The sequence below is a fragment of the Acomys russatus genome, chromosome 25, assembly GCF_903995435.1.
Source record: "Acomys russatus chromosome 25, mAcoRus1.1, whole genome shotgun sequence".
Lineage (NCBI taxonomy): Eukaryota > Metazoa > Chordata > Mammalia > Rodentia > Muridae > Acomys > Acomys russatus.
The window spans coordinates 34607573-34750169 of record NC_067161.1 but is presented as its reverse complement, the minus strand read 5'-3'; the positions used below and the strand labels follow the sequence as shown (position 1 = coordinate 34750169).

At 45.8% G+C, this 142597-nt stretch overlaps 3 protein-coding genes and 2 pseudogenes across 4 annotated transcripts; 3 read left to right on the top strand and 2 right to left on the bottom strand.

The window, feature by feature from the left end:
* Nucleotides 1-7975: 7975 nt before the first annotated feature.
* On the bottom strand, nt 7976-15842 carry Irf1 (interferon regulatory factor 1). Of its 2 annotated transcripts, none has more exons than XM_051168036.1 (10): nt 15615-15842; nt 14310-14401; nt 12595-12694; nt 11737-11913; nt 11598-11647; nt 11367-11499; nt 10863-10988; nt 10172-10221; nt 9212-9347; nt 7976-8954 (listed from the first exon to the last, which is right to left on the bottom strand). In XM_051168036.1, exons 2-10 carry the CDS (start codon nt 14394-14396, stop codon nt 8827-8829), a joined length of 987 nt encoding a protein of 328 aa, XP_051023993.1. In that variant the 5' UTR covers nt 14397-14401; nt 15615-15842; the 3' UTR covers nt 7976-8826. The 2 variants fall into 2 exon arrangements, with proteins under 2 accessions (XP_051023993.1, XP_051023994.1); XM_051168037.1 differs by lacking the exon at nt 15615-15842 and adding an exon at nt 15245-15390.
* A 20873-nt stretch (nt 15843-36715) lies between these two features.
* Nucleotides 36716-37742, top strand: LOC127208536 (heterogeneous nuclear ribonucleoprotein A1-like; annotated as a pseudogene).
* Nucleotides 37743-56312: 18570 nt separating this feature from the next.
* Il5 (interleukin 5) lies at nt 56313-59905 on the bottom strand. The gene is made up of 4 exons (XM_051168039.1): nt 59379-59905; nt 58594-58626; nt 56629-56757; nt 56313-56549 (listed from the first exon to the last, which is right to left on the bottom strand). The coding sequence occupies exons 1-4, from the start codon at nt 59514-59516 to the stop codon at nt 56451-56453; spliced, it is 399 nt and encodes a 132-aa protein (XP_051023996.1). The 5' UTR covers nt 59517-59905; the 3' UTR covers nt 56313-56450.
* Nucleotides 59906-73485: 13580 nt separating this feature from the next.
* On the top strand, nt 73486-133972 carry Rad50 (RAD50 double strand break repair protein). Its single transcript, XM_051168038.1, has 25 exons — nt 73486-73840; nt 74881-74964; nt 77864-78015; nt 80985-81170; nt 81622-81826; nt 86081-86209; nt 86417-86582; nt 87261-87454; nt 88172-88378; nt 88655-88837; nt 91079-91236; nt 92460-92635; nt 93717-93954; nt 98678-98867; nt 99487-99613; nt 99993-100186; nt 102828-102938; nt 104410-104502; nt 104585-104698; nt 110660-110787; nt 113352-113576; nt 129686-129771; nt 130293-130450; nt 132439-132572; nt 133778-133972. Exons 1-25 carry the CDS (start codon nt 73712-73714, stop codon nt 133962-133964), a joined length of 3954 nt encoding a protein of 1317 aa, XP_051023995.1. The 5' UTR covers nt 73486-73711; the 3' UTR covers nt 133965-133972.
* On the top strand, nt 85760-85876 carry LOC127208850 (uncharacterized; annotated as a pseudogene).
* Nucleotides 133973-142597: the final 8625 nt, after the last annotated feature.

Below are 142597 nucleotides of genomic sequence, written 5' to 3'. Positions count from 1 at the left end.
TCAGATGCTCCCCCAGCTGTGCTGGGCCTTTCCTACCAAATGGCTGCACTTTTCAGAGGTGGAGGCGAGGCCAGAGCCTTGCCTGAGTCTTGAAGAATCTGAGGGCAACTCTGGCCTGATGGAGCCCCAGGCAGGCATTAGAGGGCTCCATTGTATACCCCTGACCTCCATGGTAACCAGAAGGCACCGGAGCCCTTTCTCAGGAGATGACAGCCTGTCTGCCTTCACTCCTTCCTCTTCTCCTGTCCTCTGAGCCTTAGGCTAAGAGCTGGAGGGGACATCCTACCAGGCCTCTGCCTGCTCGCAGGAGAGCAAGAAAGGCTAGCCAAGGCCTCCACGCCTCAAGTAGGGTAAGCAGATGGTTCTGGTTCTCTCATTAACCAGAACTCTCAAATCCCGGGAGCCCTCTCTTCATTTCCAGGCAAACTGAGACCCTTGGAGCCCTGTCTCCTTTGCAGCCCCACCCCCACCTCAGCTCCCATCTGCTTCAGTCACCTCTGCTTCTTGTGGGACCAGCCCTTTGGATCCATGGATGCTAGGAAAGTGAGGTTGGGGCGTGAGCTATCTTCCACCTGTGCCCGCTTGGCACAGCATTCTCAGCTGTATGCATGAGAGAGTGACACACACAATGTGTTTGCATCAGAACTTCTAAAAATGTCACGCCCTGGTCACTTCCGGGTGGTGTTCTGCAGATGTCTTTAATAAATGTTTTTATTTCCTCATACTTCTTTCTCTTTGCATGACTAAACCATTTTCTTTTCACTTGTGTATTGAAAATAGAATTTTTTTTTCACAGGATATATTCTGTTCACTGTTTCCCCTTACCCAACTCCTCATAGATTCTCCCCACTTTCCCACCCACTCAAATCCACACCCTTTCTTTTTCTCTCATTAGAAAGCACTAAGTGTGTGTGTGTGTGTGTGTGTGTGTGTGTGTGTGTGTGTTAGTGCTTACTTATTTGGCGCACATACCCCAGCACCTGTGTGGAGGAACAGCATAGAGTTCTCTCTTTCTACAATGTGAGTTCTGGGGCTCATATTTGGGTCATCAGGCTTGGCAGCAAGTGCCCTTACCCACTGGGCTATCCTACCAGGTGTTTGTGTATGTTTTAAATAGAATAAACATCACGAGTGACTTAGCCTTCCAACTTCAGTCTCGCTGGGAACACAGGCCTACCGTGCTACATGTCACACACACAGTGGCCCTTGTCCCAGGACCTTTACCCTTGACTGCTGGTTGGTCTGGACTCTACAGCGGAGGCAGGCCAAGTCACCCACAGATGCCCCCATCCCATAGCCTGCTCTCTTGAACCTCAGGCGAGCTCAGCAGAGCAGGTGCCAAGGACAAATGTCCCAGGCCACCAGGACATGTGCACTCAAGTTTAAGTTGGAGCTGAGCACTGTGGGAAGGTAGAGAGGACCCACTCGCCCCTGAGGAGCTCCCAGCCCAACAGGAGAATTTAGCTACCCCCGGTCCACTTTGGCACACAGGAAGGGGCTAACATTTAGAAGGTGACACTTTGACGACGACGGCGATGACACATACTACACCTTCTTAGAATGCACAGAGACTGAAAATGGGATCCTCCCAAGTGACCTACAGCTGACTGTGCGAGCTGGGAGCACGTGGTCTCTGGGATTTAGCATCTGTGTCCGGCTGTTCACTGCTTTGCAATAGAAGGGTGCTGATAAGTGGCCATGGGAAGCTGGACCACCCCCTCAAGCCTTCCTTCCTGTTCTCCTCACACTGCAGCAGACTGCCAGGATCCAGCCTTTGCTCTGGCTCTCACGAACACATGTGGCTCCCCTCTGCATTCCAGCAAGCTAGCAAAAGCAGCTGGCCGGGAACCCTGGGTCCCCCGGCTGTGACAGTGACCCTCCACCTCCCAGAGGCAGAGTCTGCAGCCTAATATTGTTCTGATACAGTCAACATAACAGAACTTGTCTTGTTCATAGTGGGGTTTTGTTGTCACTTTATTTTGTTTGTTTGAGACATGGTCTCTATGTAGCCCTGGCACACTGGCAGGCCTGGAACTTGATTATGTAGACCAGGCTGGCCTTGAGCTCAAAGATCTGCCTGTCTCTGGGATTAAAGGTCTGTGCCATCATGCCTGAACTTGTTCATGGTTTTTGTTTGTTTGTTTCGCTGGTTGGTTTGTTTGTTTTTTTGTTTTGTTTTGTTTTTCCAGACAGAGTTTCTCAGTTTAGCCCTGGCTGTCCTGGAACCTGCTTTGTAGACCAGGCTGGCCTTGAACTCACAGAGATCTGCCTGCCTCTGCCTCCTGAGTACAGGGATTAAAGGTGTGCGCCACCACTGCCTGGCTTGTTTGTTCATGGTTTTGAGCAAGTAATCACGGTTCTGTCCTAATGATTGCCTTCTCCGTGGAACCCACCCCCACATCCTTGTAACTCCCTCAGCCCATGAAGTCAGCTTTCTCACAGAGGTCTGCCGCGCCCTTATTCATACCCATCCAGGACCTTTCTCCTGAGTTAAGTCTTGGTACGCTCCCTTCTCCATGAGCAAAGGTACAGCTGAGCGTTTGTAACTGCTGTGGAAGAGCTTATGCTCTTGTCCTGGCTCTGGGCAGAATCAGGCTTGATGATACAAAGAGAACATGGTGGCAGAAATCAGTCAGCCACATATACACGTGACTTTTAAGGAAAGGAGAACCCATCCAGGAAAGAAAAAAAAAAAGTCACCAGAGCTGCAGGCCTAGTCCCAGGTACAGAGCCGGAAGCGAAGCTGCACCTGGACTCAATAGTAAACTTAGTTCACAGCACAAGCAGCCGTCTTCCTCAGATAGAAACATGGCTGACAGGTGCACTTTGAACCCCTGGAGGTAAGCTCTGGCAGGCCAGAGTCCTCTGAAACAAACAGAGTATGGCCAAGCTGCCCCCTGCTCTGAGGTCAAGTTACAAGCCTTGTCTGTATCTCAGCTCCCTGGGGCCCTAGCCCTTGAAACAGCAGGTGGCCTCCCAGGCATAGGTAGAGCAGTGCTTCTCTTGAAGGCCAAGCCAAACCCCACCCCACTGGGGCCCCTTGGAAATGCAGCTACTGTCTAGACCCTAGACTCCAGGGCATTGGGAGGGTGCAGGAACAGCTCAGCAGGCCCAAATGCCTTCTTGGCATAGGGTCCTAGTGCCCTAACCCTTCCCAGCTAGTCTCGGTTTCCTTCTTGCAGAAACCTTGCTTGATTCTGTGGAACCAGTCTGGGTTCTGGCATGGGCAGATGTGGGTTGGAAGCCAGCCTCCATAAGGATTAGCTGAATCACTTTGGGCAAGCCCCTTGGCTCTGTTGAACATTGATTTCTGGACTGTGAACAAGGGGATGGCGTTGTGGGGAGGTGGGTGCAAGTGTGCTAATGTACGTGAGCAGCTTTTGTGTGTGGTCATATCCAACTAGACTCTGCAGCCCCTCTGAGTCCTTGCTGCTGAGAGCGTTTTTTTCCTGGTAGATGGTTGGCAGGTGGATGCCTGCCTCTCTAATTTCCACTCTGTCTTCACGCATTTGCCCCACTGAGTCCAGCATCTCCCGAATATAATGGAAACTCAGTGTAGGAACCACAGCCCTCAGCCACCGGAAGCAGGGGCTTCTGCAATCCCCTCAAAGAAGAACAGCAGCTGCCGGGCATAAATTAATCCCAGCCTTTAATTCAAGCACTTGGGAGACAAAGGCAAGTGGGTCTCTGTGAGTTCAAGGCCAGCCTAGTATACATAGTGAGTTCCAGGACAGCCAGGGCTACATAGTGAGACTTGGCCCCACAATGGAACTCTTGGGAAAGGTCTGCACCAGCTCTTTCCCACCCAGGCCCCCTGCCTCTCAGACAGCTGGCAGGGGTCTGACCAACTTCACATTGGAGTTAAGCAACAGCGTTTGCCAGAAGCAAACGCTTCTTGCTGGGTGTTCTAACAGGACAATGTGGAGGAAAAACATACTCGCAAGCGCGCGCGCGCACACACACACACACACACAGCACACTGCCCTCCCCTGTACAAGAGCAGGTTTTTGGATCCTGAGCCCATGAGCAGGACCCTGCCCCATCAACAGGAGTCCAAGGACTCCACCTCCTGCCAAGCTTTTCCCAGGATCCCAGCTCTCCTCCACTGGCCTCACCAGGGGCCTTGAGAGGAGTATGGAAAGGTTCTTATCCCTTGAGCCAGGGTTGTCCCTGCACATTGCAAACTATACGCCGAGAGATGTTAGAAGCAGCAACACTGTAGTCTCTGGCTTTCTTCCTACTTCCAAGAAGTGAATGAACAAACCACCTCCATTAAGGTGACACCTTTGGAACAAGGCAGAGAGACACTGTGACTCACCAGGTATACCCTCAAATATCTGTGAACTTGGGCCACCAAGGTGGGCAGGACATAGCCATACCATCTAAAAACCAAAACAGGCTCTAGCCCAGTGTTGTGGCATACACCTTTAATCCCAGCACTCAGGAGGCAGAGGCAGGCTGATCTCTATGATTTCAAGGCCAGCCTGGTCTACAAAGCGAGTCCAGGACAACCAGAGCTACAATAGAAACCCTATCTGGAACTGCCCCCCCCCACACACACACACACAAAGACTCTATACTTGCCTTACCTCTGAGCTAGCAAAATTGGGGTTTCTCCGGTGAACCCCACCTTCTTGCCGTTTAACCCCATTAGAAAGTGCTCCTTGATAGCCATGAGGTCATCACGACACCAAAGAAATTCATCCTTCAGTGGCCTTCCAGTTGCTCAGGCAGGAGTGTCCATTAGTGCATAGACAGAAACTCAGAAACAGCTCTCAGAGCGCTGTAAAGTCCTTAGAATCATCTTAGGTCTAAATTTGGCTCAATTTATACTCATATTGCCCCATTCCAGGCACCAGCTGCCACTTTAGTTGAGCAGTCATATTTTACAGTGCCTGTCTTCCAGGCAAGGGCTGAAGTCCATGGTAGGACTGCTGTTCATCTTGGAGGTCCTCAAGTCTTGGTCCCTGGGACCTAGCTACACTGTGATGGAGAAATAGTTTTGGGGTCCCTCTCTGGACATTCCAAGGTGTTAGTATTATCCATAGGAGATCTGGACTCCATCTTGGCCCTGGATGTTGGGAACAGATGGCATATGCCTTTGATTTTCTGATAACATACTAATGGTGAGTTTTGTTTATTAGAGCTGGGGCCCCCCTGTTGCCTGGGACTTCATTTCTTACTACCGTCTCCTTTCTATTGAGGCTCAGGTTGAAGGAGAGAACAGATAAGTCCGCAGTGGGGCTTGTGCTGTCTTGGGTAGGCTGCACTCCTTCCCCCATCCCTCCACAGCTCTAGCTGGCTTCACAGCACTCCCTTCCCCCGCACCCCCTTCCCCTGCTACTTAGAAAGCCACCCACTAGAAAACTCCATGGATGCCATATGAGGCTAACCACCTCAAATCTACTTCTCGGTAAGGACTGGGCCCTCAAAGAACTAAGAAGGTGATCGATCCGTCTTCTCCATCCTTGTCCCCAGTAAAGGCTATTCTTGAAGCAACCCAAGTGGATCTTCAGATGAGCAAGGCTTACAGTCCAAGACCCCACCCCACTCCTGGATGGGACAGCCACCCAGCAAGAACCCACCTGCCACTCACACCATTCAGGATGATCACAGGCTGACCTTTGCCTGTTTTCCAGTTTTTTCCTCATCTTCCCTCCTCACCAAGGGGATACACACCCCAGAGTGCTGTACCCAGTGAGAGGTCACCAGTCCCAGGGGATTCCGGGACCAACGATATGGAAGATGTGTCCAAAGCTTTCATAAAGCAATGTTGTTACTGCCATGGCCCCATTTTCTAGGCATTTCCAGTGGCACCTGCTGCCTAAGAAATCGGAATGTTGGAAGAACCCTGCTGTTTGAGGTTGAGTCTGACTGGTCAGGCTAGCCATCCCCAGTTCTGCATTAGGTGCAGGACTCCCTCTCCCCAGCAGGGCCTCCTACTCTTTGCCTGACTGGAGAGTGTCTTTGGACATAGAAGCCCCTAACCATACTTGATATATGGCCCTTGACACAGCTCCCTGCTAGCTCTCCCCTCCCTGCGCCTATAGGACAATTAGGTACTGTGTTCCCATTCATATGATAGACGCGTGCTGCTAAACGCGATATAAGCATCCTAAAAGTGCCTGGTTCCAACCAATTATCAACACCTATCCTGGAAGCATCTCCCACCCCACTTCCCAAGGGCTTTGTAGCCTTTGTTCTACCTGAGTAAAGTTGGATTAGCTCCTGAAGTGGTTCTCGGAGTGTTTGATCTCAATGGTGCTTACGGAGCTCTTCTTCTGCTCCTGTTGCCTCAGTGGACAGGTGGCCAACAGCCCCCAGGAAGGAGAGCCACACCTGAAAGCTGTCTCTTGACCTTCCACTTATGGGAGTTAGGCTTTGCCTTAAAGAAGAGCTGTTACATATGGCCTAACTATGGTTTTCAGACATCTTAGATCCAGCGCCTGTACACAGAGCCTGTATGCGTTTGCCTAGGCACAACTCTGAAAAGAGGGAGCGAGGCAACATCTATTTAAGCACAAGGGGAAGGGGCAGAGGGGGAGGGGGAGAGGGGAAGGGGCAAAGGGGGTTGGCTCAGGCTACAAAACACTTGCTTTGCAAGTGTGAGGACCTGAGTTCAACCTCCAGGATCCTTATAAAAAGTCAGGTGTGGTGGTGCACTTTGGTAATCCCAGTGATGGCAACATGGGAGGCCAAGGGAAGTGAACCCCAGAAAGCTCAGCAGCCTGTCAGGGCAAGCTATGTAGTGAAGGTCCAGGCCAGAGACCCTGTGTCAAATAAAAAACTAGGAAGTACCTGAGGAATGGCACACCAAAGGAAGTTGCCCTCTGACCTTCATATGTACATGTGCGTGCACATACACTTCCCACGTGTAAGGTCAAATAAGGCTTAGTGTTATCAGTCTGCTGTGGGGTTAGTATTCGGTACTCAGAACTATTAAAATGATCAGGTGGGCTTGAGCTGGCCAGCATTCAGAACCCCCTGTCCATGCATTCAGATGTGCCTCCAAGCTGTTATCCATGAGTACAAACCACAGTCATGTGTCCACACATGCGGCTATTCAAATGTTCCCTGACGTTAAAAATCAAGTTCCTAGCCGGGTGTGGTGACGCACGCCTTTAATCCCAGCACTTGGGAAACAGAGGCAGGCGGAGCTCTGTGAGTTCGAGGGCAGCCTGGTCCACAAGTTGAGTTCCACTACAGCCAGGACTACAAGAGAAACCCTGTCTCGAAAAAATAAAAATAATAAAAATCAAGTCTCTGAATGTATCATTGGACACATTTCAGGTAGCCAGGCTTGACTAGCATCTGTAGTGCAGAGGTCATTCCTACCAAAGTGAGACCCAGTATAGCAGGCCTTGGGGCCACTGCCTGCACTGTTGTCTAATTGTCAATGACATACCAATTAGTCACTGTTTTGAAATGGCACCTGTTTGTCTGTTCAACAGAACAAAGATAGGTTTTGGGTTCTTCTGAATGTGTCACAGACTAACAGATGACAGGGCCCCAAGAGTTCGAAAATCAGCTTCCAAGCCTAAATTTAATCCCAGGATCCAAAGTTAAAGAACCAACTCCTATGAGTTGTCCTCGGACCTATACTCTCACAAACTCGGGAGGCAGAGGCAGGCAGATCTCTGTGAGTTTGAGGCCAGCCTGGTTCTACATAGTGAGTGCCAGGACAGCCAGGGCTACATAGTGAGACCCTGTCTCAAAAACAAACAAACAAACTCCCCAAAACAAATAAAATAAAAACTGCCTCCTGTGACAAGTGAGTATAAATGAGTGTGTCCCTGTGGCACGATGTCCCCGCCTACTGCCATCTTCTTTTTCTTGACCATAACTGGAAAGATTCATGGTAGATGGATGCATGGCTGTGAAGCTCAGGCAGAACTCCAGCAGACTCCTTGCTTTAAGGATGTTTCCTTAAAAAGTCAAATCGAGTCTAACTTCTAAGTAAAAGCCACACGCCTCGTAAACAATTAACTTTTTATAAAAAGAAAAATATACATATTTACACAGATCCATATGTGATCAAACACAATTTAGTAGTTAGGTGGCGTCTCCAATATTCAAAGTCACGCCAAGGAGCTCACAACCCCCTTCCTGGGCCTGCTGAGGGCTGCCAAGGCCTGAGGAGACAGCAGGCACCAGAAGGCACTATATAAATAAATGCGAAGGTCAAGACTTAGGGAGAAATGTTAGTGTACACCTCTGATCAGAAATGTGGTAAGGCCCACAGAGAAAGTGCCATGTTTGTTTTTTTTTTCCTGAGCCCCCACAGCTGGAGCAGGTAGCGAGGCAGAACTCCTCTGGAGCTAAAGGAGCCCAGCCTCACAGGACCCCATTTTTTCCTTCACATTTCACTGGCTTTGGAACCATCCCAGGGCTCGGCTGGGAAGGGCAGCAGTTCTTTGGGAACAGGACTCACTTAGTGCAATTGTCTCCTAGGGCACAGCCAGCCCTGGGGTCAGTGCTAAGCTCTTCTGAGGTCACCGATCTGGTTCCCCTCAGGGCCAGCCCAGTGACGGAGACTCTCTCCAGGCAAAAAAAACAACTCCCCTCCATGTCCTCTGCCTCAGAACCCCAGTCCATCTTCCTGGGAGTCAGGACCAGCTTCACCTCCCAAGAAAGACTCAGACCCTGGCATTCCAAGCTCTGAGAGTTCCCTGACTCAAAGAGGGTGGGGTCCCTTCCCTGCTTAAGCAGTGGGGTTATGCCTTGCCATGTCGAGGGGCCCACAGCAGTCTCGCTTTTCTGCATCACAGCTACCACGGTCCCAGGCCTTGCTCACTCAGGAGGGCAAGAATGGGTCAGGGACCCAAACTATGGTGCGCAAGGAATGGCCTGAATTGGGGGCAGCCTGACGGTGGGGGGCAGCGTGTTGTCCATCCAGAGGGCGTCCATACTCTTCAGATCCGTGAAGACACACTGTATGCCCATTCCAATGTCCCCTAGAGGATGACCCAAAACAAAACAAAACAAAACAAAAACCGCTGTATCAGGAGGGGAATCCCACACAGCTGTCCACAGCCTATCTTTAGACCAATCCCAGGATGAGGACAGCGATGAGAAATTCTCGAGCTCGCTGTTGTACCTGTTGGCCCAGTTTTAAAAGGCTGCTCTATCTGGTTCTGCCTCCAACCATTTCCCAGCCTCCATGAGCTTCCCCCTTTCTCCCAGAAGCCATAAGGACCCAGAAGCCACCTACCTCCAGGGCTGTCTATCTCTGGTTCCTCCTTGCAGCTAAAGTCTCCATACACAGAAGAGGGCTGGGCTCCTGGCTCGTTCAGCAGGTATCCTTTGCCATCCACGTTTGTCGGCTGCCACTCGGACTGCTCAAAGAGCTGGCGAGAGAGCAAGAGAAGCCATCAGCCTCTTCCCAGAACAGACTCACCCGGTGGCTGGCCCTCCCCTCAGTGAGCTAGCCCGATCCCTGAGCAGGATCACACCCTAGGACATTTCTGGGTGATAATATGCAGAACTGTCACGACAAGACCAAGCTGCCCTGACTGTGTCACTGTCCATCTCCACCCTCTGGCACAAAATCTGCATGATTTCCCTCTGCTGGGGGTTGGGAAGGAGGGAGGGAGAGAGGGAGGGAGGGAGGGATGTGATACATAGCAACTGGCAGGGCAGCTTGAAGCAAAGGTTAGCATAACAAGCCAGAAAGCTGGGGACAAGGAACTAGCCCCGCATCTCAACGCTCTGTGCTCACTGGCCAGAGTCGGGATAAAACTACCTCAAAAAACTTGTATGGTCATTTTGAAAACTGCAGCTGAAAAAAGAACTTGCTAAGGAAAAAAAAAAAAAAGTGGCGAGGGGGGGGGGGGGGCGCTAAGCCATCTTAGTACAGATTCCAAAAGCTGATTATTAAAACCTGATGTGTATTTCCCAAACCCGAAGGGCTGGGCATGCCGGGGCAGAGGACACAGTGCTGTTGGGGGCTGACTCAGAGCTGTCTGGGACCCTGAGGCTTGCTTCAGGACAGCCTGGTAGAGACCAGGTGTCTCTCACCTGCTGAGCCAACAGTGTGTCCCGGCCATACACGGAGGAGGGGCTTGTGGGACTACAGAGGCCACAGGGCCAACAACAGTGCCTGCCCAAACTGATCTGGAAGTTTTCCCTAGCTTGCTCTCTCCTCCCGGGTGCAGTATGAATAGGGATTTACCTTCATGATGTCCTCTGGCAGCTTCCCTTCCTCATCCTCATCTGTTGCAGCTGTGAGGAGGGGTAGTCATTGGCCATGTATGTCTGCCCCCCTCAGCTCCGCCTACTCCCCCCCACATCCCGCCCCCCCCCCCACGCCTCCCAACCAGCATCTGCCCGCCCTGGAGATTCCAGAACAGGACACTGGCCTGATGATGACTCACTCACCCTCCCAAACTATGGAGCAAGGCCGCATCCCACTCCCTTTACTTCCTTCCTCACCCTCAGACAACTGAGCACAGAGAAGCCTGGAGCACTCACTAATCACCTTTGACCAGGATATGGCCCAATTCCTTCCCTCCTGGCTTGGAGCACACCAAAGCTCTGAACTGACCTACTGTGTTCAGGGACTTGCTTCATGCTACGGGGAGGGGGGGGGGGTCTAGGGGAAGCAGTGCCCAGCGCCATCAGCTCAAATGGCATACAGGTCGTCCCCCCCGAAAGTGGTTTCTGTATGTAGCCCCGACTGTCCTAGAATTCACTATGTAGACCAGGCTGGCCTCAACCTCGGGGGATCCACCTGCTTCTGCCTCCTAAATGCTGGGATTAAAGGCGTGCGCCAATGCCTGGCTTGTCACATAGATTTCTAAGCATCTATTTCCCCCTCAAGACACAAACACACACAAGGCAGGCCCGGCCCCAAGAGTACAAACCTTCGGAGGTGGAGGGCATGGGTGACACCTGCAAGTTATACAGATCACTGGTACTGTCTGGTACAATGTCCATCTGTATATTATGCCAGTCGGGGAGACTGCTGCTGACGACACATGGTGACAGCGCTGGGGGAGGATGCAGCAGAAAGCGCAGGTCAGGATGGCATGCTTTCTTAGTTTGCAATACTTCGCACCTCCGCCCTGCACCCTCATCTAACAGCTTACTCTCTGCTACCATGATGCTCTTTTTTTTGTTGTTGTTGTTTTTAAAGATTCGTTTATTATTATGTATACAGTACTCTGCCTGCTTGTACACCTACAGGTCAGAAGAGGGCAGTAGATCACATTCTAGATGGTTGTGAGCCACCATGTGGTTGCTTGGAATTGAACTCAGGACCTCTGGAAGAGCAGTCATTGCTCTTAACCTCTGAGCCATCTCTCCAGCCCCACCATGATGCTCTTAGACCCAACCTAAGAGCACCCTTGCCAGACTAGCAACCTCACCTGGATTAAGGTCCCGGTCTACGTCCAACTCCTGACCCAAGTAGCCTTGAGTGGTGTAACTGTTGTGGTCATCAGGCAGAGTGGAGCTGCTGAGGCCATCGGAGAAGGTGTCAGGGCTAGCATCTCCACACAGCTACAGAGAGGAAACAGCTTAGGCCTGCTTGTAGCATGTTTTTCCACTGCCCACCCTACCTACAGTGACCAGGCTGAGCTGCTTAGAGCCACACTCACCTTTCTCTTGGTCTTGCTCTTAGTGTCTCGACTGGACTTGGACTTTCTCTCTGTGGGGCAAACAGGCTGTGAGGCCCAGCTGATCCTTCATTTTTGCCCTTTCTTCCCTTCCTCCCGAGGGCCCAGTACCCTAGGTTACCTTTCCTCTGGTTCTTGGTGAGGGGTGGCAGCATGCGGTACACCCGCACAGCAGAGCTGCCCTTGTTCCGGCTCTGGTCCTTCACTTCCTCGATGTCTGGCAGGGAGTTCATGGCACAACGGAAGTTCGCCTTCCACGTCTTGGGATCTGGCTCCTTTTCCCCTGCTTTGTATCGGCCTACAGAATTGGGAGAGTGAATGCATCTATCAGCTGCTCCTCCCTGGGCTGGGAGAAGAAAGGCAAGCGTAGACCAGATAGCCATACTGGGGAAACTAGCAATACCACTGGCAGTAGGCCCCTGGGGTTTCTCATAGGCCCAGGGTTGTCTCAGACATCCAGCAGGCGTGTGAAGGGCTCAGATAGGCTCACTGGAGTGTCTCTAGCCACCCTAAAATATGTTCACAGTCTTCCTGCTTTACACCCTCAGCAGCCAGAACGTGCTGGGACTAAGGCTTATCTGACGTTTCTGAAGTGTAAGTGGGCAACACGGATAGTTACTAACAGGTTTGAATTGCATCAAGATGCCTGAAGGATGAAAGGAAGCCACCAACCACATGGGGCTTGGGTCAAGGATCTTCAGTCAGTACCTTGAGAAAGGAAGACGGAAGTCTCTTTTGGTACAGGCTCCAGGCTCCCGGAAGGCATGCATGCTTTTTTTTTTTTTTTTTTTTAACATTTTTGCTTTTTATAAATCCTCGGAACTCACTAAAACAATAAGTTCTGTCCTAGAGAACCACAGGTGCGCCTCATCCCGTTCCAATAACCCTACGTGCTGCGTTGGGGAGCTCGAGGGCCACCCAGAGCCTCCGTGGTAATATGTGTCCCCTTGCCTCTCCTCTGCCCCACCACCCTGCACACCTGTGTGAATGGCCCAGCTCCGGAACAGACAGGCATCCTTGTTGATGTCCCAGCCGTGCTTGGCAGCATGTTTCCATGGAATCTGGAAGATCATCTCTTCCTGAATACATATAAGACTGTGTCAGCTCAGAGACCACAGGTTTTTGTGGCTGAGTGCCCAGCCCCCAAGTATGGGAAAACACTGACTTCCCCTTTTCACTCTGACATCTGGCCTGGATTGACCCACCCTGACCGCCTTCAGCAGGCCGCTCTGCATCTTTTAGGAGGGGGGCTGGGTTCTGATGAGCCACAGCACCAGGAGCTCAGCAAAGACACCTCTGGCCCACACACCTGCTGCAGATGTGCTGAGAGCCCTAAGGAGCGCCCCCTCTCTGGCTAATAAGCACTGGTACAAGGGACCGGCTTGCATTAGTCTACTCAGGACACCTGGCACGACCGGCCCCGACACATGCCCCCCGTGGGAGTCCTAGAGCAGACCTGGATGCTGACTGCCTGTGTAATACTGGCCTATTTTTCCCCCCTTAAACAACACATACCCGAGAGAGAAAAGTGGTGTGTGTGTGTGTGTGTGTGTGTGTGTGTGTGTGTGTGTGTGTGTGTGTATACACACATGTGGGCCAGGGCACCTGTGTGGAGGTCAGAGGACAACCTGAAGGAGTTGGTTCTTTCCTTCCATGATGAGGGGCCTGGGGATCAAAGTCAGGCTATCAGGCTTGACAGCAGTTGCCTTTGCCTGCTGAGCCATCTCACCAGCCCCAAAATCTTTTTTTTAAGTTTTTTGAGACAAGAGTTTCTCTATGTTATCCTGGCTGTCCTGGACTCACTGTGTAGGCCAGGCTGGCTTAGAACTCACAGTGATCTGCCTGCCTCTGCCTCCCAAGTGCTGGAAATAAAGGCTTGTCCCATCACCGTCCAGCTTAGCCCCAAGATCTTACTATTGGTGGCTAACTGTATAGACTTACAGTCAAGTTTCTTCAAGCTCAGTCTTGGCTTTCGTATTTTTTGTGTGTGTGATCTTGTAATCTACCTTAAAGTGCCTCAGTTCCCTTATGAGACCCATCTCACAAGATTACTACAGAGATTAAAGTGCACAACAGTAACGCTTAGAAAGATGCCAAGTGCTGTGGTGGTGCACACCTTTAATCCCAGAGGCAGAGGCAGGTGGATCGCTGTGAGTTTGAGGCCAGCCTGGTCTACAAAGCGAGTCCAGGACAGTCAAAGGCACACAGAGAAACCCTGTCTCGAAAAACAAAAACAAAACAAAACAAAATCATAAATAAAAAAGAAATAAAGATGCCAAGCACATAGCAATTATTATTACCAGTCGTGTCACTGGTGCTATGCTGCCATGTGCACTAGCTGTGACTTCTTGGGTTCCCTACTGAACCAGTCATGTTCCTAACCAGCACTGACTGCTTTTCTGTCTCTGCCATGTAGGATATTATGTATACAGCGTCTCTCTAGGAACAGACAAGAACCCAGGCTCTGTGGATGCTGGGGTGTCTTGGTGCCTCTAGGAGGGTGGGCTGGCCACAGCTTCAGGAAGGAAGAAGCAGAGGCAGAAGCCAGACCTTGCACGTCCTGGCATGCAGCACCCACTGGGAAATACATCTCCCTGCTGTCTTATTCCCACCAATGAAACTTCGGTCCCCAAGAGAACATAAGTTTAAACAGTGGCAAAAACAAACAAACAAAAAAACCAGAGTCACACTCACTTTATTAATCCAGGTCAGACCTGGAATTTGGTTGGAATTAATCTGCATCTCCAACCAGGGTCTCATTCGCATCCGAGTGATAGGCATGGCGGCTGGAGGGAAAAGACACAAGGCCTGTGTTCGGGAATCTGTTAAACAATCCTGGTCACTGCCCTGCTCCACCCAAGGCCACACACTCAATTACTTTCCCCTTGCCCTCACACCCAGGTCATTACCCTCCCCCACCCCCTGCCATCAGCGAGTACCAGGTCCTACAGTCAGAGAAGGGACCCTGCAGTAGAATGAAACTGCTCTCCAGATTTCTGCAGCATGGGGGAGTGGGGGGAAAGGGGTGGGGGCCAAGCCACCTGCCCGTTCTGTCATCCTCTCCTAGGCAGTCTCAGGAGGAGACAAGCAAGCAAGCCTGCATGACTTCAGGGTGTATGTGCAAAAAGAGCCCAAAGACACAGACATCTTTGCTTTTTAACTTCTACACTTTTGGCTTTTTGAAACAGGGTTTCTCTGTGTAGCCTTGGCTGTCCTGGACTCGCTTTGTAGACCAGGCTGGCCTCAAATTCACAGCAATAAGCCTGCCTCTGCCTCCCGAGGGCTGGGATTAAAGGCGTGCGCCACTTCGCTCGGCTCTACACAGACATCTTAATGCCAGAACTTTTCTCTCAAAATTCAATTTTTGAAGGAAGGAGGGCTACTTTTGCTTGTCATCACCAGCTCTGCGCCTTCCAGGCCGGGAAAGCAAGTCACCCTCCATCCCAGGCACTTCCTTACCACCACCAATCCAGTCTATGCCCCCTCTAACAGCCAGTGCCCACAACGTAGAGGTTGGGGCGCAACCCCTTCCGGCCTGGTTTCCCCTGCTGCAGAGAAGTGGCGCAAGCAACACCTGTGGCACCTCCTCCCGAAATCCCTGTAGTTCACAACCGGGTCCAGCCACCTACTCAGGGCAGCGAACCAACCTCCGCCACCGAGCCCTGCGGGGCCCGAAACCTGGAGGCCAAGTCTCAAGCAGCGACCGCCAAAAGTGCGCGCCGGAGGACGCCCGAGTCCCCCCGCGCTGCTCGCGGATGCGCGCGACGGACGCTCTGGGCCACCGAGAGGCCCCGCAGCGGCTCCGCGCACGCAGACCGCCGAGCGCGGCCAAGGGGGCGGTGCACGCCGCGGCCCGCCTCCCGCCCGCTCGCTCGCAGTGCCCTCCCGAGCCCGCGCGCCACCCTGGGCCAAGGTGTCCCTGGCCCCCACTTCCTGGTGTCCCACGCGCCTTTTGTTTCACGCCACCCATCGGTACCCGCGCAGCCCTGGAGGGCTCACCTTTGCTGCTGGAGCGATCCGCACAGGGTACCCAGGAGCGAGGCTCGGGGTTGCGGTGTAGGCACTCGATGCGCGCACGGAGCGAATGATGCCCTGGATGCTGAGGGCCTGCTGGTCACGGCTGACCTCGGTTCGGCTCGGCCCGGTTCGGCTCCGCTCAGTCGGAGAGCACGTCTTGCCTCGAGCAGAGAATAGCGCGCACTGGCGAGTCCGCGGCGCCGCGAAGAAATCTAAACACTTAGCGGGATTCCCCGGCCCGGACTCGGCCACGCCCCCGCCGGGCAGCTTGCGCTTGCCCATTGGCCCACGCCGCCTCATCATTTCGGGGAAATCAGGCTGTTGTAGAGCTAAGCAGCGAAGGGGAAGTACAAGGCGGCTGCGCTCCCCACCCCCCTCAGGCCTGCGCCGCCGCCCCGGGGCTCCTGCGGGCCCGCCCCGTTCTCCACTCCACCCCCCCCCCCGCCCGCCCCTTCTCCTGTCTTGGAAAGCGGAGGCCCTTCCACTCGTTCTGCATGCTTCCAGCCCGCTGGCTCCTGTTACTGTCTTCCCCCTCTCCTCCACCGGGAACGTCTAGCTCTCTAGGTCTCCAGAGCACCTGCTTCCCTCTCTCCAGAAGGGACCCTGGGACTGAATCACCCTGAAAATCAGTTTGGTAATGAAGTGTCAAGAAGGGAGGGATTCCGTCTCTCTACTGCCTTAGGTGACACCTCTCTGAGCGGCCACTGCTCTGGGAAGTTGAGGCAGAAGGTCTACCTATGTGGAGTTGCTGGGCAGGAGGAACTCCCAGCCTGAACTCTGTAGGCATAGCCGTTGAAGGACGCGGGGAATTTTAGTGTTCTTAACCACAAAATGGCACAAGCCCACTTGCTAGTCTGCAGTGATGGGAGAGCCCGTGTCCTGATGGGGAGAGATAATGTGTGTGCCCACTTGGGCACACGATGCTGGTGTGCTTTCCTGTGCCCCGTGGCGAGGTTCTAAGCAGTGACCAAGGTGACCCTCCTCCCTTGTATCCCTGGGGACTGCCCGAGACCAAGGGAGTGGAGGAGATTCTGAAGTGATTCCTGCCTCACCTCTACAACCTCCCTGATGGTCCTGAAGTCATTTCTGAGTCCCCAAAGCCTGGCCCTAGAGAAGTTTTGGGCAGCAAAGAGAAATTGTGGCCAAGGCGTTGGATCCAATACAAGAAATGGAAACCCGGGTCCCAAGGGGTTGGCAAGGGCAGCCTGCTAACTGGTGCTCACAAGTAAACCTCGCTAGTTTGTTCTAGCAGCTGGGCTGATGTGTACATGTTCCATCCAGAACTATGGCCCCTCAGGCTTCTTCCTTCACTTCCTCGCAGCTTCTGACTCACGAGTAAGCCAATCTCTAAAGTGTCGTTCTCCTGTGTCACTTTTCCTCGCCCTAGCTGTTCCTCTAGGACAGTACCTAGTTGGAATGTCGCAATACACACATCAATGAATGGTTGTGTCTGTCATTTCTCTGGCTGTAGAGGAGGTTCAGGAGCGAGGAGGTTCAGAGGAAGGTATTGAGACTCTAGAGTAAATAGGGAGATGGTATGTCTACAAATTAGAGTGAGAATTGCCACAGGGGCTAAGGCATTCAGAGTCACAGCCCCTGCTCTCTGCGCAGCAGAGGGATGCAGCTCAGTTGAGACACCCTAGCACAGCCACTGGAAAATTCAAGATGAGATTAGGAAGAGGAACTTTGTAACTCTTGCAGCCCTCAGAGACCCTACTGAAAGCAACAGGAGACTACAAAATACATTAAAATACCTGTGTGGGTATACATAGTGAAAGTCAGCCCGTGTCCTGGAATGTCCATCCGCAGCATTGTTAGTGATGGGTACCTGTTTTCTGTCATAGGATAAACAAAAATTTACCCGATGAATACCCTGTTGTAGGACATTTAGGTTATTTCCATTTTCCCCCCAACAGAGACAACACTGTGAGCAAATTCTCCACACACGCTAACAATTTTTCCACTTAGGAGACAGACACCCCGCCCCACTCCCCCTCCTAGGACTTAGCAGTGAAACTGCCACTCACATATCTTAAGTGTTCTATGAGGGTTTTTTTTTTTTAATTGATTTTTGTTATATTTTGTTTTATTTTGGGAAGAGCGTCTCTTGTAGCCTGGCTTAGCCTTGAATGCCTCATCTTCTTACATCTGTTTCCCACATTGTGGCATTACAAGTCTGTACTGCCCTGCTTGCCTGGTGCTGGGTTAGAAATTAGAGAAATCTGCCTATGATTGGGCACTATGGTTTTTTTGTTTGTTTGGGTTGTTTTGTTTGTTTTTCTTGTTGAGTTTCCAAAAAATTTGGGGAGGGAGTGTGTCAAGGCAGGGTTTCTCTGTGTAGTCCTGGCTATCCTGGAGCTCCGTCTGAAGTCCAGGCTGGCTTCAAACTCACAGAGATCAACCTGTATGGGCCTCCCAAGTGTTGGGATTATAGACCTGTGCCATCTCAGCACAGCCAGTTTCTAAATCTCTCTCTCTCTCTCTCTCTCTCTCTCTCTCTCTCTCTCTCTCTCTCTCTCTCTCTCTCTCCTCACCCCTCCCCCCCCCCGTCCGTCCGTCTCTGTGTGTGTCTCTGTCTCTCTGTGTCTCTGTCTCTGTCTCTCTCCCCCCGTCTGTCTCTGTGTATGTGTCTCTGTGTCTCTGTCTCTCTCTTTCTCTCTCTCTCCCCATCTGTCTCTCTGTGTGTCTGTCTTTCTGTGTCTCTGTCTCTGTCTGTCTCTCTCTCTCTGTGTCTCTCTCTGTATGTCTGTCTCTCTCTCCCCCTCTGTCTCTCTGTGTGTCTCTGTCTCACTGTGTCTCTATCTGTCTGTCTGTCTCTCTCTCTCTCTATCTTTCTGTCTCTGTTTCTCTCTGTGTCTCTCTGTCTCTGTCTGCGTGCCCCCCCCCCCCCCACAGCTGATGTATCCCAGGCTGACCTTGACTTCTGCACATGCTTCAGCCTATCAAGTGCTGGGCTTGCAGGTATGCACCACTTCACTGGGAATATGTGGTACTAGAGGCAGGACTTAGGCTCTGTACATGCTGGACAAGCACTATCGCAACCGAGCTACACCCTCAGCTGGGTGCGAACTCTCCATCTTCCCACCTCACTTCCTGCCCCTTCGCTTGTTCTTAGAAGAGGGTGGAAAACAATACAGAGCTGAGTCCGAAAGTTTGGAATCCTGTGCTTTTGGCATTCTGCTGGGGCTGGAGAAAAGGCTTGGTGAGAAGAGAGCTTCTGCTCTTGCAGAGAGCCTAGTTTGCATCCTAGCACCCACATTGGGCTCATTGCCCTCATACCCATGAGGGCAGCACCTGAGAATCTGATGCCCTTTTCTGGCCTCCCTGAGCACCTACACACACACACACACACACACACACACACACACACACACACATACATACACACACACTTGAAATATTTATTTATTTGTTTGTTTGTTTGTTTTTCAAGACAGGGTTTCTTTGTGTAGCCTTGGCTGTCTTGGACTCCCTTTGTAGACCAGGCTAGGCTCGAACTCACAGCGATCCACCTGCCTCTGCCTCCTGAGTGCTGGGATTAAAGGCGTGTGCCACCACGCACAGCTAAAAAAAAAATTTTTTTTAAGGAAAGAAATTATTATTCTCTCTGGGCCTCAATTAGCTATAAACAAGAGATAATCTCTACCCATCTCTCCTAATTGTTGAGAAGATTGTTAAACAAAATTATCAGAGGCCACTATTTTCGACTAAGCCCCTGCAACAGGCACCAACAGACCAAACCAAAATGGAGTCACTCCTGCTAAATTTTAAAGGAGCACACAGATCCTAAGCCAAACCAAGTTCTCCTAAGCACAAGAGTTTTCAGTCCCCATGAGTCAGTGTGAGGAAGTCCCCTCTGCTTTAAAACATGTGCAAATGCACCTGAACCACCCTAACATTAGCCAATCAGTTTGTTTTCCCCCTGCTGTTTAGTTTCCTTGTTCTGGGCTCACAGACTCATCACGCTGTTGCCCAGCAGGAGCGCTCCTTCTAATGCATGAATCATGCCTAGTTCATGAACCAAGGCCAGTGAGACTCATAATCAAATTTCTTGCAGTTTTTTTTTTCCTGTGAAATCAGGTAGATCATCAAAGCCCTTCCCAAACCATTAAACACTCCTCAAAGGGGGCTGGAGAGGTGGCTCAGAGGTTAAGAGCACTGGCTGTTCATACAGAGGTCCTGAGTTCAATTCCCAGCAACCACATGGTGGCTCACAACCACCTGTAATGAAATCTGATGCCCTCTTCTATCTGTTGCTCTCTTCTGTTATACAGGCAAATAGAGTGCTTATATACACAAATACATAAATAAATCTTTAAAAAAAAAAAAACACTCCTCAAATGAAAGGTATCAACAGACCTTCCACTGTGCTTCTGTGCACTGGACACTTCCCAACTCTTTCTCCCTTCTGTTGGCCCTTTCTTCCCCAACAGGCAGGAATACATCTTTCTCTCCACTAACTGCCATTTCTACCTGGCTCCGCCCCCATTTTTTTTTTTTTTTTTGTCTCATGTAACCCAGGTTGTCCTTTAAAAAATATGTGTTAACTTATTGTTTATGCTTATATACATGTGTGTGATAGTGCACATGCTACCAAGCATGTGTAGAAGGCAGGGAGCCACCTTGGTCCTCAACTTCCACCTGTGACTTTTATGTTGGCTCCAGAGATACGTCACCGTCACCGGGCATGTTGTAAGTGCCTTTCTACCTGCTGAGCCACCTTCCTGCCTGCTTAGGTTGTCATTAAATTCCCTGATCCTCCTGCCTCCACCTCCCAAGTGCTGGAATTGCAGAAGTGCTCCATCATACTTGGCTTCCATTCCGGTCCCTTAAGGACTCAGACCGAATGTCCGCTTTCTACGAGTGCTCTCAAAGCAACCAATCAGACCTCCTCCCTCTCACCTTTGCCCTGGGGCCTTAGCTCTCTGTGGCATCGCTTCATTCCTGTTGCCTCCTCAGTGATGAGAGTTAAAGGAGATTAGCTGCCCGCCCTGCCCACCAGCACCCATAGGGTGCCTCCCCAGAGTACCCTGGCTCAGTTGGGGCAAGTAAATGTACTGGGATGGCTTCTCAACACTGGGCTCTGAGGTTCTCTGGATTTCCGAAGGTCAGGGGCTCCTTGAATGTGACTTTTGTGATGGTAATGCAGGGGGGTAGCCCAGCAGTTGACAGAGTTCTTGGGTAGCAAGCACAAAGCTCCCCACACCACAAACCCCAGGAGTGATGGTTTATCCCTGCAATCCCTGTTAACCCTGTGGCTGGGGTCGGGAGCAGGGACAGGAGAGTCAGAAGTTAAAGGTCATCCTTAGCTACATAGTAAGGTCCAGGCCAGCCTGGGGTACACCAGATAGGGGTGGGGGGACAAGACAAAATCATACACACACAAACACTCTGTACGACCCTCTCCTCTGGTAAGCCAAATCCTGTCCTCTGCCACCTCCCTCCTGTTGTCTGCCTCCTTGGATATGATTTCAGAACCACCTTCTAGGTGGGGCCCCTGGAAGTCCTGAACCCCAGGAGCCTGACACCCCACCCCATTTACGCACAGTGGGGACAGACACTGTGCCAAGGCCATGCTACAGATGCCTGGCACCTGGAAGGTCCTAAAAATCCTTGCTAAATGGATGTGTCACCGCCCCCCCCCCCCCCCCGTTCCCTCCCTTGTCTGATGATTATTCTCGATATTCAGACATTCCTTGGCGGCTCTCCGCAGCCTGTGCTTGTGCAGATAGACAGGTGTCATGCGGAAATGCTCTTAGAAATCCCATCCAGGCCGGGCCTGGTGGCGCACGCCTTTAATCCCAGCACTTGGGAGGCAGAGGCTGGTGGATCACTGTGAGTTCGAGGCCAGCCTGGTCTACAAAGTGAGTCCAGGACAGCCAAGGCTACACAGAGAGACCCTGTCTCGAAAAAAACCAAAAAAAAAAAAAAAAAAAAAAAAAAAGAAAGAAAGAAAAAAGAAAAGAAAAAAGAAATCCCTTCCAGGTACAGGGCCCAGTGGGACTTGAATTAGGTTTCTGACTGCTCCTCAAAGCAGACAAGCTCTCAGCAGGACCTCAGACCCCTGCAGTCTAGAGGCAGGGCTCCTTGAAATGTTCAAAGGCTCTCCCAGCAGCCAGGCGCTATTTTCACTGCAAACTTCTTCGTGCAGGACCTATCCCAACTGGCAGAGCAGTTGCCTAGCATCTATGAAACCCTAGGTTCGATCAGCCAGTACAGCATAAACCCAGTGAAATGCTGCACCCCTTGTAATTCCAACACTGAAAAAAAAAAAAAAATAGAGGCTGGAGAATTGGCAACTCAAGGTCACCCTGAGCTACATAGACCCTCGTCTAAAAATAAAGAGGCAAGTCAGAAATCAAAGCATCCAAAACCATCCCAAAGTTTGACATGAGACTACAGGTCCCACCAATGTGACTGTGAGAAGCTCAGGCAGAAAGGAAATCTTAACTTATTCAATAAATGGGAATCGTACTTCTGCTCAGGGTTAGCCCTGAGTTTGAGTCTGGGGAATTGCCCAGGCACGAGACCAGCTCCTCCCCGGTCACAGCTTTGGCACTCACGCTGTATGACACAGCAGAATAAACGTTGTACCGTTATTTTTATTTAGGCACTTATTTTAAATCCAGAACGCGGAGAGTGGGAGGCAGCAGCTGACTGGGAAAGTACGGGGTTCTGCCCCGGAACCCAGCATGCAGGAATCCCTGCACTGTGGTGGTGGTGGTAGTGGTGTCGGTGCCGCTCCGGAACTCATCGCGCCTCCCCACCCCACCCCCCACCCCCCGCCCGCGGGAGCGTGCGTGTGACCGTGTGGGCTGCCGCTGGGGCCCGCTGTGGAGTTTCATTTCTTATAAACACAGCATTGGGAGGAAAGAGGCCTCAGTTCCCATCCGCCCTGTGGGGCCCGGAGAGGCAAGCCGAGGAGACTGTGAGGCCAGGCCCAGAGGCCGTGACCCAGGGCAGGGCTGGGTAGGAGCAGCACCCCTCCCCTGTGATAAATCCTGCGGAGTAGCTGGGAGTAGCCGGGAGTAGCCGAGGCACTCACCCCCCACCCCCGACCCCAGGCTTTCTCACCCGGTTTGGCTCTGGGGTGGACCCCCTCTTTTCCATATGATGGGTATACGTGATTAGAGGAGGGTGGGCAACCAGGCCCTTTGGGCCAACTTCCACATTCCTGGTTCGCCCCGACTTGGGGGTGAGCTGCAGGCTCCGCTCTGGCTGACTTCCTGGAAAGGGAGGGAGGAGGGCAGGCGGGAGAACCGCAGAGCCTCCCAGCTGGGCCGCCCAGGTGGCTGCCTACATTCTAACCCTACGCCTAAGTCCTCCCACGCCTGCACCTTAGCTGCCTGCCCCACCCGTGCCAGGCAGCTCACCTGCCGACCGGCAGAGCACTTCTTCCTTCCCACCACCCAGCCTTGCCCTGCCGCCAGGAGTTTGCACCTGGCTCCGCAGTTACAGGCTGTGTAGCCTGTACTGACTGACTATAGGTCACCTCCGATAGGTGGAGACTGGCAAACCTCTCGCAGAGAGCTCTTGCTCTTAATAATCAATCACCTCCGCCTGTCTCCTCCCCACCCTCTACCCCCCCACCGCCCCCCGTGATTGACAGGAACACAGTAGGAGCACAGAAGTGGGAGAGGATGTCCCACGAGAACATCCATGCCATCATCGGTTGCAGCCTGAAAACGTGGCTGAGATTCTGTGGGGGTGGGGTGGGGTGTCCCTGTCCCAATACCTACTACTCTCAGGGTTCCCTCAGGCCGGGCGGGAGGGGGCGGGGCTTGGGTTTCGCTTTCTTGCCAACGTTCAGGCAACAAGGAAATCGAGGAGTTTCCCGGAACCGCTCAAGGAGCGCTGAGCTCTGGCTCCAAGGCAGGCGGCAGGGACGGATGGGCACATGTCCAGAGTCCCTGGCCAGCACCTCGCTGGAACTTCCAGTGGGAACCGGGGAAAACCAGTCCCGGAAAAGCCCCACCTCAGTGCACCTGAAGGTGGGGACCGCAAGGGAGAACATTAGAGGGGTGGCCGCACAGGGTACAATTGTGGTGGTCCACCAGGTGAAGATGGGCTGTGAAATCATACGATACCTGAGGAATGAGACGTAGGGTTTTATTGTTTGTCTTTGTAGGGCGACAAGAGCTCACATCCCCCAAACTGCTGTTGAGCTCACTATGTAGCTGAGGATGACCTTGAGCATCTGAGCCTCCTACCTCCACCCAGTTTGGAGTGTGGTCGACTACGCCTCGTCTTTGCAGTGTGGGGGAATCTAACCCAGGGTTTGATGCAAGCCAGGCAGACGCTACCAACTGAGTCACGTCATCTCTGATAGGTATGCGTTCACGTGTGTGTGCATGTGTGTGCATGCACACACATTGAAATAGGGTTTCCAGTAGCCCAGGCTAGCCTCGAATTCCTGTGTAGTTGAGGCTGTTCCGGAACTCATGATCCCCCTCACCTCCTATGCCTCCTAGATGCTGGGATTCGGGCACTAGCAACTGCTGCTTCATATACATTCTTTGGTCAATCTTTTTACTTGTTTATTGTGACGCTTTCTCCTGACACACTCAAGAATAGCATAGGCTTTCTGTCCAAGCCGAGCCTGCCAAACTCAAAGCTAGAAATAGCCAAACTTAGAGGTGGGCATGGTAACGGCAAAGAGTGAAGCTGACTGAGTTGGGGGCATGGAGTGGAAAGGGACTTCTAGCCCCAGTCCGCTGACCCCTAGCTCAGTCAGGTGCTGCAGACAGAAGAAGACTCCCTCCCTAGGAGTGGACTGAGCTCCTCTGTGAGTGGTTGAGCCTTGCCTGCCCATGGGTCCTTGGCCAGCAAGCCGACTGTTCTCATCCCAGAGGAATGTTAGCTGTAAGGTCTGCCACTTCCTTCTGTCCTCAGAGGCTGGAGCTCCCCCCAGTTGTGGATGACTGTGGGTTGGGCTTGAGTCTGAGCCGGAATCTTGACGAGGGGGGCGGGGGCGGGGTGAGATGGTGTTTTGCGGGGGGGGGGGGGGGGGGGGGGGCAGAGTTTAGTTCCCTCCCTTGCATCTTCAGTCCAAAGCAGAATCTGGGGCCAAGGTGAGCAGGGTCACCCAAAAGCCCGTGTTTCCTTAAATTCTAGGATCTCCTTCTGTGTGGCCATGGCTTTTGGAAAGACAGCAATCAAACTCAGTAGGGTTCTCTGGTCTAGAAGAGCTGGGGGCCATTTGGAGACAGCCAGCTCGCCAAGAGGGAGGCAGGCAAAGAGGTCAAGTGGTGGCCCTTGCTCTTTCCAACCTGGTTCAGGATTGCCATGCTCTGGAAGAAGGCTAGGGAAACAAAATGCTTCAAGAATAGAGCTTGTGCTATGCCCACAGTGCCTGGTGACTCAGCCTGGGACTGGGAATCCCAATGCTAGGGGCCTGCCCCAGAGATGAGGGTGCCCAGGAAGCCAAGGCAGCAGTTGAATGAGGCCCAGGAGAGAATACATTGTTGTCCCTCCTTCTCTGGCTAGGCAGCTTTTGGTGGATTTTATTTTTCAGATTTAGTTTTTTTTAAGACCATTTTTTTTTTTTTTTTTTTTTTTTTTTTTGGTTTTTCGAGACAGGGTTTCTCTGTGTAGCCTTGGCCATCCTGGACTCACTTTGTAGACCAGGCTGGCCTCGAACTCACAGCGATCCACCTGCCTCTGCCTCCCGAGTGCTGGGATTAAAGGCGTGCGCCACCACACCCGGCTTTAAGACCATTTTTATATGTGTGTGTATTTTCTTGTCTCCCTTGCCTCTGTGTGTGTGTGTGTGTGTGTGTGTGTGTGAGAGAGAGAGAGAGAGAGAGAGAGAGAGAGAGAGAGAGAGAGAGAGAGAGAGAGAATATCCTAACCTGGATCCTCTGTGAGAGCAAACGTTCTTAGCACTGAACCATCTCTTCAGTCCCAGTATTTTTGAGTTAGAGAACCAACTGATCCTAGCTCATAAAGCAGCCCTGGGAGTGGGCCTACAAGTGTTCTGTACTGGGTTTCACTAGAAGTCACCTTTGTGCACCGGAAACAGGACAAGAGGTAGGTGCCTCTTGCTTGCTACTGTAGCCTCAAGAGCCAGCATGGGGCTTGGCATAAAGCAGGTCCCTGTGGGAAGTAGTGCAGGATGGACCAGAGGGAGAGTGGATGGGAAAACAGGGTAGAAGATTTATAAATAGGTAGATAAGTAGGAGGGGGTGGGTGGGTGAGTGGGTAGATGGCTGGGAGGTTGGATGCATGCATGAGGGATGGATGGATGGATAGATGGATGATGCATGGATAGATGGATGCATGGAGGATGCATGGATGTATGCATGGATGGATGGATGCGTGGAAGATGCATGGATAGATGGATGGATGGATGCATGCATGCATGCATGGATGATACATGGGTGGGTGGATGGACGCATGCGTAGATGCATGCATGGATCGGAGGGTGGATGAGTAGGAGGGAAGATGGGTGTATAGGTGGGAGAGTGGGTGAATACATGGATAGGTAATAAGAGGTTTACCATAGAACAAGCTTCCTGATTATTTCTTTCCCCTTGAAACTGGGCAGACTGTGTGTTAGTGTTAAAGCTTAGGTACCAGCCTTCACCTAGTGGGCTACACGCAGTATGACTTTCATCTCGGCACTAAAGAGGCAGAGGTTCCAGGCCAGCCAGAGCTATGTAGACTGTCAGGATGCCAGTTCAGTTAGGAAAGCTTAGTTGTGTGGGGTTTGTTTTTTTGGTGGTGGTGGTGTGTGTGTGTGTGTTGTTTGTTTTTTGTTTTTTGGGGTTTTTTGTGGTACCTCACACTTCTCTACTCAGAGGAGGGATGGAACAATGGTGGTGGGTAAGTGGATCAATGGGAGGACTCAATTGGTCTTAGCAGTGTGTACATTTCCCTGCGATAACCAATTAAAAAAAAAAAAAAAACTACAAAAACTTGCACTCCCCGGTAGTAGAGAGTGAAGAGCGAGGCTTCCCTGGATGGCATTGGGAATGTTTCTGCTCAGCTCTGTCCTCCCAGTGGGATATCTGCTCCATTTTCCATCACATTTTTCATATGTGTGGTCCCTTGAACTCCTCCAGAGAGCCTGACCGTCCTAATGAAAGACCTGCCCAGACAGAAGACAAGGGGCTGGCCATTTAGGTGCACACTAAGTGGCCCTCTTCCTTCCCTGGAAGGCATGCAAGGGGATTGGCTTGAGAGAGGACTTAAGACCAATGTGAGAGATTCCAGTCTTTCTCCACCCCACCCCATTGTTGGAATCCAGACCACCAGACTGCAGTTCAGGCCACGCCCACCTGCTCCAGGAAAGAAAATTGCAAGCCCCCTACTGGGAGCAGACCCGTGCAAAGAATCCCTCACCCCAGGGCTATGGTTCCAGGTGCCATTCTTGCTTCTCCAAGGGAGCTCCCAGCTTTCAGGTTGCCAGACTCCTAGGGTCATCAGAAGGCTACTGGGAGACACACTTCCTCACTAAGAATTCTCTCCCCTTGCCTGCCCACCCAGACACCCAGGGCACAAGGACCACCTTTGCTCTAGGCTCAAGTTCTAAAACCTTCTACCTCTTTTCTCTAAGAAGCGACTCCCACTCTCCCCTCCCCCACCCCACTCCCTACCCCGTATTCTGCATGTTTGTCTGCCTATAACTCTTTTGTCTATTTTTTGTTTTTCTTTTTTCAAAGATTTATTTATTACATGCAGTGTTCTATCTGCATGTACGCCTACACTCCAGAAGAAAACACCAGATCTCATCATAGATGGTTGTGAGCCACCATGTGGTTGCTGAGAATTGAACTCATGACCTCTGGAAGAGCAGTCAGAGCTCTTAACCACTGAGCCATCTCTCCAGTTCTGTTTGGGGGTTGTTTGTTTGTTTTTGTTTTGCTTTGCTTTGTTTTGTTGCTGTTTTCGAGACAGGGTTTCTCTGTGTAGCCTTGGCTGTCCTGGACTCAAATTGTAGACCAGGCTGGTCATAAACACAGATCTGCCTGCCTCTGCCTCCCTGTGTTCTAGCCACCACGCCCAGCTTTTATCCATGTTTATAACTCTTCTAATAAAATTCTCACCCAAAAGAACACCTGTCTGGCAAGAAGCAGGAGGTTGGCAGAGAACCCCATCTCTGCCTCCTACTCCCTACCCACTACCCTGCCTGGATGGTCATGAAGAAAGAGCTCTGATGTCCAGCTGGATGAGTGACAGACCACAGTGAGTGTGTCACCTTGTCAGATAGCCAGCATGCAGTGCCACACAGGGAGTGTCCTAGAGGACTGGGCTCTATCAGTGGAGCCAGAATGAACCATGGCATGCTGGGAGAAGACGCTCGGAGCTTGGGGGGGGGGGGAACCTGTAGTGACTTGTCTATAATTCTCAGGAAACAACACCCATGCCTTAAGATTCTTCAGGAATATAATGGAGCATTTTCCACAGCCACATGGGCCGGAGGGTGGGGGGTGGGGGGTGGGGGGATGCAGCTTCTCATAGTGCAGACTTTCCAGGATGCTGCTGAAGACTTAGTGTGTCTGATGACCATGGGGTGTGTTGCTCAGTAAGACGGCCCTCAGGTCTTCACCACTAGCCTACATAGAAAAAGTCTCCCAGGGCAGAGGGAGCTTGGCTACCTCCCACAAAAGGCACAAGTGCACTCTGCTTGTATGTGTCACACCTGGAGTATGAGGTGAAGGGTTATAGATGCCGCAGGCGTGGGACAGGAGCAAGGTGTCTCAACCAGTATTCACGCCTGAAACGTGAGACAAAGTTTGCAGACCAAGGGATAAGGGAGGCTATCATGGGTGGCGCCCGCTGGGTGGGGGTGGGGTGGGGAACACAGCCTAGAAAGGCCTGGAATTCAGAAGGCAGAACAGATTCTTTTCCACATGGCCGTTGTGGTTGCTGGTGGGTTCCGGACCAGGCTGCTGAGGAGGTTTGCCCCACCAGTCCTCTAGGGAGAGCTGGTCTATGAATCAGCACAAATTATCAAGGACCAGCCAACACAACAGTGCCTCCTTAAGGGTTTGTTCGAGGTGCCTCGTCTCAGTCTGAGACCCTGTTGCACCCTAGAGGTGGGAAAAATAACTGCAGAGAGCTCAGGTGAGTGTCCCTGGTGTCTTAGGTTCCGACCATGGGTTTTGGTTGTTATTTTGTTTTTGTTTTTTTGGTAAGAAATCACATTGGTGTACTTTTTTGAGGGTGAGAGCCAGGCACCTGTGGTGTTCAGAGGACAACATAGCAGGATCTGTCCTTCCACCATAGGCTCAGGTAGGCAGGGTGGCAGAAACACTTCAATCTTCTGAGCATCTCTCATCCACCATGTAAGTCTAGGTCTGCAAATACCTGAGGTATTTTGATCCTCCGCCAACCAGAGAATGGGAGTTTGGTTGTGGCTGGGATGTAGGAGAGGCAGGAGCAAAACCTTTAGGCCTTCCGCCGGTCTCATTCTGGGAGAAGTGAACAAGAACCCTGTATGCATACATGGCAGCAGCTAGGACAAGGCGTGAGACTAGGGATCCAGGGACGTGAGTTAGAGAGTAGGGCAAGAGGTCAAAAGGGCTCAGCTTGCCCCAGAAATGCCCTAGTAGTTGGAGATCACAGCTAGAGGCTAAAGTGATGCCCCTAGGTTGTTCAGTCTTGTCCTTTGCACCCTGGCTCTGTGTGTGTGGTGGGGGGGGGGGGGGAAGGTGGCCTCCTTTGCACCCTGGCTCTGTGGGTGTGGCGGGGGGGGGGGGGGGGGGAGGGAGAAGAAGGTGGCCTCCATTGCTGGGTGGGGCTTATCTATGTTTTCCATCAAAACTAGAGTGCCCTTAGGGCCAGTTGAGCTCCCCAGCCTCAGACCCGTGAAGTTCAACCGCTATGGCAGCAGCGCCCTCTATTGGCAAGTTAAGAGAACTACGTTTCTCTGTCTCTGTCTCTGTCTCTGTCTCTGTGTCTCTGTCTCTCTCTGTCTCTCTCTGTCTCTCTCTGTCTGTCTGTGTCTGTCTGTCTGTCTGTCTGTCTGTCTCTCTCTCTCTCTCTCTCTCTCTCTCTCTCTCTCTCTCTCTCTCTCTCTCTCTCTCTCTCCTCTCTCTCTCTCTCTCTCTCTCTCTCTCTCTCTCTCTCTCTCTCTCTCTCTCTCTTCTTGGAATGGAGATGGTAGGGGGTCCAGGAAAGAGAAAAAGGTGTGGGGCTAATGCTACCAAGCTACCCGGAAGGCAGACTTTGGCTAAAGCAGATAGTCAGGTATCACCTGGTAAACAGTAACCACTTCCTGCTTAGTGGTCTTTGAACAGATGCCAGAAAGGCCAGGACCCAGTGGAGATGGGAGTTTCTAAGGGGCAACAACTCTCACGAAGGTCCCCGCCCTTTTCTTGGCCACATGGCACCAAGGAGATCTGCGTCAAAGGCTGAATGCACGCACACCCATGGGTTCCCCTGAGCAAGCCCCGTGGACTCACAGGGCATCCAGACTGAGTTGAAGGGCTAGGACTATGGAGGGCAGTTCCCTCAGGCGCTCTAAGGAGGAGAAATACAGAGGGGGGGGCAGGCCTGTAATCCCAGCATTTGGGGAGGCAGGGGCAGGCGAGTCTCTGGAGTTCGAGGCCAGCCTGGTCCACAAAGTTGAGTCCAGTCCAGGTCTACAAAGCCAAGGCTACAGAGAAATTCTGTCTCCAGGAAACAAAAGAAGGAAGGGGGAGGGGGGAGAAGGAACAAAAAAGAACAGGAGGGGACTGAATGTGGTGGTGCACACCTGTAACCCCAGCACCTGGGAGGTGACAAAAGTTCAAAGTCATCTTTTGCTGCGTAGTGAGTTTTAGGCCATCTTGGGCAACACGAGACCCTCTTTCACAAAACCAAACAGGAGAAGGATGGAAGGAGGAAGAGAAGAAGGGAGAAAGGGAAATTGATTGATTGAGGGTTTGTGCCCAGCTGTAACCATAGCACTCAGGAAGCAGAGGCAGAAGGACCAACAGTTTGAAGTCGGCCTGGGCTCCACAGCAAGACCCTGCCTCAAAACAAACAAATGAATAAATGCATTGAAAACCAATAATAACCAAAACTTATTTCTGTAACAAAAAAGCTAAGGCTGAGAATGGAGACAAGATCAAGCCAGCATAAAACCCTGAAACATCTATGAGGAGCTGCCTGCCTCTTCAGACACATGTCCTCTGAGCTCCAGGCCAGGGCTGTGGGGCACAGGTACCACTTTGGAGCTCTAGATAATTCTCAGAGACAAGAGAGGACCTGGCGTGGGCTGGTTTAACGCACTTGTGAGCCAGGAGCATGTACAGCATAGCCATGGTCAATGTGTGTATTTTCCAGAACTTTCTGTCACAGAACAGGGGGCATTGTTCCCTGGAGAGCTCTGCCCGCCATGGCCCTGGCATCAGGACTCTCTACCCCAGACAGGAAGCCAACACTGTCCTGGGGATGCAGCTCAGCTGGTAGAGTGTTTGCCTGGCATGTGTGAGGCATTGGGTTCAATTCCTAGCACCACATAAACCAGGAGTGGTGATGCACCCCTGTGACCCTAGTACTTGGAAGGTGGAGGCAGGAGGATCAGAAGTGCAAGTCATCCTTGCTGTGAGGTGAGCTGGAGACCAGGCTGTGGCTACATGAGGTGGACACAGCTATTGAAAAGGAAGAAGAGGAGGTGGCTTTGGAGAGCACTTTAAGGTCATCTTGGGCTAAATACTGAAATTGAGGCTGGACTGAGCTAGCTAATACCCTGCAGATCCTGGGGGTTGAACTCAGGCTTGTCAGCAAATGCTCTCCTAATCATGGCTTTAAACTGCTAATGTAAGGCCTGGAGAGAGATGGCTCAGTGATTAAGAGCACTGACTGCTCTTCCAGAGGTCCCTGAGTTCAACTCCCAGCAACCACATGGTAGCTCACAACCATCTCTAATGAGATCTATTGCCCTCTTCTGTCATGCGGCATAAATGCAGACAGAACACTGTATATGCATAATAAATAAATAACTCTTTAAAAATAAATAAATAAAGAACCGGATGGTGGTGGGACATATCAATCCCAGCACTCAGGAGGCTAAGGCAGGTGGATTTCTGAGTTTGAAGCCAGCCTGATCTACAGAGTGAGTTCCAGGCAGCAGTGAGAGAATAGCAGAAAGTTTTTCAGACAGAAAGTAGATGTTAGGCCTTGTTTTAAAATAAATCATCCGGGCGTGGTGGTGCACACCTTTAATCCCAGCACACACACACCTCTAACCCCAACAAATCGCTTCTATAAAAAGAATCAAGAATGGAGAAACCTCGATACAAGGAAAAGGGACCCCCTCATCACTGTTGGTGAAACTGTGAACTGGGGCACAGTCACCGTGGAAAAAGCATAGAGGTTCCTCGTTACTAAGAATAGACTACCATGTGATAATATGGCCCTGGGCGTGCTCGAAAGGAACCTGAATAAGCACACCCCAGGCCTGAAGCACTGCTCACTAAGACCAGGATATGGGGCCAGGCAAGATGTCCATCAACAGACAAACCAGGAAAAAGAAAGGCAGTGCATGTACACAAGAGATGCTGCTCTCTGTCTTCTTCAGGGCGCAACTGACCTGTGTAATCTTTACTGTGTAATAAATTACCTTACTGTGTAATCCAGGCTAGCCTTGAGCTTATTAGGGTAACCCTTCTACCTCAGCCTCCAAACTGCACGCCCAGCACTACAGAGTTTGGTTTCGCCATAAAGAATTCAAGCACAAGCCGGGTGTGGTGGTGCACACCTTTACTCCCAGCACTCGGGGGGGGGGGGGGGGGGGGGGGGCGCAGAGGCAGGCTGATCGCTGTGAGTTCGAGGCCAGCCTGGTCTATGGCGCAAGTTCCAGAACAGCCTGGGGTACACAGAGAAACACTTGCCTCGAGAAATGAAACAAAACAAGAATTAAATTACATTATTTACAGGAAAATAGAAGTAACTGAAGATCACCATGTTATGCAAAAAACAAAAACAAAAAACAAACAACAACAACAAAAACCCGCCTGACCCAGACAAACATTGCATGTTTTCTCTCATTTGAGGAACCTAGATTTAGACAGGCACATGCACACAGGTGGGGGGAAAACAACAGATAGTGATGGGATAAGAAAGGCAAAATATTGTATTTTTTTCTCAGATACAGATCTAGGTTTAACAGCTATGTATGCACATAATGCTATTTATACATGATTTAGAAGACATGAAAGAGGAGTGGGGACTTGTGGTTGGAGAGGAAGGGACTAGCTGGAAAGTGAAGATTTACAGTAAAGGCTAGAGTGTGGGAGTAAATACAAAAAAAGTACAAGGATGCATGCATCACGATGAAACTCAGGTATTTCTATTTTTAGTATCTTTTTGAGACAGGACCTCGCTATGGAGTCCTGTTTGGCCTGGAACTTGTTATATAGACCAGGCCAACCTGGATCCATTTACTTCCATGTTCCTACCCCTACCCCTGCCCCTGCCCCTGCCCCTACCCGTGCCCCTGCCCCTACCCCTGTCCCTACCCGTGCCCCTTCCCCTGCCCCTGCCTGCCTCTGCCCCTACTCCTGCCCCTGCCTACCTCTGCCCCTGCCCCTACTCCTGCCCCTGCCTGCCTCTGCCCCTGCCCCTACCCCTACCCCTGCCCCTGCCCCTGCCCCTGCCTGCCTCTGCCCCTACCCCTGCCTCTGCCCCTGCCCCTACTCCTGCCCCTGCCCCTACCCCTGCCCCTTCTTGCCTCTGCCTCTGCCCCTGCCCCTACTCTGGCTTCTACAGTCTTTCCTCCTCCTCTTCCACAGCGATCCCTGAGCCTTCGGTAGGAGATGTGCTGTAGATATGTCCGGTGGAACTGCGGTCTACATCTCTGCGTTCTGATTGGCTGTGGCCTTCTATAGTGGTCTCTATCAACTTATCTTGATGAGGAGGGGAAGACTACGTTTATCTGCGGGTATACAGGTAAATATTTAGAATGTTGTTAGGGACGGTGCTGGTTTTGTATGTGGCAGTTGCAGGTTCCTCTCCAAGATCCTTGTCTTCACTATCCCAGGGTAGTTGGCTGAGTTTCCAGGACCAAGTATGCTGATTTCCCTCTTGTTCAGTGGTGAGCCTTAAGTCCAGTTAGAGAGCTGGTGGTGACCTACAAGGTGTGTGTGCCACTGTTGCCCCCTTAGGGACATCATGCCACTAGGGTAATTGTGATGGATAGGCATCTTGGCTGGGTAGGAATTTTGGGACTTTGCCCGGTGCCTTTTGGTACCATGAAAGCTGGTCCTCAGGGAGGAGACTTCCGGATCATACTCAGCTCTGAGCCACTGAGCCTTTGTCCAAAGTGTATGCCTCTTCAGCACTGGTTTCTTACCTGTCACCTCTAGGGGGCAGCCAGGGACACCAGCAGTAGCCTGAAATGTAAGTACATATTGTCCCAGAGCAACTACCAAAAGAAAGCAAACAAAAAACCACAATCGAGGCAGATAAAATACCGTATGTGTGTTTATCTGAGTAGGACACTAAAAGTGTTCAAATAATGCCAACATAGGCCGGATAAAGAAAATAGAGAGAGGAAAACAAAGAAAAAAGAAAGAAAAGAAAATAGAGAGGTAACAACATCTAAGGTTAGTGAATAAATACCGCCCCCCAGGAAGACAAATAACCAAACAGCAGGCACCCAGCACTCAGGAGGAGCAGAAGAGACAGACTCCCAACTGATGGATACTTCTAGAAAGACTGAGGTACACCTTTATGAGTGGCAGACACAAAATTTTTTATTTTAAAAGATGTTTTTAAGACAGGGTATTTTTGTGTAGCCCTGGCTAGCCTTAATGTCAATTTGTAGACCAGGCTGACATGGAGATCCAACTGCCTCTGCTTCCTCAGTGCTGGAATTATATGTGTCTGCACCACCACGCCTGGCCTGGCTTGGTTCGTGTGTGTGTGTGTGTGTGTGTGTGTGTGTGTGTGTGTGTGTGTGTATGTGTGTGTGTGTTCAGAGGACAACTTGCTGGAGTTGGTTCTCTCCTTTTACATGTGGGCCCACGGACTGTTCTTAAGTTGGCAGGGTTGGCAGCAAGCATGTTTGCCAGCTGAGCCATCCCTCTGGCCCAGCACCTTATATTTAGAGACAAGGTTCTTCACTGAACTTGGAGCTCACAGACTGGCTAGAGGTCAGCTAGCTCACTCCAGGGATCCACTTTGCTAAGCGAGTGCTGGGATCACAGGCATGTGCTGGCTTTATAAATAGGTTCTGGATGCCGGGCGGTGGTGCACACGCCTTTAATTCCAGCACTTGGGAGGTAGAGACAGGTGGGTCACTGTGAGTCCGAGGCCAGCCTGGTCTACAAAGCAAGCTCAGGACAGCCAAGGCTACACAGAGAGACCCTGTCTGGGGGTGTGGGGGAGACACGGCCATTTTAAGTGTGGGTAACCACGTGCCCACCTTACGCGGATCCAAGAGCGAAGAGAACCCCGATTTTGTAAACTGAGGTGCTATGAGCAACTCCTTGTCTACAAATCTGGTATTTAGGACTTTTAGGTCAGCGTCCTCACAAGCGTGCGTTTGGGAGATGAAAGCCACAGGAGAAACAAGAAGTGGGGTTGGGAGAAAGGAGAGTAGCCTGGCGCCCTCTGTTGTTGTAGCATGTAAGGCCACACATGCTACCTACCCTCTTGAGACAGGTTGGAAAGAACCACAGGGCCCACACACTCATTCCTGCAGCCGCTGTTTGAGGGTGCCTTTGACTGTCCTCGGTGTACAGTGGTGGAGGGTTGGGTGGGAAGGCCCTTTCTCCACAGAATTCCCACTGCTTCCTGCTGGGAGGTAAGGATTCTGGCAAGTGGTTTACTTACGTCCGTTTATTGAGACAGGCTCTCATTGTGTAGCCCTGGCTGGCTTGGAACTTGCTGTGTAGACCATGTTGCCCTTGAGCTCACAGACATCTACCTGTCTCTGTCTCATTGAATGTTGGGGTTAAAGGCATGTGCCACCACACCCGCCCCACTTTCTGCCCCCTTTTAAGAATATTGTTTATTTTATGCGTAGGGGTGGGTGCCTGCGGCCTGCCTTCTCTCTGCATCTGGATAAGGCTGATGCAAGGCATGGGCTGGTTTAAACTGGCAGAAGGAAAACCTGGATCCCAGAACCCTGGGAAGGGGAAGGCTGATGTTCAATAGGAACGATGGGGGGTGGTGGGATGGGTTGAGTTCTGAAAATTAACACATCAGCCACCAGGGGGCAGTGTTGGATCTCATCAACGGCTCAGATAAGTGAGCCTCTGGTCCTGGAAAGTGCACAGAGCTTGGCTTCCCTTAGCCCAGGCCTTTTTTTTTTTTTTTTTTTTTTTCTGATATAGCAAAAGTATCTCCAATTCTTGAGCCACTGTATGAAGGGACAGCCTTGAGCAGTCATGTAAACAGTCTCTCAGACCTGACTGGTGGGAATTTGGGGGAGAAATACCCAGATCGGCCACAAGAGGGAGATAGTGCGCCCAGCTCTTGGTTCTAAGGATGAACTTTACTTTTCAAAAAGACTTCTACAAAAGGCGAGCTTGGTTATGCATGGCTGGAAACCTCAGTGCTCAGGAGACAGAAGCAGGAAGATCACTCAGTTTAGAGGCCTGACACCCTGACTCAAAATAGAATAGTGGTAGGCAGGTTACATAGTGAGAACCTGACTGCAAAATAAAATAAAGAGAGCCGGTTAAGCTATGCTGCTCTTACAGAGGTCCTGAGTTCTGTTCCTAGCCTTCTGCCTCACAACCACCTGAAACTCCAGCTCCAGAGGAGGTCATGCCCTCTTCCGATCTCTATGGACACCTGTACTCATAGACCACACACACCTACCCTAGCTTCCAAATAATGACAAAAAGACCTATTAGATTTATTCAACAAGCTTTAAGCTCTGTAACTGGGCAGATTATGCCTGCCTCCCAGCCACCTGCCCTTTTTACTTGCCATCTCAGTCTTGCCTTGGCCTCTGCTGTAACTCTCTCTCTCTCATGGGGAACTCCTCCTCATCCTCCTCATGGCCCCTCCCCTCCTCCACTTCCTTCTCTCCTCAGAGATACAGTCATAGAAATGGCAGTGTCTGGGATACGTCCGCTCGCTTACTCCTTTCTGGAGGTTGACGCATCCGAGGTAACATCGCTGAAGGCTCCTGGCCCGTCATGTCTAAGTCAGAGTCTCCTAAGGAGCCGGAACAGCTGCGGAAGCTCTTCATCAGAGGGCTGAGCTTTGAAACAACCCAAGAGAGCCTGAGGAGCCATTTTGAGCAATAGGGACACTGTGGTACCATTAACTGTGGTAATGAAGGATCCAAACACCAAGAGATCCAGGGGCTCCTCCATGCCACAATGAGGAAGTGGATGCCACTTTGAATGCAAGACCACACAAGGTGGATGGAAGGGTTGTGGCACCCAAGAGAGCTGTGTCAAGAGAACATTCTCAGAGATCAGGTGCCCCCTTAACTGTGAAGAAGATCTTTGTTGGTGGTATTAAAGAAGACACTGGAGAACATCACCTACGAGACTACTTTGAGCAGTATGGAAAACTGAAGTGATTGAAATCATGACTGGCAGAGGCAGTGAGAAAAGAGGAGGGGCTCTGCTTTTGTCACCTTCAATCACCACGACTCTATGGATAAGATCGTTATTCAAAAATATCATACTGTGAATGGCCATACCTGTGAAGTAAGAAAAGCCCTAGCAAAGCAAGAGATGGCCAGTGCCTTGTCCACCCAGAGAGGTCGGAGTGGTGCCAAAACTTTGGTGGTGGTCGTGGTGGAGGCGGCGGTTTTGGTGGCAATGACAATTTTGGTCGAGGAGAAACTTCAGTGCTCCTGGTGGCTTTGGTGGCAGCCGTGGTGGGGGTAGATATAGTGGCAGCGGGGATGGCTTTCGTAGATTTGAGAATGATTGAAGCAATTTTGGAGGCGGTGGAAGCTACAATGATTTTGGCAATTACAACAATCAGTCTTCAAATTTGGGACCAATGAGGGGAGGACACTTTGGGGGCAGGAGATCTGGCCCTCATAGTGGTGGAGGCCAGGACTTGGCTAAACCACGAAACCAAGGTGGTTATGGAAGTCCCAGCAGCAGCTGGGGCTGGGGCAGGAGGTTCTAATTACGTTATAGGCAGGAAACAAAGCCTGGCAGGAGAGGAGAGCCAGAGAGGTGACAGGGAAGCTACAGGTTACAGCAGTTACTACAGTGGTGGCAGGGCCTGGCTGCTACAAAGACATGGTTTTTTTTTTTAATTTTTTTATTAATTTATTCTTGTTACATCTCAATGGTTATCCCATCCCTTGTGTCCTCCCGTTCTTCCCTCCCTCCCATTTTCCCCTTATTCCCCTCCCCTAAGACATGTTTTTTTTTTAAAGACAATACTCATGTGTATGGGCAAAAAGAACTCCAGGACTGTATTTGTGACTAACTGTCCAACAGGTCATTTTAGTTTCTGTTCTGTGGAAAGTATAAAGCATTGCAACAAAGGGTTTTACGGTAGACCTCTTTTCACCCATGCTGTTGATTACTAAATGTAACAGTCTGATCATGACACTGGATAAATGTGTCTTGAAGGAAAGAAAGAAAGGAAAAGAAAGAAAGGAAGGAAGGAAGGGCAATGCCCACATCCATCTGGACTGCAACCGGCTCTCATGGCTCAGAGATCAGCATCTGAACACACACCTGTCTATAATGCTTTGTTTTGTTTTTTTGTTATTTTGTTTTTCAAGACAGGGTCTCTCTGTGTGGCCTTGGCTGTCCTGAAAACTCATTCTGTAAACCAGACTGGCCTCAAACTCAGGTATTTGCCGGCCTCTGCCTCCCTGGTACTGGAATTAAAGATGTGCACCACAAGTGACTGGCGATAAAATATTTTAAAATATAAGCTGGGCATAGTAGTACATACCTTTAATCCCAGCACTCAGGAGGCAGAGGCAGGTGAATCTTTGAGGCCAGCTTTTTCTATGCTGTGAGTTCCTGGACAGCCAGGGCTACACAGAGAGACCCTGTCTCAATAAATAAATAAATAAATAAATAAATAAATGTTCTTTTTCTTTCTTTCTTTCTTTCTTTCTTTCTTTCTTTCTTTCTTTCTAAGAACAGAGGGCTGGAGAGATGACTAGCAGTTGAGTGCCACCACATGCACATGCTGACTCACAAATAGCTGTAACTCTAATTCCAGGGCATCTGACACAGTCTCTGACCTTTATGGGCATGAGGCACACATGTGGTAGACATACATACATGAAGACAAATACTTATACATGTAAAAAAAAAAAAAAAAAAAGAACTGGACTGTTTGTGCTCAGGTTGATTTCAAAGATAAAGAGATGGCTGGCAAGCTGGGCACAGTGGTGCATGTCTGTAATCCCAGCATTCAAGGAGGCAGAGGCAGGTGGATCGCTGTGAGTTCAAGGCCAGCCTGGTCTACAAAGTGAGTCCAGCATGGCCAAGATAACAGAGAGAGACCCTGTCTCAAAAAACAAACAAACAAGCAAACAAACAAAACCCAGGTTATATACATAAGAGAAAATGTCACTCATGCCAACAGCCTAAAACAGTAAAACCCATGAGCCCGTTACTCACCTCAGCACCGCCACACCCCTACCTCCAGGGCCCACATCTCTCCTACCAGGAGACGTGATGCTGCTGTTTTCCTTCACGTTTCCTTTCGTCTCTGCTGACCCCCAAACCTCTCTCTCCGTCTTGACCCTGGCTTGAGACTGGCCTCGAATTCAAAATGTAGTTGAGGGACACTTGGCATTTCTGGTCCTCCTGTTTTGATCTCCCGCATGCCAGAGCTGCACCGTGAATGTTCGGTTTATGCAGTGCTGAGGATCCGGCCGAGACCAACTGAGCTACGTTCCCAGCCCCCTCCTTTTTTTTTTTTTTAATCATTCCTTTGTCATTATTGAAAGTTTTGTCACATATGTAAGTGTTCTAATATAACATATTATATAATTTTTGCCTATCTGGTGAGGCAGGAGCCACAGTGAACTTTTTGCTTCTTTTATGTGTATGGGTGTGATGTCTGCATGTATGTCTGGGAACTAAAAGAGGGCATCAGGTCTCCTGGATGACAGACTCCTGTGAGATGTCGTGTGGGTGCTGGAAATGAAAACTGGGTCCTCTGGAAGAGCAGCCAGTGCTCTTAATGGCTGAGCCATCTCTTCAGACCCCCCCCCCCAACCCCCGGGCATAGTGAACTTCACTCACGGTACTTGAGAGACTAGGGCTCCCTAAACCCCTCCACTTCTGTGGGGGGGGGGGGAAATGATCAGTGTGTTGGAGACTGAATGGAGGCAGAGACTCCTCAACAGTCAAGGGCCTCTCTCTTCCTCTTGTGTTCTGGACGGGGTGGATGACCTGGGCCTTATTTCTTGGAGGCCATGGAGGCTTTGAGGTCCACCACCTGTTCCTGTAGCCAAATTCAGTGTCATACCAGAAAATAAACTTTTTGAAAAAGTGGTCATTGGGAGCATGCCACCCATCACCAAAGGAGGAAGAGTGCCACTGTTCAAGTCACAGGAGATACCCTGGTCCCCAGTATAGTTCAGGGGTGCCCCCACATGCCTACTTCGTTATCTTCTTGATGTCAGCTTATTTGGCAGCTTTCTCCAGGCAGCGGGTCAGATCCATGACGGAGTAAGAATGAAGTCGAGATGTCTCCAAGCCCCGCAAATCTCATCTTGAGACTGGCAGGAGTAGGACTGCTCCCTCCCTGTCCCGGGCCTGCATGTCCTGGAGCATGTAGCCTTATGTCCCCTACCTCTGCCACCCTTCAGGTGTCCACCTAGCCTGGTGGCCAGGTTACAGGTTAAACGTCCCCTCTCCTTCTAAGGTCATGTCCAAAAAGCACTTAGAATACATTTTCATGCAAATAAGGCATTTTCAGCACCTTGGCCCTGCAATGATGTACACTCACCCTGATAGCCCCTGCTCACCCCCTAAAGCTCTAAGTTATTAGCCTTTGCTTCCCCCAATTAAAAGAGCTGTCTCACTGAAGCTATCTCCCGAGGAGTCTGTTTCCTGTACACTCACTGCCTGCTGAGATCCTGCATTGCACCCACCAGTCACTGCTCAACTTCCCTCCCTCCAGTCCAGCTCTGTGCACAGGGAGCCTGGACACTCTGAGGGGGAAGCAGGCACAGGGCAGCAACTGGCATCCAACATGTATGCAACAGGATCTCCGGTATGATACGGGGAAAGGTGAGTACCTCCCGACCTTCTGGCATTAGCCCAAAGACCCTAAGCCTCCCACACTGAGGGCTGTCGATGTGTCTTTTGCTCCTTTGCAGTTGGATTCAGACACCCTGAGATGGCAACTGACACCTTCTGGCCAAGGAGACTTACCCTGAAACCTCTGCCTGGACCCCAACAGCCCAGCCCAGATGTCTGAGGGAAAAAACCCAAAAACTCAAAAAACTATCTTTTTTTTCTTCTTTTAAAAAAAAAAAGTAAAAGCCGGGCGTGGTGGCACACGCCTTTAATCCCAGCACTCGGGAGGCAGAGGCAGGTGGATCGCTGTGAGTTCGAGGCCAGCCTGGTCTAGAAAGTGAGTCCAGGATGGCCAAGGCTACACAGAGAAACCCTGTCTCGAAAAACCAAAAAAAAAAAAAAAAAAAAAAAAAAAAAAAAAAGTAAATAAATAACAAAAAAAGAAAGAAAACAAAACAAACAAACAAAAAACAACAAGCCAGCACAGTGGTGGATCACTGTGAGCTCAAGGCCACCTGGTCTACAAAGTGAATCCAGGACATCCAAGGCTATTATTACACAGAGAAACCCTGTCTCAAAAACCAAAAAAAAAAAAAAAAAGAATGAATGAAAGATAGGAGGAAGCTGGGCGTGGTGGCACACGCCTTTAATCCCAGCACTGGGGAGGCAGAGGCAGGTGGGTCTCTGTGAGTTCGAGGCCAGCCTGGTCTACAGCGTGAGATCAGAACAGCCAAGGCTACACAGAGAAACCTTTGTCTCGAAAAACAAAAAATGAATGAGTGAATGAACAAATCTCATGACTCTACCACAAATCCTAAATTCCAGACAATCCCAGCCACTCTTCACCCCATGTAAATTAAACCGCTTGACTGGTGAAATTTCTATCAAGATTTTAAAAAGTTCAGGCCGGGCGTGGTGGCGCACGCCTTTATCCCAGCACTGGGGAGGCAGAGGCAGGTGGATCTCTGTGAGTTCGAGGCCAGCCTGGTCTACAAAGTGAGTCTAGGACAGCCAAGGCTACACAGAGAAACCCTGTCTCAAAAAACAAAAACAAAACAAAACAAAAAAAAAAAAATTCAGACAGGTAGTTGAGTAAGGAGAGTGGCATCCATGGCCTCTGGACTAAATTCTTCCTCCAGGGTCAGGTGTCCACTTTGAACGCGCCCAATTATTGGTGGTGCATCTGTCGTTCGTCCCTCTCCGGACCAATTTTTTTTTTTTTATAATGGGAGATGATCCTCCAGAGCTTTTTGGGTATCTTAATCTGCTTCAATCCTGGCTCCCTCTTCCCACTAGCACTCACCAGGCTCTCTTTGACCCCTTAAAAGGAAATAAAAGCCCCCGCCCCGAGCACTCTGGCTCCATCCAATCCACCCTGGGGAGCTGAACACTCGGAGTGGGATTCCCCAGCTACCCTAGCAGTCCAGGAGCCAACTGCGCCCCGCCGCCATGGTGGACCTGCTTCCGGTGGGCCACTGGGGAAGACGGTCCCCCTCCAACCCCACCCACTGAAGCGACAGACACCCCAGGAGGGGAGGGATCGGTGGTGGGACGCAAGGAAGGAATGACACTTGGGTGGAGGGATCCGGAGGAATGGGAACCCTAAAAGACCCTCCCCGTGAGGGACCCTAATGGCTCTAAGACAATCTGCCTTCGATGCCGCAAAAGTTTCCACTGGAAAAAAAGAAACTGATGCCAGCTGGAACTCAGAGCTCCCTAGCTGCAGGGTGCCTGTCAGCTTTTCAGCTTAGGCCTTGCCAGGGCAGAGCAACAAAACCTGAATTCCAGGAACAGTGGGTGGGGTTTTGCCACAGCAGCTGCAGCTGGAGATGACACAGCAGGCCTAGAACTTAAAATTTTCTTGCTGGCTTGATTTGTAAATGCTTTCTGCTTTTCCCTAATAGTGGGAATAACTCAATATTAAAGGTCCCTTCTTCCTGGGGCCAGGAGGAGTGGTGGCTCACGTCATTAATCCTAGCACTTGGGAGGCAGAGGCAGGCCGATCTTCGTGAGTTCAAGGCCAGCCTGGTCTGCAAAGCGAGCCCAGGACAGCCAGGGCTACACAGAGAAACCCTGGCTCGAAAAACAAAAACCCAAAAAAGGTCACTTAATGGTAAGTGGTTTGTTGTTGTTTCCTAATAGGAAGAAACTTGAAACACACAGTAAAAACAAACAACAGCAACTCCCACCTCAGCATTTTTATATATGACAATATATAAATATATAAAATATCCAATTTTATATATGAGAATAAGATAATGATAGATACAAGGTACTAGATATTATGTTGTATGAGGTTTTAAATGAGCATGGGGGGAGAAGGAAAGGGCGGAGGGGTACCCCAGAGAGAGAGGGACAGAGACAGGAAGAGTAAAGAAGAGAGTAGAGAGAGAGAGGGAATAGAGGGGGGTGGGGTAGAGAGAGAGTAAGAGGAGTAGAGAGAGGGGATGGTGGGGGGAACACTAGGACGGTTTGTCCTTTTATATGGATGGCGCTGGGCAGGGCCACAACCCTGCGGCAGGCAAGCAATGACATCACAGGTAGGCGGGCTGAAGCAGAACCCTAACAAGCATAGTCACTCCTCCCACAGTTCACGGACCAGCCCTGTGTTTACTGTCAGAGAAACTTCAGGGGGATGGATAGCCACATTACCAGGTTACGGGCAGCCAATAAAGACTGGCAAAGAACTTGCAATAAGTTCTTGGGATAAACTAACAACAAATATTCCAAAAGCAAGAGACTTCAGTTTATAAAGAAAACCAACTGGATTCTTCCTCATATAGTGAAAGAAACACCAATTTCTAAAGCTCCCATCTCTTACACGGATGCCAATAAAACAGGAATTGCAGGTTATAAGCCAAAAGATATAAGTAATTCAAAGTCCGTATGGTGAGTCATATGCTATTCTCAGAGTTCTATTAGAGTTTCCCAAAATCCATTAATATAGTACTGACTTTCAATATGCAAAAAAAGTTGTTTTACATACAGAAACTACTAAACTTATTCCAGATGATTCAAAATTAACTTTGTTATTTATACAACTACAATTGAAAGCTTCAAATTTTCATAAAAGACATTATGTTAACATTAGAGGTTTAAATAAAAGATTTTCTATAGCCTGGCAACAAGTCAAGGAAATTATAAAGAATCAGCCTATTTGTTCTTATATAATCAAGTTCCATTGCCTGCTGAAGGTAACCCTCAAGGTACCCAAAGAAATAAAATTTGACAGATGGATACATTTCACTTGACAGAGTTTGGAAAATTAAAATATGCACATCATATAGTTGATAACTATTCAGGATTGCAACGGGCTTCTGCCTTGACTTTTAAAAGGACCAGTTCTGTTATTACACACTTATTAGAAGTGATGGCAATCTTACAAATACCTTACAGATTAAGCCTGATAATGCACCAGCACATGCATCCAATAATAACATAAACATGTTACTGCTCTACCTCACAATCCTACAGGTCAAGCAACTATAAAAAGACCTAACTGTGCCTTAAAGTAAATGCTCATAAAACAAAAGAGGACACAAGGTCTCCCAGAGAGAGAGAGAGAGAGAGAGAGAGAGAGAGAGAGAGAGAGAGAGAGAATGATGCTTTATTGACTTCATTTAAATGACCATGAGATGAGTAACACAGCTGCTAAAAACCAGGTTTTAGAAAGGACTGCTGAATTAGATCAGCAAATATTCCTGAAAGCTGTGTGTTAACCTCAAAATAAAAGTCAGGAAATGTGTTGGGAATTCCTTCAAAGTTAATTAAGATTAGATCCAACCAGGGAAGACCTCCTAAAAATCTTGGCTTTGGACATGAAATAAGAGACGTAGAAGAAGCCGGGTGTGGTGGCGCATACCTTTAATCCCAGCACTCGGGAGGCAGAGGTAAGTGGATCGTTGTGAGTTCGAGGCCAGCCTGGTCTACAAAGTAAGTCCAGGACAGCCAAGGCTACACAGAGAAACTCTGTCTTGAAAAAAACAAAACAACAAAGAAACAAAGAGATGTAGAACAACAAAACAAGGTGACTTGAATGCTGAGCCTCTTACACGGAAACAGCTCGTGAGACAAGCCGAAACATGAGTGCCTGTACAGTAGCCAATAACCTTTTTGGCTACCTGACTCATGACTTATTATTACATGTCACCCTTTCATATAGCTTGCATGGAGATTTATATTACTGTTTAGTTATACAGTACAAACAGACCTGCAAAGCTGACAGATGCTTTTCACCTGCTCAAACACAGAGCAGACAATCATCATTAGCTGATTTGTGTACGTGACACATTCCATCCATGTGTTAATGCAGAAAATGAACCAACAATCCTACCTTTAAAAGTGTGTGTGTATTGGGCCGGGCTGTGGTGGCACATGCCTTTAATCCCAGCACTCAGGAGGCAGAGGTAGGTGGATCACTGTGAGTTCGAGGTCAGCCTGGTCTACAAAGTGAGTCTAGGACAACCAGGGCTACACAGAGAAACCTTGTCCCAAAAAAAACCAAAAAAGCAAAAGGACCAGACACAACACCTGGCTGGTGACTTCCAGGAATAGCTTGACCAGGCCATGGCTTCTACCACGGACTGTCTCAGGTCCCTCCGGTGACAGATCACCCCCGTAGCAGGGGTAGTTGTACAGAACCGGAACGCTCCAGATGCACTGACTTGCATTGTGTTTGGGAGAAATGCTGCTTCTGTAAGGACCAAACTAATGCCATGTTCTGAATGCCACGGTCTGTATTCACAAGTGAGAACTTGTGACCCTTCTCCCTACATTCCGGGAGTGAACAGGTACTGCTGTAAACTGCACCTGCCAGCAATTTCCAGAAATGCCACCTGAGCAGTTAGATACAATCAGCATCCAAAGTTCCTCTGAGACAAAAAAAAAAAAAACTTCCCCTCGAGACTCAGCCTCCACTCAATCTGCCTGAAGGTTGATGTTACTGTGACCCTCAACTCCCCTGCTTACAGTTTTTCCCCTTTATAAGCCAATTGCCCTTGAAGCTCTGGGCCACTCTCCTAACCTGTTGCATCAGGAAGGATTGTGGTCCGAGTAATACAGGACTCTGTGTTTATTACATCGGTATCGAGTCCTGGTGGTCATTTTTGGGGTTCTCGCCATCTGGGTATTACACTTCTACGCCAATTAATCTGAACGGGTGGAACAAGGCAAACAAGTGCTCCGCCGAGATCTTTGGGCATGCTCCGTACCTAACACCCCTACCCCATGGTACTTAAACCCTCTGGTAGCTTGGCTTCCTCCCCACCTTGGCCCCCTGTTTCCTCCAATTTCTCTCTTTCTTTCTTTCTTTTTTTGTTTTTTGTTGTTTTGTTTCCTCCAGTTTCTAAGACAGCAAGTAAACAACATTGCCAGAGTCACTACCAACCAGGTTCTGGTCCAATACCAAACCATTACCAACTGATATCTCCCTTTATAAAACAAAAAGGGGGAGATATGAGCCTGAAAAATCTTCTCTTGAGACTGGCAGGAGTAAGACTGCTCCTTCCCTGTCCCGGGTCTGCATGTCCTGGGGGCACATAGCCTTATGTCCCCTACCTCTGCCACCCTTCAGGTGGCCACCTAGCCTGCTGGCCAGGTTAAACGTCCTGTCTCCTCCTAAGGTCACATACAACAAGCCCCTGGAATCCTGTTCGTGCAAATAAGGCATTCCCAGCACAAAGAGCTTGGTAATGGGCTAGGGAAATGGTTCAGTGAACAGTTTTTCCTGTTGAATGTGATGACCTGAGCTTGATCCCTGGGCCCCACATGGTGGAAGGCAGAGTGACCTCTGGCCCTCTGATCTCCACTTGTGTGCTGTGGGACATCCCCTGCCCTGTCAGGCTGAGTAAATAAATGTAATAAAAAAAAAAAATTCACTAACACTATTCACTGAGGTCCACCTCTAAGTACCCGGAAAGGCTAAAGGAGAGCTGGGACCTGCTAGAGAAGCAGGCTCTCACATCCCTGAATTTAAAAACAAACAACAACAAAACACCCCCACAACTTTATTTAGGCCTGGAGAGATGGTTACGATCATGCCGGCTCCTCCAGAGGGTTCAAGTTTCATTCCCGGCACCCACATGTTGGCTCACAGTTGTCTGTGATTCTAGTCCCAGGGGATCCAGCACTCTCTTCTGGCCTTCTCCGGTACCAGGCACACATGTGGCACACAGGCATACGCGCAGGCAAAAATATTTCTATATGTAAAATAATAATTTAAATTTTTTTTATTTAAATGGGAAATGATAATGTATACCTGTAATCTCAACATCTGGGAGACGGAAGCAAGAGTCAGATATTTCAAGGTCAACCGAGAAAGGAAATTCAAGGACAGCATGGGTTACAGGACGGACCTCACACCTGTCTCTAGGAAGAGGAAGAGGAAGGGAGAGATGGTTAGAAGAAGAAGGACTTGTTTGTTTAAGGCAAGGTCATGACTGGGATATACTGGGTTGACACTCAGGTTCACCAGGTCCCCCACACCTGAATTGTGTGTTACTAGGAACTGCATTTCAAAAGTACCAATTTATCCCCTGGGGTGACGCATCAGAATACCTTTTACCTCACTTCCTGGGCAGACCGTGTGATATCTGACTTTTTGATTTCTGCCAGTCAGATAGGTGACAAGTGTTATCTGCCTGCGGTTTAAAATTTCATTTCCGTGGCAACTATGTGCAGTGTGCGTCTCTTCCTGTGTTTATTGGCCATTTGCATTTCCTGTTCTGGGTAATGCTGGCTCATGTCTTTCACTTTTTTTTTTTTTCTTTCTTTCTTCGAGTGGGTTATTTATCTTTTTCTGATTAATTAGGAGACCTTTCTGATACCTTCTGGAAAGTCACCCATCATTTATTATTATTATTATTATTATTATTATTATTATTATTATTATTATTATTATTATTATTATTATTATTATTACTAGCCTGTGGCACATCTTCATAAATGCCAAACTAGATGACACTGAGTGAGGCGATGGGTACCTTCACGGTCTGTCCTGGGAGGGTTTCCCCCTATCACTCCCTCCATGCTGGATGTGAGAGAGCCTGCTTCTCCAGCGGGTCCCAGCTCCCCTGTAGCCTTTCTGGGTACTTTATTGTTAGTGAGTTCTTTTTTTTTTTTTTTTTACATTTATTTACTCAGCCTGACAGGGCAGAAGATGTGTCCCACAGCACATAAGTGGAGATCAGAGGTCCAGAGGTCATTCTACCCTCCACTATGTGGGGCCCAGGGATCAAACTCAGGTCATAGGTTCAAGAACAAGACCTCTGTTCACTGAACCATTTCACTGGCCTATTACTGAGTTCTTTGTCCGTAGATTTGGCACTGGGTTGGCAAGCATTGGCCAGTGGTGAAAGGATGAGAGGAAGAATGGACCTGGATGTTCATCTTTCCGGCCCCTCCCTCCCTCCCTCCCTTCCTCCCTCCCCGTTTTCCTCTATTCCTCCCTCCCTCCCCCCGCCCCCCCCCTGGCTTGGATTTTTCAAGACAGGGTCTCTCTGTGTAGCCTTGGCTATCCTGGACTCGCTTTGTAGACCAGGTTGGCCTCGAACTCACAGCGACCCGCCTACTTCTGCCTCCCGAGTGCTGGGATTAAAGATGTGTGCCACCACGCCCGGCACTTGGCCACATCTCTTCATTGGAAGTCCCAGTGTCCACAAAGTGCCCCTCTGTATATAGTTCTCTGTACACCTTAGTCTGGGGTAGCAGGGTGGGAGGAGCCTCTTCCAGTACCACCCCTGTGGTTACTAGCTCCAGATAGATTTCTTTCCTGATCCCCTGTTCTTATTTTTAGGAGTCTCCTCATTAACCACTCTCCTCTGGCTACTCAGTGTGGTGGTTCATTTTGAAAGTCAACTTGGCATAAATAGAATCATCAGAAAAAGGAGTCTCAATGAAGAACACAGGTTCCTCGTTGTTCAGATTGGCCTGTGGTCATGTTGTTGGGGCGGGGCCATCCTGATGGCCTTCATCGATGTGGGAGGAGCCGGCCTGAGAGTAGCCGCATCCTTACCTGCAGAGCCCTTGTCTGTAGAGTGGAGGGAGTTAGTTAGGAAACGAAGCACATCCATTTCTCTCTGCAGTAAGAAAAGAAAAGAAAGGAAAAGAAAAGAAAAGAAAAGGAAAAGAAAAGAGAAAGAAATTGGTTCTTTGAGAATTTTGGACAAGGTGTTTTGATCCTATTCAGCCCTCCTCAACTCCTTCCAGATCCACCCCCTTGCCTACCCACCTGGTCCTTTCTCTCTCTCTCTCTCTCTCTCTCTCTCTCTCTCTCTCTCTCTCTCTCTCTCTCTCTTACTCTCTCTTATTCTATCAAGTCTAGTTTGTGCTGCCCGAATACTCTTGGACATGTGGCCTTCTACTGAACCGTGGCTGACTTACCAGGGACTACACTCCTACAGAAAACTGACTCTTTACCCCCCCCCCACACCTATCAGTAATCCCTCTGTTCAAGGCGGGACCTGGTGCCCATCTCTCCTCTCCCTGCTGAAGTCTGTCAGGCTTGCGTCTGCACAGGTCTAGTGCATGTCCCCCTTGCTGTTGAGTTCACGAAGAGCTGCTCTACGGTATCTGGAAGACAGGTTCCTTGTAATCACCCACCACCTCTGGCTCTTATGCGCTTTCCACCCCCACCCCTCTTCCGTGATGATCCCCGAGCCTTGGGAGGGGGTGTAGGATATAGCTGTCCCATGTAAGGCTGAGCACCCCGCAGCCTCTCATCCTCTGCACCTTGACCAGTTGTGGATTCTGTGTGAATCGCTTAACTACTGCCAATAAAAATCCCTCTGATGAGAGCTGGGAGATGCATTAATCCATAAATATAATGCTAGGTCGTTATCAGTTTAATGCCAGGTCTCTGGATAAATGGATCACTTGCCCTCGTATGACTCTGCTAACGGACCCGCTCGTGACTGTGGGTGTGACGTGAGTGTGAGTGTGGGTGTGAGTGCTCCTTGACTCTTCTGCTGTGATGGACTGTGACTCTGAATTGTGAGCTAAAAGAAATCCCTCTCCCTGCTTCCCAAGTTGCCTTTTCTTAGAGCATTCCATTACAGCAGCATAGAGGAAACCAGGTCTCCAGTGTAAAAGGGTCTAGCCATTTCTTGTTAGCCATGCTCACCCAGGGGGCAGCTGGCGAATGTTGTCTTTCTTTCTGTGGATGTGGTTTCTGAGGATTGAATTTCAGTCATCAGGCTTGGGGGCCAGCCCCTGCATCATGGCTCTAGCCCAAATCTCCCCCTTGTTGTGTTGTTTTGTTTAAGACAGGGTTTCTCTGTGTAGCCCTGGCTGTCCTGGAACTCACTCTGTAGACCAGGCTGGCTTCGAACTCAGAGGTCCACCTGCCTCTGCCTCCCCAGGTGCTGGGACTAAAAGCATGTGCCACCACGCCCAGCTTCCAAATCTCCCTTTTAACACACACACACACACACACACACACACACACACATTCATTCTAGCAGTTCTGTTTCCCTAGAAAACCCTGACACAGGAGGTAAGAATATAAAAGGGCATCATTTGTCATCAGGAAATTTCATGTTAAAGCCAGATGCCACTATATACTTATTAGAATGGCCCAGATCCAAAATCCTGTCAACACTAGATACTGGTGACAAAGTGTACCAATGGAAACTCTTATTCATTGCTGGTGGAGAAATATCATGGTACTGAAACAGCTGGCAGTTTCCTACAGAGCTAAGTATGCTTTTACCAGACTCCACAGACTGTGTTCTTTGTCTACTATCCAAATGAGAGGAAAATGTACATTGATTGAAAGCCTACATGAGGATGGTCATAGCGGCCTAATTTATCATCTCCAAATGTGGAAGCAACCACATTTCCATTTACTGGAGGTATGCCCATCGTGGGGGCATCCAGACAGTAGAACGTTAAGTTCAGTGGTAGAAAGAAAACGAGAGGGGCTGGGTAATGGCTCGGCATGAGGACCCGGGCACCCATGTGCAAAAGCCGGGCAGTGTGGGCACACATCCGTAACCCCAGTGCTGGGGCCAGGGGAACGGAACAGGAGGCTCATTGGGGCTTGCTAGGCAGCAAACTCAGCTCAACTGCTAAGTTTCAATTAGGGAGTGCAGTGAGAGGCGACCTTGACTCAAACAAATTTATATATATATATATATATATATATATATAGAGAGAGAGAGAGAGAGAGAGAGAAAAGAAGAAGAAGAAGAAGAAGAAGAAGAAGAAGAAGAAGAAGAAGAAGAAGAAGAAGAAGAAGAAGAAGAATTAAGAGACTTGGAGATGTTTCTCTGTGGCAGAGTGCTGACCTAGCATGTTCAAAGTCTTGAACTCTTATCCTGAGAAGGCAGGGGAGGGGAGAAAGGGAAGACAGGGCCCATCATGAAAGGCATGGAGGGCCATGCATAGTGGCTAAGTCAGGAGGATTGTGAGTTCAAGGCCACTGTAGGCTATATAGAAAAACGCTGGGTAAGACACATATGCATACAGCCACATAGGAAGCCTAAACATGAATTACTGAGTGAAGGGAGCCAACCTGAAAAGTCTATACATGCATTATTATGGAAACATTAAAGCTATTGACACAACACAGTAGCAGTTGTTATCAGCCCTCGGGGACAGGCAAGAATGAATGGGCAGAGAACAGGAGGTCAGTGAAATGACTGGGCATGACTACAGTCGAGGTGATGTGTCACTCTACATATTGTGGAACACTGTATTCTATGGGTCTTGTACCCACACCACCAAGGGTGAGTGTAAGTAAACTTTGAACTTGGAGTCATAATGATGGGTCAGTGTTGGGTCAACAGTGAGACGATGGGCAGGAAAACACAACTGCCAGAACTGAGAAAATGGCTCAGCACTTAAGAGTGCTGCTTATGCTTTTACAGAGAACCCAAGTCTGGCTCCCAGGACCCACATCCAGAATTTTGTTCATAACCACTTCTAACTCCAATTCCCAAGGATCTGACCGCATCTGTAGGCATCTGCCCCTCAGTACACATACCTTCCCCAGATACATAACATATACATAAACAAAAATATCTTGGGGATGGAGAGATGGCCCAGTGGTTAAGAGCACTGGCTGGCTGCCCTTGCAGAAGACCTGAGTTTGATTCTAGCACCCATATGGCAACTCACAACTGTCTGTAACTCCAGTTCAGGGGATCTGACGCCCTTTTCTGGCCTTTGTGGACATCACAAATACATGTGGTAGACACAATTTAAGCAAAACACCTATACACATAGCAAATAAAATCCACATTAAAAAAAAAAAACAGGGAGAGTTGTACCAAAACATGCAGAAGAGTGTACAGAAAGGCACAGATGGATCTGGGTACATAGCAGAATTGGTAGTGTTTGCCTAACATGCCTGAAGGGCTGGGTTCAATTCATAGCATGGCATGAGCCAGGTTCTTTGGCACTGCCTACAAGCTCAGCACTCAGAACCTGGGTCAACAATTCAAGTTTATCTTTAGCTATATTAAGAATTTGAGGCTAACCTGGGCTACATGGGAGCATGTCAAAAAAGAAAGTATACAAATTCAGGAGTGCTGGATTAAGAGCCCTTAATCCTACTGAGTAATAGCTCTCCAATAACCATTTTTAACCTTGAGTGTTTTTCCATAGGTGATTTTTCCATAGTGTTTACAGTGAAAACTTTTTATCTTTTAAATTTTTATCTTCCCGAAATTATTGCATTCTTCTTTGAGACAAAGCTTTACTATGTAACTTAGGCTGGCCTCAAACTCACTGTGTAGCTTGGACTGACCTGTATTTCACACTCTTCCCTCATCAGCTCACTGAGAGCTGGAATCACAGACATCTGCCATGTCTCCAATTTAACCTTCAACCTTTTGTTTTGTTTCTTTGAATTTTTAAAGATTCATTTATTTTATATGTATGAAATTTCATACACACACACACACACACACACACACATACATTACATGTGTTCCTGGTGCCTGCTAAGGGCAGAAAATATGGTGGTCCAATATTATGAAAACATCTCTTACATTCTTAGAGACTGGAACTTTTGCTGAGCTCACACCCTGAGGTCGCTTAAGACTGCTAGAGGAAGGCCAGGTGTGGTGGTGCACGCCTTTAATCCCAGCACTCGGGGAGCCAGAAGCAGGTGGATCACTGTGAGTTCGAGGCCAGCCTGGACCACAAGGCTAGTCCAGGACAGCCAAGGCTACACAGAGAAACTCTGTCTCAAAAAACCAAAACCAACCAACCAAACAAACAAAAAAGACTGCTAGAGGGGCATAGTAGAGTGGCCTCTAATCCCAACACTAGGGAGGCAGAGGCAGGAGGATCTGTGAGTTCGAGGCCAGCCTAGACTATAGATCGAGTTCCAGGACAGCCAGGGCTATACAGAGAAACCCTGTGTCTGTTAGGTACAGATACACACAAACACACCACAGACACAGGGACAGACAGATTCATAAACCAGTTTCTAGGCAGCTACAGATTCAGACTCATGCAACAGACAGATGGGAGATACAGACATGAAGAAGTACAGAATTTAGCCTGGTGGTGGTGACGCACACCTTTAATCCCAGCACTCAGGAGGCAGAGGCAGGTGGAGCTCTGTGAGTTCGAGGCCAGCCTGGTCTACAGAGTGAGTTCCAGGACAGCCAGGGCTACACAGAGAAACCCTGTTTCAAAAAGCCAAAAAAAAAAAAAAAAAAAAAAAAAAAAGGAGGAGGATTTGAAATTGGGAGGAAGGGACATGTTAGGAGTCCAGGAGAAGTCAGAGCAGAACCACTCTTGCGCTACAATCCACTACAATCAAAATCTATCACACAGAGGTATGAAATTCTCAAGAAAAATAAAAATAAACTCATAGGTTTAAAAAAGGCATAAATAATTGCATGCCTTTATCACAATTTTTAAATGTTACATGTTAAAAATTTATGTTACAGTTTAACATGTTTGTGTTTTGGGTTTTTTTTGTTTGTTTGTTTGTTTTTGAGACAGGGTTTCTCTGTGTAGCCTTGGCTGTCCTGGACTCGCTTTGTAGACCAGGCTGCAGTTTAATATTTTTACATGTTAAAAAAAAATACTAAGTTGGGCGTGGTGGCTCATTCCTTTAATCCCAGCACTCAGGGAGGCAGAGGCAGGCAGATCTCTGTGAGTTAGAGGCCAGCCTGGTCTACAAAGCAAGTCTAGGACAGCCAGGGCTATACAGAGAAACCCTGTCTCGAAACAACAAACAAACAAACAAAAAAAACCCAAAACCATACTAAGGAGCCAGGAGCTGCTCCACTGGGTGTGAGCCCTGGCTGTGTTGAGTCTGGCTCCCTAGCCCATGTAAAAAGCCATGACCATGCGCCTGTAACTCCAGCAAGGGCTGAGCAGGAAGAGACGGGAGGATCACTGGGCATCACTGGCTAAAAAGTGAAAAACTCCATGTTCAGGAAGAGACCCTCTCAAAGGAATGAGGTGGTGAGTGGTAAGGGGAAGGTACCCACTGCCCTCCTTAGACTTCCACAAGTGCATGCATGTATAGCATGTGTACACAGACATTTCACAATGTTTATACTTTCAGAATGAATGAAGAGCTGGAAGTGTCTAGGTGCCTTTTTTTTTTTAAGACAGTGTTGGGTTGGGGGAAAACAGAGGTGACCCTTATATGGCCTGGAACAGAGCCTGACCTGTAGTGAGTGAGGCACAGAGGTCACTCACAGGTCCAACAGTGACATGTGAACTGTAAGTGACTCTTGCTGCTGAGGTGGGGGCAGGGGACATGACACCCAGCTTGCGGGAGAGAGAACTCCCCCAAGCCACAGGGGCCATCTACAAGAGCATTTCCAGCCTCCTTCATGGACTGGTGCTGAGCCTGATTGGCCAAATTCTTATCAGCTGGGAGAAATCAAGCTACAGCTTCCCACACTGGCCGCCTTCCAGGGGGAGCCTTGACACACACAATAATTCTAGATACAGGCCTGGAGGAAGGACACATATTCATTCTGTCCTTCTGTCTGTCTGTCTGTCTGTCTCTGTCTCCCTCTCTCTCCCCCTCCCTCCCCCCATGAAAATAGAAGCCAGAGTTAACATCAGGTGTCCCTTCCTCAGGACACCATTTGCCTTGCTCTGTGAGACAGCGTCTCTCACTGGTCCAGCACTCAGTTCATCTAGGTCAGCTAACTAGAGAGCCCCAGGGAAGTGGCTGCCTCTGCCTCCCGATGATGGGCGTCCATGAGTGCCCCCACCACACCCAGCTTTCTCCCAGGGGGTTTGGATCTCGGCCTCAGATCCCCATGCTGCCACACTTAGCCCTTCATCAATGGAGCATCTCCTGGTCACCAATCCTCACCTCCATCCCTCTGCTGCTCACCCCAAGCCATCTGGCCATACAGCTGCCCAGGGAGATCCAGGCTCAGCCCCAGCCCTTGTCCCTGCTCCCAGGATCTCTACCATGTCCTGGTGGCTCACTTCCACCCTTAGTGCTCCCAGCAACTCTAAGGAGGGGGCGGGGGATTGCCCATCCAACACATACTCAGCCCCTCCTCTGAAGACCATGCAGGGACCCCATCCATACACACCCAGCATTAGGACAGACCAGTAACAAACTGAATCAGAGTTGTCCCTTTTGCTTTATTAGAATCTTGCATACATCGCAATAAATATTAACTTACTGAATCCTTAAACATGTCATAAATAATATAAGGATCTCACAGACTTAAATAAAACCATACATCTCATCTTTTCCTGGAGTACACTGGAGGAGTCTCCTTCAGGGGCCCTCATAGCTGAATCACACCTCAACCATCTGATGCTTTCTGCTCCTGTGGGGGAGCAAGGTTGCAGTATATGCGAAGTATTTACTTTGCTTCTTAAGTTCAGTTACACTGAAAAGTAAGGCCCCCGACATGTGGCTGGCTCTCCTCACTACAAGAAGAAGCCCCCTTCCTTCTCCAGAATCTGGTTACCCCAGGCACAGAGAGACGATCATGGCACAATCTGATTCATGCATAGAACATAAGAAAAGTTAACCTTGTAGAGATTGAGGAGAGTAGAAATGGGGTTGTCAGAGGCTGGGGCAAGTAGCGGGGAGTTGAGGAGAGTTTGACTAGGGGGTATTACATTGCTCTTAGGAGCAGGAAGCTCTGGTGTGGCATCCCTCGAGAAGAGAATATTGAGTTCCTTTCACCTCAAAGGGCTAAGAAAAAGGATGTTGACGTGGGGCGTGTGATCCTCCTGCTTCCTCCTGGATCAAGAGTTCAAAGTCGCCTCAGCTACCCGCTGAGTTCAAGGTCAGCCTGGAATAAGAGACCCTGTCTCAAAAAAGGGGATAAGGGCTTGGGAATATAACTCAGTCTGTAGCACACACAACACCCCGGATTCCATCCCCAGTGCCACCTAAACTAGTCACAATGGTGAATGTCTTTCATCTTAGCACTCAGGAGGAGGAGGCAGGAGGATCAGAAGTTCAAGGTCATCCTTGGCTACTTTACAAGGTGAGGCCAGCCTGGGCTATGGGAATTTCTGTTATACAAACACAAGAAGAAAGTTAAATATTTTGTCACATGTAAATGATCAATGTTTGAGGACACATATAGGCTTAGCTTGACTACATGATGTGAATGTGAACGGAAACAGCATATGGTAACCCCTTCATTTGTACAATTGTGTGTTTTATGCATCTGTTTAAAATTTAACTTAAAGCCTGAAGTCCTGTCTCCACTGAGCCACCTCAACCTCAGCCGTCCATTGTCCATTCTGTACTCATGACGCCAAGGAATTCCTGCAGGTAATCCAGAAACTGGCGCGTTCTCCGTCTCTCCTCACCACACTTCTCCTGGGGAAAAGAACAGACTTTGGTAGGCTCCCGGAGAAAACAGCTGCAGCCAGGCTCACAGGGTTCCTGGGGCACTTACTTTTTGGCGGTCAATGTATTTCTTTATTAGTGACAAGTTTTGGAATAGCGTTTCCACGGTACCCCCACGGGCAGTTTGATTCTTCAATATGTCTAGACCCTGAAAGATCTCTGCGATGCACAGCTGGTGCTGAAAGAGGAAGATTACGAGGGAAAAAAAAAAAAGGTCAAGGTAAAAACATGTGTTGTATTAGCCATCCCATAAACTACATATGTTTCAAAATATCAGGCCATATGCAACCAATACATGCAACTTAAATACATCAGCCAAGATGTGGTGGTGCTTATTCAAGCCTTCAGGAGGTAGAGGTAAGAGGGTGAGGAGTTCAAGGGCAGCCTCTGAGTTTGAGACCAGCCAATGCTACAGGAGACTGTTTCAAAAATACCAAAACCCAAGTCATGATTTGGGGGCTGGAGAGAAGACTCAATAGTTAAGGCTGCTTTTCCAGAGGACCTGGGTTCAGTTCCCAGCACCGTTGTGGTGGCTTGCAACCATCTGGAGTCCTGGGATTAAAAGTGAGTGGCCCCACACCCAGCTTTTCTTCTCATGCTTTTCTTCTATTTAGAAAAATGAAGTAATGATTTTTGTTGTTGTCTTTTGTTTGTTTGTTTGTTTTTGGGGTTTTTTTTTTTTTTTTGAGACAGGGTTTCTCTGTGTATCCTTGGCTGTCCTAGAACATCCTCTGTAGACCAGGCTGGCCTCAAACTCACAGAAATCTGCCTGCCTCTACCTCCCAAGTTCTGGGATTAAAGGTGTGCACCACCACCACCCAGTGAAATAATGTATTTCACACCAGAATTAAATAATGTTCAAGTGTGTACAATATCATTACATAGTCATATTCATTAAACTATGCAGAAATTACTAATAGAGGGCATTCATCATATTTTTATGTCTACCTTCCATCACCCAAGAATACAACCCTCTGAGCTGGAGAGATGGCTCAGTGGTTAAGAGCGCTTGATGCTCATGCTGAGGACACAGGTTCAGTTCCAACACCTACATGATGGCTCACAACCAACCCGCAACTCCAGTCCCAGGTGATCCGATGCCCCTCGTTAGCCTTCAGGGACACCAGACACATACATGGAACACACACACACACACACACACACACACACACACACACACACACACGCAGGCAAAATACTCATACACATTACAAGGAATATAGCCCTAAGTTACTAATACTTTCAGAAAGATACTAGAACGGGCTAGCTCTGGAACTCAATGGTAGAGTGCTTATTTAGCACAGGCAAGGCCGTGGGCTTGATCCTCAGCAATAAAAAACAAGGGAAGGAAGGTAAAGAAATGCGCCGGGATGAAGAAAGCCACGGACAGAACCAAAGGGAGCCTAGCAGGGCCTCTCGCCACGTGTAGAACTGTGCAAAGAATCATTGACGTGAGACTGTCAGGTAGATGACTGACAGCTCCAGTTGATCACGCCCATAACAGATCCTGCTAGCTCAGAGTCATCCCTAATATTGATTGGTTGGTCCCTAATATTGAGTATCTTGTAGCCCAGGCTGGCCTCTAGCTCAGCATGTGCCTGAGAGTGACCTCAAGCCTCTGATCCTCCTGCCCTCGTTTCCCCATTACTAAGATTACAGACATGTACTACCACGCCTAGTTTATGGAGTGCTGAGGAACGAATGCAGGGTTTTGTGCGTATTAGGCACTTTATCAATTAGGCTGTATCTCCAGCCCTCTGATGTTTGTCCGTTTGTTGTATTTCTTTTTGATACAGGGTCTGGCTACGTAATCCAGGCTGGCCTTGATTTTCTATGAACCCTAAGTTGGCCTTGGACTCATACTACCCCTGCCACAGGCCCCCAAGGACTGGGATTACATCATTTGCCGCTCACTTAGTTATAAGCACATCCACCCACACCAGAAAGCAAGAGGTGAGTGCCTCAGAGCTACTTGTTCATGCAGTCAGGGCACTGGAGCAATCACTTCACTTACGTTTTTATGAGTAGGAACAGGAAGCCTCACTGTCTGCAAAGGAAAGAGAATAGAGTCGTTTTAAAAGCATCTTGGCTTTTTTTTTTTTTTTAAATACAGTGCTTGCTGGTGGTAGGGGTTTTTAATCTGTTCATCTCTGCATTAACACTAACACAGTCATAATTGCATTATTTATAGCAGAGTTTAACGTGTAGGAATGAACTGTCACAATTTGTTTTGTTGTGTGTATGTCACAAATTATTTAATGGGCTTAAAACATTTTTTTTTTTTTGAGTCAGGGTCTCACTGTGTAGCTCTGACTGACCTGGAACCTGCTGTGTAGACCAGGCTGGTCTTGAATTTATAGAGATCCACCTGACTCTGTCTCCCAAACTCTGAGATTAAAGGCACGTACAACCACACCCATTTATTTATGCATTTTAAAGAACAGTAGAGTCAGGTAAGGTAACACACCCACAATCCTAGTATCTGGGAGACATAGGCAAGAGGATCTCCTAGGAGCTGGGACAGCCTGGTCTACACAGCATGTGTGAGGCCAGTCAGGGTGGCATAGCAAGACCCTATCTTGAAAATAAAACAAAACTGTATAGATGAAAGTTGTGGGGGGCTGGAGAGATGGCTCAGTGGTTAAGAGAACTGACTGCTCTTCCAGAGGTCCTGAGTTCAATTCCCAGCAACCACATGATGGCTCACAACCATCTATAATGTGATCTGATGCACACTGTATACATAATAAATAAATCTTAAAAAAAAAAAAAAAAGAAAGAAAGAAAGTTGTACTTTACCTCATTGCTTGTCAGTAGAGCTCGGTGAGCGGACAGCTGTATCAAGGTCTCTTTCACCACGGCACTCATGGGAATCTCCATAGCAATGGCCCAGACACAGGGGAGAGTTAGAAAGCTCAAGTGCAGGAGCACCCTCATGATGCTGAGGTCTTCACCGCTCGCCTTTAGCAAAAGAAGAGTGCAGAGCAAGGCTGCATCCCCAAGCAATTTATTCTCTCTCTTTGAGGAAATGAATAATTTCTAACAATCAGATAGAGGACACCTAATAAAGGCAAGCACTGAAACTCAATGTTTCCAATGCCTTTGCTCTTCAAAGAAAAACAGTTTTTTTGTTTTTTGCTCTTTTCATAATAGTAAACAACTCTACCTCCACTCCTGTTTTAAAAAGCATTTTCTATAACAACAAAAAAATTTTGTTTCTACAGCCTTGCTCCGTGGTTATACTCCACTCAAAATATTGAATTTCTCTTTAAAAGCTGTGCATATATGGTGAGTCTCTAGAGAGGCCCACACTCACACACTGGGATGCAGGCTTTTCTTTTCCTAAGCGTCCTTCTTTGAACCCCCCTGCCCCACCCCATGCTTTATTATGTGTTAAACTTAATTCCTAATAAAGAAAAAAAAAGATGCATTCAAACATATACCTGCAAACAGAGTTATGCTAAAATACATAAATATTGGGAGTGTCTTGCTAGGTGTGATGGTACACATGAGCAGTCAGGAGGATCAAGAGGTGAAAGCCACCCTTGGCTACATCAAATATGAGGTCTGCCTAGAACACAGGAGACTTTGTTTCAAAGAGCCAACGAGAAAAGGCAAAGTGGGTATCTTTTCAGTTAAACAAAACTCTATGTTGTCTGTAGCTAGACTTACCGGGATTCAAAAAGGAACTCGGTTAGAATACAGGGTTTATTTCCAGTACTTTGAAAGTGTTATTGCAGGCTGCTTAGGATAAGTAAGTTATACAAGTTAATTGTTGTTGATCAAATCATGGTCACGTCAATTACTAGTCTATATTACAAGAATATACATCCTAGGTTTAACGGTAGATGTGATTCTATAGATAGATAAGGTAAAATAGTTACATAAGGTCTTCAAAAACCTCAGAGACCTGCAGAATATGGCATTTAAAGACGTTTCTTCTATTTTAAAGATTCATTGACAACAAGACAGGTTAATTCCTGGCAACACCCAGCCTACCTCAAAGAAGATGAGCATCAAAGAACCTCCTTATGGAGATGTCTTCAAATGTGGCAAACCAGCCATTAAGCAAAATGTCCTTGTTTCAGCCACTGACAGAATTCTGCCTAAAAATGGGCAAGTTTGAATGCAGGCAGAGTGGCTGGCCAGAATATGCCCAGACAGGGTAAGCAAGTCCTCAAAAGTTCCTGCCTTACAAATGTCTGTCAGATATACTGGGCCAGAAGGCTGAGGATGATGCTTCAACGTTACAGAGAGTTTTGAGTGACTGCTTAGGTAGCAAACTGTCTCTGTCATTTTTTTTTTCTCACTTTGAAAGCAGCTAACCTGCACTTCCTGTTTACTCAGGTAATTAATTTTATTCCTTCTCAAGTCTCTGAATGGAGTTGAAGACCAGATAGTTTAATTTTACAATTAAGCTTAGCTGTTTAGGGGTTAAGATGTTTTTAGGTCTAGATAGATGTTTTAAGTTGATAGAGATGAGATATGATAGATATTGATTTACATTAAGAATATTAGACTCAGCAAGACAGGAAAGATGTTTTCTTCAAGGTTGCCAAATACAAATAGCCAAAACACTATGAATGTAACATATATATAAAATTCCTGATTATTTTTGTGGTTCTTCTTGCTGTGTGTAGTTTATTTTATATGTGTGTAATAATATAAGTGTAAATAAATATATAAATATGAATATAAATAATATATATAAATATATAAAAAAGAAAGAAAGAAAAGAAAACACTCTGGGAAAGACACTTATTAAAGTGGCGAGTCCAGCTGAGTTACATGGTGTAGGTTTCTGATCAGCATCCTGTCTGTTCTTAAAAGCCCAGCCCAAACTGAATGAAGATAAGCAGAGCACTCATCGGTTCATATGACAAACAGTGCAGGGTAGAGGCTTCTTCCTGTGTTGCTTCAGTGGCTTAGTCTTGACCCAGTTCTCAAACAGCGTTTGAGGGGGTCCCGGGGTGACATCTCTCTGTCTCTGGTCACACACAGCAGGAGGAATCAAGTTTTGCATTTCCTCTCACTCTCTTTTTTTTTTCCTCCCTCCCTCCCTTTCTCTCTTTGATTTGTGGTGGGTTTATTGGGCAGCAGTCTGACATGTGGCCCAACTGTCCGTGCTGTGGGCCGGCTCCTTCCTCCCGCCTCAGTCTCCCGAGTGCTATGTCAGCCATGTCCCACTGCACCTGGCTCCAGGCTTGCTTCTCTCATTGCTCAATCAAAATAAGCCAGTCTCACTGCACTCACCAGTTTTGTGATGCAGAGGAACCAAGCCGGAGCCAAACGGAAAGCTCTTCCCTGATGGCTACCACTCATAGTGCTGGCAGGTGTTACGTTGGCGGCTGAGGGAGGGTTCTATCAACAGTCTTACTTATCTGTGGACTCTGTTTGCACGGGCCAACCCGCCAAGCAAGAGGTGCCATCTGGTGCACTAGTGGTAAGTCTGTCATGGAGGCAACCGCTCCACATGAGGGAATACCCAGGGAGCCTGGCCAAAGCTCACAGCTGGGCCATAGGCCCTAGCAGGGAAAGTGTTGCTGATGTTGTGCCGAGTGGATATGCCCTGCCTGTCATATTGTCTTCTAAGTAACTATGTACATGCCCATAAGTCAGTGCTGCTGTCAGCTTTGGTCAGGGGCACTCCTTTTTTTTTTTTAAATATTTATTTATTATTATGCATATAGTGCTGAAAAGGGCATCAGATCACATTATAGATGGTTGTGAGCCACCATGTGGTTGCTGGGAATTGAACTCATGACCTCTGGAAGAGCAGTCAGTGCTCTTAACCACTGAGCCATCTCTCCAGCTCCATGGGGCACTCCTTTTTTAAAGTTGCCAATGATAATTGCAGAGACCCATAACTGAGAATGTGTGACTATTGAATGCTCAGCCTCGAAACGGGGTATCTATATCAGCCGCTCCAATGCCAGGAAAGACAGCAGGAAGGCGTGGACAGGATGCATGTGCCTAAGGAAGTGGTAGAAGCTGTGTGTGTGTGTGTGTGTGTGTGTGTGTGTGTGTGTGTTGTGTGTTTTCATATATATACTGAGGTTTGGGCTCTTGGCTAGACATATCCGGGTTGAACACTCTCAAGTATTATGGCTCATTTCATTTTACCTGCCAGCAATAACATAGGAACCACAGTGGGCCTAAAATGATGCTCTCAAAACCCAAGCTTAGTCCTGGCAGGGCCTGGCTTGCCCCAGAGGTCAGGAGATACTAATTCTATTTCCCTTTGATGCATTCTGGCTACCCTGAGAAAGTGTGGGCTTAGGTGAAGGCTTCGGGGAATTGCCAAATAATTAGCGTTACTCCAGCAAGGTTTCTGAGTGAGTCAACACCATGATAGAGCTACGCAGGCCATGGAGGGAACAGCAGATTGAAAAGTTCTCATATAGCCAGGCGCAGTGGCACACACTTGTAATCCCAGCACTTGGGAGGCAGAGGCAGGTGGACCTTTGTAAGTTCGAGGCCAGCCTGGTCTACAAAGAGAGTCCAGGACAGGCAGGGCTACACACGGAAACCCTGTCTCAAAAAGAAAGAAAGAAACAAAGAAAGAAAAGTCCTCAGGCTAGCCTTTACTAAGCAGGCAAAGTGCAATAGCTGCTGTCATTTTTAGGAAAGTAATGCTAGCTGCTATGAGAAGGCTGAACAGGGAAAGGCCATGGTTACAAAATGCGGATGGTGAGATCTACGCTAAAGCACAGCACAGCTCATCTGTGTGAAAGTGGACGCTCAGGCCCGGCTCAGCTACTGCCATATGACTTCCATGGGCTCATGTTTTCAGATACCCAGTTAAAAAAACGAAACCTAAAGTTTCACCTACTATACCTACGCCGATTTCCTACCAAAAAAAAAAAACCAAAACCAAAAACAAACAAAAAAATCCTTTCCTGTTCAAATCTGTACTTATTTTTGTTTGTTTCTCTGTTTGTTTGAGACAGGGTCTCATGTAGGCCAGACTGGTTTTGAACTTGCTCTATACTCCATGAACTCGGATCCCCTGCCTCAGCCTGAATGGCAGGTGTGTGCTGCCCATTGTAGCTCTCCAAATGTTGTTAAATTGTAAAGAAATACACTGTTGCATGAAATGTTTCTTATGTTTCTTCTTAGCTGTTAAGTGTTGGCTCCAGTGGCATCACATTAATTTAAAAAAAAAAAAAAAAGCCAAACGTGGTGGTGCACGCCTTTAATCCCAGCAGTAGGCAGAGGGAGGCAGATCGCTGTGAGTTTGAGGCCAGCTTGGTCTACAAAAAGAGTCCAGGACAGCTAAGGGTACACAGAGAAACCTTGTCTCAAAAAACAAAACAAAACAAAAAATAATAATAATAGAAAAAATGAAAGGAAAAAGAGGCAGACCTTTTACCTTGCAAAACACAATGACTATAACTATTGTCAGAAATGCCTCCCAGCCCCACCAGCCTGGCCTCTGCGTTCTGAATCCGTGGGTCCCACTATAGCCGGATCATACACTACTGTCCTTTGTAACGGGGTTCTTGCATTTGGAATAATGTCCATCTTCAGAGTCCATCAGTGTTCTAGCATGTGTGAGACTTTTCTTCCCTGCTGAATAATACTCTACCTTACATACAGGTCCTGTTTCCTTTGCCCACTTTTCTGTTGATGGACGCTTAGATTTCTTCCCTCTTTAAACTACTATAAATAATGCTGAGTGTGGACATGTGCACACATGCTTTTCTTTTCTTTTTTGGGTATAGGGTCTTGAGTATGCTAAGCTGGCTTTCAACCCACTATGTAGCTGAAGATGACCGTGACCTCCTGATTGTCCTGCCTCCACCTCCCATGTGCTGGGATTACACGTGTGCACCACTACACCAGGTCCCTCCCCTCCTCTTTCCTCTCCTCTCCTTTCTTTTCTGTTGAGCTGGGGACTCTGGCAATCTAGCCCAGGCTGTATCTCAATCTTCCAGCTTTAGCATCTCTTGTATTGGGAGCCCAGGTTACAAGTGTGCCCCACCACAGCTCAGGATCATGTGTCTCATAAAGCTGTGCCACTAACTTTCCCCCTATGAGTTTAACCTTCTCAACCTGACTGCAAGCATTCTTCGAGTAGGAATGCTATTTATTACCTGTGTGTGTGTGTGTGTGTGTGTGTGTGTGGTGCATGCACTTGAGCATGCCATGGTGTAGAGATGGCAATTGGAGCACAGCTTGTGTGAGGCACTTCTCTCCTACCACGTGGGTTCAGAGAGTAAACTCGGGCCATTGGGCTTGGTGGCATTGGTGGCAAGCACCTAAGAGGTAAGCCATCTCTTGTGGATGCATAGAGTGGGAACGTTAAAACAACATTTGAAAGAGCCTTGTTAATAGAAATTCCCAAACGGGAGGTGATGATTTTCTTTGAAAATTTAAGGGTACATTTTATTTATTGTATAGTGTGCCCCAGCATATGAGTGAAGGTCAGAGGGGAGCAGATTAACCCCTACAGTGATCGGTTATGTTATAACATGAGCCTTTGATGTGACATGATAAGAGTGACGTATTGGGCTGGAGAGATGGCTCAGCAGTTAAGAACACTGACCTCTCTTCCAGAGGTCCCGAGTTCAATTCCCAGCAACCACATGATGGCTCACAACCATCTCTAATGAGATCTAATGCGCACTGCATACATAATAAATAAATCTTTGAAAAAAAAAAGAGTGACGTATTATCTCTGTGATCTTCCTCCTCTGAACCATAACTTCTGCCTAGCCCCAAGCCTAACCACACAAACCCAAATGGAAAGACACAATACCCGGCCAGCTCTCATCCGAAACCTTAAGGTCATTATTTACGAGAACAGTTTCAGACACAGTCACAGCCCAGCGGCATCTGAGAGACACACTAAATGCTGGGATATACTATCCTGCATCAGGTGCAGAAATGCAGGCAAGTTGAATCTACCTGCGTGGTAGCACACAACTTTAATTTTAGCACTCTGGAGGCAGAAGCAGAGGAATCTCTGTGAGTTCAAGGCCACCCGGGTCTACATAGTAAGCTCCAGGCCAGCCAGGGCTATATAATGAAACCTGGTTGTAGGTACTCAATATTTACTGAATAAATATCTGAACAAACAGGCTCTTGACTGTAGATTGTATTAATTGGACACATTAGTAGGAATACTGTAGAGACTCCCAGTGTCTATTGCCTGCAGCTGGGAGGCAAAAAAAAAAAAAAAAAAAAAAAAAAAAAAAAAAAAAAAACAGCTTTGGGAAGACTCCTGGCAAAAAGATAGAACAGAGCTGTAAGGGTTGGCTCTCATGACCAAGCCAAGGGGAGCTGAGGGAAAAAAATGTTTTAATCTATGTTACTGAGACAAGCATGGTGGTACATATCTGTAATCCTACCACTCGAGTGGTGGAGGCACAAATTTAAGGCCAAATTCAGCTACAGAGTAAGCTCGGGGCTAGCCTGAGTTAGATACGCTTTCTCAAAAACAAACCCTCACAAAATAACCTATTTTATTTCGGGGGCCAAGGTCTCACTATTGCAGTCCTCACTGTCCTGGAACTCGATGTGTAGACCAGGCTGGCCTCAATCGAACAGAGATCTGCCTGCCTCTGTCCCTCAAGTGTAGGATTAAAAGCATTCACCACCATGCTCAGTTTATAAACTACAATATTTTAGGTGAACAGAAGTAAATTATCAGTGAGTGATCTGAAGCTTTAAGGATTGGCGACTGTACAATTTTATATCGTTAGTGGGGTGGTGGTGGCGCACGCCTTTAATCTCAGTGCTTGAGAGGCAGAGGCAGGCAGATCACTGTGAATTTGAGACCAGCCTGGTCTACAAAATGAGTCCAGGACAGCCAGGGCTGTTACACAGAAAAATCCTGTCTCAAAAAACAGAACAACAAAACAAAACAAAAATAGGCTTAGTTATCTTCGTATTAATGTTATAAATTGAATTAAAAATGACAGAATAATAGTTCTTTAAATGCATATGTGTGCAGTAACATATGTCTGAAAGGGCACATCCCCCGACAGCATTCCTTCCTTCTGCACTAAGCCCTTTATCTCCTTTAATGTGTTACAGATCAGTAACCGGTTTTTCCATAACTGGGGTTTTCACTATGATATCATTTCAGGTCAGATGACTTTTCCATGAACTGATTCTAATCAATCACCTGGGCGCAGTCCTTGGTAGTTTTCATAGTGACTAACTGCAAATTGGTAGCCTTTCCTCTCACCTCTATTTTAACCTCTAGCCTTTCAGCCCTAAAAACTATCATTAAGATGAGATTTTTTTTAAAGTAAAAAATGCTTATAGGAAAGTAAGCCCTGAATTTTCCTTGGCACGGGAACTATGATTTTTTTTTTTTTGGTAATTAATGACTATGTGAGATTTCTGTTAATCTTTCCTGCCTACTATTTATTTATTTCTGTGACTTCTTTTTCCTCTTCCTCTTCTTTTTCTTTTTGGTTTTTCATTAAAAAAAATTTTTTTTTTTTAGATTTATTTATTATTTATACAGCATTCTGCCTGCACGTGTGCCTGCAGGCCAGAAGAGGGCACCAGATCACATTATAGATGGTTGTGCGCTCTACCGGACCTTTAGAAGAGCAGCCAGTGTTCTTAACCTCTGAGCCACCTCTCCAGCCCCTTCTTTCTGGTTTTTCAAGACAGGTTTTCTCTGTGTAGCGCTGGCTGTACTGGACTCACTTTGTAGACCACGCTAGCCTCGCCTCCCTGAGTGCTAGGATTACAGACGTGTGCCACCACATCCGGCTTTCCTCTTAATGTTGTAGTGCTCGTGGTGTCTCCGATCACCTCACAGGTTCCAACTTTCGGCCATTACCCTTGCCTCCAAAGGTTTCATAGTTTAAAATTTTTTTTAATCTTTTCTTTTTTTTCCCTTTCTTTCTTTCTTCTTCTTTTTTTTTTTTTTTTCTTTTTTTTTTTTTTTTTTTTGGTTTTCGAGACAGGGTTTCTCTGTGTAGTCTTGGCCATCCTGGACTCACTTTGTAGACCAGGCTGGCCTCGAACTCACGATTAAAGGCGTGCACCACCACGCCCGGCTTTTTATCTTTTCTATTTGGAAATTGCACATTGTGCATCCTGATGACCTGATCACACTTACTTCCAGGTCCTCCTAGGTCTGCCCCCATCCAACCTCCCACCATTGTGACCTATCCCCCCACCCCCAAAAAAGGAAAACAAAACAACAACAACAAACAAACCAAAGTCCAGTTTGTGTTGCCTGTATACTCACTGGAACATGGTCAAACTCCCAGTGGCCAGCTCCTCAATGAAAACTGAGTTCTTCTCCTACCCCTGACCCCCCCACCCCCCACCCCCACCAGAAGCCTTCAATTGTGGAGAGCTGCACTTCAGCACAGGATGTCACACTCTTAAATAATGCCATCAGAAACCTCCTGGTAGAATGTGTGCTTGTTTGTTTTGGTGTTTCTGTTTCTGTTTTTGAGTCAGGGTCTCACCTATCCAAAGCTGCTTTCAAACTCACCATCTAGGCAGGGTGTTTTGAGATGTGGCCCTGGATGGCCTGGAATTTGCTATGTAGACCAGGCTGGACTCAAAGGTGCAGCAATCTCCCTGCCTCTGTCCCCTGAGTACTAGGATCATAAGCATACCTACCCTCTTGTATCCAACTGTTTGTTTTGAGGCAGAGTCCCCTTATAAAACCCACACTGATCTCCAATGGCAATCCTCCTGCCTCCACTTCCCTTGTGTTTAAAACCATGTACTACCGTGCCCAGCAATTCTTTGTAGAGTTTTTGAAAAAACATTTCCTTATGCTGATGAATGAGATCATTTTCATAACTGTTGACACATTTTACATTGTCCTCTAAAAATATCCATTGCATAAAGAAGACATTTTTTTTTTTTTTGTATCTTAAATGTTTGTAAAGTCACCATACAAGTAAAGGGTGTTGACTTGGTGGTTTCACAAACAAACACACACACAGAATTATACTTTGCTTTTATTCATTCTTCTCCCTCATATTTTTATTTTTAATTAATTAATTAATTTATTTATTTTGGTTTTTCAAGACAGGGTCTCTCTGTGTTAGCCTTGGCTGTCCTGGACTTGCTTTGTAGACCAGGCTAGCCTCGAACTCACAGCGATCTGCCTGTACCTCTTAAGTGCTGGGATTAAAGGTGTGTGCCACCACACCCAGCTTTTAAATATTTTTTAAAGATTTATTTGTTTATTATGTACACAGTGTTGTGCCTGCAGGCCAGAAGAGGGCACCAGATTCATTATAGATGGTTGTGAGCCACCATGTGGTTGCTGGGAATTGAACTCAGGACCTTTGGAAGAACAGACAGTGCTCTTAACTGCTGAGCCATCTCTCCAGCCTCCCTCCCTCATATTTTTAATATTTCATAACATAAAGCACTTCCACAGAAATATGTTATTCTGATATTGGCACTAAGAGATATTTATTTATTTAAATGCAAAGTCCACTAGCACTGTCTTTTTTTTTTTTCACGCTCTCCCATTGGTTTTTCTTCTCTTTCTTTCTTTCTTCCTTTTTTAAGATTTATTTAGTGTATATGAGCACTCTGCTTGCATGTACACCTGCACTCCAGAACAGGGCTTCGGATCACATTATAGATAGTTGTTAGCCACCATGTGGTTGCTGGGAATTGAACTCAGGACCTCTGGAAGAGCAGTTAGTGCTCTTAACTTCTGAGCCATCTCTCCAGCTCCACCCCCTTGGTTTTACAAGACAGGGTTTCTCTGTGTAGCCCTGGCTGTTCTGGAACTCACTCAGTAGACCAGGCTGGCCTCAAACTCACAGTGATCCACCTGCCTCTGCCTCCAAAGTGCTGGAATTAAAGGGTGTGCCTGGCTTTTTTTATTTTTTTTTAAAGACAAGGCTACATGTAATCCAGGCTGTGTACTCATTATGTAGCCAAGGATAACCCTAAACTCCTGATCCTCCTGTCTTTGCTCCTGAGTCCTGGAATCAAAGGCATGCATGCACACCACATCTGGTTAATGTGATAATGGAAATTGAACATAGGTTTTTGTGTGTGCGAGACAAGACTCTAGCAACCTAGTGACATCCCTAGCCCCCAGCACAGACTTTTACAAGTTTTGTTCATGTAATGAGTGAAAGATCTCTGAAGGAAGGAGCGGTACAAGCAACAGTAATTACTATAGTTTGAGAACTGCTGGCAAATCCAAATAGCAGTGTGTGTATTCAGTTCACTGTGTCCCATATTCCAGATAGTTAGAACAAAAATTACAGTTACAGGGTGATAAAAGAGACAATGGGAATTAGCACATTATAGTTTTTGTGGCGTTCACAAATGTCCTATAGTAATTAACTTTGAGACTCAAAATAGCTATGTGAAATTTTTAAGTAGAATTTCTAAAATAATAGAAAAAAAAGATTTTTCTAATTCAGGTACTAAAACAAAAGAATAAAATTGTTCAATCTAGAAAAATGTAAAGAATGAAAGAGACATAAAACACAGACTAAGACAGAAAAAGTCCAAATTGACCTGAAGCCAGGGGATCTAGTCTAAGAAAAGTTAAACTCACTTGTTTTAAAAGACATACAGTAGGGGGCTAGAGAGATGGCTCACTGGTTAAGAGCACTGGCTGCTCTTCCAAAGGTCCTAAGTTCAATTCCCAGCAACCACATGGTGGCTCACAACCATCTATAATGAGATCTGGTGCCCTCTTCTGGCGTGCAGGTGTATATGCGGGCAGAATACTTACTGTACACATAATAAAGAAATAAATCTTAAGAAATAGACACACAGTATAGAATTGTATGAAAGTCATTTTCGAGCTGTTTTCAAGAGACACACAACATAAATGACAGAGGAAACTGAGCAGATACTAGCCAAAAGAGAGCTCAGTTACCAGTATCAACGATCACAATCAGTCAGAAAGTATTAGGCAGATGCATCAGCTCCTGTGGACATAAGATAGCATCTCACGGCATCTTTGTTTCTTATCACATTAATTTTGGTTCCAGTAAGACCAAACATTTTCCAGAAGCACTTTATTGGGGTGCTTGACTAATTGGGGCTTGACTAATTGGTCTTTTGAGCCTTATTTATTCATGTATTTGTCATTTTGACTGGAAAACCTCTACTATCCTAATTCCATGACTCTTCTTAGATTTACAGTTCCCATTATTACAAGGAAGACTTTTTTTTGGTAATGAATGTAAATACCATGACATGTCCATTATTTTTTCTGTTTATTATTATTATTATTATTATTATTATTATTATTATTATTTTTTTTTTTTTTTTTTTTTTGGTTTTTCGAGACAGGGTTTCTCTGTGTAGTCTTGGCTGTCCTGGACTCCCTTTGTAGACCAGGCTGGCCTAGAAATCACAGAGATCCGCCTGCCTCTGCCTCCCAAGTGCTGGGATTAAAGGCGTGCGCCACCACCGGCCGGCCTGTTAACTATTTTTTATGAAGTATTTTCCCCCCAAAATGTGTATGTGTTTCTGCATGCCTACATGAGACTCACATGCTGCTCTTCCAGAATACCAGGGTGGAGTAGAATTCAGCTCCTAGCACACACATCAAGCACCCAGCTCCAAAGCACCCAACATGCTCTACAGCCCTCTGCGTGTGCACATGCCCACACAGGGCACATAAGATTGCTAAAATACAAATAGCATGGCACTATTACTAATTCTCACATATGAATCTCAAAACTCATTTTACTAAATTGTAACGACTATCATATAAATTCGACTTATCCAGCATTCTTGTCACCTAATTTCTAGTCTACATTCAGAATTCCGAGAGTCCCTAAAATTTCCTTCACTTTTTGTTTGTTTGTTATTTTGTTTTGTTTTTTGAGACAAGGTCTTGTTATCGCAGCCACAATTGGCTCGGGATTGGCAATGATCCTCCTGCCTCAGCTTCCCTAGAATAGGGGTTACAGGCTGTCTCACCTGGTCTGGCTGCCTGGCGGTTTCTTTCTCCTCCCTTCCCCCCAGCACCCCCCATCCTTCCTCTTCGTCTTCTTCCAGAATTACAGCATAAAGCCAAGTATGGCGGTGCACAACTTTAATCCTAGCATTGGGAGGCAGAGGCAGGTGAATCTCTGTGAGTCTGAAGCCAGCCTGGTCTACAGAACGAGTCCTAGGCAGCCAGAATTACATAGTGAAGCCCTGTCATAAAATCGTAACAGAAAAATTAAAATATAATTATATTATTTCCCCTTCCTTTTCCTCCCTCTAACCCCTCTCATGTACTACCTCACCTTGCCCTCTCTCAAATCCACGGCCTCTTTTTTGCTGTTGTCTCACACACACACACACACACACACACCCCTACTGAGGCCACACACACACACACACACACACACACACCCCTACTGAGGCCACACACACACACACACACACACACCCCTACTGAGGCCATTTACTGTTATTTGTACATATATGATTCTGGGACTAACCACTTGGTACTGGATAACCACCTCAGGGGCTTCTCCCCGGAAAAGACTATTTCCTCTGTTGTTGTGTTTGTTTGTTTTTGCAGTACTTATTTTCACTGTAGTTCTTTATCCCACGTTAGCATGTCTAGTGATACTGTAGTTGGTCAGGCCTTGTTTAGGCGACCATATTGCTAAGGTATCATGTGTGATGCTTCCCTGTCACTTTAGGAGACACAATCTCACAGAGCTCCTGGTCCTCTGGCTCTTACAGTCTTTTTGCCCCGTCTTCGGAGATGTTCCCTGAGCCTTAGGTGCAGGAGTTCTGCTATAGGTACATGAATGGGGACTGGGCGCTTTGGCCCAGGTTTTTAGTTTTCTAGGAGACAGAGTCTCACTCTTAGTCCAGGCAGACAGAGGCCTGCCTCAGTCACTCAAGTGCTGGAATTACAGGCCTGAGCCTCCATAGCCAGCTCTTCCTCCTATTTTGGAAATAACTAATTCCTGCCTTGTGGCCATGATGCCAGGAGTGGCCTTTCTTCCTACTTAAGAGAATTCTCTGTCTGGGAACAGCACCCAGTTTTGTATGTACAATAGCAGTCGCCAAACTTTTGGTCTTAAACTCCTCTTGCGCTTTTAAATACTGCTGATGGTGGAGGCGTTATCAGTATTACTGATAGCTCAGTGGCAAAGCTTTTTAAATCTATATATCCATACTTTATATGTGCAGCATGTCTATGCCTGGTACCCAGGGAGGTCAGAAGACGGTGTCAGGTCTTTCGGAGCTGGAGTTACAGATGGTTGGGAGCCACCATGTGGGTGCTAAGAATTGAACCCACATCCTCTCCAAGAACAAGGGCTCTTAACCACTGAACTCTCTCCAGTCCACAAAGCCTTTAAGGAGGCCCTGCGAGGATCTCAACACAAGCCCCCGTAAGCATTAACTAGCAGTATTTACAGGTTAGTAGAAATTAAAACTGATTTATTCTAACGCACAAATTATATAGGAGAGTATACAGTCTGTTGTGGTGGCATCACAGTCATGTAATCCAGAGAAACCACTAGCCATTAGAGTGACAGAGAAAAATGCAAATAAACAGTCGTCAGTAAAGTAGATGTCCATAACAAACCATTTAATGGGTCTCCGAATGCACCCCAACACACCCATTCTTGCAGTCCAGGCATCTAAGTGCCTGACAGTCAAGTTTGGTCAAGGCGGCTAGGTGGTTCCGTAATGGCAACACTCAGTAAACTGAGCCTGTCTCAAAACACCAAAGCAAACCAAACTAAATGGTGATGCCGGCAGCTGCTTCCTTGGGCCAGTGAGAAGCAGAGAGTCAGAAAAGACCGCCCAGCCTTTAAGGAACTGCACCTGGGAGACCTGATCAGACACTAGAGTACTCCCACTTCCCGGCATGCCCCGGGCGTGCGAGAGGCGTGGGTAAGTACGCGCACGTCCCACGTGACCCCGGGTCAAGCGAGGCGGGAATTTGCGAGTTTGCGGTTGCTGCGTCGTTTGGTTTTCTCCAGCGGTGGGTCTGTACTCCTGAACTGGCCGGACCCCTACGTGGAAACAGAACCCCGTGAGACCGGAAGTGCGCCCTCCTCCCGAGCTCCCGCCCGGCAGCTGGCGTTCGGAACTTTCCGGTCCTCTCGTGGCGTCCGTCCGCTTCCCCGCTTGCCCAGCTTCCGCCTGGAGGTTAAACTTGCCCCTGACACTGAGATAAGAAACGTGGTGCAAACATGTCCCGGATCGAAAAGATGAGCATTCTGGGCGTGCGGAGTTTTGGGATAGAGGATAAAGATAAACAAATTATTACTTTCTTCCGCCCCCTCACAATTTTGGTTGGGCCCAATGGGGCAGGGAAGACGGTAAGTCCTGAGGCGAGGGCCCCACAAGGTGTTTGGGGGCGTCGCCTTGTATGGCGCGGGGACCTCAGGGACGTCGGAGCCGGCCAGGCCCCTCCACTCAGTGTCCGAAGCCCACCCGTGTGCTCCAGTTTTGTTCCCGTGGAAGGCCCTCGCCTCCTTGTTCCCGAAGTATAGCAGTCATTTCCCATTAGTTGGACCCGACAGGTCCCCACCCTCACCCCTACCCCCACCCCAAAACACACAGAGGTTTAAAATATGAGAAATATCTAACCTAGAGTTGCAAACCGTGTCTCCTGGTAAAGCACAGTGAATGGGGGGAAATGGCTTAATGTGGAAAACTGTTTTGTTACCATGCTTCTAAAAATTGGGGCTGTGCGTTGTGAGACACACTTTTAATCCTATATTGGCAGAGGCATGGCCATTTCTGTGAGTTCGAGGCCAACCAGGTCTACATACCAGTTGCAGGGTAGCTAGAAATACCAGGTTGGGTGTTGAATGCCAGGAGGTAGACCTTTATGTGGAAATGTTGTGTGGGGAATGTTTATTATGTACGTACTTGATTCTGTGCCTAGGTGTGTTCCTACCATTAATGCTCTGGAAGGAAGAATTAATAGAGTGTTTATAGCCAGGCGCGGTGGGTCACGCTTATAACCTAAGGGTGGTGGGCGGGGCGGGGCGGGGGGGCGGAGAGGGGTAGAGGCAGGCAGATCTCTCTGAGTTCTAGGCCAGCTTGGTCTACAAAGTGAGTCCAGGACAGCCAGGGCTGTTCTATTACACATAGAAACCCTGTCTTGCAAAATCAAAATAATAGGATTAATAGTAACAATAAAGTGTTTATTATCACTTTTTTATTATTTTGTTTATTTTGGAGACAGCGTCCCACATAGCTTAGGCTGACCTGGAACCTGATCATCCTGCCTTCCATCTCTTAAGTGCTAGAATTGTGGGCATGCACCTCTGCACCTGCCTATGAATTAATATTTGTCATATATTACTGTGGTTTTCTTATAACTAAATAACACAACTTTCTGTTTCTTTAGACCATCATTGAATGTCTAAAGTATATTTGTACTGGAGATTTCCCTCCTGGAACCAAAGGAAATACATTTGTTCATGATCCCAAGGTAATGGTGTCCATAAAGTTTCGTACTTAAAAAAAGCAAAGCACTAGTTACATTTTGTAGAGGACCTAACAGTGGAAAGTATAAAGAGAAAGTCATCAATTGTCTGAGCACCCAGCGATAACCACTGTTGCTGTTTTTATTTTATATTTTTCTCCCCTGTGTACTGTTTTACACGGCAGAGATCATAGTCCTGTCTAATGATTTATTTCAGAGTTTTCCCCCACTAAGCGTTGTCATACAGTGTGAGGACATTAAAATACTGTAGGCCTCATAAAGATGGTTCAGCAGGTAAAAATGTACTTGCTCTGCAAGCTGGGGTCAAACTTGTAAAGGTGGAATTGACCCCACAAAGTTGTTGCCTGACCTCCACACACATGTCATAGCATGTGTGCTCATACACAAGCATACTCTCAAAAATAATGACAGAGAGTTTAAAATAAAGCAAACGAAGCCCACTATAATGAATTCTTAATCTTGGTATATGGGATGTGTCTTCCATCTTTATACTTTTTAAAAAGTTTAGCTTAAGCCTTGTTAAATTGTGATGCTATGTAAACACTCTTAGGAGATGCGCTGTTATTTACACTTAGATTGCTTTTAGCTTTTCACTATAGTCTGCCATGACGAAGTTTTTTGTGAAGTGTTGCTTGAATTGCAGTGTTTTTGCTACTAGTGTGTACACAGAACACTGAGTTTGGCTTATGGGTTTTTCTTGTTGCATATCTGTATACAACAAGAATGCGAATTTATTTAGTGCCACTAAATTCCACTAAGTTAAGGGTTTGACATTAAATTCTTTCTGTTCTTGTAAAACCATGTTTTTGTGTATCTACAAATACATTTGTATTCTAGTGTATCAGAATTTTGTTTATTAAACAAATTAAGTTAGTGGTGCGCTCTGCATCTGTTAATACATACATATATACACTTGCTGTTTTTAGTTTCTATTACTACTCTGTTGAATTTATGTCCTGTAGGATTACTGTGGTTTGTTTGCTTTAAGACAAAATCTCACTGTATAGTCCCGGCTGACCTGAAACTAGCTGCATAAACCAGGCTGGCCCTGAATGTAACAGAGATCCACGTGTTTCTGCCTCCTGAATTAAAGGCACATGCCACTATCTTAACGGCTGCAGCCTTAGTTTATTTAACCAACCACCTGTTAGTCATTTAAGTCACGTCATTCAATGTGACTTTAAACTTTAGTGTCAGCCTGGTGTACTGCAGCACGCCTGTAATCTAACACGCTAGAAGCAGAGGCAAGAGGGTCAGGAGACCAAGACCAGACTCTGTATCAAACAAACCAACCAAGTTGTCACAGTTCTTGTCAAACTGACACAAACCTAGACACACCTGGGACTAAGGGAGCCCCAGCTGAGTAACGGATGGCCTGTGAGGCTGTCTGTGGGGCGTTGTCTTGATTGTGGGAGGGCCCTGCCCCTTCCAGGTAGTGCCGTCCCTGGGTGAATGGGCCTGAGCTGTGTAAGAAAGGTAGCTGAGCAAGCCAGCAGCAAGCCAGTAAGCGGCCCTCCTCCGTGGCCTCTGCTTCCATTCCTGCCTCTAGGTTCTTGTCTAGAGCTCCTGCCCTTGCTTCCTGGTAAAGCTAACTTGTAAGCTAAATAAACCCTTTCCTCTCCAAATTGTTTTTGATCAGTGATTTAGCAACAAAACCTAACTAGTACACAAACCGAACCTCAGAAGACCCTTAGTGTAGCTATAAACTTTCATGTGACTAAAGATAATTCTGGGATTATAAAACTTTATGAAATAGTCGTGCCGCTTAGTCCATTTTTACTGAGCCCTCTTGAAAATGACTGCTTCATACTTTCTCTTTCCTAAATCTATAACCCACTTGGCTTAGTTAACACTCTTGGCTTGAGAAATAGGAGGAATCAGATGAAAATTCAGTTTTTAATAATAAAATCTACCAAACTACCCTACTATGTATGCCCCTAGTGTTGATTGCGTTGAGTATGAATTATGAGTGATCCCTTACACTCACACCCTTCCCTTGCTTTCTGTCCTCGAGGTTAATAAATAATAGACATGATGAATATGATCCTCTAAGACCTGCGGGCTGCCCTTCATTGATTTCTTTATCTTACCTCATTTCCAGTTCACAAGCCAGTCTTTGCTACCCCTTACAGTGTGTCGTGGGTTTGTCCTGTCCATCCTGTTGCCACCATTGCTTTGGTGCAAGCCACCATCAACTGTAATTTGGGCTATCCATGATCCCTTAAGTTTTCTTGCCTGCACTCTTGAACTGTCTTCCAGACCAGCCAGGGCCGCATAGAGAGACCCAGTCTCAGAAACAATCAAGTAAATAAAACAGATTTTTTTTTTCTCTCTTTCACATAGCAAGCAACCCCTGTAGATATTTATTCAAGAGAAAGAGAGTTGCTTAAAGTTTGGGGGGGGAGACTGTTCCATTCAGTGTTAATACCGAGAGCAAAGTCCCTGAAATATAAACATGCTGAGTATATTCAGGGACTCAGAGGTGCAAAGTGGTGAAGGCAGAAATAGAAAGCCAAGTCAAGGTTAGAAGACGGTAGGTTCTGTGGGGCCTCAGAGGCTAGGCAGGTGCTAAGCTGCTCACCTGTATCCTCCACCCAGTTGCCAACTAACTAGACGTTAGAAGATTCTGAGCAGAGCAAGCCCTGCTGACAGAAGACTATTATCTGTAAGGGAACAGGAGCCTGCTAATACTGTACAATCTAGAAAAATCAGTCAGTATACTTCCCATATCTTGAAAAATATGTAAAAATGGCTCATTTTGAGTGAGTTCTTTTAGTGGCTTCCCCCTCATTTTTGGATAAACGAGGTTGTTGATGCTTTTTCCTTTCGTGATAAGGACGTGCTAGTGCTACTTATAACAGTGTTTTTCTGTTTACTATCAAAGGTTGCTCAAGAAACGGATGTGCGAGCCCAGATCCGCCTGCAGTTTCGAGACGTCAACGGAGAGGTGGTAGCTGTGCATAGGTCTATGCTTTGCAGTCAGAAAAGCAAAAAAACAGAGTTTAAGACCCTGGAAGGAGTCATTACTAGAATAAAGTAGGTGCTTGCCTTGGCCTTGGAGAGCTGCTCACTGTGGCCTTCTGGGCCCAGAAAGCTTTCTGTAACTGTTTTATTTTAGGAAAGTTTATTAATTATCTTTCAGTGGAATTTTGGTTTTGAGACTTTAGCTCAGCCTGGCTTGGAATTGCTGTGTGGCCCAGGCCAGCTTCAAATTCATAGGAATGCTCCTGCCTCAGTCCCCTGACTGCTGGGGTATAGGCATATATCTTCACTTCTGGCCTCAGCCTTTATTTTTTAAGAGTAATTTTATATTCCCAGTGTAAATGAATACAGAGTAGAGCGCCTGTCTACTCCATGCCTCTACATGTACAGTCTCTGCCAGCATTTAGTCTTTGATACTATTTATCTTGAAACACAAAATCTGGGTGTGGTGGCGCATGCCTATAATCCCAGCACTCTGGGGAGGCAGAGGCATAACTATCCAAGTATCGGTTGAATAAATGCTGCTTTCATGTACAGAGATGGGTGAGGTGAAAAGTAAACAAGTAGGGAAAAATAATTTGTCCCTGTTGACTATTATCAGGGAAAGTTATATGCTGTATAACTATATGTATGTAACACACACACACACACACACACACACACACACACACACACGTAACACTACAAGGTATTTATACCTGGAAGGAGTTATTATATCCTACCTTGTAATGGGTATGGATTTTGGAGGTAGGCTTTATCAGAACAGAATGCCAAAGGTTTGCTTTATATATTGCTGTTTTAATTGAAAATCCCAGATTGTTCTATTTTACCAATAAAGACTCAGAAGCCAGATGCTGGGGCGAAAAAAACCTGCCAGATCAGAGAGGCAGAGAAAGCACCCAGCTGACCTTCCTACTCAGCTCTTGACCAGATGGAAAAGGCCCAAAAGGCTCAGTAGTCAGCTGGTTGCCCAGGAGGAAAAGGCCAAAAAGCTGAGGAGCACAAGAGCTAGAGACCTAAGAGCTAAAACACCCTTCTACTTCTGCACGCTGCCTTAAACACCCCTCAACTCAAAGCCCTCCTACTCTTCAATCCCTGTCAGCTGGATTCTTGCTCCACCTCTTGACCTAGGGTTAACTTTATTAAATCCTATGTACAGAAAGCTCTTGGGTTAAAGGTGTGTGTTAGAGCTCAACCAGGCCAAACAAAAGACAGGTTTTTATAGTTCACAATCTCAGGGGTCACATTAGGATCAAATATCCTGCAACAATATATTGGGGGGGGGGCAGCTTTTTGTTTTCTTTTTGAGATAAGAGTCTCATGTAATCCAGGTTGGTTCCAAACTTCCTTCGTAGCCAAGGGTGCCTTGAACTCCTGAACCTTCCTGCTTCCCCCTCCCAAGAAGAGATTATAGGCACAGACCACTATATCTAGCAAAGTTTGCTCGTGACAGCTCAGGCCAGCCCCAAACTCAAAGCAGTCCACCTGCCCTTCCTCCCTAATGCTAGAACTATAGGTGTGAGCTACCACACCCAGCTCACCTACTTGGGACTTTTAAATATGCTGGTTTGAAATAGTCATTACCTAATGGATAAGTGTGCTGCATCTTCCATCCCTAGAACTAAAAGTGTAAGAGACTTAAGTGAATAAAACAGAAGATGATCATCAGTAGCAGATAGGGAAAGGTGCATTTATCGAAAACAGAGGTAATGTGGGTTAGAAAATGGGTTTCATCAATTCCCAGCCTTTTGGCTAAGATCAAGTATAGAAGATTATTATTGGGCTAGAGAGATGACTCAGGTTAAGAGTGCTTGCATTCTCCAGAGGACCCAAATTAGGCTCTCAGCATCAGGCCACTCAAAATCACCTTACCTCCAGCTCGAGGGGACCTGACTGATACTGTCTGCTGACACCTACAAGTGCCTGTACTCAAGACTGTTTTAAATTCATTATTTAAAAGTCCAGTATGGGGCCTGGGAAGATGCTTGCCAAACAAGTGGGATGACCCAAGTTTGATTCTCAGCACCCATGTAAAGACCAGATGAGGTCATGTGTGCCCGTAATTCCAGCTCTGGGGAAACAGACAGGAGACTCTTGGGACTTCTGGGTACTCAGCTGAATCAGTGATCTCCAGATTCAGTGGAAAGAGGCCCTGTCTCAGAGAAAGATGGAAATTGACTAAAAAAAGATACCTCTCATTGCCTCTGGATCCCATATAGATGTGTACACACATAGACATCACACACACACACAAACACTTAAACTAAAAAACATCTTAATATGCTTTTAAAAATTCTTGCCTTCTTTCTTGGACCAACTGGTTTACATGACCTCATCAGTGAGTTTTTTGACCATGGAAGAGATAGCCTTTTTTTCTGTGTGTATTTGTGAGCGTTCTCGTGGGTATATCTGCAGGTGTGCATTGTCTGAGGAAGCCAGAGTTAGTCTTCGGTGTGGCTCTTCAGGAGCCATTCACCTTGTTTTTTGAGACAGAGTCATTTACTGACTTGGAGCTTGGCATTTCAGCTAGGCTTATAGCCTGTGAGTCTCAGGAGCCCTCCTGTCTCTGCCTCCTCAGCACTGAGATGACAAGTGCATGCCACCACCTTAGCTTTCTTTCACATGGGTGTCGAGGACTGAGCGCTAGGCGGCATGCTAGGCGGCAAATACGTCACCAACAGTTTTTCTCCATAGCTCCAAGAGTTTTCTTAGAATGAGGAAGCTATTTAATGGGACAAGTAAAGGGCCATTTTGTTTTTGTTTTTTATGGGAGAATCGTGTGTGCTGAGTATGTGGCTCAGTTGTAGAGTACTTGCCTAGTATACAGTCTTCAGTGTGACCCCCAGTACCACACAGACTGGTTGGGAGTTGGGGACAGGAGGATCGGAAGTTCAAGCTTGTTCTTGGCTACATAGTGAGTTTGTGGCCAGTCTCAGACAGACGAGACCCTCTCAACAGAAAGGCGAGCGATAGGTACCTACAAAGGTCACTTCACTAATAGCATTGATTCTCACTTTCTGCAGGCATGGTGAAAAAATCAGTATCAGCTCCAAATGTGCAGAAATTGACCGAGAAATGATAAGCTGTCTTGGGGTTTCCAAGTCTGTGCTAAATAATGTTATATTCTGTCACCAAGAAGACTCCAATTGGCCCTTAAGTGAAGGAAAAGCCCTGAAGCAGAAGTTTGATGAGATTTTCTCAGCAACAAGGTTTGTAGCTGTGATGTCATGAAGCCATGTTTTAGTTTGTGAGCTTGGCCCCTGTGCCCACCACCTGTGCTTCATGCCTACACCCCAAGTCTGGGCGGGATGTTTCTGCTGGTTTCATTGCTCAGGCTGCCCTCACGTTTCTTTGCTCACCAGCATCTGGAGCTTTAGGTGCACATGGCTACCTTGATCCTCTTTTATAAAAGAGAAAACTAAAAAGCAAGAAGGGTCAGCACTCACTGTTTCACCAAGTAATAACCGTCAGGCATCTGCCCTTCCAGTTTTCTTGTTGTGCATATTTATCTGGTAGAATAACTATACTTTTTTTCATTTAACCCTGATGTCATAAACATTTTCTAAGTTATTAACTCTTAAATCTAGTACTAATGTTTGCCTAATACTCTACTGTAATTTACTTAGCCAGAAGTTTTACTTTTATTTCATATCTTTAAAGGTACATTAAAGCCTTAGATACACTTCGACAGGTCCGTCAGACACAAGGTCAGAAAGTAAAAGAGTGTCAAACAGAATTGAAATATCTGAAGCAAAATAAGGAGAAAGCGTGTGAGATCCGTGATCAGATCACCAGCAAGGAAGCCCAGTTAGCGTCGTCACAGGAGATTGTCAAGTCTTATGAGAATGAACTTGAGCCATTGAAGGTAATTGATTTTTTTTTTTTAATGGGCAAATTCAAACTATGTTTATGGCATGTAATATGATTTAGTGTATTTGCTATAGAGATGGGTAAAGTCAGCTAATTAACATTTTCCTTATGTCATCTTTCTTTGTGTGTGTGTGATAAGAGCCCTTAAATCTATTTTCTCAGCAATTTACAAGTACACAACAATTAGGTACTGATTGTATTTACCATGGTGTGCAATAGCTGTTATTTAGTATATGAAAAAGAAATCCCCTCCCCCACCATGGCATCATTTAACCCTAAAGTACTTAGTTGTTTGGTTTGGTTTTTCTTTCTTTCTTTTTTAATTTAATTTAATTTTTTTACATGTACATTTATATTATTACACATATATACAATAGATTACCTATAGTAAGAAGAACCATGATACAATCAGGAATTATATAAATGTTACATTCTTAGAGTTTTGGCTATTTGTATTTGACAGCCTTGAAGAAGACATCTTTCCTATCTAAATTTCTGGATGTAAATCAATCTCCATCACATATTGTCATTATCAACTTAGAACACATATCTAGACCTAAAAACATCTTAGCTCCTAAACAATTAAGCTTCATTTTAAAACTAAACTACCTGGTCTTCAACTCCCTCAGAGACTTGAGGAGTAATCTTGATTACCTGAGTATGCCAGGAGCACAGGTTAGTAGCTTTCCAAATGAAAACATGACACAGACAGTTTTCTACCTGAATAGTCACTTAAAACTCTATAACGTTGGAGCATCTTCTTCAGCCTTCTGGCCCAATATATCTGACAGACATATTTGTGAGGCAGTAACTATTGAGGACTTGCTTACCCTGTCTTGGCAGAGTTTGGCCGTCGACTTTGCCTGTGTCCAAGCATGCCCTTTTTTTAGGCAGAATTCTGTCTGTGGTAAACATGAGGACTTTTTGCCCAGTGGCTGGTTTGTCACGTTTGAAGCCATCTCCATAAGGAGGCTCTTTTCTTTGATGCTCCTCATCCTCTGAGGGAGGCTGGGTGTTGCCAGGAGTTAACCTGTCTCATTGTCAGTGACTCTTTAAAGTAATAAAAACATTTTTAAATGCCATATTCTGCATGTCTCGGGTTTTTAAGACCTTGTCTTTCTATAGAGTCATATCTATCTGTGCACCTAAGATGTATATTCTTGTGATAAAAGTAGACTAGCAATTGACATGACCATGATTTAATCTACTAACATTTAATTTGTATAACTTATTTCTCCTAAACAGCTTGATAGCACGTTCAAGCACTGGAAGTAAGCCTGTGTTATAATTGAGTTATATGGGTACAATACCTCATAGTAGAGTAGAAATGTATTACATATATATTGGTTTGGTCTTTCTTTCTTTCTTTCTTTCTTTCTTTTCTTTTTTTTTTTTTTTTTTTAAGACTTATTTGTTATATATGCAGTGCTCTGCCAGCATGTATACCTGCATGCCGGAAGATGCATCAGATCACATTATAGATGGTTGTGAGCCACCATGTGGTTTCTGGGAATTGAACTCAGGACCTCGGGAAGAGCAGTTAGTGCTCTTAACCTCCTAGTCATCTCTCCAGCCCCATTGGTTTGGTTTTTCAAAACAGGGTTGCTCTATGTAGCCTTAACTGTCCTGCACTCTGTAAACCAGGCTGGCCTGGAACTCAGGTTACCTACTGCCTCTACCTCCCAAGTGCTAGGATTAAAGGTATGCAAAACCACCCACTCTAAAATACCTTAAAAAAAAAATAAGATGTGTTTATACAGTGTTCTGCCTGCATGTAATGCACGTACACCAGAAGAGGGCACCAGATCTCATTATCGATGGTTGTGAGCCACCATGTGGTTGCTGGGTTTTGAACTCAGGACTTCTAAAAGAGCAGCCAGTTCTCTTAACCTCTGAGCCATCTCCAGCCTGTAAAGTACCTTTTAAAAAACATTTACTTTTATGTCTATCGGTGTTTTGCCTGCATGTGTGACTGTGCACCATGTATATACAATGCCTGTGGAAGCCAGAAAGGCATCAGATCCCCTGGAAACTGGTGGTACAGACATTGTGAGTCACAGTGTGAGTGATGGAGTGGAGCTACTCTTAACCACTAAGCCATGTCTCCATCCCTATAGAGTACCTTATTTTTATGTGAACTTCGAGAGCATGTATATTTCTTTAAAATTATCAGACACTCAATTCTAACTAAAGTCTTAAGTCTGTGTTAGATGGTCAGTCTTAATTTATTCATTTAGGCTTTTAGATACAAGCTTTTTCTGTGTAGCCCTAGCTTTCTGGAACTCTCTTTGTAGACCAAGCTGGCCTTTGCTGGCCTCCATGCTCTGCCTCTTAGTGCTGGGCTTAAAGGTATGTGCCACTCCAATGCCCAGCTTAGACAGTTGGTCTGTAAGTGCCTGGAGAGGTTAGATTTGAGAGGAAGTAGATTGTGAGTGAATGGTTGGCACAGGTCCTAGGTATTGAGCACTGCTGTAGTTAAATCTGATTTTATAGGTGTTTTTCTTTTTTGAGATCTCCCAACTGACATGTCTTTGTAGAGAATTTTTATAATTTTAAGGATGTTCTTGACATTGTACAAAATTTGGAATTGATCCATGTATATGCAAATTAGTATAGCTTTTTAAGCTTGTGTTGTTGTTCTTTTAACTAGCTTACAGAATATCAGGTTTTCTTGTGGCATTTTCATGCATAGTTCGCTTTGGTCGTTCTTCTTCCTACCTTCTGGGTTTTATATATAAAGCCGGATCGTAGCCATTTGCCCAGGCTGACCTTAGAACCCTGGCCTAGGTTCAAGGGATCTTCTTTCCTACCTCCTTTCAGAGTCTGGATGAGGGCAGCAGCTGAGCCCTGTGCTTTATCAGAAAGACTTTCTGGAAATGCATGTCTTTAGTAGCATTTACCCGTGCTCCCTGTGTGCTGCATATCCATGCTTCAGTGTGCAAGCTCAGGAGGACCAGCAGTCCAGCCTCACCTCCCAGTCTTGTTTGGTCCATTCTTGGCTTTTGGGTCTCTGAGATGAGCTCTCACTTAGTCACCCACGATACATGATTCGTGATTCTCTTGCTTTCCTCTGAGCCCTGGGATTACAGGTGTGTACCACCACCAACCTGGTGTGTGCATCTTTGTCCAAGTTGCTCAAGTTTTCTGACTGTCTGCTTAGCCTGTGGGCTTACAGTCAGAGTACCACCTAATAGTGTCTGGAACATGGAACACAGTAGGCTTTAATCAGATATGACCATTATTATTAGTAAGATTACTTTGTTCAAATCTGTTTGAACATTTAGCTAACATTAAAGACTTCTGGGGATATAGAAGGGAACAAAATAAAGAACATTCCTTCTTGTATGGTGATTACATACTATTCACTAGTGTACAGAACATAAGATACGTTACTAGGATAATTTACATTATTTTTCCTTTATGTGTGTAGGTATTTTGCTTGCATGTATATCTGCGCCACATGCATGCCTGGTACACTTGGTGAATGGAGGCAGAAAGATTGAGAATTCATGGTGGTCTTTGGCTACATAGTGGGTTTAAAGCCAGTGTGGGCTACACAAGATCCTATGCCAACCAGAACAATGAGAAATTAGGGGTGGGGCTGTAGCTCAGTGTTAAAATGCTTGCCTATCACGTATGAAGCCCTGGGACCACGCCTCATCATTTAGTCATCATCACCATTATTATACAAAATAAACTAGCCATTTAAGATGTCTGTTCTTAAAAATGTGGCATTTGACAGGCTGGATTGAAGGCTCAGCAGATAAGAGGACTCACTGTTTTTGTGGAAGATCGAAGTTCAGTTGGCGACATCCTTATCAGACAGCTCCCAATTGCTTGTAGCTCTAGAACCAGGGGATCCACCACTTGCATGAACTCCTTTGGCATGTACACGGACACACATACATGTATACATGAATAATACTAAATCACTTCATGGTCTTTTGACTAAGATCAAGTGTAGTATCTGTTCTTAGCAATTTAGCATAAATAGTTAAAATGTGGCGTTTCACAGACAGTGGCTGTCAGTGCCTTATAAACAAATGACTTGTGTGGAGGTGGTTGAAAGCAAGCCATGGGCTTTCTGTGTCCTGAGCACTTACGTGATGTTCCTAGTGACTCTTTCACAGGCCGCTGTCAGCACTGAGCGATGGTGTCTTAGAAAATGACCCTGGCATAACCTATGCCCCTTTCGCAATGATGAAGCCAGAATGGATTCCATTCATGTAGAATGCACTTTTACTTTCAGAATCGCCTGAAAGAAATTGAACACAACCTGTCTAAAATAATGAGACTTGACAACGAAATTAAAGCCTTGGATAGCCGAAAGAAACAAATGGAGAAAGATAACAGTGAATTGGAACAGAAAATGGAAAAGGTTTGTGGTGATAAATTTTGTTCTCTTTGAAAATTTGAGGATTATCATACTGAATTACACTTCAACCCTTTTGTCTTCACATTTTGGGGAAAAGTAAACTTGATGTTTGTGATACCACTTTTAAAACAGATATTGAATAAAATTTCCATTGTGTTAGAGTGGTTATCATAGTAATCCATTAAAGCTGTTTATTTTGGTTTGATACAGGTTTTTCAAGGGACCGATGAGCAACTAAATGACTTATATCGCAATCACCAGAGAACAGTGAGGGAGAAAGAACGGCGCTTGGTAGACTGTCAGCGGGAACTTGATAAGCTGAGTAAAGAGGCACGGCTCCTCAGCCAAGAAAGAGAAGAGCTGCTTGTGGAGCAGGGTAAGCCACAGGCCTGACGTGGCCTTCTCCCTTCTAGAACATATGTTTTCTGTGTGAATGAAGACTCTGCTCAGAATGAACGCTGAGAACATCCAGTCTCAAAAGCCTGTATAGTGTGCTTCCATTTCTATGCCATTCTGAAATGTCGAAAGCTGAGGTCCTAGTGACAAATTCATGGTTGCCAAGGATAGTGGATAGAAAGGGGGACAGGAGGAAGATGGCTGTGCTTCTGGTTACAGAACAAGAAGAGTCTTACCGTGTTGAAACTGTTAAGTGTCTATTTACTACCATTATGTGAACTGATAGCTCAGTGGTTAAGAGCACTTTCTCCTCTTCCAGAGAACTTGAGTTTGGTTCCTAGCACCCACATTGGGAGCCTTACAGTCACCTCTTTTCTCCATGGGCACTCACACACATGTGGCACAGACACAGGAACACAGATGTACACATAAACAAAAATTTTAAATCTCTTAGAAAGTTATAGGAAACTTAATGCATATACACAAATGAGTGTAAATAGCACTGGAGAATTTGGATAGACCTGTGGTTATACAATGTCAGTATACAGCTTAGAGCACACTGGGCAGAGTATATAGAGATTACATATAAATCTACTGTTACCACAACTTTAAAAAAAAATCAGCTAAAAGAATGTTTTTTTTTTCTTTTTAAATAAAGGTCGTCTACAACTACAGGCAGATCGCCATCAAGAACATATCCGAGCCAGAGATTCACTAATTCAGTCTTTGGCAACACATCTTGAATTGGATGGTTTTGAGCGTGGCCCATTCAGTGAAAGACAGATTAAGAATTTTCATGAGCTTGTGAGAGAGAGACAGGAAAGAGAAGCTGAAACCGCCAGCCAGCTCTTGGTAAATATCTTGAACCCCAGGTTTGTTGTCTTTTGTGTCAGCTTCACTAGGTGATCCTATAAACCTTTTTGTTTTGTTGTTTGCTTGTTTGTTTTTTGAGACAGGGTGTCTCTGTGTAGCCCTGCCTCCTGGACTCGCATTGTAGACCAGGCTGGCCTGGAACTCACAGAGACCAGTCTGTCTTTGCCCACCTGAGTGCTGGGATTAAAGGTGTGTGTCACCATGAATTCTATAAACTTTTAAAGTGATTCTGACCTTGTCACATTTTTTAGCTGAGTTTTGAGCTTTTAAGTAGAAAAAAAAAAGCTGGAGAAACAATTTTTTTGTTGTTTTGTTTTGTTCTTTGAGATAGGGTTTCTCTGTGTAGCCTTGGCTGTCCTGGACTCATTTGTAGACCAGGCTGGCCTTGCTCTCTGCCTCTGCCTCCCAAGTGCTGGGATTAAAGGCCTGTGCCACCACGCCTGGCTTGAGAAACTTTTTTTTTTTTTTAAGGATAAAAATAGCATAGTATAGATGTATGGTTTTATTTTTAGTAAAATTTGTTTTTGAGGACAATTGCAAAAAAAGTTTGTTCACAGTTACAAATATCTCTGGGCGATGCTTTTCACAGTTATAGAAATTATTTCCTATATTTCCTTCATTGTATGTGTTACTTTGAAAGGAAGTTTCCTTAGTTGCTTAATGAAAGAGTTACTAATGTGCATTTTTGACATGTAGAACGACCTTACAGAAAAAGAAACTCTGAAGCAAAAGCAGATTGATGAGATAAGAGACAAGAAGAGTGGACTGGGAAGAATGATTGAGCTGAAAACAGAAATCCTCACTAAGAAGCAGGCCGAGCTGAGGAGCGTCAAGAACGAGCTGCAGCAGCTGGAGGGCTCCTCAGACAGGGTTCTGGAACTGGACCAGGAACTCACAAAGACTGTAAGCTGTCCTCAAGTGTCTTATCTGTCGCTCACCTTGAGACTGTGGCCCTTCAGTTAATAAGCCATATAAAATGAGCTTATTTAAATACATATATATATATATAGTTGCTCTTAGGAATAATTTTTGCTTTTAATGGCAAAACTGAAGGTTTATTGAAAGAAAGACCACTACATTTTCCAAGTGATCCTGGGAGGTAATTTCCATTACACTTTGTCATCATCTTAATTCTGGTGCAGAATATATAAATATGCATTTTTTTGAATTCTTGATTAGGAACATGAACTAAGCAAGGCTGAGAAAAATAGCCGTGTGGAAACCCTAAAAGCAGAGGTAATAAGCCTCCAAAATGAGAAAGCTGACCTGGACAGGAGCTTGCGGAAGCTGGACCAGGAGATGGAGCAGTTAAATCATCACACAACAACTCGCACGCAGATGGAGATGCTGACCAAAGACAAAGTATGACTTCCTTTCTGTGGTAGCTGTGCTGGCTGGTATTTAAAATAGTTACCTTCCATTTGTAGTCGTAGCCTGAAATATTGGCTTGGTATTTAGAGCTTACAAGAGCTCAGTATTAAAAATAGGCTTATAAAATAGACTTTTATGCTTAAAACTTTTTTTTTCTATTTAGTAGTTGTTTCTGTTTTTGAAATAGGATATTGTCTTTGTTGGCCTCTGACTCTGCGGACTCAAGTGACTCTCCTGCCTCAGCCTCCTAACTGGGAATATAGAAAAAAGTTATGTTTTAGTAACAAAAAGCCCAGTAATACAAACACAAAAATGCACTCTTCATTGGTAAATTTTTTTTTCTGGTTTTCAAGACAAGAGTTTCCCTTTGTAGCTCTGGCTGTCCTGTAACTCTTTGTAGATGAGGAACTCACAGCACTCCCCTGCCTCTGCCTCCTGAGTGCTGGGATTAAAGTGTGCCACCACGCCAAACTGTTGGTAACTTTTAACAAATCAAAAAATTTTTATGACATTAGAATTGTTATTACTCTGGCTTAAAAAGACCATCCTAGGACATGGGCGATGCCTTGAAGGTGAAGATGCTTGCTGTCCAGCCCGACCACCTGAGTTTAAACCATGGAGCTCACACGATAGAAGGAAAGAGCTGACGCCAAAGTTGTCCTCTGACTTCTACTTGAGTGTGCCATAGTTGGACTGCACACATGCGCGCACACACACACACACACACACTTACTTTTTTTTTTTTTTTTTTTTTTTTTTTACAGTCCAAGTCCTCTATTTCTTTTTGTACATTAGGCCATGAATTACGGAATGGGCTCCAGCAGCTCAGGCTCCTTCTCCTTCGTGCTCATGAAGTGAGCTTCTCTGGGTGGCACAGGCTGGTGTTTCAGCTGACCCCAGGTGCCCTTTTCCTTGGCTTCCTTCTTCTTCTGGTCGTTCTCCTTCACATGCTTCAGGAAGATGTCCCCTCTCTTAGAGTGCCTGATGTGCTCAATGTGCTCATTGATTGTCTCAGCGAGAATCTTGCCCTTAACCTGCTTGTTCACAATGATGCCCACAGCATGCTGGGTAACGTTATAGACTCTTCTGTAACACTGTGGGGCATTCCTTTTTGAACAGTGCCCATTCCCTTGATGCCTACAATATCGCAGGTATGTGGCCATAGGAAAAACTCCATGTTTCCTAAAAGGCCTAGAGAACATAGAGTGAGTGCCCCTCCTCTTTCCGTTTGTGTCCATTATTTTGGCAAGTTACTGGAAGATGGCTGCTGTGGCCCCACATTTTTTTTAAAGGCAGTCTTCACTCCAAGTCTTTAAGAAATTTTATATTTTTTTGCTTGAATTTTTATACTTTACATTTTTTAAACAGGAATTTCAGCCATTCCAGAATTTGTTTATTGAATTTAATTAATTCATTTTTAAGATTTATTTATTTATTATTATGTATACAGTGCTCTGCCTGCATGCACACCTGCAGGCCAGAAGAGGGCATCAGATCACATCCTAGTTGTAAGACACCATGTGGTTGCTGGGAATTGAACTCAGGACCCATGGAAGGGCAGACAGTGCTCTTAACCGCTGAGCCATCTCTCCAGTCCAATAAATTAATTTATATATATATATTTTTTAAAAAGATTGATTTATTTTGTGTGTACCTGTGTTTTGCTTGTATATGTCTGTGTGATGGTGTTGGATCCCCTGAACTGGAGTTACAGACAGTTAGTTGTGAGCTACCATGTGAGTGTTGGGAATTGAACCTGGGTCCTCTGGAAGAACAGCCAGTACTCTTAACCACTGAGCCATCTCTCCATCCCCCAATTAATTCATATTCAAATTCTACTTATTATTTAGTGTATGTTTATGAGCATACACATGCTTTATAGCCACCTGTACTGTTGCACACCTTTAGAGGCAGAGACAGAGGCAGATGGATATCTGTGAGTCCCTGGCCAGCCTGTTCTACCTAGTGAGTTCCAGGCCAGTCAGGACTATTGAATGAGATTCTTTCTCAAAAATCTCAGAGAGAAAGAGAGTGACAGTGCTGTGGAGTTGGCTCTCTCCTGCCTTCACGTGAGTCTCAGGTAAATGCCAGTGGACAAGCTTTTGTGGCAGATGCTGTGACCTGCTGAGCCACTGCATCAGGCCCCAGAATTTACTGTTTTCTTAATAAAATATGGAGATACAGGCTTGACTTTTTAACGCTGATTTGTTTTATTTTGTATTTTCATTACAGACTGACAAAGATGAACAAATCAGAAAAATAAAGTCTAGGCACAGTGATGAACTAACTTCACTGCTGGGGTATTTTCCTAACAAAAAACAACTGGAAGATTGGCTTCACTCTAAATCCAGAGAAATTAACCAGACCAGGGACAGGCTTGCCAAACTGAAGTGAGTTGCTAGAACATTACCATTGATACAACTCTCTTATTTCTTGCTTATTTTTTTTTAAATAGTCATTGTCATGAGATGGTATGTCATATTCAATTGCCTACTTCTGGCAATTTAAATAGAATGTAGTGGGAGTGGTTGAGACCTCTTGTCTCTTCAAACTATAGAAAAAGATTGGCACCCAGGGGTTGTACTCTGCCTCTGAATAAGGCACTGCTCAGACTTCTCTTAAGGGGTGGTTGGATAAGAGAGTACAGCACTTCTCATAAGGTTTCTAGGGAGATAGTAGGTTTGGCCTTTTCTGTATTAAATTTGGGTGTTTTCTTTTTTCTTTTTTTGTTTGTTTGAGCCAGGGTCAAACTGGCTGGTCTCCAAGTGAGATCCTTTTGCCTCAACTTTGGCATACTGGAATTATAAGGTGTATGTCATTATGCCTGGCTCAAATTTGTAATTATTTCTAGAAGGGTCTTTTAGTGAATAGAATATTTTAAGTGTTTAATATTTTAATATTTTAAGTGGCCTCCAGTTGCTCAGTTCTATAATCTGGGCTCTAAGACCACGAGCCCCAGAAATACAGCAGAATTCTGGCCCCTGTACATTTATCTGGGAACTGTGGTCCATGCTCAGCATTAGTGTTAGCATTAGGTCAGTTTCCTAGGCAGAGCATTCAACTGCAAGATTCAGTTAGAGCATTCAACTTGTTCCTTTGACTTCTAAAAAAGAATGGTGCTGGAGTGTAGCTTAGTGGTAGAGTATGTGCCTACCATGCCTGAGGCCCTGGGTTCTATTTCCAGCACAGAACTATACCAAGTAGAGGAAAATAACTGTTCATGCTTAACTCTTATGATTTTTGGCAGAATTTTTCTTGTATCTCCTTAATCAAAAATTTCACTTCTGGAGAGAGGGCTCAGTGGTTAAGAGCACTGGCTGGTGAGTTCTAGGCCAGCCTGGTCTACAAAGGGAGTCCAGGACAGCCAGGACTACCCAGAGAAACCTTGTCTAAAAAAAAAAAAAAAAAAGCACTTTCCCATTCCAGGCATCTGACACCCCTTTCTGGTCTCTTTGGACACCAGATACACACGTGGTGCACATGCAGATACACACGTGCACATACAGATACACACGTAGTGCACATGCAGACATAGAGACAAAACATCATACACGGAAACTAAATCAGAAAGATTAAATTACTTTTAAATATCCCATGTTTGTTTATATTTTAGCAAAGAACTAGCTTCTGCCGAACAAAATAAAAGTCATATAACTCATGAGCTAAAGAAAAAGGAAGAACAGTTGTCCAGTTATGAAGATAAACTATTTGATGTTTGTGGTAGCCAGGATTTTGAAAATGATTTAGATAGACTTAAAGAAGAAATTGAAAAATCCTCAAAACAGCGAGGTAAGTTACAATTTATATTATCAAGGCACTTTGTTGCCTTTTGAAATGTCATTCACAGGTAACTGCTGAGGATCAGAGATTTTAAGACCTTTTTAAAAGATTTATTTATTTTTATGTGCATTGATATGCCTGCATGTAATCTGTGTGAGGGTTCCAGATCCCCTGGAACAGACACTTGTGAGCTTCTGTGTGGGTGCTGGGAATCGAACCCAGATCCTCTGGAACAGACACTTGTGAGCTCCTGTGTGGGTGCTGGGAATCGAACCCAGATCCTCTGGAAGAACAGCAAATGCCCTTAACCACTTAGCCATCTCTCCCATCCCTCTTAAGACTTATTTTTAATTTTCATTTTGTTTTTGTTTTTCAAGACAGGGTTTCTCTGTGTAGCCCTGGCTCTCTTGGACTTGCTTTGTAGACCAGTCTAGCCTAGAACTACCAGAGATCTACCTGCCTCTGCCTCCCAAGTGCTGGGATTAAAGGTGTGGGCTACCACGCCCTGCCCTTGTAAAATTATTTTTAATTGTGTATATGGAGCCATATGTGCATATGAGTCAGGTGTCCACCAAAGACAGATCTCCCTGGAAGAAGAGTTGTAGGTGGTTGTGAGCTGCCCTGTATGTGCTAAGAACTAACTCTGGTCCTCTGCTAGAGCAACAAGTGCTCTTAACTGCTGGGCACCCTTCCAGTCTGAGAAAGGAGATTTTAAAACCTTGTTATGGATCCAAGTGACTTGAACTCATTCCTGGCTGTACAACTCACTGTACAACTTGCTGAACCCTTTCTGTGTTTCAGATTTATCATCTATAAAATGAAAAGAAAGCTATGCACTGTATAGGACATTACAGAGGAGTAAATGAGATGTGTGTATAAGAAATGCCTGGCATGTAAAAAGGTCTCAGTAAAATGTTAGGATTTTTGTATGCTACCAAAAAATTATGCAAATTAGATGTAGACAATCCTTAGGAAGATTTAAATGTTAAAATCTTTATTTCATTTGGGTATATTTATAATGCAAGAACAATAATTATAGAAGAAAATGTGCATCTGACTATAGATTTCTTTTTCTTTCTTTTTTTAATAGCTATGCTGGCTGGAGCCACAGCAGTTTACTCCCAGTTCATTACTCAACTGACAGATGAAAACCAGTCCTGTTGCCCAGTCTGTCAGCGAGTATTTCAGACAGAAGCTGAATTACAGGAAGTCATCAGTGACTTGCAGTCCAAGCTGAGGCTTGCTCCAGATAAACTGAAGTCAACAGAATCAGAACTAAAAAAAAAAGAACGGCGCCGTGATGAAATGCTTGGGCTTGTGCCCATGAGGTAAGCTTAAAGTAGTCATGGAGTCAGTGTAGTCTCTTCTCTGTGTGTTTGCTGAGGCTCAGCTTGAGTCTTAGTTAAGACAGCTTTTAAACCGGTTGTTGATGTCATTTTCCAAACCCCACAAACAAATTAAAATATGAAAAGTTCTGCCAAAAGACAACTTAAAAAATTTGTATGTGTGTGTGGGTGTTTTGCCTACAGGTATGTCTGTATACCACAAGTATACTTGGTGCCCACAGAAGCTAAAAGAGAGAGTGTTAGATCCCCTGGGACTGGAGTTACATAGATTTATGAGCTGCCATGTAAGGGCTGGGAACTAAATCTTGGTCCTCTGGAAGAGTAACCGGTGCTCTTAAGTTTACATTTTATTTATTTGGTGTGGGTATGGGCATGCCATGCCTGCCACTCATGTGGTCAGAGGGCTGCTTTCAGAAGTCTGTTCTCTCCTTCCATTATGTGGGTCCTAGGGATCAAACTCAGACCATTAGGCTTGTTGGCTGGCAACTTTACCCACTAAGCAATCTCGTCATCCCCAAAGACAACTTTAAGAATATATTTTATTTTATTTTATTTTTTGTTTTGTTTTGTTTTTTTTTTTTGAGACAAGATTGTTCTGTGTAGAGCTGGCTGTCCTGGAACTAGCTCTGTAAACCAGGCTGGGCAAGAACTCACAGAGATCTGCCTGCCCCTGCTTTCCAAGTGCTGGGATTAAAGGTGTGCACCACTACCGCCCAGCAAGAGTATATTTTATGTTGTTCCCACTTTTGAAGAATCACAGATTATTTTTGTCATTACCTTCTTCTTCTTTTTTGTTTTTGTTTGTTTGTTTGTTTGTTTTGTTGTTGTTTTTTTGTTTGTTTTTCGAGACAGGGTTTCTCTGTGTAGCCTTGGCTGTCCTGGACTCACTTTGGAGACCAGGCTGGCCTCGAACTCACAGCGATCCGCCTGCCTCTGCCTCCCGAGTGCTGGGATTAAAGGCGTGAGCCACCACGCCCGGCTCTACCTTCTTCTTATACACAAGAAATTCAGGCAATAGTCTATTACCAAGTATAGTCCCATGAGGAACTATGTGATTCCCATCGGGGTGTCTCCTGGGACATAGAGTTCAAGGCTGGCTACAGAGACCATAGACATGCACATAGGAGCTGATGGTCTTATTGAGGAGACAAGCGCTCAGAATTAGACAGGAAGACGGGCTCAACAGAAGAACTTTAAAATGGTGCAGACAGATGTGGTGTTATGAAGAAGGGAATGGAGGTTGGGGTTAAGAATGAGACTATGGCAGGGAAGGGATGTAAAGCCTTGAGAAGTTTGTGCGACTTAGTTATAAGGGCAACAGGGAATTAGAACCCTGTACAAAGAGGGGCTTACGCTAGACTACACCCAGAAAGTTATCTCAGATTCGAGGAGGCATGATGTGTACGGCTGGCTCCCATACGTTGGAAAGATGGGGCTACATTATAGTCACGCCTAGTTGCAACTACCTGCTGGGTGATCAGGAGCTGTCCCAGTCTTTAACCAAAGTGTTTAGGAAAGTTAATCTCTTGCTAATATATTGAGTAGAACAGAGTGAGAAAATCTCTGGAAGCAGAGAAGCCAGAAACCCTTGTCCAGAAAAACCACAGGAGAATTTCAGGAAAATGAGGAACATCTAAGGAGGCAGCTTTATGGCAGCCAGCTGCTAAGGTAGCCCCCACAGTCTATTTGTGCTCACGTGTCGTTGCTTCTCATACTACAGGCAGGATTGGTCTGTGTAAACTGAAATAGGCCAGGCTTTATCTGATGGTGCAGATCTGCAGTCCCAGCACTTCAGAGGTGGAGGCAGCAAGATTAGTTGTTCAGGGTCATCCTCTTCTGCGTAGCAAGGTCAGTCACAAACTGGGCTACATGGGACTTGTTGCAATCAATCAATAAGAAAGATAGAAGTGATAGCCTGTCCTTGCAAGACTATGTTATCTAAGGTACTGTGACTGACGACAACTGTTCTGGTCTGCCATGTTCAAGTAGCTCTGTAGAGAAGCTACATGATGGGCACTGGAGGCCGTTCCGACTGGACAGGTGAGTTTGGAAGTAGATTTGTAGTAATTGATCTTGAGAAGACTATAGCCTTAGCCAAATATCTGGACTCCACCTCCCTGAGAGAGGCGGAAGTGTCAGAAACATACCTCCTGGTCCTCGTATCTGAGCAGTAACAGGCACTCTTCTTTAAGCTGCTTGGTTTGGGGTATCTTACTCGGCAACAAGAGATAAGTACTGTACACATCTAGAGAAAGCCAGAGAGAAGGTGATAAGAACACACAGCAGTAGCTTGAGATTGAAAAGAAAGAATAAGATAGTATCTAGAAAAATGATCAAATAAAAAGATAAAGCTTCAAGTCAGTAGAAAACACACACAGAGAAAATATGAAGTTGTGCTGTCATACTGAAGTCTTTCACATGACACAAGGTAACATGGTGCTCTATTTCAGGGCTCCTGTCACAACTCCTCTTCACAGAGTGAGCAGAGTGAGTAGCAGTTCTTAGTCACTGCCATGTCTTGTGACTCTGGTTGCTTTGCTAAATGAAGAATAATAGCATTTATTCTAGTCACTTCTGTATAATTGAATAACAGGAGGACTTACTGCCATGTCTCATGATTCTGTAGGATGGCTGCCATCTGGGTCTTGCAGGAAGCAGCAGCATCCTAAGGTTTGCTGGGACTGATGTTCAGGATGGCTGATACTGACTGCTGGCCAGCTGAGGGCTGTCAGTGTGCTTCCACATGGCCTCTGTGTGTGTCCTGGGCATTGGTCAGCAAAGTGGGCTACCCGAGTACAGCTATCTCAAGAGACAGGAAGCCAATGCTTTGTGTAGTCTCTTTCTCATCTTTACAGATTTATATATGTGTTTACAATTTTTATTAAATATTTTTACATATACATTTATATTTTTGCATATATATATATATATATAAAATAAACTACCTACAGCAAGAAGAGCCACAAAACAATCAGGAATTTTATATCTGTATGTTACATTCATAGTGTTTTGGCTTTTTGTATTTGGCAGCCTTGAAAGAAACATCTTTCCTATCTTGGTGAGTCAAAAATTCTTAATGTAAATCTATTAGATCTCATAATTATCAACTTAAAACATCTATCTAGACCTAAAAACATCTTAACCCCAAAACAACTAAGCTTAATTGTAAGACTAAACTATCTGGTCTTCAACCCCCTCAGAGACTAGAGAAGGAATAAAATTAATAACTGAGTATACAGTGAGTGCAGGTTAGCAGCTTCCAAAATGCGAAGATGTCAGACAGATTTATATTTTTATTCTAATTCAGTATACATGTTGGGGGCGGGCACATGCATACACCCCTAGAGGCCATAGGCATTAAATACTGTGGGAGCAAGAGTTTTGGATTTTTCAGAAATAAAATTGATTTTTTTAAAAAAAGATTTACTTTTATATGTATGGGTGTTTTGTTTTCTTGTATAATCTATACCATGCATGCAGTGCCCATGCGGGCCAGAAGAGATCATTGGATCCCATGAAAAACAATTAGAGACAGTTGTTAGCTACCATCTTGGTCCTGGGAATTAAACCCCAGTATTCTAGAAGAATAACCAGTGCTTTTAACCACTGAGTCATTTCTCCAGCCCCTAAGCTTGACAAAGACTGAATGTGTGTTACTGCTTTACAGTTGTCATCAGCAATAGGTATGGAGCTCATACTTGTCTTAGAGACAGTAAGTCAAGTTCACGTAGTTATAGTAAAAGAGAAAGATTGATGGTTTTTGTACCTTGAGCTTATGTAACATTTGGCTAAATTTCTGGCCTCTTCCCTTCCTCTCTGTAATTTAAAATATTTTTAATTTTGAAGTAATTTTCTACTTAGAAAAAAGTTACAATACTAGTACAGAGACTACACATTACTCTTCTTCTGATATTAACAGTTGGTGTGACCATATACAGTTACCGAAACCAGGAGAATAACTGTGGTACAGCCCTCCCAACTGACTACAAACCACACTTGCATTTCATCAGTTTTCTCTTCACTGTCTGAAGGATCGCACACTGCATCTGATTCTTTCTCTACAGCTCCGCAGGCTCCCACAGTCAGTGTGCAACAACAGTGTATCCACCTGTCTCTTTCATGACCTTGAAACTTTTGATGAATGCAGTTAATTTGTAAAGTATCTCTGCTTGGCAACACCCAGTAATAATTATTACAAACAATTATCAACAGCAGGGCACGGTGGCTCACACCTGTAATCCCAGCACTTGGGAGGCAGAGGCAGTGGATCACTGTGAGTTCAAGGCCAGCCTGGTCTACAAATTGAGTCTACACAGAGAAACCCTGTCTCGAAAAAACAAACAAAACTAACCAACCAACCACACAAACAAACAAATTATCAACAGCTACTAGCATTAGTAGAAATAGATGTTTGAAAAACAGGATGTACACGTAGTTTCAATGTATCACTCTTAAGACATTTTTTTTAAATACAAAGGGGGCAAAGTAGCCATTTTACAGTGGAGAAACATGGCTAATACTACTATAACCAAGCAAATACAATGAACATCACAAGTAATAGACATATTGGCATCACTGAGCTACTGACAGGATGTCCTAGAAAGAGGTAACAGCTCTTCCGTGCTGTTCTTGCCCAAACACATAGCCTCACTTTAACTATAAGAAAACATCAGCTGGATTGATTTTCACTGTGTTTTCTCTTAAGGCAGAGCATAATTGATTTGAAGGAGAAGGAAATACCAGAATTAAGAAACAAACTACAGAGTGTCAATAGAGACATACAACGCGTAAAGAACGACATAGAAGAACAAGAAACACTCTTGGGTACAATAATGCCTGAAGAAGAAAGTGCTAAAGTATGCCTGACAGATGTTACCATTATGGAGAGGTTCCAGGTAAGCTTATTGCAGTTTAAAGCAGAATAAAATTCATCTGGGGACTTGAATGTGAAATGTAAGTGTATTAAAAACAGTAGCTGATGGGCTGGAGAAATGGCTCAGAGGTTAATAGCACTGTCTGCTCTTCCAAAGGGCCAGAGTTCAATTCCCAGCAAACACATGGTGGTTCATGACCATCTGTAATGAGATCTGGTGCCTTCTTGTGCAGACAGGCACACGTGCGGGTGGATTTTGTGTAAATAATAAATCTTAAAAAAAAAAAAAAATAGCTGGGCAGAGGCAGGTGGATCTCTGTAAGTTCAAGGCCAGCCTGGACTACACAGTGAGACCCTGTCCCCTCCCCCCTTTCTCTCTCTCTCTATTTAGATATATAGATAGTATATATACATACATATACACACTATATAGTAGCTAATTTTCATGTGCAGACAACTAATTTGTATACATTCTTAGGCTTAAAGTGTTCATAAACTATGGAAATTGAGGTATAATTCATTTACCTTATTTGAAGTATTAGAACTTAATTTCACTTTTTATCCTATTAAACTTGGCTTTAAAAGGGTTTGCATCGTGATAATGCAGTAAGTCTCTTAGAAGTAACTGTTCTGTTCTTAAGATGGAGCTGAAAGATGTTGAAAGGAAGATTGCACAGCAGGCAGCTAAGCTGCAGGGGGTAGACTTGGATCGGACTGTGCAGCAGGTTAACCAGGAAAAACAAGAGAAGCAACACAAACTAGATACAGGTAATGTCATCTCTTTGCTCACAACTCACAGAGACCTCAGTGCTGCTCCACGTGCATTTCATAGTGAACTCATACCCACTCTATGGAATAGCCCACAGTGATGCGTTCTCCTCTCTCCAGTATCACTTCCTGGTTTCTTTGCCTTGTGCAGGAGACTTGGAATTATAGATGGTTAGACCAGCTGGGCTCTTTCTCAGTCAGACCTGCCCCGTGAGCTTCACCTGAGAGTAGCCAGCAAACAGGATGTCTTTGTTGCATGCAGTGGAGCCCCCAGAATTCAGCGTTTGAATTCTATACACTACCAGAACTCAAAGGATGATAGCAGTGTTTTCTATGCCCACCTGTTAGCCACCGAATCGTCCGTTGTGTTTCTGTTCAGTTTCCAGTAAGATAGAATTGAACCGTAAGCTTATACAGGACCAACAGGAACAAATTCAGCACCTGAAAAGTAAAACAAATGAGCTGAAATCAGAGAAACTGCAGATCTCCACGAACTTGCAACGTCGTCAGCAAATGGAGGAGCAGACTGTGGAGTTATCCACTGAAGTTCAGTCTTTATACAGAGAGATAAAGGTAGGAATGTGTACACGTGTTGTTTTCTAAGTTAGTTCAGACACAAAATTCTCATTATTAGTCTAAGAGGCATAATTACAGTTACTGTGAAAATCAAGTGAAAGTGTTACGTGATTCTTCGTGTGATTTCTGAGTGGCAGAGTGGGTATTAATAAGTAAGAATTTGGGAAAAAAAGAGTTGAGTCATGTGAAAGAATCAAGTATCGGCCAAAAACAATTTTAGGGTTAGAAATTCCTGTTTTCCTTGCATTATAACCTAGAATCAATGCACAGAAATGTTGAGAATTTCCTGCCATGCCCTGGTCATTAAAGATTTAATTTAAGATGACTTTCATCAGTGGTCAGGTTTCTAAAATTCATCACAATCTGAGAAATGCAATAACAGGAATGAAAATAGAAAGTATGAAGGTTGGCATGAGTACCTCCATCTTAAGTCACCCATTTGCTGGTCCTTGGATTTAAGATCAAGTCAAGAACACAGATATGTTCTGTGTCTTTCTTTTCTTATGACTTGGGTTTCCATTAAGAACCCAGCCTGTTACTGTTTCTTCTTGTGCAGTCTCAGATGGCCCACCTGCATGTGGGTTTCAGTCTCACGATGCTATCTTACATATATTGCTTGTGGGTTTTGAGTTTAAAACCTGTTTATTCTGAAGAGTCACACTATCAGCTCCTGAGTCTGTCTGGTCAGTTTGCTGTTCAAATCAATAAAGTTGCTGTAGTTAAGGAAAAAAAAAATGAAGCGTCTGGCTAGGTATGCATTTCATGTTACTAGAAGTGGTCCATTGATGGCTACAAAACTGTGTATTCTTGTCCCCAAGCTTTGCATCCATGGCAGACACCCATGTGTTCGCACTGTTTCCAGTCCATCCCTCATGTTATGTCAGACCACCTGCCAGTACAGTGAGCAGGTGTGGAGATGCCACAGGCGCTGAAATGCACCTGCTGGCTTTAGCTCAGTAAATCAAAGAAAGGTCCTCATTCAGTAAACACTACACAAGTTACCCAATCTATTTAGCAGTAATTGCTACAAATGTTCCTTTATTTCTTAAATAATTTTGGATTAAGTAATTTGGGTTTATAATAAAATAATACCTTGACAAGTTATAATGGTTTTTACTTAAAATATTGTCTCTCAGCCCTATATAACAAGTCTATTATCCCTTTTTGTAACAAAGAAACTGGAGTTTCAGGATGTCCCATGGTTGCCCAAAGGAAGCAAAAAATTGATTCTCAAGAAAGATCTTCTGACAGAGAGGCATTTGGCTTTCCACCACACCATGAGAAAACCCCAGTGCTGAAGTCACAAATGAATGTCTGTGTCTACCCGTAACCTTTGTAGGTTCAGAACATATTACAAGATTTCAAGGTTCATTGTTTTAAACTGTAGTTATCATGTGCATGTGTATAATAGCAGTGTTAAAAGGGACCTCTGAATAGTTTAATAGTTTACCATTTGAAAGTCCTCTTCCAGAATAAGTGTGGGTACACAACCATCAGTCAGTATGCTGTTATTACCATGAAAATAACTGCTTAGCTAACATGTGAAAAAGAATGTTAGAGGCTGGAGAGATAACTTAGTGGTTAAGAGCACTGGCTCCTCTTCCAGAGGACCCAAGTTCAATTCCCAGCACCTACGTGGCAGCTCACAACTATCTGGAACACGAGTTCCAGGGGATCCAACACCTTCACAGACATAAATGCAGGTAAAACATGAAATAAAAATAAACGATAAATTGAGTTGAATAACCCTGTCTAGTCTTTGAGCATGTGGAGCTGACATAGGCCCTTGTTGAACTCTTGAAAATCCATGCAAGAAGGTCTAAGGCTTTGTGGCTGGGTCAGTGTCCCGATCCTTCCATTGGAAGTCTTGCCTGATTACAGGAGATGGCTGGGTCAGGCTCCATATCTGCTTAACTAGGTCACCCTCACAGGTTCCAGGGAGTGTCCATTGCCCTAGTTTCTAGAGATTGCCTTCCCAGTTCCAGCTGTCTCTTCCAGGACTCTCTCCTTCATTCTCCCCACACCTGATCCCTTCTGTTCCCATCCTCACCTGCTTCTCCATCCAGCCGTCCTCGTGTCCTGTCCTCATCCCCATCTCCAATCCTTGATGTCTACTCTAGTTCCCCTTCTCAGTGTCAGTCAAGCATCCCTCCCTGAGCCCTCCTGTTACTTAGCTTCCTTGGGTCTGTGGATTGTAGCATCCTGTACTTTACAGCTAATATCTACTTCGTGTACTTTTATGATCTTGAACAAGTTAATTGTTTGTGCCTGTTTGCCTCTGAAATGTTTATAAAAATATTGGTGCCATCTTCATGACCCTGTTAAGATGAAATAAGTATTAAAGCCTGACACCAAGACATGTTTTATTTATTTATTTATTTATTTATTTTTCAGTTTTTTGAGACAGGGTTTTTCTGTGTAGCCTTGGCTGCCCTGGACTCACTTTGTAGACCAGGTTGGCCTTGTACTCACAGAGATCCGCCTGCCTCTGCCTCCCGAGTGCTGGGATTAAAGGCGTGTGCCACCACTGTCTGGCAGGGACATGTTTTATTAAGGCTTTGGAGCCTGGCATCTGAAATAAGATAATGGAGTGTTATGTGACTGGTCTGGTTTTGTGTATGTGTGTGTGTGTGTTTAGGATGCTAAAGAGCAAATACACCCTTTGGAGTCAACACTGGAAAAATTCCAGCAGGAAAAAGAAGAATTAATCCACAGAAAAAATACAAGTAACAAAACAGCTCAGGATAAAGTAAGTTCTTGTTTATGTGTTTTACTTACCCAATGTCTGTGTTAAACATTCATAGCACTATTATTTCTCATAAATTAATAACTTGTAAGATAAAGAGTATCTTCAGGTTTGTGATACTACTTTCCTTTTTTTTTTTCAGTGCTGAACATTGACCTAGGGCCTTGTGAATGCTAGAGTAGCACTCTTATCTCCACACTACACCCTCAGCCCTTGTGACAGCACCTGAGTGCATGTGGCATCCCCCTGAGTATTCACGTGTGCGTGTCCAATGCGTGTGTACACAGACAAGAGCTGGAGAGCTAGAGCTCCTCCTGTGTTGCTCTCCAGCTTCTCTTGTTGAGGCAGAGCCCTCACTGGAGTTGCCTGGTGAGCTTCCAGGGTCCTCCTGTCTCCTCATTGCTGAGGCTACAGGCACACATGACCGTGCCCAGCTTTGTTTTTTTTAAACATGGCTGCTGGGAATCTGAATCAGGTCCTAAGGTTAGCATAGCAAGTGAGCTATGATAAAATTTTGATGATGAGTCAAAATTAAGTTTTAATTTAATCTTGAATAAACATTAAAATTAAAAACTTAAAACTTTAAAAATAAATTTTTGCTTCTTGAGCTAAGACAGAAGAATTGAGACTAGGTATTCAAAAAACAAAAAAATGAAACTAATCCTTTCCCATTGATAAGAGATTATCTGACATAAATTTGATTGTGTTGGAACATGGAACATTTAGTTTCAGTGTTCTTTTTAAAAGCAGTGTTTTCCCCTTTGAGAATTTTATATATCATATAATGTATTTTGACCACATCACCTTCTCCCTCCTCCACCCGTTCCCGTTCCCCCTTCACTCTTCACGTCCTTCTTTTCTTCTCATTCTAACCCACCAAGCCCAGTTTGGACCAGTCATGTGCTGATGGCCGTGGAGCCATCCACTAGGGTATAGTTGACCTACCAGGGGCCACATCCTTAACGAACAACTCTCAGCTTCTGGTTTCTAACTTCTAAACCAGTGTTTCATTATGCTCTCTCACTGATGCCCTAGTCTCATCCTGGTGATTTAAAAGATTACTTGTTTGCTTGCTTACTTGTTTGTTTGTCTTGTTTTTGTTTTCCAAGGCATGGTTTCTCTGTATAACAAGAACCGTGGCTGTCCTGGAACTCTCTCTGTAGATCTAACTGGCTTCCAACTCACAGAGACCACCTGCCTCTGCCTCCCAAGTGCTTGGATTACTGGTGTGCTCCACCGCCACCTAGCCATTGTTTGTGTTCTTGAGGCAGACTCTCACTATGTAGCTCTGGCTGCCCTGGCACTTGATGTGTAGACCAGGCTAGCCTTGAAGTCGTGGTGATCCTCCTGTTTCAGCCTGCCTCCCAAGTACGAAGATTATAAGCATATACTACCATGTTCAGCTCATTTAATGTAAATTTTTGATTTTGGTTTTGTGTTGTTGTGTATAAATTTAATAAATGTTTTTCCACAGATCAATGATATCAAAGAGAAAGTTAAAAATATTTATGGTTACATGAAAGACATAGAGAATTATATTCAAGATGGAAAAGATGACTATAAGAAGGTAATTTAATACAAAATTATCATTTGTTTGTTTGTTTTTATTTTATACACTTAATGATTTTTTTCTCTCTTTTTTTCTTTAGCAAAAAGAAACTGAACTTAATAAAGTTGTAATTCAACTAAATGAATGTGACAAACACAAAGAAAAGATAAATAAAGAAATGGGAACCATGAGGCAAGATATTGACACACAAAAGGTAGGGCTCTCTGCTCATGGCACCATGGCACTATTTCTATAGGGCTCTCTGCTCATGGCGCCATGGCACTATTTCTATAGGGCTCTCTGCTCATGGCGCCACAGCATTATTTCTATAGGGCTCTCTGCTCATGGCACTGTGGCACTATTTCTATAGGGCTCTCTGCTCATGGCGCCACAGCACTATTTCTATAGGGCTCTCTGCTCATGGCACTGTGGCACTATTTCTATAGGGCTCTCTGCTCATGGCGCCACGGCACTATTTCTATAGGGCTCTCTGCTCATGGCACTGTGGCACTATTTCTATAGGGCTCTCTGCTCATGGCGCCACAGCACTATTTCTATAGGGCTCTCTGCTCATGGCACTGTGGCACTATTTCTATAGGGCTCTCTGCTCATGGCGCCACAGCACTATTTCTATAGGGCTCTCTGCTCATGGCACTGTGGCACTATTTCTATAGGGCTCTCTGCTCATGGCGCCACAGCACTATTTCTATAGGGCTCTCTGCTCATGGCACTGTGGCACTATTTCTATAGGGCTCTCTGCTCATGGCGCCACAGCACTATTTCTATAGGGCTCTCTGCTCATGGCGCCATGGCACTATTTCTATAGGGCTCTCTGCTCATGGCGCCACGGCACTATTTCTATAGGGCTCTCTGCTCATGGCGCCACGGCACTATTTCTATAGGGCTCTCTGCTCATGGCGCCATGGCACTATTTCTATAGGGCTCTCTGCTCATGGCGCCATGGCACTATTTCTATAGGGCTCTCTGCTCATGGCGCCATGGCACTATTTCTATAGCACATTTTATTATAATAGTAGTTAGAATGGATGGAAATGCAAACAGATGAAAATAATGCGCTTTTTAAAAAATTCCTTTTATTTTATGTGCATTGTAGTCTTTCTGCTGTGTGTGTGTCTGTATGAGAGTGTCGGATCCCTGGAACTGGAATTACAGTTATGAGCCACCATGTGGTTGATGGGAACTGAACCAGAGTCCTCTGGAAGAGCAGTCAGTGCTCTTAACTGCTAAGCCATCTCTCCAGCCCCTCTTCTTTATTTTTCATTTTTATTTTTTTATTTTGGTTTTTTAAGACAGGTTTCTCGTTGTAACAGAGCCCTGGCTGTCCTGGACTTGCTTTGTAGACCAGGCTGGCCTTGAACTTACAGAGATCATCGGTCTGTCCATGCCTCCCAAGTGCTGGGGTTTAAGATGGTGTCACCACACCCAGCCCTCCGAAGGCAGAGGCAAGTAGATCTCTGCATTTGGGTCAGCCTGATACTATATCCTGAGTTCTAGGCCAGCTAAAGCTATACGTGATATCCCATCTAAAAGGAAAGAAAGCTTAAAGCTAAAGATTTTTTTAAAAAATAAAAGTATCTCCCTCCTCCTACTCCCAGTCTTCTTCCTGGATCTTGTTACTATTAGATTCTTGCTTGATCTTGGAGTGTTTTGTTTCTCTGTCAGCAGATACACAGACAGGTAAGTGTAGGTTTATGTGTTCATGTTTTATATATACAAATTTATATATGTATCTTGCATTTATATTATTCTCTATCTTTTCGGTTAGTGTATTTTGATCTTACATATTAACTCAAAGGCTTTTAAAATTTTTAGGCAGGTCTCATTATGAAGTAGGCACAGGACTAAGTTCCGTGTTTTTGTTTGTTTGTTTGTTTTTTGAGACAGGGTTTCTCTGTGTAGCCTTGGCTGTCCTGGACTCACTTTGTAGACTAGGCTGCCTTGGATTCACAGAGATCCACCAGTCTCTGCCTCCTGAGTTCTGGGATTAAAGGCACATGCCACCATACCTGGCTCCAATGTATTCTTAAAAGTCATCTATAAGGAAAATGTAATTTTAAGTCATTTTGGAGTTGGTATGTGTATCATTTTCTTTATTAAGAAAAGTAATTTCTACAGTATAATTAAAGTTAGATTGAGACAGTTATCCTTTCCTGACATTGGACCCATGCCTTTAATCTCAGCAGAGGCAGTTGGATTTCTAGGCCAGCCTCGTCTACAGAGCAAGTTCCAGGACAGTGGGTGCTACTCAGAGAAACTCTGTCTCAAAAAACTAAAAAAGTTAAATAGTACATTGAGATGTTATTTTCAACATGCCTTAAATGGCAAGCATGGTAATTAGTATTTTTGAAACAAAATCTTTTTTCTCTTCTTACTGTCTTTTGTTTGTTTGGTTGGCTTGGTTTTTCAAGACGGAGTCTCTCTGTGTCCTGGAACTCAAACTGTAGATTAGGCTGTCTTTTACCTCACAAAGACTGGCCTGCCTCTGCCTGCTCAGTGCTGGGATTAAAGGTGTGAGCCACCACTGCCTGACTTGTTCCTGTTGTCTTAGGTCAGATTTGCTGTTTGCTTTAATTACTTTGTTGTACATGATAGTTAAATTTTCTTTGAAGTTTTGGGGATATCATTTATGGGTAAAACACTTAGCCTTTGAGGATTAGCCAGATCAGCTTTCTACTGGGTATGTGGTTGTAGCACCAAGAATTTTTTTTTACTGTTTCTTTGAGACAGGGTCTCAGTCCAGGCTAACCTGTAACTAGTTGGGTTGCTGAGGACCTTGAACTCCTGACCCTCCTGTCTTCACTTCCCAAGTTCTGGGATTACTGACATGTAAAACCACGCCTAGGCATTTCATATGTGGAATATCAATATAGGAATAATCTGCCAGACCTAGTACATGTTTCTGGAATGTCTGTTTGCAGAGTGAGCAGGCACCTTCCAATTGGCTGGGAACCTGGATAGGACAGAAAAGGAGAGAAAAGGATTTCTTTCATGTCTCTTGAGCTAAAAGCATTTTTTAAAAAGATTTATTTTGTGTGTGTGTGTGTGTGTGTGTGTGTGTGTGTGTGTGTGTGTGTGTGTGTGTGTACATGAGAATGTACATGCCTGCAGGGACCAGGAAGAGGACATCAGATTCCCTAGAACTGGAGTGAGCTAACCAACATGGTGTCAGGAACCAAACGCCATCCTCTGCAAGAATAGCAAGGGCTCTGTTAGACCATCTCTCCAGCCCTGTGGCACATGCTCCTTTTGCTCTTGGGCTGGAGATGTAGCACAGTTGGGGTACTTACCTAGCATGCAGGATGCCTTGAAGTGATCACTAGCGCTGCATAAACTGTGCGTGTGTTGCACATGTAATCCCAACACTAGAGTGGTAGACGCAGGAAGAAAAAAGATTCCAGGACTTGGACCAGTAACCCTCGGTTTCTCAGGCCGAGCTGAGCTGTGTTTCTGGCACCCTGGGGTTGCTGAGTTTATAGACCACTCACTCATCATGAGCTTCCCTGCCTTCTGTATTGTCTGAGTCAACTGTTCTAATGAATCCCCCTCACATGTCTGTTGGCCCTTTCTCTCTGGAAGTCAGAAGTGGTGAGCTGTACGCATTCCTCTGTCAGCTGAGCTCTGAGGCTGGAAACTCATGTGTTACATGTTTAAGTCTTGTTAAGTTTTATCCTCAAGAAGTAGTTTGAAATCTAATCTGCCTCCCTTCTTTAGGTAAAGGAAGGAGTATATCCGAAGGAAAGTAGAGGTGATCTGACATAAGAATTGTAATAAAAGCCGGGCGTGGTGGCGCACGCCTTTAATCCCAGCACTTGGGAGGCAGAGGCAGGCGGATCGTTGTGAGTTCGAGGCCAGTCTGGTCTACAAAGTGAGTCCAGGATGTCCAAGGCTACACAGAGAAACCCTGTCTCGGAAAACCCAAAAAAAAAAAAAAAAAAAGAATTGTAATACGCTCTCCCCATTTTGTCAGGTTTCTAGTGCAGTACAAAACAACACAGGTGAAAGCCAAGTGTAATGGTACACATAGGCAGAGACAGGCTGTGCCTACTGCTTACTGGGGAGTTCCAGTGTCACCGAGAGACCATGCCTCAAAAACAAAAATACTGAAGCAGACCATGAGGAGTGGTACTCAAGGTTGTAGTGGTGGCCACACACATACATGTGCCCAAACCATCAGAGAAACAATACTGGTGAACTTCTAACCTGTCCTTTTCCTTTCATTATCTTATTCTTTTTATTTTGTGAGCAGTAGTTAGAATTCCCACTGCTTACAATACAAATGAAAATTGGACCCCAAAGCTTTTTATAACCAATCACTAAGCCAAACACTGTCCTGACTCATTTAACCTTCGCAGTGGGTGGCATTATCACCATATTCCATGCAAACTGAGACTTAGAGAATTTAAGTTAGTTTGCCTGTTAAAAATTGAGAACATTGTAATCTGAACCTTGATATGCCTGACTCCAAAGCCATGGCCTTTTACCTACTGCGCTTTCAAACTAAAGTAACAATAGAAGCTAACCTAAGAAGTCCCTGTCTTTCTGATGACTGTGTGTGGTCAGATTAGGGATGTTGCATAAGAGTCAGTCCTACAAAACAAAAAAACAAAACAACAACAAAAAAAGAGTCAGTCCTACCCTACAGTGTGGCAGCATTTTATACTAAAGAGCCCTTTTGTGTAGTCAAAGTCAGCTCAAATGTTAGATCACACTAGATTAAAGCAACCTTTCCATATTCCTAATGATGAAAAGCAGTAAACTAGGTTCTCCACAGCGAGGCTTCAGAGAGCACAGTTGCCTACAATGGATCTTGGGTTGCCTCAGCCATATAACCATGCCACTTTGGCTACCGTTAGCTGTTTATAATAATGCCTTTCATGAATCTGCACAAAGGTAGCCTTAACTTTTTTCTTTCTTCATCATAGTCTCACTGTGTATCTCTGGATGACCTGGAACTCACTGTGTAGACCAGGCTGGCCTTGAACTAACAGAGATTCTCCTGCCTCTGGTAAAGGGATGTGCCACCTCATTCAGCTTTACCATCTTTCTTGATAATTTTATAAAAATCTGAAAATAGTGGTTCTTGAGAACACAGTTGGATATAACCCTTTAGCACCACCCAGAACCTTCACTGCTGGAAGCAAGGTGTTGTCAAAATTCTGCTCTCCCTCCTGCTCCCACAGCATTGAATTTCTGCAAAAATTCCCCTTACATTTCTGTGTCACCTCTAAACTGCCCCTTAATATTTGTCTCTTGTAATTCGCTGTAATCACCAAGGAAACTACCAACTTTGTTGTAGCTTTTGTATTGTTTATCACGCTTGCCAAGTGGATTCAGTGTCTTTTTTGTTTTCTGTCTGTGGCTTTTGTTTTGAGACAGGGTATCTCTGTAACAGCTCTGGCTGTCCTGAAACTCACATTGCCTTTTCAGCCTGAAGGCAGAAATTGTATCTGATGTACTCTAAAGTATCTAATAGTCTGGGCCCAGAAGAGACGAGGGAATAAAGTAGGGGAAGACTTCTGTTTGCATTGATTTTGCAATTTGTTAAAAATTTGTTTTTAACTAACACCATAAGAGCATCAATATTATACATGTTAATGGAGTCTTCTGCTCTTCAGATCAGCAGGCTATGTAGCAGAGGTCCTGGGAAAGATGATCTCTACTAGGTTGTAGATATTAAATGTAATATCTGGGTCCAGAGTGGTGATAAAACACCTTTAATCCCAGCAGGCTGAGGCAGGCAGAGCTCTCTGTGCTCCAAGGCCAGCCAGGGCTTCACAGCAAGACCATGTCTTAAAAATATATAATAATTTAAAAATAATATCTGGTTAATTTTTCCACTTTAGATAATTGTTTCATATGTATATAAAATGATCACATTTAATGACCTTTTACAAATACATCAATGTTTTATAAGTAAGAGAGTACACAAAAATACATGCTCTACTCATTTATTAAGAGGCTTATCCCCTGCCAAAGAAGCAACCTTATGTGAAGGTCATGAAGGAGCAGTGCAAGCTGCTCTGTCCTTCCTCCCCTCGGGTCCCACTGGCTGAATCTCCCTCTGGTCAGTTTACACAGTTGTAAGGAAGGCAGTCTCCTTATGCCTGTCGGTAGCTTGTTTATTTTTGTTATCTAATACAATATTCATGTCTAGATACAGGAAAGGTGGTTACAGGATAACCTTACGCTAAGAAAAAGGAGAGAAGAACTAAAAGAAGTTGAAGAAGAAAGAAAACAACATTTGAAGGAGATGGGACAAATGCAAGTTTTACAAATGAAAAAGTATGTTTTAGTAAATACCATATGTTGTTTATTTTTGAGGCTTCCTTGAGCAGACTGGCCTGGCTCCAAACTCATGGTGCTCCTGTCTCCATCACTGTGGGCGGGAATTACAGGCTTGGTCACCGAATTCAACGTAAAATAGTGTTTTATTTCAATGAAGGTTGATCTGAGTCACAGCACCAGATAATTGAAAAGCCAGAATGAGCTAATTGCAAGACGAAGTTATAGTATATAAATGCAGGTTTATTGGGAGCATCTCTCAGCTGCCATGCAAGGGGAGGGATGGGGTAGGGGGGTTGGGGGTGCGGGACGGGACGGGGAGGGATGGGGTTGGGGGGTACGGGGCGGGGCGGGACTTGCAGATAGAAAACAGAAAGAAAGAGGAGAAGGAAAGACACAGAAAGAGGAGGGATTATGTAGTGTAGGGGAAGGGAAGCTCAGGGTAGGGGTGGGGTATGCCAGCCATGCCCACCAGCAGGTAGCAACCAAGGATATCTAAAACCAAATAAAGGTCCTTATTATTATAAAAGAACCAGGAGCTGGAGAGCTGGCTCAATAGTAAGAGCACTGGCTGCTCTTCCAGAGGACCCAGATTGGATTCCTAGCACCCAGTTGTACAATAGAGTGCCCTCCCAGATCCTTCCCCACCCCCAGCTTTTTATTTATTTATTTATTTATTTATTTATTTATTTATTTATTTATTTATGTTTTGGTTTTTTTCAAGACAAGTTCTCTGTGTAACCTTGGATGTCTAGATTTCAAAAAGCCTGCTTCCTGAGTGCTGGGATTAAAGGAGTGCACCACCACTGCCCAGCTTGTTTGTTTTGTTATTGAGACAGCATTTCTCTATGTCGCCCTGGCTGTCCCTGGGACTTGCTTTTGCTTTGTAGACCTGACTGATCTTGAACTCAGAAATCTATCTTCCTCTGCCTTCCAAGTGATAGGATTAAAGGCATTCTTTCTCTTTCAAAAAATAAAAGCCACACACATACACACAATTAACTCAGAACAAAAAGACCAGTAAGACCAAAAAACAAAAAACAAAAAGCCCACAAAAAACTATGGAAGCTGGGTAGCACATGCATTTAATTCAGGCAGATCTCTGTGAGTTCAAGACCAGTCTGATCTGCATAGAAAGACCCTATTCTCAAAACAACAAAAACCATGGAGTTCATTTGGATTGGCCAACTCCTTCTGAGCCTGGGGCCTGCCCTGCAGTATGGTTGATGCCCAGCCACACTGCACTGACTTTCCCTTTGCCTGCAGGTATCAGTCACAAAAGCTTCTTGGTTACCGAGTAGAACCTGGTGTCTAACTTCCCTTCTCAGTGCTGGGACCTCATCGCAAGTCAGAATTTTTTTTAACTTATTTTATGAGTATTTTGCCTATATGTATATGTGTGCTCCATATTCAAGTAGTGCATGAAGAGGCGAGAAGACAGTGTTGGATCCTCTGGAATTGGCTTTAGGTGATTGTGAGCCACCATGTGGGGTTCTGGGAATTGAACCAGGGTCCTCTGGAAGAGCAGCCTGTGCTCTTAACTGCTGAGTTTCCAGCCCAAACCACATTTAAACAACAACAACAACAAAATTACTTCTATGATTAATAAGATTTAGCTCTTTTTAAAGACAGGGTCTCACTGGGTAGCCTCTGCCTCCCAAGTGCTGTGATTAAAGGTGTGTGCCACAACACCTGGCCAAGCATATCTGCTCCATAACAAACCTGTCACTACTAGAAAAAAGCAGAAGTATCAACCAAATGAATAATCAGGACAACTATGTGACAGTGCCACGAGCTCGTGAGCAATACACAGCACATACAGGGTACTTAATAAGTGGCTAATAGAGCCAGGCGTGGTGGGAGGCAGAGGCAGGCGGATCTCTCTAAGTTCGAGGCCAGCCTGATCTACAAAGCAAGTCCAGGCCAACCAAGGCTACACAGAGAAACTCTATCTCAAAAAAAAAACCTAAGTAAATAAATATAAAAGTAAAAAATAAGTGGTTGATAAATAAAAATTTAAGACATATATTACATCTGTATAATCTGCTAGAGTACCAGAAGTTTTTGAGTATTTACCACCTTTTGGTCAGAATTGTGATTTTTAGACTTTTTGTAATAGAGACCAAATTTTTTTAATGAATTTTACTGTAGAAAATAATTTGACACTGACATTTGTAGATAAAGCTGATTGAAACCTGTTATCAGGTGTCTTCTCGCTCTTGGCAGTTGTTGCATCCTTAGTTGTGAAGCAGAGTGTGTGACTTTGTCTCGTGAGTCCCCAGCAGTCCTTTACATGGTCAGCATCTAAACGCCAGGGCCTCTCACGGAGCTCATGTGTTGTCAGGGTTCTTATTTGGTGCACAGAAATTATCTGCTCAGCTGCTCAGAACCTTAAATACTGCAGAAGTTTGGGAGGAAGAGAATTAGCTCAGATGTCTTGGAAACAAGGAGAACCTCTGTTGTGTGCTCGTCCCTGAGGAGAGTGGCAGCACTCTAAAGGGACTTTCTGCTTAGGTTGCTGAAAGCTAAACAGTGGTCCTCACTAATCATTTCCCCTTTTCTAGTGAACATCAGAAATTGGAAGAGAACATAGACACTCTAAAAAGAAACCACAGTTTGGCATTGGGGCGTCAGAAAGGCTATGAAGAAGAAATTCTTCACTTTAAAAAGGAGCTCCGAGAACCTCAGTTTCGGGATGCTGAAGAAAAGTACAGAGAGATGATGATCGTCATGAGAACCACAGAGCTGGTGAACAAGGACCTGGACATCTACTACAAGACACTCGACCAGTAAGTGCCTCACTGCTCGGTGCTCACTGCGGCGGTAGCAGCCGGCACACTGTGGCCATCTTTTTCCCATTTTTGTCTTTTCAGTATATGAGAATTCTTATATACCGTGGAATGAAAAATTCTTATGTATGAGTGTGTGCTTACATTGTAAAGCATATCTGCCCTAACCAGTCCAAGAACTCTACTGTTAAACGCTGGCTGGCGCATCCACTTAAATGCTCTCTCATCTTAGCCTTCAGCCATCTCTTCACCCTATTACAGTAACGAAGATGTTTGCTTTCTCTGCTCTTAAAAACTGGGTTTAAGTCATGTGTGTTGTGTTCAGCTTTGAGAGTGGCATCACATTTCAGGTGCTCTTCAGGACTTGCTGCTTTGGCTTTTCTGTTTTGCTTTGGCTGTAGTTCATCCATGCTCTCATGTACAGGATTCTGCCATGAATCCCTGTGTCCCATTCTCCTGTGCTTGTACTCCTAACACAAACCTTGCTGTGGATACTCTTTGGGCATCTTCTAACAGAGATAGAAGAAAGCTGTATTTGTGGCAGTGGGTTGTGGGATATCCCTGATTTTACAGAATACTGGATTGTTTCTTAAAATGGTTTTACTAGCCTGATATGGTAGCTCAGTGTGTCCCAGCTATGGTCCCAGCATGTAAGAGGCTGAAACAGGTGAATTATTGTGCATTTAATACCATGGGGTTAAAGTGGGAAACAACTGTGGCCTTTGTGTACAGTCCTCTGATTCTTTTTTAGTATCTATTTATTTTGAGACTAAAGCATTTTTGTAGTTGAGCCTTTAATCCCAGCATTCAAGAGGCTGAGGCAGGTGAATCTCTGAGTTTGAGGCCAGCACGGTCTACAAAGTTGCGTTTCAAGACAGCCAGGGCTACACAGAGAAACCCTGTCTCAAACTCACAGAGATCCACTTGCCTCTGCCTCTCGAGTGCTAGGATTAAAGGCGTGCACACCCAGCTGAGAAACCCTGTCTGAAACTCCCTTTCCCTCCCAAAAAATCAGAATAATATTTTTAAATTACTGATTTATTAACATATCAATCCTATCTATTAATGGAGTCAGTATATTTCCACACATGTGTGCAGTATGCGCTGATGGGATCTCACCAGCCCCTTCTCTAGTGATGAGTGTTTTATTTCACAATTTGGGGGGACAGGGGCAGCGGAGGATCTCACCATGTAGCCCTGGGTAGCCTGCAGCTTTGAGATATAGACCAGACTGGCCTCCAACTCAGAGATCTCCCTGCCTCTGCCTCCCAAGCCTGGCATTGAATGCATGTGCCACCATCATCAATCTTTCCAGGACATTTTTAAAGCTTTGTCTATGAGGGAACATGTAAATATTTGTCTTTCTGCTGCTGTCTTTGGTTTGTTGACTTCCTTTGGAAAATAGATACCTGGAAGTAGAATAGCTGGGTAGTATGGTAAGCCTATTTCTTGGAGTTTTAATATGTTTTAAACTTCAAAAAAATGTATTGCTTTTGTATGTTTGTAAGAGGGGTGTGTGTGTTTGTGTGTGTGTGTGTGTGTGTACTTAAATACCATGGCACCCCTGCAGAGGTCAGAGAACAACTTTGTGGAGTTGGTACCCAACTATCTGCATGGGTTCCTGTGATTGAGTTCAGGTCATCAAGCTTACACAAGTGCGGGATCCACTGAGCTATCTTTCTACCTTTAATTCTTGGTTTTTGCTTCCTTGTTTGAGTTAGGGTCTAAACTGTATAGTCTAGGCTGACTGTAGACTCACAGAAATCTGCCTGCTTCTGCCTCTGGAGTACCTGCTGGAATTAAAGGTGTGAGCCACCATTCCAGTTGTGTTTGTTTTGAAGAATTTTCAGGCTGATTTCCGGAGTATATGAGAGTTCCTTCTCATACATCTTAGCCAGCATTTTGTTTTACTGTAGTCATTCTAACTGAGTGAGATGGTTTCTCATAATACGAATGGTGTGTATTTCACTGATGGCAAATGATAGCTGTGTTTTTGTGTTTGCTGCCCATTTGAATTTTGAGAGGTACCTGTGTAGCTCATTTGTCCTTTCTTTAATTTATAGGACCACTCGATTTTTGTTGTTTGTTTGTTGGAAACAGGGTTTCTCTCTGTAGCCTTGGGTGTCTTAGAGCTCACTATGTAGACCCAACTGGCCTCAATCTCAGATATCTGCCTGCCTCTGCCTCCTAAATGCTGAGATTAAAGCCATGTGCTGCCATGGTTCAGTAGACCACTCATTTTTTAAAGTTTCATAGTGTTCTGGATGTTTACCCAGCCAAATGAGTAGGCAACATATTCTTCCCATTCTGTATTCTCTTTACTCTCTTGATTGTTTTCTTTGCTGGGCAGAGCTTTTTAATTTGATGTAATTTTCTCTGCTTTTGTTTTTTGTTCCCCATACTTTTAGGCTCTTGTCTCCCCCAAAACAAACTCTCGCCTACTGCAGAGTTGCCCAGTGCTCCCTTGTCCAGTTTGAGTTTCATTGTTAAACATTACCCATGTTGATTTTTGTGTGTATTTTCATACTCTGATTCCCAGCCTTCCGTGTACAATTTACAGCAGAGACTGTCCTCTGCCCGCTGTCTGTTGTTAGCACCTTCCTTGAGGCCAGGTAACAGTGGGGACATGCTTACATTCCTACACTCTGCCTTGCTCCATTCATCTGGTATCTGTTTCTCTGTCGGTGCCGTGCTGCTCTGATGCAGTAGCTTTTAGACCATTCTGTGGTAATGTGATAACCTTCTCTGTTGTCCCTCTTGTCCAAGAGTGCTTTGACTATTTGGGTTTTGTCTGCTTGCTTCCTTGTTTTATGGGTCCATATGAATCAAGGACTTTTCCCCTATTTATCTGAAGGATGTCATTGGTACTGTGATATGGATTGCACAGAATTTGTAGGCCAGTTTGGGTAGCAAGGGGACAGTTCAATAGTACTTTACTCCCGTTTCATAAATTTGGACACAGACCATCTTTCCACTTTTTTGTGTTCCCTTTGAGTTCTGTCATTTGTGTTTTACAGGTTTTGGTTTTTTTTGTTTTTTTTTTTTTTTTTTTTTTTTTGGTAGTGGTCTTTCTCTTCCTTATTTAAATATATTCCCAGATTTTTGTTTCTATAGCTATTGTAAATGAGGTTGTTTTTATATAGTTTGTCACTGGTATGTGGAAATACTGATGTTTGTGTGTAGATATTTGTGATGATTAGTTTTGTGTTCTTTGTTTTTCAGGACAAGGTTTCTCTGTGTAACCTTGGCTGTCCTGGACTCACTTTATAGACCAGGCTGGCCTTGAACTCACAGAGATCCACCTGCCTCTGCCTCTCTACTGATGGTTAATCTTGTCAACCTGAATACAGCCTCGAATTTTGGAAACTGGGTGTGGTGGCTCATGCCTTTAATCCCAGCATTTGGAAGCAGTCACATCTCTGAGTTTGAGGCCAGCCTGGTATACATTGTGAGTCCCAGGACAGCCAAGAATATATAGACTGTACATTTTATAGACTAGGGTAGCCTTGAACTCACAGAGATCTGCCTGCCTCTGCCTCCTGGGTACTAGGATTAAAGGTGTGCACCACCACACCAGGCGGTTTTGTTTTAAAAGAAGCACCTAAGAGGTGCCCAAGAGGTTGTTCAGTTGCTAAGGTGCTTATCATGCAAGCATGAGGATCTGAGTTCAGATCCCTAGACCCCACATAAAAAGCTGGGCACAATAATAGTATGTGCCTTTAGTTTCAGCATTAGGAGGAGGGACATAGGGAAGATCCCTGGGGCTTGCTAACTGCCAGTCTAGCAGAGTCAGTGAGCTCCAAGTTCAGGGAAAGACCTGTTTCCAGGATAAAGTGGACCATCATAGAGGAAAACACCCAGTATCGACCTTTGGTCTCTACACAGGCACAGGTGCATGCACACAAAGCTCATAGATAAGTAAGCTCCTAGACCAGTGTGTCTGTGAGGGATTTCTAGAGGCAGTTGGGTCGTCAAGGCTCTTTCTCAAAGCATTGGTTTAGTCAGCACAAAATGTGAAGCCAAGGTGGTGGTGCGCCCCTGACTCCCAGCACTCGAGGTGGAGGCAGGAGAATCCACTCCAGCTACATAGTGAGTTTAAAGCCACTCTTGGCTTCAAAAGACATAGACTCAAAGGTGTTTTGAGGAGGTATTTGGGAAATGGTGGAACTCCTGGGAGCCAAGGCCCGCGTGAAGGAAGTGGGTCACTGAGGGCATACCTCCGAAGACAGTTCCTGGCTCTGATCTCCTCTCATTACCTTTCTTTGCTGCCTGACTGCCATGAAGTGAATAGCTAACTTCTTCATGTCCTTCCTCTTGTTTATGCCTTGCCATGGAGGCAGCTGATAAGTGAAACTCAGCAAAAATAAATCATCCTCCCTTCGTTGTTTATCTCAGGGAGTTGATCGCCACAAAAAACTTACTGAACAATCTTGTTTGCCACAACTCTGATAGGAATTTAGTTAAGGTCTTGAAACAAATTACTAGAGAGCCCTTGTCTGCTTCCCTGAGTAGTTCTCTGCCCTCCCAGTGACTTCCTATGTGTCTGTAGGGGGTGCTCTGCTCTTCCTGTTTTGTTTTAGTTCTTTAAGAACAGATGCTGTGGGTCTGGCAGTCTTAGCACTAACTTGGTTGTGCAGGGAGGAATGGGATCCCACTGGCAAGGTGTTGAAACAGTTCAGGACACATTGTCAATCAGGAGCTACAATATGGAATACAGTCAAAGATACCATATGGAAAAGTGAAACTGGGAATTACACAGCGGGGTCGACTTTCTCTAAAAGTTGACAAGTTTGATCTTCACAAGGCCTGCCAAACCTGTAACACAAGCTAAAAGTACTGTCTCTGGGTATAGAGACCCACAACCAAGCATTAGGTGGAGCTTGGGGAATCCTGCAGAAGAGGGGAGGACGGATTGTAGAAGCCAGAGGGGTCAGAGACACAAGAAAACCCACAGACTCAACTAACCTGGGCCCATAGAGGGGCTCACAGAGACTGACCCGCCAACCATGGAGCCTGACCTCGGCCCTCTGTACATATGTACAGGTGTGCAGCTTGGTCTTCTTGTGGGACCCTAACAATAGGGGCGGGGGGGGGGTGCTGTCTCTGACTCGGCTGCCTGCTTTGGGAGCCTTTCTTCCTACTGGATTGCCTCTCTAGCCTTAATATGAGGGGTGGTGCCTGGTCTTACTGTAGCTTGCTATGCCATGGCTGTTTGATATCCATGGGAGCCCTGCTTTTTTCTGAAGAGAGGGAGGAGGAGTAGATTGGTGGTGGGGACAAGGAACTGGGCGAAAAGGAGGAAAGGGAAGCTGAAGAAAAAATTACTATCCCTGTTATATTAGGTAATTATTTTCCACAAGCTTCTGTTTCCTCTTCTATAAAATGGAAATAAAAAAAAAATCTATACTCACATTCACTACAGAGATAGTTAAAGACAATTTAAAATGAATCTAGCTTCCTCTGCTGTGTTCCTTTCTCCCTTCCTCTTTTCTTCCTCTCTCCTTGTTCATTTGTTTGGTTTTTGATATAGGGTTTTACTCACTGTACCCAGTCTGGCCTAGACCATCCACTGTGTAACCCAGGCTGGCCTGGACCATCCATTGTGTAGCCCAGGCTGGTCTGGACCTTCCAGTGTGTAACCCAGGCTGGCCTGGACCTTCCACTGTGTAGCCCAGGCTGCCCTGGATTTTGTATTAGTCTTCCTCCCTGGGCCTCCCAAGTGCTAGGATTCTTGTCTGTGCCATTCCTGGCTCCTGGCTCCAGTCTTGAAGTTCCTAAACTCTTTCTTCCCTACTCACTTTAAAAAAACAAGCAAGCAAACCAAAAAACAAAAACCTAACTCTGGAAATATGGTTTCTGTTGCTCTTATCTAAATATTCTTCAAGATTAAATGTCTCAAAGTTGGGAGCTTTACAGAGGAAACACTAAGTTCTGTACTTACTATATTAGTCGTAACCAAATTAGTTTGTCCATCTGTAAAGACAGGGTATCATGTACTGTGTTTATTTGTGAGGCTAAGCAGCCTGCCCAGGATTACCTAAGTAACTAGCAGAGGTAGACTTCAGAAGCAGGGCTTTCTATTTGTGTGTGCTAAACAGCTACTATGGTAGCCCTTGTTAAACCTTTGAAGGAAGCCCGGCTTGGAGGCGCATGCCTTTAATCCCAGTACTCAGGGAGGTAGACACAGGCTACTGTCTATGAATTCATGGACAGCCTGGTCTACAGAACAAGTTCCAGGACAGCCAAGGTTAGACAGAGAAACCCTGTCTCCAAAAATCAACCAAACAAACCAACCAAACAAAAACCTTTAAAGGAAAAGCCTGTACTCACCTATTTTGTACTTATAGACATGTTTATATTATATAAATGTGGCCTAAGTCAACTTTCTAATAGACCAATTTTTCACTTATTTTATAACTCCGCTGATAGATAAAATGAAATACAAAATTAACATTTATATTAAGATTTTTGATTGCTGACATGTTTGACACTGTTCTAATAAAGTGTATACAAATATAGAAGCAAATTATGGAAAAAGCAGCTGGGTGTGGTACATACACGGTTAATCTCAGCACTTGGGAGACAGAGAAGTAGATTTTTGTGAGTTCAAGTTGGCCTGATCTACATAGTGAGTTCTAGGATAGCCAAAGCTATGTATATAAGACTGAGGAGGAAGCGGAGGCCTGGCCTCTTCCAGGGATGAGGTGATAAGAGGGAACTAACGAGGTATGTACAGTGGGGAGAGGGCCGTGACCATGCCAGGTGCAGAGAATGCAGCAGCCCCAGGAGCAGGAGACAGGCTGAGTGTGCTGTGCTGAGCAGCCGTGGTGAAAGAGCATGCCTTCTGAGTGCAGATGAGAAGGTACAAGGCCATCGAGAAAAGACCAGCCTGGTGCCCAAAGAGATGGCGGGAGAAGACTTGGGTGTAGCCATGAAATTGAGCAACAGTGAGAGTAGTAGAGTTAAGACACCTCACTACTAGGCTGAAGGAAGGGAAAGGCTGAGGGGTGTTGGGCAGTGGGCTCTTTGGAATTAGTTGCTATTCCTGAAATGAACAGGATTTGGGAGAGGAAAGGGAAAGTTCTCCGTTGGGTACTTTAATGTTTATGTGGGCTTCCAAATAAAGAATTCAAGCTGAAAATTAAATACAGAGCCCAGTGTTGCAGTTGGAGAGGGTGAGGCTAGAGAAGGGAAGGGAATAGAGACTGGGTTACAAGTGGGTCACACTGGCATGAACTTCTGAGGAATTGAATAAGATGGGCTGAGAGGTGACCTTGAAGTTGACAGATTGGAGGTTTATGACTAGGACGCCTGGAGATGAAATGAAAGTCTAGTTGGAGTTGGGTGAGGAGAAAATGGTGGGAGAGAAATGTTGATAGCACATTCTGCTATAAAGGGAGCCAGAACTTGAGATCATATGTAGAGGGAACTGGGGGAACCAGTGACAGGTGGGAGCGTTGCTGCAGTGAAAGGGCTGCTGTGAATTTAGTCCTCCTTGTGTACAGTGTGTGGCTCTGGAGGCCTGGGGTGTGTCTGCATTAACTGTCAGAGTACCCTGTCCAGGAACCCTCCAGCTGTCACTCAGTAAGGCACCGTGTGCTTATGTGTGTGTCAAAGAGGTCATCAAAGACTGCCGTAACCTGTCCTTTCCCTCAGCTGCTGAGTTGGCCAGGGGCATGCCTTGATATCTTCAGGCTGTGTGGCCTGGGGAAGGAAGGGCATTTCCACAGAGGAACGTGAGATATCACACTGAGTAAGCAAGGAGGAGCTGGGAGCCCTGTGGAGTCAGCCAGGAGTGGGCGGGGGTGAGGAGATGCAGGGGTGCTTTCCAGAAAGGTAGCTTGCTTAGGAGCAAAGCCAGACAGACTGTTCAGTGAAGTCTCTTATCTACTAATCAGATGCATTCTTCTAAATAAGAAAAGTGGTGGTAAATTTTTCTTCAAAAGGAGTCTCTGTGAGGTTTCTCCGGCAGCGATGTCTCAAGATTTATATTGTGATCCCTAAATTTGCCTTCCCCTTTTCATCCCCCCCAACAAAAAGTCTAAAATTTCCCTCATTGTTTCTCATCTTAGAGTAAAGCACGCTGTCAGTGTCATTGCTGCACAGCAATCTATTTAAGGTAACACAGGAAATTAGCAGTGCATTTTCGAGAAGAGCTGATTAGCATCTGTTATTAGTAATCATCTGAGGCAGCAGTAAGCAGAAGCATTGGCAGGCACACTAGCTGAGAAGGATTCACACAGCGTAGGACGCATGACCCCATACACGGCACACAGTTTAAAAGAAACTGGAATATGTCACTTGCCCAAAAGGTTCTCCAATATTTGTTTTCCAGATGTGAAACATCATGTGTTAACACCATTGTGCTTCTAAGACTTGAGACACATGTAACTCCCACATCTGCCAAGGTGTTGAGAGCCTGAGTTACTGCCTTCAAGGGGAGCTCTGGTTAAGAACTTTATTCAGGACTCATTCTGTGATGATCACAGATGCATTATGGTTCATATGGTAGCATCCTGTAGGAGACTGATTATAAACCCAAAGATAGCCAGTGGCATTTCACATTTACTGCAGGATTGTTGTTTTAAGCAAATGTTTATCTTGTGATAATGGTTGAACCATTGCCTAATGTTAGAAGCTGATATTCAGAAGGCTAGCTAAAAAGGAATTAAGTTTAATAAAGTCATAATAGTTTTAACTTGGAAAAAAGGTCACTTAAATTTGCCAAATTAAGGATTTTGTGTTCAGCAAGAAGAAATCCTAATTTATTTGAAACATGGTACTGATGACACCGTTTCTTTGGGCAGGTGGACTTCTGTTGACCCAAATGTAAGGAGGCAGGAAACTCCCCTGATACTGAGTTCTGGGGCAGTGGGAACATCAGCGGCATTAAAAGGGCTAATCATGGGGGCTGGAGAGACGGTTCAGCATCAGAGCCTGTGCTGCTGCAGAAGTTCTGGGCCCACACCAGGAGACCACAACTGCTGCAACTCCAGCTCCAGGATCCTATGCCCTGGGTTACTTTGGCACCTACACTCATGTACACAGGCTCACACAGACATATGTCTATATACACATAATTGAACATAGTAATATTTTTAAAGGGTAATAAACCATAGCCAGTTTTTTGACAAGGTATGTTTCAAGGTTGGCATAGTCTTAAACACAAAGATGAAAATAGTATATTTTGGAAAATGCCTTTGAAAGTATCTTTATTGCTTTTTTTCAAGCATGATTTGCATTAAGTTTTTATGCTTTCAAGTCAAAGTAATAATTACCAAAAGTCCATATGTATTTGGTCTGTTCAGTTATTAGTCAGCGAGATGGCTTGAAGTGTAGGAAATCTGGTTCAGGGTTTGCCTTTGTACTTGCTATTTTGAGCACTAATGCAGATTTTGCATTAATCGCTTGTCTTCTCTGCCCAAGTCCTGTAGATGGTTTGGTCAGACATTGAGGAGGAAGCTTGGGTCTCTAGATGACGCTGTTCTGACCTTAGGCACCTGCTTTCTCATGGTGCATCGGGAGCATTTGATTCGACATTGGTGGCCAGATCCTGAGGTAGGAACTAGCTTTTAAAGTAACAGCAAGAAGCCTGACATGCTGCTCCATTTGTGGCATCAGGCTGGAAGCCAAGTGTGCTTGGGAAGAGGTAATCAGGCTCACAGAGCTTTCTCATTCAAAGAGCAAGTATGGCTGGCTTGGAAGCATCTAACGGCGCCTGTGTGAAGAAGCAGGGCGTAAGCTAGAGCAGCTCTGCAGGCTGCAGTCAACTCGGGGTTTGATTTGCTTTTTCTTTTAATACTATATATTTTTTAGAGCAATTTTAGTTCTGTAACAAAGTTGCTCAGAAAGAAAGTAACAGATTTCTTACGTCCCCAAGGTACCTGGCACCCGTACAGGTACAGCTGCTTCCACCATCTGCTTCTTTGATGGAGTTAGCAGCTAGCCTGTGTTGATGCCACTGCCATCCAGAGTGCAGTGTGCATCCACTCACAGTTGCTGGTACATTCTGTAGTATGGACCGGTGGTTAAGATATACCTCCCATCACAGTAGCTTCATTAGCACAAGACTTTCTGACTTTCTGGCCATGTGATGCTGCCTTTTCAAATGGGAACCTTTGTCCTTTGGAAGATCATATTATTGGGCTCAGGACCACCAGAATTACCATTCATCTTCACAAAATGCAATGGAGTACTAGGAAATTATTAAGGAACTCTTTCAAGCTAGTAGTGAATATTTAATTATAAAACTAAATGAGTCTATAAATTGCTGTTTTCTTAGAAGACAGGGTTTCTCTGTATAGCTCTGGCTGTCCTGAACTCCCTTTGTAGACGAGGCTGGCCTCATCCTCAGAGATTCGCCCACCTGCCTCTGCCTCCCACATGCTGGGATTAAAGGCATGCGCTACCATGCCTTGCCTTCTGAAAATTTTTCATGTTCTTTTGAGAACCAGTTTTTATGAGGAAAGCATACCACTTGGCATGCGTTCATGTGTTTGTTTAGCTGTTATGTACCTGTAACAAGCACTGAAGATAGTAACGTAACTCAGCCCATCGACGGCTCCAGTTTGCACAGGGTTCTTACATGGTGCGGCCTCAGGGCTGCTTTCCCTCCATCAGCTTCAGCCTGTCACTCACCAGCTACTGTGGTAGCTGTCCTTGCCTCTACTCTCTCTCACTGTTCTCACCCCTGGGCCCCACGGTTGTTCTTCTAGGCTAATAAGTGGCTCCGGTTGCCATTATAGGAAAGACCTCCATCCTTGCCTGCTCCATATGGTCTCTGCTCACAGTGCCCCTCACCATGCTGCACAGTTTTGTTGCCTTAACTAACACCCATGTCTTCCTGGAATGGTCTCTTACGCCCCTCCCTCTCAGTCCATTTTATTTGTGCCACATGTGTGACAGGTAACTTGTGCTTCTCCATACTGCACATCTACACTTCACAGAACACAGGGCAGGGCAGGCATAGGCTCAGTTGGTGGCAATGCCTAATACTCACCAAAGTGCTGCTGTGTTACTAATCCTGCTTCCCTCCCTGTGTGTTAGCATGCCGTACACAATGTGAATGCTGCTGCTCCTCTTTCTTTTTTGTTTCTATTCTTGAGACAGAGACAGGGTTTCGGTGTGTAGCCGTGGCTATAGACCAGACTGACCTTGAACTCAGAGTACCGCCTGCTCTGCCTCCTGAGTGGATTAAAGGCCTGTGCCACCACCTCCCAATCTGTTCTTTTTAAAGTAACCATGTAGTTCTTTTATGCTCGTAGGTGTGTGCGCGCTTCATTGCTCTTAGTATCTGTGTACTCCATAAAATAGATTTTATCTATTTCAAACATTGACATTAGGACGCTTTAAAATGTGGCCACACCACTGCTGCTGTATGTGTGACTTTGCATGCTTGTGCAGATAGACCAGAAAGATAGCTTCTTAGAAATGAAGCTACTAGGTCAGAGGGCATGATCATTTTTAACTTGTTAATGCTAGATTGGTTCCCAAAAGCACTTTTCCCCCTCTCTGTGTAGCCCTAGCTGTCCTGGCACTTGCTTTGTAGAACAGGCTGGCCTCAAACTCAAATGAGATCCAATTGCCTCTCAAGTGCTGCATTTAAAGGTGTGTGCCACCACCACCTGGCCCAGAAGCACTTACAAAGCATGTGTTTCCTCCTGTTGTATATGGATGTGATCACTTTGTGTCATCACTGCCCAGAAAATGCTCTGGTTAAAAATTTTAATTATCTGGTTCATCACTTGGACTTTAAGTCTCTTCATGGTGTCATTTGTGACTTAATTTATAGCTTCATAGTTTGTGCCTTAGTCAGGTCTTAATCCAAAGGTTATAGAAATGCTTTTCTTCCAGTAATCTTCCTGACCAGCATCTTGAGTAGCAGGTGTGTACCACCACACTGTTATTTGTGTGTGTGTGTGTGTGTGTGTGAGAGAGAGAGAGAGAGAGAGAGAAAGAGAGAGAGAGAGAGAGAGAGAGAGAGAGAGAGAGATGGGGGTGGACAGGCAGCAGAGATATACATGTATGCCGCAGCATTTGTGTACAGGTCACCTGGGTTGTTAGACTTTGCTTTGATGCAGGATCTCTTATGTACAACTGGTTCCTGAGCTCCCGGGAGTCTCTTGTCTCCACTTCGTCTCTCTTTGTAGGGAGAGCTGGATTTACAGGCATGCATTACTGCATCCAGCTTTATGTTGGTTCTGGGAATTGAACTCAAATCCTCACACTTGGCTGGGTAGGTGCTTTACTCAACTAAGACAGAAGCCCATTTTTACTCTCATTTAATTTTATTTTGGAGTGTGATTCAAAGTCATGATGCTGTTGTTTTTCTCTTTCCAGATGATTTGAAATTTCAGTTACATTATCCTCAGAGGTTTCTATTTGCATTAACTGTGTCCACAAACTTTTAATATTTCTTCTTGCCTCAGTGCCACAGTTTTATTTTTGTGTGTTCTCTCAGAATTTTAGAGTCTGTGTACAGATTTCATTGAATTCTCTTTTTAAGTTCTCCAGGGTGTGTTCTCTTGGGTTGTTTCTATCTGTGCTGCACTTAGGAAGAATCTGTTTTTGCAACAAGAATGCTGCCCTTGTGGACCCTTCAGAATGTGTCTACTGTTCACCTTTTTTTTTTTTTTTTTAATTATGTGTATAGTGCTCTGCCGGCATGTACACCTGCAGGCCAGAAGAGGGCACCAGATCTCATTATAGATGGTTTTGAGCCACCATGTGGTTGCTGGGAATTGAACTCAAGACCTTTGGAAGAGCAGTCAGTGCTTTTAACTGCTGAGCCATCTCTCCAACCCTCAGTTAGTTCTTTTTGCCCTGTTGAAAAGTTATGGCTTTTTCTTCTAGAGCCTGTACATTTAAAAAATTTCTTCCTACATATTTTATAGTTATGTTTTGTTTTGTTCCCCACCCCCCAACCCCACAGGGTTTTTTTGTGTAGCCTTGGCTGTCCTGGAACTCACTGTATAGACCAGGCTGGCCTCTAACTCACAGAGATCTGCCTCCCGGGTGTTGGGATTAAAGGTGTGTGCCACCATCGCCCACTGACACAGGGTCTTTCTAAGCCTAATTTTTTGGAAGAGAGTTTCTGGGGCTCATCACTTCTGATGACCAGTGAGCTTGAAAGGGTCCTCCAGTATGCATCTCCCCAGTGATACAAGGCACCTGGCTTTTTACAAAGGTTCTGGGGCTCTAAATTATGACTTTCACTGCGAGTACCTTGCTGACTGACCCATCTCTCCAGCTATAGGACCCGCCCCCAACCCCAAACCGTCTCTTTCCTAACAGTGTTAGAAACTATAGTAATACTATATAAATTGTTTTGAGACTGAGTCTCACTATGTATGTGGCTTTGACTGTCCTAGAGCTTAGTATGCAGACTAGGCTGGCTAAGAACTCATTGAGATCTGCCTGCTTCAGCCTCCCTAGTGAAGGGTTAAAGGCCTGCACCACTGTACCTAGGCTCATTTCTGGCTAACTTGGTAATTTTAATATTTCAGTTGATTTTCTTGTATGTTTAGGCATACAATCAAACCTTACTTGCAGAGACAGTGGCAGGCTCCCTTCTATCACTTGTCACTTCACTCCCTTCTTGCTCACATCTTATAAGCTCCTAGAGTTCTAGAGTTCTGTGATAGGCAGCACTTACCTTTCTTGTTGCTGTGGTAAGAATGCGTGTGTCTGTGTGAGATTGCATTTGCTGACGCTATAGATGCCTGACAGAGACATATTGTGAAAGAAAAGACATTTTCTTCCATTTGTCACTTGTGATTTTTACCAAAATACAGTGTTAGTGCACCAAATGTTTCTTTTAGATCCACTGGCTCATCAGTTTTTCTTTAGTCTGGATCGCAGTAAGTTGCCCTGGACAGCTTTCTTCTTGTCTGTTGTCCTTGCTTTCTAGAGTTAGATAGCACTCGGTAAACTGAGATGGTGTATAGGGGTAGGGTGGGGGTGGTATGCTTGCCTAAGATGTGCCTGGTTCCATGCACAGGAGTAAAGTCTCCACAGCCATGTGGTCTATTCAGTGCCTTTATGACCAAACACAGTTCTGTTTGGGATGCTTGTTTCCATCATAGGCAAAGCGGGCCCAGATGCTCTTGCTCTTTTCAGTTTCTCCTTGCTTTATACAACTTTTATACCCAGAAGATAGGCACACTTGAGGAGTTGATAAAACTCATCTTGTCTGTTCACTGCCTTAAGAAAAACAGCAACAACAAACTGTCATAATCAAAGCTGCTGGTATCCTAGCCACTTTCTGTATCTTGGGCAAATTTTATAGAATCTGTGTAGTAATTGGAGAATGGAGAAATAATGTATGACTTTGAGAGTGTCTTGTCTTTCAGAAGGCGAAGGTTATTGGTGACCACTCATACCAGCTGCTACTTTTTTAGGTGGCCTACTGCAGTCACCTTCATCATCCCCAGTGGTCGCTTGCTTGCCTACTGTGCTGACTCCCTGAAAAAACAAACCTTAGCCACTGGGTCAGCCAACAGTAGCAGTAGTCATCGCTCTGTGACCCCTGAGGGGGCTGGCTTTTCACACTGGAGCCATAGCTCTGGCCCTCCTGCCTGACCTGGTGTTTGTTCCATTCACATGCTTATTTATGTTAATTACCAATTAGAAAAAATAACATCTTAAAAGTCATTTATAAAAATTAGGATTATAGTGTATAAAGCCATGGAGAGGGAGTTTTCATACATGATTGTTCCCCAGAACATTGTATCAAGTATTTTTTTGTTGCAGTTTTCCTTTTTAAAGAAAGTAATAGCTGGTTTATATACTCTTTATGAAAGAAGCATAAATGTTAGGCTAAGATGAGCCTGAATTAGAAAATGGAGACTTGGTGAGGCAGCGTGGCTTTTCCAGGCTTCCTACTTCAGCAGCTCTCCATCTGATACTTAGACGTATTTATGTTGAGTCATTTCTTTCTCTCTGGCTGATGATCAGAAGATCACAGAATGATTGTAAAGAGGCAGCGGCATTACGTTTGGTTTCTTTTTTTGTATATATCAGATAAGAGGCCTGCAAGGAAGGAGTTCGCTCACATCCTTTGCATGGTGATAGCCCTGAAGCTTGCCTTCTGCTAGCTGCTGGCCCGGCCTCCTGAGGTTTGAGGTAGCTTGGGCAGGCATGGTGTTCAAGTCAAACATTTCTTCCTTCAGTGTCTAGAGACTGCTGCTTTAAGAGAGAATTGGAAGTAAGGGCAAGCCTGTGGGCGTCAGTGACACTAGGAATAGCACTTGTGACTGACTAAAGAGTCAGGCTTCTAAGTAAGTCATCCTGTTAAGCCAAAGGTGCCTCCGGGTTGGCTAAAGTCTCACAGGCCTGAGAAATAAAAGAGCATGAGGGCCTGGCTTTTGATAAACCCTAATAGTTCTAGAGAGATTTGGGTGTGGTGGCGCATACCTTTGATCCCAGCACTCAGGAGACAGAAGCAGGTGAATCTCTGAGTTCAAGGGCAACCTGGTCTACAGGACAGCCCAGGACCCAGTCTCCAAAAAATAAATTAGAAATGAAAAATTCTTGAAGTGCCAAGGACTGCCCTGGCTAGCTGCAGCCATAGGTCTGCCAACAACAGGCCTCCTGTGGGCATCAGGGAAGCTGCTCCTTCACTGTGCTCTCAGAACCTAGGAAAGAAGTCTGTTAAAGACTTATTTTCTGAAAGGTTTTTGAGGTTTTTTGGGACAGGTTGTGACTATGTAGCTTTGGGGAACTTGATGTGTAGACCAGGCTGGCATCGGGTTTATGGATCTCTGCCCCCTGAGTCAGGGATTAAGGTGTGTGCTACCACACTCAACCTTGGCAGTTTCTGAGTCCGTGAAGAAGTACAATGAAGATAGGTGAGAACGTGGGGCCTGCCATATGCCTGGCAGCTCTCAGTACTAGGAAAATGGCACTGCTTGCTCCTGTGTAATTATTTTTCTAGCTCTTTTCATAGTCAACTTTTATAATTCAAAGTACTAGGGCAGTGACATTATTTTTATTATCATTATTATTACATGTATTATATATTTATATAATTTAGCATATACTATTGCAGAATTATGTCTTTCATATAAATAGTACATATTGCACTAAGTGAAAGTGGCTTTTTTCCCCAGAGCAATAATGAAATTTCACAGTATGAAAATGGAAGAAATTAATAAAATCATTCGTGATCTTTGGCGGAGTACTTATCGTGGACAAGGTAACTAACATGGTGTGTCCCAAATGCTTTTTCCAAAGCTCTGTCCATAGCCTCCCATGTATGGCCTTACTATGCCAGCATTGCCTCCCTAAACCCCTTCCTGAGCATGTCTTTGAGATTTTTCTAAGAATTCTTATCTTTGCAACATCTTATAACAAAAAGAAAATGCAAAGTTTCTCTTCGGAAGCCCTGTAGGACTCATATTGGCTGCAGCAGACACAGTTAGCTGATGACATAATGGGTTCTGTGAAAGCTCAGATAGGGATAGGCCCCAGTGTGATAAGAAAAGTACCCAAAGGAAACTCTTAGAAGAGGTGCCGGGCCCAGGCGGGGGGTGGACCATCCAGGCTACATCTGGCCAGACCACGTGCCTCCTGAGTCTTCCTGGCCAGAGAGTTTGCAAGGCAGCCAGTACTTCCAAGGACACCAGATTCACTGTTGTCCCCAGGCTTCCCTGGCACTGTGTATAAGTGACAGAGGTGCAGTGTGGGTTCTCTAAACTACTCTGCTTTCTATATCAGATATTGAATACATAGAAATTCGATCGGATGCTGATGAGAACGTATCGGCTTCTGATAAAAGGCGAAATTACAACTACCGAGTGGTGATGCTGAAGGGGGACACAGCCCTGGACATGCGGGGACGATGCAGTGCTGGACAAAAGGCAGGTATCTCAGCAGTCTAGGGAGCCAGTTAAAGAGCTGAAAGACAGAGCCGATGTTGCAAAGCCCTACGGCTGCCCTTACATGAAAGAGATGCTCTTCACAGCTCTCTGGCCACCTTGTTAAGCAGGCACGACTGCCATCACTCACTGCCAGCTTGCATGCCCTGCAGCACTCTGAAGAGAACTATTAAGAGAAAGGGTCGAGTTACTTAACCCCATTCTCACTTCACATCATAGTAAAGACACTGTTTCAGGGGTCCCAAAGATACATTCTGGTATAACAATGGTTAGGAGTGTCTCAGAATTAATGGTAATTATAGTGCCAGTCATAAATAGCACTAGCAAGGGAGAGGTGTGGCTCAGCTGTTAGAGTGCTTGCCCAGCATCAGTGTGAACAGGCTAAGGCTTGACCCTCACCACTATCTAAACTTGAACCTAAACAGTGCTATGGAGTGGAGGCGAGAGAACCGAAAGTTCAAAGTCGTCCTTGGCTACACTGAGTGTGAGCTCAGCCTGGGCTGTACAGGACTCATCTCAGATGAACAAAGAACACTAGCAAACCAGAGCCTGCGTTGAACCAAATGAGGCATTCTGATGCATGCCACTGAGAATCTAGCTCCTGCACAGGCCTTAATCGCCATCACCCCAGCATAGCCTTGGGCTGGGCCACAGGCCGTCTAATAGAGAGGTCTGCCATTGGAGCAGTGATAGCGTGTGTATGGGCTTTCTGCCCTCCCTACATGGGTAAGGCTCCATGGCTAGTTCAGGCCACTGGCCCTGCATGAGGCTCTTGGGAAAGACAGTAGGCAGGTTTGCAGCACTGGGGAAAATTGGGATGAGAAATGATATTTCAGTAAGGCTGGAGCATGAGACCTGCATCCCAGGAGCACAGGAGGCCATGAATGCTTGATTGCTGCTAACCACACACAGAGTGCAGATTCTGGGCTTTCAGATTAAAGCAGATTTTCATAAAATGTCACGTGCTTAGGAAAGGACGCCACACTGTTGGCATCATATCCCAGCTACTGCCAGCCCAGACAGCTACACCAGCTTCAGGCAAGTGTAGATTACTATCTCAGTCAGAGTCTGGAGAAATGACTAACTTATAATCTATACTTATATCCTACTTGCTTTGTTTGGTGACATGTGATATTCACTATAAATGAGTTTGAAACACAGTCTGTGAGCAAAAGTTGATTTCCTGTAGCTGCTCTTAAATTGTGACAACTGGCAGTACTTGCTTCCTGGTACAGGGAGAGATGTCAGATGAATGGTGTGGTGGCGTGGGCCAGCCAGCAGCCTACATGTGAGTGGTGATGGTAGATTGGCAAGAGTAGGGTTCAAAGGCAGGAAGGAAGTGTCTGTCCCCTAAAGGGACAATAGGCTTCTGCAGTCTGCTGACCTACTTGGGCATTGGAGGGAAGGTGTGCACTGCCCTGCGTTCCGAGGTTAGAGCTCACACAAAAGCACTGTCTGCTGCCCAGAACAGTCTTGACTCTTTGCTGTGTCCCTTCAACCCCAAAAGGACTAGGGCCGAGCATGAGGGTTTTAATGTTTGGTTTTTATTCACCATGAATGTATTTAGTGGAGTCCCTACAGGTAAGTACAAATAGAACCATACTCTACTAATTTTAACCTATGGTGTTTTGTTTTTTCTCGTTGACACAATTACACAAGCAAGCATGCACTTGGGTGTGATTTAGAACAGGCTGCCTGGTTTCTCTATGTTAGCAGAGATGTTCTCAGTGTTTTATTTCAGCGCAAATGATAGGATGGAAGAATGTGGCTAATGGTCCACTTTCCAGAAAAGCATGAGCCTCTAAAGAACTGTCCCTAACATCAGTGACCTGTGGCATTGCCCACCTCCTCCTACCCTTTTTTGTTTTTGGAGATAGGATCTTAGTATGTAGCTTGGGTTGGTCTAAAACTCCCTTCTGCATGCCGGGAATAAAGGTGTGTATCACCAAACTCAGTTCATCCCACCATCCCCTCCTTTTCTCTAGGTGCTCGCCTCTCTCATCATCCGCCTGGCACTGGCTGAGACCTTCTGTCTGAACTGTGGTATCCTTGCCCTGGATGAGCCCACGACAAATCTTGACCGAGAAAACATTGAGTCTCTTGCACATGCTTTGGTTGAGTAAGTATTTCAAGTTTGGGGGCAGGTTGTGTGCTTTTTGAAAAAAAGAACTAGAGGGGCTGGAGAAATGGCTCAGCAGTTAAGAGCTCTTCCAGAGGAGCTGGGTTCAGTTTCCAGCACATACATGGCAGCTCTCATCTGTCTGTAACTCCAGGTCAGAAGATCAGACACCCTCACACAGACACACATGCAGGCAGAACACCAATGCATATAAAAGAGACACAGACCTATCTTGCCTCTCCCCAAGTATGTTTGTAGGGCGAGTAAGAGTGAGGAGTTCTGGACTTTGGACTTCGGGTTTCCTTTGACTCCTTCATCAAGCACAGGAGTCAGTGTGCCCTGGCCAGACACTTAGAGCTGCGGGTGGTGGAGCCAGGACCATCTGTCATGTATCACATGGCCACCATGAGCAATGAGAGGTTTCATGGAAAAAGCACATTGGTGAGTGAGTAGACGATGCTAGAGGCTAAACTGTAGTTCTCACGTACATGGTCACTCACGTCAGAGAGTCTCCAGGAGGACTCCGACAGCACAGGCGTCGTCCTCAGCCAGCTCTTGGTAGTCCTGGGGGAGCTTCAGGGAAGGAGGGGCTGTGGTATTGAAACGTGAAGTGCATCCAGCCCCAGGCAAAAGATAAACAAGTTTGAGTTAAAGCTCTTACTGCATCTCACTCATCCCTGATGCCTCAACGTGTTGATGATGAGCAAAAACGTCCCCACACACCCACTCAGGTCCTCTGTGTGTCACAGCACTGAGGCATCTAGCGACTGGTGATGGCAGAATTCTAGGTAGACCCAGCTCTTCAGAAGGCAGGGTTATTCCCCGACATGTTGTCTGTCTGAATTACTTTTAGACTTTCAGAGAAGTCTGCCACAGGTCAGGAGAGTCTGGGCTCTGTAGTTGATGGTTTGGGTTTTTCCTAGAAGACATTCCCCAGCATCAGTAGCAACTTAGGATCTTGGGAAACTGGTCCAAATTCTTGGCCTCGTTCTTAGCCAGATGGGTGGGGAATGGGGCCCTGCATCCCACTGTGTGGGAAGGAGGTACAAGACTATCTGCCTAGGTTGAAGGCCTCAACTCTCCCTCATTACAGGGCAGCCAAAGGCCCTGTTACCTGGCACAGGAAAAGCTTGGTTGCCACACAGCTGTTCTTGGATCTGACAAGATGTCTGCTAGTAAAAAGCATTCTCAATGTGCTGTTTCAGGATCATAAAAAGTCGCTCGCAGCAGCGTAACTTCCAGCTGCTGGTGATCACTCACGATGAAGATTTCGTGGAGCTCTTGGGGCGGTCCGATTACGTGGAGAAGTTCTACAGGGTGAAGAAGAACATTGATCAGTGCTCAGAGATCATCTCGTGCAGCGTTAGCTCCCTGGGCTCTTACGTTCACTAGTTTGTTTTGGTAGGGACATGGACCCTGTGAAGAAAAGCATGTGTGGAGGGTCTAAGATGGTGAGACTGCCTCAAATGAAGGCTGAACACAGTCCCCACAGCCTAGCAACCTCCCCCGATCTGCTCAGCCTTTCATCCTCCTGCCCACTGAAAGTCATCCAAATGAATGACACTTTCAGAGCAGTGCTGACAGGAGGATTGCTTGGTGGTTTATGGGGTGGACACTTAAAAACTGTTAGTATTTTCAGCCAGGCAGTAGTGGCGCACCCCCTTAATCCCAGCACTCAGGAGGCAAAGGCATGAGTTTGAGGCCGGCCTTGTCTACAAAGCAGGACAGCCAAGGCTATGCAGAGAAACCCTGTGGGGGGCAGGGAGGTCGCAGTAGGTAGAGTTAGTATTTTCTCTGAAGCTCGAAGTGAAATTTAATAAGTGACCTTACTTTAACATGGATCCATGCACACAACCTGGCTGTGTGAGCCTAGGTCTTCCCAGCTGAAACCATAGTCAGCCTGGCAGTGTGGCAGCCCTAGACAATCATCTGATGGAGGACCCAGGTCCCTCCCGTGCAGCCCTGCCAGAGAGCTATCCTGCCCGCTTGTCTGAGAGGACTTTCCCCACTCCTGACCTGCCCTGCCCACCATGTCACATTCTTCCCTGTCTGCCATGTGCATCTCCTTGGCCCGGCCATAAATCCCACTTACTCTCCACAGCAGGTTCCCATGTGGATAGGACACTAAGCTCACCCACAGCTGGGCCCTGTTCCCCATGGCCAGACCTTCAAGGACAAACCTCATTTTCACTCCAGAGGCCAACTAATCCTGCTGAAGTCCAGTACACACATCCGTGGAATGGCCAGCGGAAGCCTCCTGTCACACACTCGCAGATGCCACTTGACAGTTGTACCCTCGGTTGGTCAGGCCAGGCCTGTGCTGTCTGTAGAGCTGATGGACATCAGCTTTAGAACAAGGCTCTTCTTTTTCCACTCATAACCCTTTCCTTTAGGTATATAAAACATGTAAATCAAATGCATACTGAAAATATCACAAGGGAAATTACTTCAAAACAATCCTTTGGGTATATATACAACTTTATCATTAAAGACAAAAGCAAATATTTGTGTACTAGTGGCATGGATGTGCGTGTTTGTTTTGCATATAGATTTAAATCGTGATGGAATATTCGGTACTTCAGGAGGACATGAAACATCTTCAACATTTCTCAGAGGTGATTGGTAGTTTGATTTTACAATCAACTTTTAAAGTTGTTTCACATAGCTAGGTGTGACGTCCCAGCAGAGGCAGGTGGGTCTCTGTGAATTCAGGGCCAGCCTTGTATTCATATTTTTCACAAATACATACATAAAGTTGCAGGGGAATGTTTATGGCATTTTTAAAGTTTTTGGAAATTTTGTCACTCCCAAATAAAAATTGATTTACTCTGTAAGAAAAGGCCTCTAGCCCAGGCGGGTCTTAAACTCACAATGTAGTCGCGGATGGCTGTGAGCTTCTCATCCTCTGATTCCCAAGTGCTTGGATTGCAAGTATGCACTACTATGCCTGGGTTGTGTGCTGCTGGGAATTGAACCCAGGGTTCCATACTTGGTAGGCAAGCACTCTACTGACTGGGCTACATTCCTGACCCCAAATAATTTAATTATTGTGGTTAATTTGTCAGTATGGCCTAATAATGTTTATTATCAGACCTATAATTATTATTTCGGCAATATTTTGTAATCCATTAGCAATCAATCAAGACACAGACACCTATTATATTTTAAAATAGCCTTAGTTAACCCGGGGCAGAGCAGATGTAATTCCCTAAACTACATCCCATAGTGGGTCAGGCATGGGAGCCCTGCCCCACCCCACGCCATCTGCTTCAGTAATTTCTGTTCAGCTGCCTCCCACCCATCATCCCAAACACTTGCTAATTATCATCATCTGGGCCAAATCTTCATCCACACCGGCCATGTGCTTCTCTCCTCCAGCTAACCCATGGCTCCTCCTTCCTGCTCTTCTCCTCCAGCCTTTTTCCTCCCCAAGATTCTCTCTTGTCTCCCAAAGCCCAGGAACCTTAGCCACACCTATCCATTTGCCCTGTTCAGGTGTGATGGCTTTTTATTAGTCAAACAAGAATAAGCTCTTAGGCGATGTACAATCAATCTTCATCAAAGTGCATCAGGCCAACCTCCAGCACTTAATGATTGATTCCTCTATGAAACTCAAACCAGCAACTCAGAAACCTTAAAACAAGCATTCTAATATGGCACAGCCAAAGCCAGTCCATCTGATATCTGCTCTCTTAGTTACTTTTTCTATTGCTGTGTTAAAACACCATGACCAAAGCAATTCAAAAAAGAAAGCACTTGATTCCAGGGGGGTTAGAGTTCATGATTTTGGAGCAAAAGTACAGCAGCAGGAACAGCTGAGAGCTCACATCTCAAGCAGGAGGCAGAGAGAAAACACTGGGAACGGGGATGGGGGATGAGGAGGAGGTGGGGGATGGGGGGTGAGGAGGAGGTGGGGGGTGGGGGGATGGGGGTGAGGAGGAGGTGGGGGAGGTGAGGTGAAGGGGAGGTGGGGGGAGGGGGAAGAAACTGTTGAACCAACTGAAGAACAATGGCAAGAAGATCTATGTTTTCTATAATTCAGCGGCATGCTTCTAAAAGTGCAAGTGTCTTGGGTTTGAGGCAGTGTGTTTCATGCACTGTTGGTGCTGTGTGCCATAGCGGCATGCGCAGTACATCGTGGACATACTGTGTTTACAGCCAGGGCTGTAGCGAAGTTGTGTGTTGCAGTGTGGGCAAGTACTGCTGAAAACACCCTGGATTCATAGACATTGGATTGTGATTTTTATGGTTGTTACATGTCAAAGTTTTGGTGACCCTTATATTCTGGGGTTGTGGCCCACATTAAGAAGCTGAGGTAACTGGGCGTAGTGGCGCATGCCTTTAATCCCACCACTCGGGAGGCAGAGGCAGACGGATCGCTGTGAGAGTTCGAGGCCAGCCAGATCTACAAAAGCGAGTCCAGGACAGCCAAGGCTAACAGAGAGACCCTGTCTCGAAAAACAAAACAACAACAACAAAAACTGAGGTATGGGCTGCAGAGATGGCTCAGAGGTTAAGAGCACTGGCTGCTCTTCCAAAGGTCCTGAATTCAATTCCCAGCAACCACATGGTGGCTCACAGCCACCCGTAATGAGATCTGGTGCCCTCTTCTGGTATCCAGAAACACATGCAGGCAGAACACTATATACATAATAAATAAATAAATCTTTTTCTTTCTTTTTTTTTTAAAGCTGAGAGATAGATTGCCTTCCATAATGTCTCCAGGATCTTTTCAGCCCCCAAGATACCAAGATTGTCATTCTTAGAACCTTCCATGACAAAGGAATCTTTGCAGAAATGTTGAAAGTTGAATATCCTAACTTAAAGAGATTGTTCTGTAAGTTCCTAATAAGATGACAGAGAGAAAGTGGAATGTGGAGAGAAAGCCTTCTATGGATGCTGGCTGGAGCAGTGTACTTTGAAAACGAGAAAGGGTTCCAAGCAAGTGATACAGAGCTTCTAGAACCAGAAGAGGGCAAAGAAATAGTTTGTGCCTCAGAGCCTACAGAAAGAATGGGCCCTGCTGACACCTGGCCTTTGACCAGTGTGGCTGATCTTGGACTTTAGGCCTGGTTGAGAAAATATGATCCCACCCCTCACCCATGCCTAGGAGTGCGGTGCAACAGGGCCACCACAGGGCCACCACTCCAGTGCCTGGGTCCTCTCTTACTCCCAGGTCCCTAGGACAAGGATCACCCAACTCTTAACCCTGACAGAGGCATCAGCAGAGCAGCTCATTCCCACAGGGTGAAGATTCACTTACTGAATTCCAGAAGAGCACGTCAATTCTAATTGAATGTTAGACTGATCAACAACCAGACCATACTGCCCATCCTAAGAATGCAAGAGGCTCAGAAAAGTAAGCCCGCCCGCAAAGCTGAAGGCAGATGCCCAGCATCAATATTGTCTTGTCAAGAAGTCAGAATTTAAAGACAATAGCATGTAAATAGAACACACAAACTAGATAGCTTCTACTAGTAAGATACAGAGACCTTGTCAGCAGTGATTGGAAAACGGCAATAGCCAGGTGTGTTCCACATCTTTAATCCCAGAGCTCAGGAGCAGATGCAGGCAGGTCTCTGAACTCGAGGCTAGCCTGGTCTACGTAGTTCCCAGAACAGCAGTGCTACAGAGACAGAGCCTCTCTCCAGAAAAGAAAAAAAACACAGTACAAGCTACGTATGAAATGAGAGAAGCACCCCAGTTTCAGATCTAGCCAACGCACAGGACACAGCTTCCCTTAGAGCTGCTGTCACTCAACCCCCATACCAGCAAGCTTTGAAGTAGCATAGGTTCCTCTCATGTTCCTACTTTTAGGCAGTTTTCACTTAGATGCTGGTCTTCCCCACATGTGGGACAAACAAAGCCCACTACCTGGGCTTACATCCTAATGCCACTGCTTGCTGGCTAAGGGGCCCTGTCTTGCTGGGGGTGATAGTCACCTTCTGGCCTCTGTCACTCACCTGTGAAAGGAAGAAATAGTGCTCGTGTTGTAGGGTTCTTCCAAAGGGTCAGTGATTCCGTATTTGTAAACAGAACCAGTAGGCAGTACCAGTGAAGCCTTGGTGTGTGGAGCCCTCACTCATCAGCCTGGGCTTGCTGCCCTGTTCCTTAGCCTTAGATTTGGCCTGGTTACACCTGTCCGACTTCCTTTTTATTGCTATGATAAAACACTGGCCAAAAACAATTGGGGCAAAAAAGGGTTCGTTTTTATTTAGCTTACCCTCTGCCAGTCACAGCCTGTCATTGGAAGAAGCTGGGACAAGAGCTCAAGGCAGGAACTGAGGCAGGCGATGGAGAAATGAAAACTACTTACTGGCTTGAAACCATGGCTTTCTCGGTTTCCTTTCTTTCAGACTTATTGCTGGGTGTGGTGGTGCATGCCTTTAATCCCAGCACTCGGGAGGCAGACCTCTGAGTTCGAGGCCAGCCTGGTCTACAAAAGTGAGTCCAGGATAGCTACACAAGAGAAACCCTGTCTCGAAGAAACGAAAACAAACAAACAAAGATTTATTTATTATTATGTATACAGTGCTCTGCCTGTGTGTACACCTGCGGGCCAGAAGAGGGCATCAGATCACATTATAGATGGTTATGAGCCACCATGTGGTTGCTGGGAATTGAACTCAGGACCTCCAGAAGAGCAGTCAGTGTTCTTAACCATTGAGCCATCTCTGCATCCCTCAGTTTGCTTTCTTACACAGCTAGACCCCCTGCCAGTTATTAGTCTGCCTACAGAGAGCTGGACCCTTGAACATCAATCATCCATCAAGAAGATGCCTCACAGACTCGCCCACAGGCCAGTCTGTTGGAGGCAGTTCCTCAGCCGAGGCTCCCTCTTTGTAGACAACTCTGAGTTGTGTTGAAACATACACATACCAACCAGCTCGATAGGCCCCTTGTCAACTAGACACTACAAAACTATAGCTTTTTCTTTTTTTATTCCTAAGATCTCACAATAATATCACAATATAAATCAGTCTAAATTGTTTAAAGTTCCACAGTCCTGGCACCTCCAGTATGCTGGAGTCTCCACCTGGCAATAGGTCACTCACAAATGGCCGCCAGGCCTGTCTGCAGGCACTCATAACTTGTTTTGTTGTTTGTTTTGTTTTTTGGCACTCTGACTTTTCAACATAGTGCCCAGCATCTCTCCATTACCCCTTCATGCCTTCAATCCCAATACAATGTGAGAGGTTCTTAACACATTACCAAATTTGGCTGCCAGCCTGAGATACAGCCTCAGCCCCTCTGAACCACAGTTGAATCCAAAAGAGTGTGCTTCAGTGATGCTGGTCTCTTATTCATCCCAGCCAATCCTGCAGCCTCAGCGGACCTGAGACCACAGATTCTTAATTCCCAGAACCAGGCAGACAGCCCCAGTAGCCTTTGCTCCCCTCTGAGACGTCACAAGCCAGGCCTCTGTCATCAGCACCTCTTGACATTTCTATTTTCCAAGCTCTTAGCCCACCAAGCTGTGCACAAACAATGGCTTTTATGTCCCAAAGTTCCAAATGCCGCGCCACAGTCCTCCCCAAAACAGCATGGTCAGTTCTGCCACAGCAACACTGTACCGTCACTACTCATTTCTGTCTTAGATTGCTTTCTGGTTTGTTTGTTTGTTTGTTTGTTTGTTTGTTTGTTTTTTGAGACAGGGTTTCTCTGTGTAGCCTTGGCTGTATTAGACTCGCTTTGTAGACCAGGCTGGCCTGGAACTCACAGCGATCCGCCTGCCTCTGCCTCCCGAGTGCTGGGATTAAAGGTGTGCGCCACCATGCCCGGCTTAGATTGTTTTCTAATGCTGTGCTAAAACACTGACCAAAAACAACTTGCAGAAGGAAGGGGTTTGTGGCTTGCACTTCCACACCACTGTGCATCGCCAAAGGAAGCTGGAGCTCATGGCAAAAACTAGAACAGACCAGGGAGGAGTGCTGCCTACTGACCTGCTCAGTTTGCGCTCTTACACTACCTGTGATCACCTGCTCAGTGGGGACATCACACAGTGGTCTGGACTCTCCACATCAGTCATCGAGAAGATGCCCCACAGGTCAGTCAGATGGAGGCAATCCAACTGAGGCTCCCTCTGGGTGCCAGGTAGCGACTGTAAAGTTGACCAAAAAAAAAAAAAAAAAAAAAAAGGAAACAAAAACCCAGCACATCCCTCTGATCATTGAAGATTTTAGCTTCCAGTTAAGTGTCACTCCAAACTACCTTACTAATCATGGGTTGATTTCAGTATCAAGTGGTGATACCATCCGACTTCCTGGTTCACAGCCCTGTTTGTTTGTTTGTTTGTTTTTGTTTTTTGAGACAGGGTTTTTCTGTGTAGTCTTGGCTGTCCTGGACTCACTTTGTAGCCCAGGTTGGCCTTGAACTCACAGCGATCCACCTGCCTCTGCCTCTGCCTCGCCAAGTGCTGGGACTAAAGGTGTGCACCAGCACGCCCAGCCACAACCCTGTTCTTGTAACCCACGAAAAGCCTGCGGTACTGTGGGCTGGCGCTGGAGCTAACAACCGGAGTGTTAAGCTGCGTCTCCAGAGAGCACTGAACCCCCAGCAATTCTGGATTCTACGGCCACTCTATCCCATCGATTCCACCCCTTCCCACCACTTGTTTTCTTCATGCCTTTACTTTCTCCTTTACAGCTTGAGTCCCATGTGGCCCACTGCCACAGCGCCTAGCTGTGTTGCCTGTCCTCTCTGCTCCCCTGGGTAAGCTCGAAGGTGCCCCCCCCCAGCATGAGGTCTCCTTTGCTGATTGTTTCCTAAATCTGCTAGTGCAGGCTCCAGCCTGTCCTCTCTACAGGCATCTAACCCAGTGGCCTGTATGCTGATGCCTGTCAGTGCTTATCTGCAGTCCAGATCTCTTCTAAACTGATTGACCGAGCAGCCAGCGGACAGCTGGACAGCCAGACACACTATCTAACGAACATCTGAAACATCAAAAACGGCCCAGCCCACTTCTCCAGAAACCCCAAATAATGACAGCGCTTTCTTCCAATTCCTCCAGCAAGCCCCGCATCTTCTGCTTGACTCCGTTCACATCCCTTCCCTCAATTTAAAACTAAGCGTCCAGAAGGCACCCAGAGGACCACCAACATGACTCAGCGGGTGAAAGTGCTTCCTACCAAGCCCTGATATTCTCGAGTCTCATCCCAGGCCCCATGTGGTAGAGGAAACCAACTCCCACAAATTGTCCTCTGACCTCCCCACATATGCAGATGAGCACACATACATATTAAATAAAGAAAATGTAGTTTTAAAATGTTTTTTAAGGTCATCTAGAATCTGGCAATCTGCCTGTGCCTTATCACCAAAACCAGCAATGCTCTGGCCCATGCAGTTTCTCTAACCTAGATAATTTGAGTAACGATCTAGCTGAAATTAGACATCAGAGAGGCAACACGTGCCTTGCTGACTGTCCTGTTCAGCAGCACAGTGAAGGCTGTTCCCACATCCAGCATGCAGTGGAGTGGGCTCAGAGCCACTGCCCAGCACTGTGACATGACTGGCCTAAGGGAAGTTCAGAATCCAAGATCAGAAGTAGTTTCTAGGGCCAGTGAGATGGCTCAACAGGCAAAGGTGTTTGTCCACAAGCCCGACAACCTGAGTTCGATCCCTGAGACCCACATAAAGGTGGGTAGGGAGAACCACCACCACAAAACCATCCTCTAAGCTCTATCCACACGGGGACATGTGCATACACACACACACAGTAAATATGGTTTTTTTTTTTTTTTTTATCTAAAAAGGACAGTTCTACTCCACATAATCATCGTGCTTTTGTGCTGTCATAAAGTGAAAAAAATGATAAGACCTTAAGTCAGTGTTCAGGTGTATGCCAAAGACAAGCACACTGCAGATGTAACAGCCTATAATACGCAGTGATGTTAACTAGTAGTTAAAGGGCGGGGGTTGTAGCTTGGTAGAGTGCCTGCCTAGCATGCAGAGAGCCCTGGGTCCCATCCTCAACTGCACCATATGTAAGCCAGGCATGGCAGTGTGTGCCTGTGACCCAGCACTCC

What these genes read in the sequence shown, in the direction of transcription:
- Rad50 (XM_051168038.1), top strand. Translation starts at nt 73,712, where the DNA reads ATGTCCCGGATCGAAAAGATGAGCATTCTGGGCGTGCGGAGTTTTGGG. An exon ending in CTTGGGCTTGTGCCCATGAG is followed by an intron (nt 93,955 to 98,677) that starts GTAAGCTTAAAG and finishes TTTTCTCTTAAG; the next exon opens with GCAGAGCATAATTGATTTGA. An exon ending in CAAGTTTTACAAATGAAAAA is followed by an intron (nt 110,788 to 113,351) that starts GTATGTTTTAGT and finishes CCCCTTTTCTAG; the next exon opens with TGAACATCAGAAATTGGAAG.
- Irf1 (XM_051168036.1), bottom strand. Translation starts at nt 14,396, where the DNA reads ATGCCTATCACTCGGATGCGAATGAGACCCTGGTTGGAGATGCAGATT. An exon ending in CACCAAGAACCAGAGGAAAG is followed by an intron (nt 11,648 to 11,736) that starts GTAACCTAGGGT and finishes TTTGCCCCACAG; the next exon opens with AGAGAAAGTCCAAGTCCAGT. An exon ending in AGACCGGGACCTTAATCCAG is followed by an intron (nt 10,989 to 11,366) that starts GTGAGGTTGCTA and finishes ATCCTCCCCCAG; the next exon opens with CGCTGTCACCATGTGTCGTC.
- Il5 (XM_051168039.1), bottom strand. Translation starts at nt 59,516, where the DNA reads ATGAGGGTGCTCCTGCACTTGAGCTTTCTAACTCTCCCCTGTGTCTGG. An exon ending in CTGTTCCTACTCATAAAAAC is followed by an intron (nt 56,758 to 58,593) that starts GTAAGTGAAGTG and finishes TTCCTCTTTCAG; the next exon opens with CACCAGCTGTGCATCGCAGA. An exon ending in AATACATTGACCGCCAAAAA is followed by an intron (nt 56,550 to 56,628) that starts GTAAGTGCCCCA and finishes TCTTTTCCCCAG; the next exon opens with GAGAAGTGTGGTGAGGAGAG.